The 114,647-nt window shown below is 39.4% G+C and overlaps 1 protein-coding gene across 3 annotated transcripts; it reads right to left on the bottom strand.

The window, feature by feature from the left end:
- Positions 1-19,130: 19,130 nt before the first annotated feature.
- On the bottom strand, positions 19,131-91,740 carry CCNB3 (cyclin B3). Of its 3 annotated transcripts, none has more exons than XM_082610186.1 (12): positions 91,623-91,740; positions 87,675-87,806; positions 85,341-85,427; positions 80,408-80,505; positions 71,439-74,502; positions 70,427-70,525; positions 68,963-69,055; positions 27,566-27,703; positions 24,117-24,272; positions 23,155-23,304; positions 19,603-19,733; positions 19,131-19,381 (listed from the first exon to the last, which is right to left on the bottom strand). In XM_082610186.1, exons 2-12 carry the CDS (start codon positions 87,768-87,770, stop codon positions 19,309-19,311), a joined length of 4,185 nt encoding a protein of 1,394 aa, XP_082466312.1. In that variant the 5' UTR covers positions 87,771-87,806; positions 91,623-91,740; the 3' UTR covers positions 19,131-19,308. The 3 variants fall into 3 exon arrangements, with proteins under 3 accessions (XP_082466312.1, XP_082466314.1, XP_082466313.1); XM_082610188.1 differs by having other exon boundaries at positions 70,427-70,522; XM_082610187.1 differs by lacking the exon at positions 91,623-91,740 and adding an exon at positions 90,518-90,606.
- Between the last annotated feature and the right edge of the window lie 22,907 nt (positions 91,741-114,647).

The raw sequence follows: 114,647 nt of genomic DNA, 5'->3' as shown, positions 1-114,647 counted from the left end.
TTGCACCTTTCTCAAAAATCAAACACCCATAATTGTGTAGGTCTAATTCTGAACTCTCTACTCTGTTACATTGTTCTGTCTCTCTCTTCCCCAATAACCACACCATATTCATTACTTTGTAAGCTTTAAAGCAAATTTTCAAATTGGATGTTGTGATTCTTTCAACTTTATTCTTTTTCAAAATTGTCTTAGCTATTCTAGTTCATTTGCCCATGAAATTTGAGAATCAGTTTGTCTGTATGTACAAAAAAATCCTGCTGGGATTTTGACTGGTATTGAGTTCAATCTACAGACCAATTCAGAAGTGACATCTTTACTCAGTTGATACTTCCATTCCATGAATACCATGTTTCTCAATTTGCATGATTTCTTTTATCAGCATTTTGTAGTTTCTGCCACATAGAATTTGTAGATGTTTTATCAGATTTATACCTAATCATTTCATTTTGGGGACCTACTATAAATGGTATTTTAAAGTTTTAATTTCCTTGTACATTGTCAGGATACAGAAATGGGATTGATTTTTATTTGTTGATTTTGTGTTCTGTTACTTTGTTAAGCAAACATGTTAGTTCTAGGAGTTTCTCTCTCTCTTTTTTATTGTAGATCGCTTGATATTTTCTACACATATGGTTATGTCATCTGCCCAAAAGAAGTCAGTTTTACTTATTCTTTTCAAATCTGTATTTTTTTTACTTCTTTTTCTTGTCTCATTGCACTGGATAAAACTTCTAGTATAATGTTGAATAGAACTGGTGAGATTAGACATCCTTGCCTTGTTTCTAAGGCAAGGGGAAAGTATTCAGTCTTTCACCATTAAACATGATGTTACATGTAGGTCTTTGGAGACAACCTTTATCAGGTTGAGAAAGTTTCTATCTATTCTTAGTTTGTTGATAATTTTTATCATGGATGAATGCTGAATTTTGTCAAATGCTTTTTTCATATCAATTGATATATGATTTTCCTTCTTTAAACTGCTAATATGATTGATTACATTGACTGATTTTCAAATATTGAACCAGGTTTGCATTCCCAGGGTGAACTTCGTTTGAGTCATACTATTTCTGGATTGGATTTGTTAAAGATCTTGAGTCTATGTTTATGAGCGATACCGATTTGTAATTTTCTTTTTTTATACTGTCTTTGTCTGGTTTTGGTTATATGGATAAAGCTAGCCTTGAAAAATGGGTTGAAGTGTTCCCTTTTCTGTTTTCTGGAGAGATAGTGTAGAATTGGTGTTAATTCTTCTTTAAATGTTTGGTAGAATTCACCAGTGAAACCACATGATAATGGAGACTTCTCTGGGGGGAGGTTTTCAACTATGAATTCAATTTCTATATTAGTTATAGGACTACTCAGATTATCTATTTTATCTGGATGACATTTGGTAGTTTGTAGGTTTCAGGGAATTGGTCCATTTCATCTAACTTGTCAAATTTATGTGCATAGAGTTGTTCTTAGTATTCCCTTAATAGCCTTTTAATGAATATGAAGTCGGTAGTGATTTCCCCTATTTCATTCCTGATATTGATGATTTGAATCTTCGTCCATTTTTCTTTGTTTAGCCTGGCAAAAATTTACCAATTTTACTGATCTTTGCAAAGAAGTGGTTTTGGGTTTCATTGATTTTCTCTATTTTTTCTTCTGTTTCCTATTTCATTGATTGTTGCTGTTTCTTTCCTTCTGCTTGATTTATTTAATTCTTTTTCTACTTTAAGGAGGAAGCTTAAGTTATTGATTTCAGATCTTTCTTGTTTTCTAATATGAGCATTTAATGCTATACAGTGCCCTCAAACCACTGCTTTTTGCTGTATTCAACTAATTTGATATATTTTCATTTTCATTCTGTTCAAAATATTTCTAATCACTCTTTGGACATTTCTTTGACACATAGATTATTTAGAAGTATATTATTTAATTTCCAAGTGTCTGGAAATTTTACTATTATTTTCCCATTACTGATTTCTAGCTTAATTCCATTGTGACCAGAGAACACATTCTGTAGGAGTTCAATTATTTTTAATTGGTTAAGGCTTGTTTTATGACCTAGGATATGGTCTATCTTGGTGAATGTTCCATGTACACTTAAGAGAATGTGTATTCCTGCTGTCGTTGGGTGGAGTAAAATATCAGTTGGATTCAGTTGATTGATGTTGTTGTTCATTTCTTCAATATCCTTTCTGATTCTGTCTGCTTATTTCCATCAATTACTAAAACTATAATTATAGATTTTTTCCACTTCTCTCTGCTCTGTCAAGGTTTGCTTCTTGAAATTTGAACTTCTGTTATTAGGAGCAAATACATTTAGAATTATTAGGTCTTCTTGGCGAATTGACCCTTTTATCAATATATAATGTTGTTCTTTACCCCTGACAATTTCTTTGCTCTGAAGTCCATTATGTCTGATGTTAATATAGCCATTCCAATTTTTTTACATTAATTTTTCTCTGGTTTATTTTTTTAATTGAAGTATAGCTGATTTACAATATTATATTAGTTTAAGGTGTTACAACATAGTGATTGAATATTTTTATAGGTTATACTTCGATAAAGTTATTAAAAAATTATACCTATATTCTCTGTGCTGTACAATATATCCTTGGAGCTTATTTATTTTATACAAAGTAGTTTGTACCTCTTAACTCCTTACCTTTATGTTGCCTCTCCCCTCTTCTATCTCCCCACTGATAACCAATACTTTCTTCTCTATATCTGAGTCTCTTTCTGTTTTGTTATATTCATTCATTTTTTTAGGCTCCAACATATAAGTGATAACATACAGTATTTGTCTTTCTCTGTCTGACTTATTTCACTAAGCATAATACCCTCCAGGTCTATACATGTTGTTCCAAATAGCAATATTTCATTCTTTTTTAAGGCATTTCATTCATTTCTTTTTCTTTTTAATGTCTTAATTTGAGTATAATTCCTTTAGACTGGTGTGTTAGTTTCTGCTTCATAACAAAGTGAATCACTTATACATATACATATGTCCCCATCTCTCTTCCCTTTTGCATCTCCCTCCCTCCAACTTCCCTATCCCACCCCTCTAGGTGGTCACAAAGCACTGAGCTGATCTCCCTGTGCTATGCGGCTGCTTCCCACTAGCTACCTATTTTATGTTTGGTAGTGTATATATGCCCATGCCACTCTCTCACTTTGTCCCAGCTTACTATTCCCCCTCCCTGTATGCTCAAGTCCATTCTCTAGTAGGTCTGCATTTTTATTCCTGTCTTGCCCCTGATTCTTCATGGCCTTTTTTTTTTCTTCTTAGATTCCATGTATATGGGTTAGCATACGGTATTTGTTTTTCTCTTTCTGGCTTACTTCACTCTGTATGACAGACTCTAGGTTAATCCACCTCACTAAAAATAACTCAATTTCTTTTCTTTTGATGTCGGAGTAATATTCCATTGTATATATGTGCCACGTCATCTTTTTCCATTCATCTGTTGATGGACATTTAGGTTGCTTCCATGTCCCAGCTATTGTAAACAGAGCTGCAATGAACATTGTGGTACAAGACTCTTTTTGAATTATGGTTTTCTCAGGGTGTATGCCCAATAGTGGGATTGTGGTGTCATATGGTGGTTCTATTTTTACTTTTCTAAGGAACCTCCATACTGCTCTTCATAGGGGCTGTATCAATTTACATTCCCACCAACAGTGCAAGAGGTTTCCCTTTACTCTACACCCTCTCCAGCATTTATTGTTTGTAGATATTTTGATGATGGCCATTCTAAATGGTGTGAGGTGATACCTCACTGTAGTTTTGATCTGCATTTCTCTAATGATTATTGGTACTGAGCAACTTTTCATGTGTCTGTTGGTGATCTGTATATCTTCTTTGGAGAAATGTCTATGTAGGTCTTCTGCCCATTCTTGGATTGAGTTGTTTGGTTTTTTTTGATATTAAGCTGCATGAGCTGCATGTAAATTTTGCAAATAAATCCTTTTTCAGTTGCTTCATTTGCACATATTTTCTCCCATTCTGAGGGTTGTCTTTTTGTCTTGTTTATGATTTCCTTTGCTGTGCAAAAGCTTTTAAGTTTCATTAGGTCCCATTTGTTTATTTTTGTTTTTATTTCCATTTCTCTAGGAGGTGGGTCAAAAAGGATCTTGCTATGATTTATGTCATAGAGTGTTCTGCCTATGTTTTCCTCTAAGAGTTTGGTGGTGTCTGGCCTTAGATTTAGGTCTTTAATCCATTTTGACTTTATTTTTGTGTATGGTGTTATGGAGTGTTCTCATTTCATTCCTTTACATGTAGCTGTCCAGTTTTCCCAGCACCACTTATTGAAGAGGCTGTCTTTTCTCCACTGTATTTTCTTGCCACCTTTGTCAAAGATAAGGTGACCATATGTGTGTGGGTTTATCTCTGGGCTTTCTATCCTGTTCTATTGATCTATATTTCTGTTTTTGTGCCAGTACCAGACTCTCTTGATTACTGTAGCTTTGTAGTATAGTCTGAAGTCAGGGAGCCTGATTCCTCCAGCTCCATTTTTCATTCTCAAGATTGCTTTGGCTATTCGGAGTCTTTTGTGTTTCCATACAAATTGTGAAATTTTTGGTTCTAGTTCTGTGAAAAATGCCACTGGTAGTTTGATATGGATTGCACTGAATCTGTAGATTGCTTTGGGTAGTAGACTCATTTTCACAATGTTGATTCTTCCAATCCAAGAATATGGTATATCTCCCCATCTATTTGTTACATCTTTAATTTCTTTCATCAGTGTCTTATAATTTTCTGCATACAGGTCTTTTGTCTCCTTATGTAGGTTTATTCCTAGATATTTTATTCTTTTTGCTGCAATGGTAAATGGGAGCGTTTTCCTAATTTCACTTTCAGATTTTTCATCATTAGTGTATAGGTATGCAAGTGATTGCTCTGCATTAATTTTGTATCCTGCTACTTTACCAAATTCATTGATTAGCTCTACTAGTTTTCTGGTAGCATCTTTAGGATTCTCTCTGTATAGTATCATGCCATCTGCAAACAGTGACAGCTTTACTTCCTCTTTTCCAATTTGGATTCCTTTTATTTCTTTTTCTTCTGTGATTGCTGTGGCTAAAACTCCCAAAACTATGTTGAATTGTAGTGGCAAGAGTGGGCAACTTTGTCTTGTTCCTGATCTTAGCAGAAATGGTTTCAGTTTTTCACGTTTGAGGATGATGTTGGTTGTGGGTTTGTCATATATGGCCTTTATTATGTTGAGGAAAGTTCCCTCTATGCATAGTTTCTGCAGGGTTTTTATCATAAATGGGTACTGTATTTTGTCAAAAGATTTCTCTATATCTATTGAGATGATCATATGGTTTTTCTCCTTCAGTTTGTTAATATGGTGCATCATGTTGATTATTTTGCATATATTGAAGAATCCTTGCATTCCTGGAATAAACCCCACTTGATCATGGTGTATGATCGTTTTAACGTGCTGTTGGATTCTGTTTGCTAGTATCTTTTTGAGGATTTTTGCATCTATGTTCATCAGTGATATTGGCCTGTAGTTTTTCGTTTGTGACATCTTTGTCTGTTTTTGGTATCAGAGTGATGGTGGCCTCGTAGAATGAGTTTCCTCCCTCTGCTATGGTTTGGAAGAGTTTGAGTAGGATGGGTGTTAGCTCTTCTCTAAATATATGATAGAGTTCACCTGTGAAGCCATCTGGTCCTGGGCTTTTGTTTATTGGAAGATATTTAATCACAGTTTCAAATTCAGTGCTTGTGATTGGTCTGTTCATATTTTCTATTTCTTCCTGGTTCAGTCTCAGAAGGTTGTACATTTCTACAACTTTGTCCATTTCTTCCAGGTTGTCCATTTTATTGGTATATAGTTACTTGTAGTAATTTCTCATGATCCTTTGTATTTCTGCAGTGTCAGTTTTTACTTCTCCTTTTTCATTTCTAATTCTATTGATATGAGTCTCCTGCCTGTTTTTCTTGATAAGGCTAGCTAATGGTTTATCAATTTTGTTTATGTTCTCAAAGAAGCACCTTTTAGTTTCATTGATCTTTGCTATCATTTCCTTCATTTCTTTTTCATTTATTTCTGAGCTGATCTTTATGATTCCTTTCCTTCTGCTAACTTTGGGGGTTTCTTAGTCTTCTTTCTCTAATTGCTTTAGGTGTAAGGTTAGGTTGTTTATTTGAGATGTTTCTTGTTTCTTAAGGTAGGATTGCATTGCTATAAACTTCCCTCTTAGAACTGCTTTTGCTGCATCCCATAGATTTTGGGTCATTGTGTTTTCATTGTCATTTGTTTCCAGGTATTTTTTTTATTTCCTCTTTGATTTCTTCAGTGATCACTTGGTTATTAAATAGTGTGTTATTTAGCCTAAATGTGTTTGTATTTCTTACAGAGTTTTTCCTGTAACTGATATCTAGTCTCATAGCGTTGTGGTCGGAAAAGAGAGTTGATACGATTTCAATTTTCTTAAATTTACCAAGGTTTAATTTGTGACCCAAGATATGATCTATCCTGTGGAATGTTCCATGAACACTTGAGAAGAATGTGTATTCTGTTGTTTTTGGATGGAATGTCTTATAAATATTAATTAAGTCCATCTTGTTTAATGTATCACTTAAAGCTTGTGTTTCCTTATTTTCATTTTGGATGATCTGTTCATTGCTGAAAGTGGGGTGTTAAATTCCCCTACTATGACTGTGTTGCCGCCAATTTCCCCTTTTATGGCTGTTAGTACTTGCCTTATATATTGAGGTGCTCCTATGTTGGGTGCATAAATATTTACAATTGTTATATCTTCTTCTTGGATTGATCCCTTGATCATTGTGCAGTGTTCTTCATTGCCTGTTGTAATATTCTTTATTTTAAAGTGTATTTTGTCTGATATGAGAATTGCTAGTCCAGCTTTCTTTTGATTTCCATTTGCGTGGAATATCTTATTCCATCCCCTCACTTTCAGTCTGTATGTGTCCCTAGGTCTGACGTTGGACTCCTGTAGACAACATATATATGGATCTTGTTTTTGTATCCATTCAGCCAATATATGTCTTTTGGTTGGAGCATTTAATCCATTTTCATTTAAGGTAATTATTGATATGTATGTTACTATTACCATTTTCTTAATTGTTTTTGGTTTATTATTGTAGGTCTTTTTCTTCTCTTGTGTTTCCTGCCTAGAGAAGTTCCTTTAGCATTTGCTGTAAAGCTGGTTTGGTGGTGCTGAATCCTCTTAGCTTTCGCTTGTCTGTAAAGCTTTTAATTTCTCCATCAAATCTGAATGAGATCCTTGCTGGGAAGGGTAATCTTGGCTGTAGGTTTTTCTCCTTCCTCACTTTAAATATGTCCCACCACTCCTTTCTGTCTTGCAGAGTTTCTGCTGAAAGATCAGCTGCTAACCTTATGGGGATTCCCTTATGTGTTACTTGTTGTTTTTCTCTTGCTGCTTTTAATATATTTTCTTTGTATTTAATTTTTGATCATTTGATTAATATGTGTTGTGGCGTGTTTCTCCTTGGATTTATCCTGCATGGGACTCTCTGTGCTTCCTGGACCTGATAAATGATTTCCTCTCCCATATTAGGGAAGTTTTCAACTATAATCTCTTCAAATATTTTCTCAGTCCCTTTCTTTTTCTCTTCTTCTTCTGGGACCCCTATAATTCGAATGTTGGTGCGTTTAATGTTGTCCCAGACGTCTCTGAGACTGTCCTCAACTCTTTTCATTCTTTTTTCTTTATTCTGCTTTGCAGTAGTTATTTCCACTATTTTATCTTCCAGGTCACTTACCCGTTCTTCTGCCTAAGTTATTCTGCTATTGATCCCTTCTAGAGAATTTTTAATTTCATTTATTGTGCTGTTCATCACTGTTTGTTTGCTCTTTAGTTCCTCTAGGTCCTTGTTAAACGTTTCTTGTATTTTCTCCATTCTATTTCCAAAATTTTGTATCATCTTTACTAACATTATTGCGAATTCTTTTTCAGTTAGACTGCCTATTTCCTCTTCATTTGTTAGGTCTGGTGGGTTTTTGCCTTGCTCCTTCATCTGCTGTGTGTTTCTCTGTCTTCTCATTTTGTTTCCCTTACTGTGTTTGGGGTCTTCTTTTCGCAGGCTGCATGTTTTTAGTACCCATTGTTTTTGGTGTCTGTCCCCAGTGGCTAAGGTTAGTTCAGTGGCTTGTTTAGGTTTCCTGGTGGAGGGGACTAGTGCCTGTGTTTTGGGGTATGAGGCTGGATCTTGTCTTTCTGGTGGGAAGGTCCACATCTGTTGGTGTGTTTTGGGGTGTCTGTGACCTTATGATTTTAGGCAGCCTCTCTGCTAATGGATGGGGCTGTGTTCTGGTCTTGCTAGTTGTTTGTCATAGGGTGTCCAGCACTGTAGCTTGCTGGTCGTTGAGTGTAGCTGGGTCTTGATGTTGAGATGGAGATCTCTGGGAGATTTTTGCCATTTGATATTACATGGAGCTGGGAGGTCTCTTGTGGACCAGTGTCCTGAACTTGGCTCTCCCACCTCAGTGGCACAGCCTTGACGACTGGCTGGAGAACCAAGAGCCTGTCCTCTACGTGGCTCAGAATAAAAGGGAGAAAAAAAAAGAAGGAAGAAGATAAAATTTAAAACAATAAAGTAAAATAAAATTGTTATTAAAATAAAAAATAGTTATTAGGAAAAAAAATTTTTAATAAAAAAAAGGAAAGAGAAAACCCTAGGCCAAATGGTAAAAGCAAAGCTATACAGACAAAATCACACACAGAAGGATACACATACACACTCACAGAAAGAGAAAAAGGGAAATATATATATATATATATATCTTTGCTCCCAAAGTCCACCTCCTCAATTTGGGATCATTCGTTGTCTGTTCAGGTATACCACAGATGCAGGGTACATCAAGTTGATTGTGGAGATTTAATCTGCTACTCCTGAGGATGCTGGGAGAGATTTCCCTTTCTCTTCTTTGTTCGCACAGCTCCCACACAGCTTTGGATTTGGACATGCGTCTGCGTGTAGGTCACCTGAGGGTGTCTGTTCTTTGCTCAGACACGACGGGGTTAACAGAGCAGCTGATTCAGGGGCTCTGGCTCACTCAGTCGAGGGTGAGGGAGGGGTATGGATGCCGGGCAAGCCTGAGGCAGCAGAGGCTTGCATGACGTTGCACCAGTCAGAGGTGTGCTGTGTGTTCTCCCAGAGAAACTGTCCCTGGATCACGGGACCCTGGCAGTGGCAGGCTCCACAGTCTCCAGGAGGGGAGGTGTGGATAGTGACCTGTGCTTGCACACAGGCTTTTGGTGGCTGCAGCACCAGCCATAGTGCCTCATGCCAATCTCTGTGGTCCATGCTGATAGCCGTGGCTCATGCCCGTCTCTGGAGCTCATTTAAGCGGCGCTCTTAACCCCCTCTCCTCGTGCACCAGGAAACAAAGAGGCAAGAAAAAGTCTCTTGTCTCTTCGGCAGCTCCAGACTTTTTCCCGGACTCCCTCCCGGCTAGCTGTGGTGCACTAGCCCCCTTCGGGCTGTGTTCATGCAGCCAACCCCAGTCCTCTCCCTGGGATCTGACCTCCGAAGCCTGAGCCTCAGCTCCCAACCTCCACCCAACCCAGCGGGTGTGCACACAAGCCTCTCGGGCTGGTGAGTTCTGGCTGGCACCAATCCTCTGTGCGGGATCTCTTTGTTTTGCCCTCTGCACCCCTGTTGCTGCGCTCTCCTCCATGGCTCCGAAGCTTCCTCCGTCCGCCACCCACAGTCTCCACCCGCGAAGTGGCTTCCTAGTGTGTGGAAACTTTCCTCCTTCACAGCTCCCTCCCACTGGTGCAGGTCCCATCCCTATTCTTTCATCTGTTTTTTTTCTTTTGCCCTACCCAGGTACATGGGGATTTTCTTGCCTTTTGCAGGTCTGAGGGCTTCTGCCAGTGTTCAGTAGGTGTTCTGTAGTAGTTGTTCCACATGTAGATGTATTTCTGATGTATTTGTGGGGAGGAAGGTGATCTCCACGTCTTACTCTTCTGCCATCTTTTTTGTTTTTGTGTTTTTTTTCTTTTTGGTTTGCGGTACATGGGCCTCTCACTGTTGTGGCCTCTCCCATTGTGGAACACAGGCGCCGGATGCACAGACTCCGGATGTGCAGGCTCAGCGGCCATGGCTCACAGGCCCAGCCACTCTGTGGCATGTGGGATCTTCCCGGATCGGGGCACGAACCCGTGTCCCCTGCATTGGCAGATGGCCTCTCAACCACTGCACCACCAGGGAAGCCCTCTTCCGCCATCTTGAAGCTCCTCCTCATTCATTTTTGAATGCTATCTATTTTTTTCCTTTTGTTCTCAACCTATTATATTTGAAGTGAGTTTCTGTAGGTGACATACAGTTGGGTTGTGGTTTTAATCCATTTTAATTTTTGTCTTTTCATTGGCGTTTAGACCATTTAATATAATTATTGATATGACTGGATTTAGGTTTGCCATTTTACTATCTATATTCTGTTTGTTTCCTCTGAATTATTATTCCTGTTTCCCTTCTCCTGCCTTCTTTTAAATTATTTAAACATTTTTTCCTAACAAATTTTAATTTATTTATTGTGACTTTGACTTCTCTTTGTCTAAAATTTTTAGTAGTTGCTCTAGGGATTACAAAACACATACTTTTCACAGTCTATTTAGAATCATTATTTTACCACTTTAATTACAATGTAAAACCCTTTCTAGCATTTTGGGCCCTTTACCCTCTCCACTTTATGCTATCATTTCCTTACATATTACATCTACATACACTGAAAATCCCATCAGAAAATGCTGTAATTTGCTTTCAATCAAAATTCAGGAGAAGAAAAATAGTCTATTATATTTACGCAGATTTTTACCATTTCTGTCTTCTTCCATCATTTGTAATGTTCCACTCTCCCTTCTGGTATCGTTTCACTTCTGTATGAAGAAATTCCCTTAGCAATTCTTTTTCAGCAGGTCTGCTTGCTATGAATTTTCTTAGTTTTCCTTTATCTAAAATTGTGTTTTAAATTTTACCTTCATTCCTGAAGGGTATTTTTTTCTGGATTGATAAATCTTTCAACATCTGAAAAATTGTTTGTTGCTTCTTTCTGATCTAGAGTTTCTGATAAGAAATCTACAGTCATTCAAATCATTGTTCCCCTATACATAATGCATCATTTCTCTCTGAATGCTTTCAAGGTTTTTTTATTTTTATTTTTCAGTGGTTTTCTTATGATGTATCTATCTATGGGTTTCTTTTGGCTTATCCTGGTAGGGATTTACTCATTTTCTTGAATCTGTAGGTTGGTGTATTTCACCGAACTTGGGAATTTTTCAAGCCATTATTTCTTCAAAGATTTTTTTTTTCAGCACTGCTTCTTTCTCCTTTCCTTCTGGATCTCCAGTGGAATGACTGATAGACCTTTTATCATTGTCCCATGTGTCCCTAAGGCACTGTTTATTTTTTTCTAATCTTTTTTTCTTTTGTTCACATTACATAATTTCTATTTATCTACCTTCAAGTTTATTGACTCTTTCCTGACATCTCACTTCTGCTATTAAGCCCATCCATTGAGGTTTTTTTTTTTAATTTCAGTTATTGTATTTTTCAATTCTGAGTTTCCACTTGTTTTCTACTTCTTTATATCTATTTATCTAATTAGACTCTGTATTTTAACATTTGTTCCAAGAGTGTTTATGCCATTCGAGTTTTTAATAGTAGCTGATTTAAAGTCTTTGTCAGATAAGTGCAACATCTGCATCCTCTTGTTAATATCTGTTGATTGCCTTTTGCCATGCAACTTGAGATTATCGTGGTTCTTTGTATGCCTGGTAAATCTGGAGTATATCCTGGACATTTTGAATATGACATTATAAAACTCTAAGTCTTGCTTAAATTGTATGGAAAACATTTATGTTTTTGCTTTAGCAGTCAATCTGATTAGGTTCAGGTCACATGTTCCCACCAGCCTTCCATGGGCTGATGGTTCAATGTCAGTTCAGTTTTCAAAGCTTTTGCAGTGTTATTCAGATCTGTCTGGTGTGTGTGTGTGTGTGTGTGTGTGTGTGTGTGTGTGTGTGTGTGTGTGTGACTAAGTGGTCAGACTGGAATCTAGATGGATGCCTGTTATCTCAGTTCTTTGGTATGCTCATTGGGATCTGATCAACATAGGCACAGATTAGTGGTGGGTATCTAGGAGCTCATTAACAAAAAAACATTATGGGGTCACTTTCCTGAACTCCTACCTCTCCACAGTCTCCCCAGTGCTACTCCATTCCTGGGACTTCCCTTTCAGTCCTCCAGTTGGAAATTGTTCACTTCTGCAGCTGTGCCACATCTGGAAACAAGCAGTGGGAAAAGCGAGATTAAAAAAGGCAACAGTGTGTGGCTTAGCTCTCTTGTGGCCAGAGCTCCATCAGAGACTAAGCATTCCCCTCTCCAAGAGTATTGGTTCCTGAAGGCTCTCACTGCTGCCACTGTTGCTGCCACTGCATGATTGCCTGAGGGTTGGGATGTGAGAGAAGAGAAATAAAGGGAAAAATGGAGGATTTCCCCCCTTCTCTCACTTCTCAAGCAAGAACTAGAGGGCTTCTCCTAGAGTTCTCTGCCTGTAGTACAGTACTCACTTCCAGGTTTCCAAATGCATTAAGTTCAGGTCAGGGAATGGGGTGGGGGGTGTGGGAAGCTCACCATTTTTTTTGTTGGCTTCTCAAATGCTGGTGTCCTTCTTCAATCTTCCTGCAGCTACTTACTTTTCAGAACTCTCAAACAGCTGTGCCATGAATTCTGTCCAGGTTTTATGATTGTGCTCAGTGACAGATAAAGAGTAGCAAGTACTTAACCATCTTACCCAGAACTGTAATCTAGAATCGAATTTTAAATAAATCACTCTGTTGGTTATATGGAGGGTGAAGTAGAAGGGAACAAGATTGAAGATGGGGAGACCAGTTAGGAAAGTACTCTAGTAATCTAGGCAATAGATGAGATCTCAAACCTGGGCAGTAATAATAGAGATTATAATGAAAATGCCAATTCAAGAGATATTTGGGAGGTAAAATTGATGAGACTTAACGAGGTCACTCTCTTACAAGGCCATAATCGAAATATGTAAGAAAGGAATTGACAGTGATCAAGACTGATGGCTCCATTAAAAAATACTTAGGGATAAATATAACAATAGAAATATAAAAGTTACACTCTGATAACTATAGAACATTGTTGAAAAGAAAGACTTAAATAAATGGAAAGACATACCATGTTGTAGTATAAGTCCTGACATTTGGATTTTCTCTTTTTTGTAATGCAAATGTCTGACTTAAGCTTTGATTGCCCAGACATCCACTTCAAAGAGGCACCCACTTCAAAGAGGCACCCACTTCAAAGATGGCTACCTCAAAAATCACATTGCTAGTCACCCCCACCCCAGTTCCTATTCCTTTGTTTTAGCAATCTTGCTTGATTAAGATAATGACCATTTGGGCTGCTTTCTTTTCTCTTCTCTAGCTTCAAATTCCCCTCTTCTATTTTAAATTCACCAATAATGAGTGAGGCCCAGAATCCCTAGGTTCCCACTTTCAATAAAAGCAGCCCGCTAGGCTTGCTCACTCATTCTCTGTCTCTCTGTATGTCTCTCTGTCTCCCTCTCCCCTTTCTGTCTCTGTGTGTGTCTCTCTCTCCCCCAACCCTTGACCTTGCTGTGTGGCCCCAGGTGTGCTGTGTATTTTCCAGGACCTGTAAGCAAAAAACTTAGTCTCCTTCAAAGTTTTTCTGATGGTTATTGCTGAGAGTATCTTGCAATCATAAGAACCACAGGGCAGGTCAAGCCACAACATTGGTTATGAACAGGATGAGAAAGACATGTTCATAGATTAGAATATTTAATATGGTTAAGATGGCAGTTCTCCCCAAACTGACCAATAAATTCAATGCAATCTCTATCAAAATCTCAACTTTCTTTTCAGAATTGACAGACTGATGCCAAAATTCATATAAAAATGCAAGGGACCCAGAATAGCCAAAACTATCTTAAGAGGAATGAAGTTGAAGAACTCACATTTCCCAATTTCAAAACTTACTAAAAAGCTACAATAATCAAAATGTTATGGTACTGGCATAAGAACAGACATATAGGTAAATGGAAGAGAACTGAGAGTCCAGAAATAAGCTTTCACATTTATAGTCAATTAATCTTCAACAAGGGTGCCAAGATAATTAAGTGGAGAAAGTATAGTTTTTTCAACAAATGGTACGGGGCAACTGGATATGTTACCAAGGCTGTTGCCCCAGAATCATACCCCGTCCCTTCCTGGAATGGAAACCATGTGCTGTTGTCTAAGTTTCAGGAGGAAGCTGCAAAGAGAAAAACAAGAACTTGTTAGAACCAGCTAGGCCCAATATGGTGGAATATTTGACTTCCAGTAGGCCTTGAGCCTCACGATATGCTCATTATAATACATTAGTAGGCTAAATGACACACCCACCAGTGCCTTGACAGTTGACAATTGCCATGACAACAACCAGAAAAGCCCATACAAGGACTAAAAAGGAGTGTTGCCTCAGTTCTGGTCCAAACCACACTTCTGTTCTCAGATAAATCATGAATATTCCTCCCTCTCTTTCCAATTCCCTCCATTTTACATCAACCCTCCTATATATATGGTGTCTCCACCCAAATTGGGTTGAGAAGCTGATTTGCAAACGAGGTTCCCACTTCCCCATTCTTTGGCTATTGAATAAAGCTTGTGCTGTTCCAGTCTCAGCATTGGTTTCATTACTGTCGAATCTGATCAGAAAAAGAACCTCCCTGGCCAAGACAACAGGACTTGGCCTGGGTTAGGACCCCGGCGTGGGTCCAGGCGACCAATTCAGTAACATGTCCACATTCAAGAAAATGAAGTTGGACCCCTATATCACACCGTATACAAAAATTAATTCAAAATATTTAAGACCTAAATGTAAGAGCTAAAACTATAAAATTCCAAGAAGAAATACTGGCGATAAATCTTCATGACCTTAAACTAGGTAATGGTTTCTTAGATAAATTAAACTCATCAAAATTAAAAACTTTTATGATTCAAATAACACAATCAAGAATGTGAAAAGACAATCCACAAAATCAGAGAAAATGTTTGCAAATCATATAAATGATCCAGATTATATAAAGAATTCTTACCACTCAATAATAAAGAAATAAATAACCCAATTAAGAATGGGCAAATAATTTGAACAGACATCTCTCCAAAGAAGATACATATATGGTGAATAAGCACAAGAAGAAAAAATGTTCAACATCATTAGCCATCAGGGAAATGTGAATCAAAACCACAGTAAGATACCACTTCATGCCCATTAGAATTGCCATAATAAAGACGGATAATAAAGAGTGTTGGAGAGGATGTGGAGAAATTGGAACCCTCATACACTGCTGGTGGTAATGTAAAGTGGTCCAGCAATTTCCCTCTTCAGTATATACCCAAGAGAAATGAAAACACATGTCTACCCAAAAACTTGTACATGAATGTTCAAAGCAGAATTATTCATAATAGCCAAAAAGTGGAAAAAATCCACATTTCCATCAACTGGATAAACAAAAGTGGTATATCCATACAATGGAATGTTTTTCAGCAATGAAAGGAAATGAAATACTGACACATGCTACAACGTGGATGAACCCTGAAAACATTATGCTAAGTGAAAGAAGCTAAACACAAAAGGCTACACATTGTAAGATTTAATTTATACGCAATGTCCAGAACAGGTAAATCTATAGAGACAGAAAGTAAATCAGTAGCTGTCTAGGGTTGGGGGGTGGGGATGGGGACTGACTGCTACTGGGTATGGGGTTTCTTTTTGGGGTGATGAAAATGTTCCAAAATTAGACCATGGTGATAGATGTACAACTCTGTGAATATACGAAAAACTATAAAATTATACACTTTAAGTGGGTGAATTGTATGATATATGAATTATATCTCAATAAAACTGTTAAAAATCCGTAAGGTTACAAAGAAAACCAGTTATACTGAACTAGAAGAATCAAAATATAAACACAAATTCTTGATAAAAAATGGATGTGCTTCTTTAGAAAGGCATTAAACAACAAGATCCAGATCTAATAATTACCTTAGTTCTGAAGTAATGATGAGTGTAAAATAAATTTTGAGACGTGCAATGATTATAACAAAAATGACTGATGGTTCTACTAGCACCTCTAAAGAACAATGGAGTTGGAAAAAAGGAGAGGAAATAAACCAGTTGTTTCCCCGATGAAGCTCCAGGATTAAAAAGCAGGTACAAACAAGACACTTCCTTTTAGTGAGGCTGGAGATTTGCAAGACAGCTTCCAGCCTAGTGCTTTTAGCATGTTTACACATAGTTGGCTGTACCAGCCAAATCACTGCCAAGCAGCTTGGACCTCTGTGGCTGTACTCTTTAGTCATCCTGAAAGGCAGTGGGATGGAGCAAGAGGGAACCTAATGATATCTGGTCATCAAGGCAAAGCATGTTGGGAGGGAGAATGGAAAACTGACACAATGGGTAAGAAAGCACTAAGACTATTTGCAAACAAAGCGACCAACAAGGGTTTAATCTCCAAAACATACAAACAGCTCATGCAGCTCTGTGTCAAAAAAACAAACAACCTAATGAAAAAATGGACACAAGATCTAAATAGACATTTCTCTGAAGAAGATAAACAGATGGCCAACAAACACATGAAAAGATGCTCAATATCACTAACTGTCAGAGAAATGCAAATCAAAACTACGAGGTATCACCTCACACTGGTCAGAATGGCCATCATCAAAAAGTCTACAAATAATAAATGCCGGAGAGGGTGTGGAAAAAAGGGAACCCTGCTACACTGTTGGTAGGAATGTAAACTGGTACAGCCACTATGGAGAACAGTATGGAGGTTCCTTAAAAAACTAATAATGGAACTACCATATGATCTAGCAATCCCACTCCTGGGCATATATCCAGAGAAAACCATACTTCGAAAAGATACATGCACCCCAATGTTCACTGCAGCACTATTTACAATAGCCAAGACATGGAATCAACCTAAATGTCCATCGACAGATGAATGTATAAAGAAGATGTGGTACATATATAATGAGCCATAAAAATGAATGAAATAATGCCATTTGTAGCAACATGGATGGACCTAGAGATTCTCATACTAAGTGAAGTACTGAGCCCACATGCTACAACTACTGAAGCCCGTGGGCCTAGAGCCCATGCTCCGCAGCAAGAGAAGCCACCACGATGAGAAGCCCATGCACTGCAACAAAGAGTAGCCCCCACTCACTGTAACTAGAGGAAGCCCGTGTGCAGCAACAAAGACCCAACGCAGACAAATAAATAAATAAATAAATAAGAAGAATGAAATAATGCCATTTGCAGCAATATGGATGGGCCTAGAGATTATCATACTAAGAAAGTCATACAGAGAAAGACAGATACCATATGATATTGTTTATATGTGGAATCAAAAAAATAATACAAATGAACTTACTTACAAAACAGAAATAGAGGCATAGATGTAGAAAACAAACTTATGGTTACCAGGGGGGAAAGGGAGGGAAGGATAAAATTGGGAGATCAGGATTGACATATACACACTACTGTATATAAAATAGATAACTAATAAGAACCTGCTGTATAGCACAGGGAACTCTAGTCAATACTCTTTAATGATCTATATGGGAAAAGAATCTAAAAAAGAGTGGGTATATGTACATGTATAACTGATTCACTTTGCTGTACACCTGAAACTAACACAACATTGTAAATCAACTATACTCCAACTAAAAACAAAAAGAGACTCACAGATTTCGAAAACAAACTTATGGTTACCAAAGGGGAAACATGGAGGGGGTAGGGATAAATTAGGAGCTTTGGATTAACATACACACACTACTATATACAAAATAACCAATGAGGATCTACTGTATAGCACAGGGAACTCTACTCAATATTTTGTAATAACCTATATGGGTAAAGAATCTGAAAAAGAACATATACATATATGTATATGTATAACTGAATCACTTTGCTGAAACTAACACAACATTGTAAATCAACTATACTCCAATAAAAGTTTTTAAAAAATAAAATTTGAGGAAACAAAAAAATAAAAAGTTTTTTAAAAAAAGAAAGCACTAAGATGTCTAAGGGCATGGCATGCTCTCCCTCCTGTGTCCAAACCTTCAGAAAAGGAGATATGACCAGACTAGCATGGGGATTCTTGGGTCAGAATTGGGGAGTCTTCAATGACTGCCCCCTCTACCAGATATCCACCTCCAGGACTAATTTTCAAAATATTTGACAAGTGATAACAATCGGCCACAGAGCAATCACAACAGTTGCCAGCCACAGTACTAGAACAGAGTCTTGGAGGTCTCCTGCTATGACAGACATTACTTGATTCAGTTGCTAGATTGTGGGGAGGTCCCAGAGGTCCTAGAGGCAAGATTGAGGCAGTGGCTCTTCATCAACCGGCACAAAAGATGTTCAAGTCCTCTGTTAACAACTGAAGTACCTGTACCAGTACACATTACCCCAAAGATAGGGGAGAGAGAGAGAGTAGAACCTCCTTAAAGCTTTATGAATGAAGGACTGAGCAACTGGTTGATGCTTACATTCATGGGACATCTTGCTGATTTCACAGGTGGAAATTTCTCCTCTTGACTGAAGGACCAAAAGAGACTTCAGTGCACCAAAGTTTTTTTTCAAATTTAGACTCTAGAAAGCCACCTTACTACAAAAGTAGGGGTACATTTCAGTGACAATCCTTATCCCTACCTTTTCATCATCTAGGAAGAAGCAAGGAAAGCTGGCAACCTGAAATGGGGACCAAAGGGTATTGGCCCACGCTTCCAGCTGCCCCAGATCTGAACACTGAGGCCTGTCGGGTAGTGGGGTCTCTTTGGACTACCCCTCCCACCACCAGGATCCTCCTTCTACAGACTCATTCATCAGTTCACACCTAGCTCAATTCCTCTTCCTGTGAAGAGAAAGTCTCCAAACAGCGAGGGAAATTGGATAAGCTAGACCCTGAGGCACAGCCTTTACTAGGCAGGAAAGAAACAGGGCTACGTGTGGGGCTCCTGAGCAATAAGAAGGGAAGTGAGCCATTTTAACAACAACCATTAATTTTTATTAAATTTCTAATCAAATACAACAATAATTTCTTCTCTTTCATAAAAAACACAAATATTTACAACATTATCAGTTTGGGAAGAGATAAACAGTAAAAATGAAGAAAAGTGATGAAAAGACAAATTCAAGGACAGAATAAATACAGCTTATTTACACGCCTGCCTGGCCCTGGTGGCTGCTGCCAGAGTACCAGGCCCTCAGCCTCAGAATTAGCAGCAGTTCAAAATCTCCTCCAGTTTCAACATGTCCAAGGGTGGGATTTGGGTGACTTCAAAGAAGACCCTGCAAAAGGAAGAGGGGTCTGCTCAGTGTAAAATAGCCCAAAGCAAGCAGGCTCCATGGAATAAGTGGGACATAGGCCCTTGGTTTCCTATCTTGCTTTAACTCTGGAGCATAAATTAAGGTAAAAAGTACCTGAATCTTTCTTTTCCCTTAAATGAGGTTAGTCTGGGCCTCCCCATGACTGAGTGCAAACCCAACCTCAACTGGAGCTTGGTACTTACCGGTGGGAATACTTGGATTGCACAGTCTTGAGCCTATTGCCCAAACACAAAGTCAGCAGGACGTTCAGCTGCCTGACCAAGGGGTGAAGATCAGAGGTCTTGTAGCCACTGTAATACTCCAGGGTAGGAGCCTGGAAGAAGCAACATGGACAGTGACTTTTACAACAGGAAGCAGACACTTCGTGTCTCCAATACCCAAATCCAAACTTCCTATCCATAGTACAGGCAGGGAAGAAAGTCAAACAATTCAAAGACTCATAGAGCACAGACACCGACCAATAATTATAGGGTACTGCCTAGAAGACTACGTTCCAGCTGCAGGCTAGTGGTATGGCTATATCCATATGCACCAGCTGGATATTAGCCCTAGCCATAGGTATTTAAACTGAAATCCACCAAAGAATTTAAGGAACAGGACTGACTTTGTTACTTACTCTCAGGTTAAGAGCCAATGGCCAGGCAAACCTCAGAACAAACTTGAGGTCCCAACTAAACAGCCAACAGGAACTTAAGGCTGTTCCTCCTCTCTGGCTCAAACAGCTATCATTTCATGCATTCATTTTCTCAGTCAACTTTAAGGATGCCTACCATGTGGCAAAAGGAATATAGCAGAGTGTTTAAGAGCAAAGGTTCTGGAGGCAAACTGCCTGGGTTCAAATTCCAGCTCCATTAACAGCATGGCCTTGAGCCAGTTACTTAACCTCTAGGTGTCTCAGTTTCCAAATCTGCCAAATAGGGACGATTAAAGTAATTACATAATAGGCTTAAATGAGTTAACAGACATAAAGCACACGGAAGAGGGTCTAGCACATACCCAAACAATGCTAGCTAGGATATTACGAAGCCCCATACAGGATGCTGGGAATACACAGATGACTAAGAGATGACTAAGGCTCCTGCCCTTGAGGAGTCTGTAGTCTAGTGAGGGAGACAGACATGCACACAGAGAATTACAAAATGTGTGGGAAGTGCTACAATGGAAGGGAGCATGGACAGTGGAGCAACAGAGCTGCAGGACCCATGAATTTTGGCTGGGAAAGTCACAAAAAGCTTTGCAGAGGAGGGCACATCTTCAATAGGTACTGAAAGTCTAGTGGGAGTTCCACAAGTAGAGAAAAGAAAATTCATTATTCTGTGAAGCAGTGGCTTTCTTAAAATGTCTTAAATTATTTTCCCTGAAATCATGTTTTCCCAAATATCTTACCTGGAAGCCCAAATATCTTACCTGGAATTGGGGGCGGGAACTAAGAAGCCCACCAATTTGGATCCCTTTACCTTTTACATGGCCCCTGAGATACTTCTGCAGGAATCCCAGGGCTCTACTGAATACTCTTTGGAAACCACTGCCACAGGCAAAGGGCAGTCATTGGCATGCTGAGCAAGGGAGTAACACATGGGATAACACATCATATTGGGTGTGTTAATTAAGATTAACAGCCCTACTGTCACTGCCCCAATTGTTCACATTGTTCACATTGTTCAATTGTTCAACTGTTCACTGCCCCAACGCTTCACATTGATTATTATAAAAGCCCACTCACTGGTGTTGATACGTTCACATACGCTCTCTCATCTAACATACCTTCTGTAATGCTATATACTAGTACTGTTTCCAAAACATACAAACAGGAAGATGTCACTCCCCTGCCTTAAAAACTTGCAGTGCCATAGTGTAAAATGGATCTTTCAGCATGGCATCAAAGGCCTCTCACAATCTGACCACACTCTACCATTCTGGTCTCACCTCTCACCATTGCCTACTCATACGTCCTCTTCTCTATCCATAGGAAATGTCTTATTCTGCCCTGAATACATCACACTGTTTTCTTATTGCCTTCACATCTTTTCAATTATTGTTCCCTCTGCCTAGAATGTCTCTTCTCAAGGTTCCTACTCATCTCTCAAGACCCAACTCAAAAGTCACCTCCTCTGTGAAGCCTTTCTCATCTATAGCAGTACATATAGTGTAGAGGACTGTGGAGCCAGACTACCTGGGTTCAGATCAGGGCTGACACTTAGCTGATACTCACTGGTACAGCCATGCCAAGTGTTAAAACACTGAAATATTTTTATACTGGTTGGCAAGCAGTTTGCTGCCCTGAGCCTCTCAACTGTCCTCCCTCAGGACCTACCAGCCTTCCCCAGGATCCAAGGGTAAAAGCCTGGGTCAGCATGGGGCCTCCAAGATCATGGCTCTAGGGCTACCGCCACATCCATTCTGATTATAGAGTAGGTATATTCTTTGAACAGACTCCTAGTTCCCAAAGCCTAGCTCTGCCTCTCATTAGCCAAACACGGGCAGTTATTTCTTATCTGTACAATAGGGATAATAGTGCTGATCTCATAGGGTTGTTGTGAAGATTGAGTTAATAGACAAAGTGTTTAGTTCACTGTCTAAGCACTCAATAAATGCTAGCCATTATTATTACGTATTCTTTCTCATCGTCATCCCTGCCATTTACTTAATGCTTTCTCTGTCCCAAGAAATTTCAGTGCCTTGTCCAAGTTCACACAACTGTTTATAGGGTTCTTCCTCAGCACACAGAGGTTTCTCCATCAGTAGTGGTGCTAGAACTTCTAGGCCGCAGGGGCTTAGGAGTGGTTGGGAAGAGTATGCTCATTTGCAAGCATACTCTTTCTATTGGATTGCACGTTACACGTCAATAAAAATTCATAGTTTTCTAAAGTTGCTTTTATTCACAATTTTTTATAAAATTGAGAAAGCATCAAATATGCATTTTATTTGTATTGGGTAAGGAGGCTGTGGGGGCCTTCCTCCTCAGAGAAGAGCACAACAGTATATCTCTGAGTCCCCTGTTATACACATGGACAGTTGCTTTCACTACTCTGTTCTCTGGGTCAGTGCTTTCCAAATCCTGTTCCAATGAGCTCCCTTGGGGGGCCAACCTTGCTGAGGGGACTGCAAGGAGCAGGGATGGAATGGGGTCAGGCAAGAAGTGGGTCCACCCCACCCCCTGCTGCAATCAGAATAATTTCACATTAGTCTGTTTTGTGATACTGGGCTTTCAGGTAAGCTGTCTTTGGAAGAAAGGGTACTGTGATGAAGAAAAGTGAAATAAAATACTTTAAAACCATGGCTCTAGAAACCCTTTAGGCAGCCAGGCCCTTAAGATGTCAACATGTTAAAGGATTCATAACGGCAGGTATGTAGTAGTTTTGTCACAGGGTTTCCCACAGCCATAGTTTACACCTTCCTCCTGAGCTGACCCTGTGCTTTTAAATCCCTATCCCTGGGACTTTCCTGGTGGTCCACTGGTTAATAATCTGCCTTCCAATGCAGGGGACGGGGGTTCGATCCCTGGGCAGGGAACTAAGATCCCACATGCCGCAGGGCAACTAAGCCCATGCACCGCAACTACTGAGCCCACACACTCTGGAGCTCATGTGCCACAACTAAAGAGAAGCCCGCATGCTGCAATGAAGAGCCCACATGCTGCAACTGAGACCCGATGCGGCCAAAAATAAAATAAATAAATAAATATGTTTTTAAAAATCCCTACTCCTTCTTCCCCACCTCCCACAAGTGTTTACCAAGTGTCCGAGCTTCTTCATGTAGAGGGCCAGGAGGAAGGAGCCAGCAGCTAGCTTGGAAGCCCTCTCCTGGACATAGTCGTATTCCTGCAGGGTCATTTCACAGATGAAGCGGGACAAGGTCAGTGTCTTCATGTTGGCATGGACACACTAAAGGCAGGAAGAAGACTGGCTCAGCAATCAATTCAGAACACTGGCACCAAGCAGAAAACCCCCTGCACTCACTCACTCCAGTTATCCCACCTTGGGCCTAAATGGCTCTCTGCCTGAACAATGTACCTCTTTTGCCACCATGACTCACACTAAGGACCCTGCCCCCAAAGCACAGAATCTTTAGGAGGGGGGATTATGAAATTGGCAATGGTATTTGCCATTTTCAGGGTTTTAAACCAAATTATCAAGTGTGATTGTGGTACCCTCCACCTCCCCTTTCTGTACATGTCATCCTTTGAAGAGCCGAAGGCCTCCAACTGTTGACTTTTCACTGGGCTCCAGACTAGGAGGTATTCCATGCTCCAAAAGAACTCCTTCCCTTTTCTTGTTTGAATATATGTGTGTGTGTGTGTGTGTGTATACACACACACACACACACACAGATCCTACAACAAGACACACTTGTATAATACAAAGTGACTTCCCCTATAACCAATATTCAGGTGAAGGAAGAGAACTTTGACAGCATCTCCCCTAAACTTCCCAAGTGTCCGTTCCTGATCAAAGAATCTTCTTCCCCTCCCCTACTTGGCCCTCACCTCACAACTTTATAGGCATACCATGGAAATCTGCAATTTTCTTCCCCCCACACTCCATAAAGATTGCCAATCTAGGAGGGTGGACTGAAGAAGAAATTCCCCTGTCCCCAGTTGTCCCTTTCCCTTTTCCTACGACTCAAGCAGCCACTCTGAGAATGGAGGGGACAAACCCAGCAGTGGGAAAATGAAGATGTACCTCCCCTGTCTTACCTTAGCATATCTGCGCAGAAAATGATAGGCGATGGGAATGTTGATATCATATCTGAGGGTTTTTAGGATGCTGATTTCCATGGCGAGCATCTCATCTCGCTTATAAATATCATCACAGATGTACAGGAAGTCATCCACACAAGGTGGGCAGGTCTCCTATGGGTGGAGAGGAGAGGCAGTCACAACCAGGCAAAGACAGCCCACTCCTCTCTGCTTGGAGATGAAAGGCAGGGGAGGAGAGGGGTGAAGGATAGGGGGTAATAACATTCCCTGGCATGAACCTTCAGGGTAGCTCTGAGAGCCAGCTTCTGGTTTTTGAGTAGTACATCTGAAAAACAAAATCAGAGAGATAGGAGGAGAGAGGATAGGGCCTCTTGGGGTAGATTCTTATAGCACTGGAAGCGGCATAATATGGCACAGGGACTGGAAGCACTGATCTCTCTTCTAATGAGTGAGAGCCAGAAATAGGAAATCTAAGGCCTACTCTGGGGGGAACAGAGGGAAGGAGACCACAGGAAGGGAGCTAGAGATGGAAAATAAGCCCTCACTTTGTTTTCTTGTCTAAGGAATGAATAAGGATGTTTGGGAGGGGGCACTGCTGGGGTAATAGGCAGTGAGGGACAGAGAGAGATAGGCACAGAGGGAACCTAAGCAGAGACTGAAGACCAAGGGATGGGAGATGTGCAAGAGGGCTAGACTGGGAAGGGCCAAGCCAAGGGTGAGAAGAACGTCCCCCCCTCCACAATCTGGGGTACCTTTCCATGTCCTGTCCTCTGAAGGTTGAACCTTAGTTTTGGGGAAAGAACTAGGAGGCAGGAAGACCCCTGAATCTTTTCTCTAGCTGCACCTCACTGCCCACTCCAGCCTTCTTCTCACACCTTTATTTTCAGATCACAAACTGGACCAACATTCTGGGTTTGCAGACAGGGAAATTGAGGCCCAGAGAGAGGAAATGACTTGCTCAAGGTCACATAGCAACCTAGTAACAAGACCAGGACAAGAAACTCTCCCTTCCACTGCTCTACTCACCAGTGGCTCCTTCCTTTCTTCTCTTCTCATATCATCTCCATACCTCCCCTTGAAAAAGTCTCTCTGTACTTCTCAATCCTGTGAGGGGAAGACACCCCTGCTCCAAAAAACTTAGTGGAGGTCCTTTGTCCTGATAACCAGAAGAGGGGTGCTCCTGGTTCCAAAATTTGCTAACGAGAGCACCTTGCACACTCCTTCTCCCTCCTGCTCTTCATTGCCCAGGAACCCCCAGCTGCTTTTTTAACCCCCTTGAGGCTGAAACAGGGAGCACTTAATTAAGCCACAAGGACATCCCTAGGTAGGTGGAGGGAGGAGGAGAGAGGGAGAGACATAAAAAGAAAAAGGAAGGGGAGCAAGGGAATGAACCAGGAAGCCAGTGAGCAGGGAAGGAAATGAGCTAGAGAGCGAAGCAGGGAACAAGGGAGAGAGTGAGGGAGGAGGAAGGGAAAGAGGAAGAAAGGGAAGGAGGAGGCTAGGGAGCAAGGGCAGGAAGGAGGGAGGGAGGATGAGAAGGAGGGAGAGGACCAAGGAGAAAAGGAGCCAGGGAGGGAAAGAGGGTGGAAGGGAACAAGCATGAGTGGGTGGGAGGGAGTGACCAGGGAAGTGAATGAGAGGGAGCTGAGCAGAGAGGGAGCAGGGAGTGAGGGGGAGCAAGGGAACCAGGGAGCAAGAGAGTAGGGAAGGAAGTGAGCCAGAGAGGGAAATGGGGAAAACGAGGGAGGGAGGGAGGGAGGGAGGAAGAAGAGAGAGAAGGAGGAAAAAGGAAGGAGACAGGGAGGGAGGGTGGGAGGAAGTTAAGGTGGGGGGAGTCACGGTGCCAGAGTACCATGGAGCAAGGATGGGAGATATGGAGGGAAGGAGCAAACAGGGAGGGAAGAGAAGGAACCAGCAGAAAAGGAAGGGTGAGGGAGGAGGGGAAGAGGAAGCAAAGGAGGAGGGAGGGGAGCACACACTAGAGAAGCAACAGGGAGGAGAGGGAAGGAGGAGGAAGGGAGAGAGGGAGTGACAGAGGGAAGAGCATTAGCTAGGGAAGGAGAGAAGAGAGTGAACAAAGGAAAGGGACAGGAAGGGAGGAAGGGAGGGAGGGTGGAGTAGGAGGGAAGGCATGATGGGGTGGGTAGGTGGGTGGGAAGGCATGGAGGAGTGAGGGATAGAACCTGGGTGGAAGGGAGAGGGTCACGGAAGGAGGGATCAAGTGAGGAGGGGAAGGAGTGAGCGAGAGGAGGATAGAGAAAAGGAGGGTTAGAAAGAGCAACAGAGTGGGTGGGTGGGATGGAGGGAGGGGCCCAGCATGGAGTGAGCGAGTGTACAAAATAGGGATTGAGGGATCAAGGAAGGGATTGAAAGAAGGCTAGAGGGAGGAAGGGAGCTACCGAGTAAGGGCAGAAGTGGAGCAAGGGTGGAAGTGGAGAGAGAGCAGGAGTGAAGAGAGGGTGGAAGTGCAGTGAGGGCCGGAAGTGGAGTGAGGGCTGGAAGTGGTGAGAGAGGGAGGCAAGTAAGGAGCAAAGGAGGGGTGGAGTTAAAGAGGGAGGTACTGATCGAGGTAGGAGCTAGTGAGTAAAGGAGAAAGTGAAGAAGGGAAGCAGAAAGCTAGTTAGGGATAGAGCTGAGTAGGAAACACAAAGACGAATCCACAGTTCTAAAGGTTTTTGTACTCATAAAAGTTGCTACTTCTCTGTTTCTAAACCCTAAGGTTTTATACTATTAGCCTATCTGAAGGAAAAATGAGAGTAGAACAAGATCATTTAGCATCTAAGGAAGAAGAAAAACTCAGATAAAGTAGTTAGATGGATACGGTTATGAAGGAAAGGCCAGCTACATGCTTTTATACTGCTACTTCAAAAATAACTAATTTACTTGGACTCACTACCATCTACACCAGGCCATTTTCTCTTAAATGTCTCCAGCACCTAGATTTGGAAATGCTTCCTTATATGTGCAATTCAAGACTCCACTAGACGGAGGTGGAGTTGCTGGAAGAAGAAAATGGGGTGGGGACAGAGAATTATGGTCCAGAAAGAAGCTTTAAAAAGAACAATCCATTTAACAAGGAATATGCCCACCTACACACATCTTCAAAGAGGAAAAGGGAGAATTTTGTTGACGCCAGGAAACAAATACACCACCATTTGCACCCAACACCAGTTTCCCTGCTTAGGAAGACAAAAAATCAGTAGGAAAACTTATTTGTGTGCATGTATATAATTGTATACCCACACAAATACACATATGTGAATGTATACACATGTGTATATATATGTATATAATACATACATATACACACACATTATACATATGCATGCATATACATATACATACATATGTAAATGCACATACATACATACATACATACATATATATCTGGCTTGGATAGAAACCGATTGTTTAGTTTCCTCCAGGTCCTATGGACTCAGGCTCACCTCAAATTTTGCTGCAATCAGAAAAGCAGTGGAACCAAGGAGTTGTAGCTTGTCCCTCTTGCATATTACCTCCATAAGGTAGTGATCTACCAGCTTCACTGCCAAGTACAGGGTCTCATGACTCATCTCAAAGGTCATCTGGAGGAACACACAAACAGGGCAGGAATCCACATATTGTCCAACTCCCAAGGCACATCCAGATAGGTGTAACTACCTGGTCTGTGGTATTGAGGACAGTGGTGCTACCAGGCCTGGCCAGCTGAAACTCTGCTATGAATGCAAGAACTCATTCAGTTAGGGGCCTATATCTCTAGTGCCTTTGAGGACCCTGGCATTATCTATCCCTACACATTTGGGTAAATGACCAATCTTACATCAGAGGGAGATGCTCTGCCTTCTCTATGAGCACCTTGAGTGAACACACCCTCTCTCTTTCATCTCCAAAACTTAGATTCTTGCTTTCCCCATTTGCTACTTTGTAGTGTAAACTCTGAAGGTTGACGTTTTGTAATGCAAGTGGCTGACTTAAGCTTTGATTGCCAAAGCATCCACTTCAAAGAGGCATCCAGATATTAGGGAGACATCTTCAAGATGGCAGAGGAGTAAGACGTGGAGATAACCTTCCTCCCCACAAATATATCAAAAATACATCTACATGTGGAACAACTCCTACAGAACAGCTACTGAATGCTGGCAGAAGACCTCAGACTTCCGAAAAGGCAAGAAACTCCCCCATGTACCTGGGTAGGGCAACAGAAAAAAGAAAGAACAAAGACAGTAGAATAGGGACGGGACCTGCATCTCTGGGAGGGAGCTGTGAAGGAAGAAAAGTCTGCACACACTAGGAAGCCCCTTCACTGGCAGAGACGGGGTGTGGGTGGGTGGGGGGGATGCTTCGGAGCCACAGAGGAGAGTGCAGCAACAGGGGTGCAGAGAACAAACCAGAGAGATCCCCGCACAGAGGATCGGTGCCATCCAGCACTCACCAGCCTGACATGCTTCTCTACTCACCCGCCGGGGTGGGTGGGGGCTAGGAGCTGAGGCTCCGGTGTTGGAGGTCAGATCCCAGGGAGAGGACTGGGCTTGGCTGAGAGAACACAGCCTGAATAGGGCTAGTGCGCCACAGCTAACAGGGAGGGAGTCTGGGAAAAAGTCTGGAACTGCCTAAGAGGCAAGAGACCATTGTTTCAGGGTGCAAGAGGAGATTCAGAACACCGCTTAAAAGAGCTTCAGAGATGGGCACAAACCGCCGGCTACCACCGCAGACAACAGAGATGGGCATGAAATGCTAATGCTGCTGCTGCAGCCACCAAAACTCCGTGTGCAAGCACAGGTCACTATCCACAGCTCCACTCCAAGGAGCCTGTACAGCCCACCACTGCCAGGGTCCTGTGATCCAGGGACAACTTCCCCAGGAGAACAAAAAGCACGCCTCAGGCTGTTGCAACATCACTCGGGCCTCTGCCTCCACAGGCTCACCCCGCCTTCTATACACCTTCCTCCCCCGGCCTGAGTGAGGCAGAGCCCGCTAATCAGCCACTCCTTTTTTTTTTTTAACATCTTTATTGGAGTATAATTGCTTTACAATGGTGTGTTAGTTTCTGCTTTATAACAAAGTGAATCAGTTATACATATACATATGTTTCCATATCTCTTCCCTCTTGCATCTCCCTCCCTCCCACCCTCCCTATCCCACCCGGCTAGGTGGTCACAAAGCACTGAGCTGATCTCCCTGTGCCACATGGCTGCTTCCCACTAGCTATCTATTTTACGTTTGGTAGTGTATATATGTCCATGCCACTCTCTCACTTTGTCACAGCTTACCCTTCCCCCTCCCCATATCCTCAAGTCCATTCTCTAGTAGGTCTGTGTCTTTATTCCCGTCTTACCCATAGGTTCTTCATGACCTTTTTTTTTCTTAAATTTCATATATATGTGTTAGCATACGGTATTTGTTTTTCTCTTTCTGACTTACTTCACTCTGTATGACAGACTCTAGGTCTATCCACCTCACTACAAATAACTCAATTGGGTTTCTTTTTATGGCTGAGTAATATTCCATTGTATATATGTGCCACATCTTCTTCATCCATTAATCAGATGATGGACTTAGGTTGCTTCCATGTCCTGGCTATTGTAAACAGAGCTGCAATGAACATTTTGGTACATGACTCTTTTTGAATTATGGTTTTCTCAGGGTATATGCCCAGTAGTGGGATTGCTGGGTCGTATGGCAGTTCTCCTTTAACCCCCTCCTGTCGACACCAGAGGGCAACCTACATTCAGAGGAAGGGCCAAATCCAAAGCTGAGCGCGAGGAGCTGTGCAAACAAAGAAGAGAAAAGGAACTTTCTCCTTTCAGCCACAGAAGCAGCAGATTAAACCTCCACAATCAACTTGATGTACCCTGCATTTCTGGAACACCTAAATAGACAACGAATCACCCAAAATTGAGGTAGTGGACTTTGGGAATGAAGAGGAAATAGGCAGTCTACCTGAAAAAGAATTCAGGATAATGATAGCAAAGATGAACAATCTTGGAAATAGAATGGAGAAAATACAAGAAACGTTTAACAAGGACCTAGAAGAACTAAAGAGCAAACAAAAAATGATGAACAACACAATAAAAGAAATTAAAAATTCTCTAGAAGGAATCAATAGCAGAATGGATTGAGACAGAGGAATGGATAAGTGCCCTGGAAGATAAAATAGAGGAAATAACTACAGCAGAGCAGAATAAAGAAAAAAGAATGAGAAGAACTGAGGACAGTCTCAGAGACCTCTGGGACAACATTAAACACACCAACATTTGAATTATAGGGGTCCCAGAAGAAGAAGAGAAAAAGAAAGGGGCAGAGAAAATACTTAAAGAGATTACAGTTGAAAACTTCCCTAATATGGGAAAGGAAATAGTCAATCACATCCAGGAAGCAAACAGAGTCCCATCCACGATAAATCCAAGGAGAAACACGCCAAGACACATATTAAACAAAGTATAAAAAATTAACTACAAAGAAAAAATATTAAAAGAAGCAGGGAAAGCAACAAACAACATACAAGGGAATCCCGATAAGGTTAACAGCCGATTTTTCAGCAGAAACGCTGCAAGACAGAAGGGAGTGGCAGGACATATTTAAAGTGATGAAAGGGGAAAGCCTACAACGAAGATTATTCTACCCAGCAAGGATCTCATTCAGGTTCAACAGAGAAAATAAAACCTTTAGAGACAAGCAAAAGTTAAGAGAATTCAGCACCACCAAACCAGCTTTACAACAAATGCTAAAGGAACTTCTCTAGGCAGGACAGAGAACAGAAGGAGAAGACCTACAATAACAAACCAAAAACAATTAAGAAAATGGTAATAGGAATATACATATCGATAATTACCTTAAAGGTAAATGGATTAAATGCTCCCAACAAAAGACACAGACTGGCGGAATGGATACAAAAACAAGATCTGTATATAGGCTGTCTACAAGAGACCCATTTCAGACCTAGGGACACATACAGACTGAAAGTGAGGGGATGGAAAAAGATATTCCATGTAAATGGATATCAAAAGAAAGCTGGAGTAGCAATTCTCATATCAGACAAAATAGACTTTAAAATAAAGACTATTACAAGAGACAAAGAAGGACACTACATAATGATCAAGGGATCAATCCAAGAAGAAGATATAAAAATTGTAAATATTTGTGAACCCAACATAGGAGCACCTGAAAACATAAGCCAACTGCTAACAGCCATAAAAGGGGAAATCTACAGTAACATAATCATAGTAGGGGACTTTAACAGCCCACTTTCACCAATGGACAGATGATGCAAAATGAATATAAATAAGGAAACACAAGCTTTAAATGATACATTAAACAAGATGGACTTAATCGATATTTATAGGACATTCCATCCAAAAACAACAGAATACACTTTTTCCTCAAGTGCTCATGGAACATTCTCCAGGATAGCTCATATCTTGGGTCACAAATCAAGCCCTGGTAAATTTAAGAAAACTGAAATCATATCAAGTATCTTTTCCAACCACAACGCTATGAGATTAGATATCAATTACAGGAAAAAAAACTGTAAAAAATACAAACACGTGGAGGCTAAACAATACACTACTAAATAACCAAGAGATCACTGAAAAAATCAAAGAGGAAATAAAAAAATACCTAGAAACAAATGCCAATGAGAACACGACAGCCCAAAACCTATGGGATGCAGCAAAAGCAGTCCTAAGAGGGAAGCTTACAGCAATACAGTCCTACCTCAAGAAACAAGAAACATCTCAAATAAACACCCTAATCTTACACCTAAAGCAATTAGAGAAAGAAGAACAAAAAAACCCCTAAAGTTAGCAGAAGGAAAGAAACCATAAAGATCAGGTCAGAAATAAATAAAAAGAAATGAAGGAAATGATAGCAAAGATCAATAAAACTAAAAGCTGGTTCTTTGAGAAGATAAACAAAAAGGATAAACCATTAGCCAGACTCATCAAGGAAAAAAGGGAAGAGACTCAAATCAATAGAACTAGAAATGAAAAAGGGGAAGTAATAACTGACATTGCAGAAATACAAAGGATCATGAGAGATTACTACAAGCAACTCTATGCCAATAAAATGGACAACCTAGAAGAAATGGACAAATTCTTAGAAAAGCACAACCTAACAAGGCTGAACCAGGAAGAAATAGAAAATATAAACAGACCAATCACAAGCACTGAAATTGAGACTGTGATAAAAATCTTCCAACAAACAAAAGCCCAGGACCAGATGGCTTCACAGGCGAATTCTATTAAACATTTAGAGAAAAGCTAACACCTAACCTTATCAAACTCTTCCAAAATATAGCAGAAGGAGGAACACTCCCAAACTCATTCTTCAAGGCCACTATCACGTTGACACCAAAACCAGACAAAGATGACAAAAAAAACAGAAAACTACAGGGCAATATCACTAATGAACATAGATGCAAAAATCCTCAACAAAATACTAGTAAACAGAATCTAGCAGCACATTAAAACTATCATACACCATGATTAAGTGGTGTTGTATTTATCCCAGGAATGCAAGGATTCTTCAATATATGCAAATCAACCAATGTGATACACCATATTAACAAACTGAAGGATAGAAACCATACGACATTCTCAGTAGATGCAGAAAACCTTTTGACAAAATTCAACACCCATTTATGATAACAACTCTCCAGAAAGTAGGCATAAAGAGAACTTTCCTCAACAAAGGCCATATATGACAAACCCACATCCCACATCATTCTCAATGGTGAAAAACTGAAACCATTTCCACTAAGATCAGCAACAAGACAAGGTTACCCACTCTCACCACTATTATTCAACACAGCTTTGGAAGTTTTAGCCACAGCAAAAAGAGAAGAAAAAGGAATAAAAGGAATCCAAATTGGAAAAGAAGTAAAAATGTCATTGTTTGCAGATGACATGATACTATACTGAGAGAATCCTAAAGATGCTACCAGAAAATTACTAGGGCTAATCAATGAATTTGGTAAAGTAACAGGATAAAAAATTAATGCACAGAAATCTCTTGCATTCCTATACACTAACGATCAAAAATCTGAAACGAGAAATTAAGGAAACAGTGTCATTTACCACTGCAACAAAAAGAATAAAATACCTAGGAATAAACGTACCTCAGGAGACAAAAGGCCTTTATGCAGAAAACTATAAGACACTGATGAAAGAAATTAAAGATGATACAGACAGATGGAGAGATATACCATATTCTTGGATGGGAAGAATCAATATTGTGAACATGAGTATACTACCCAAAGCAATCTACAGATTCAATGCAATCCCTGTCAAATTACCAATAGTGTTTTTCACAGAACTAGAACAAAAAAAATGCAATTTGTATGGAAACACAAAAGACCCCGAATAGCCAAAGCGATCTTGAGAAAGAAAAATGGAGCTGGAGGAATCAGGCTCCCTGACTTCAGACTATACTACAAAGCTACAGTAATCAAGACAGTATGGTAGTGACACAAAAACAGAAATATAGATCAGTGGAACAGGACAGAAAGCCCAGAGATAAACCCATCCACATATGGTCACCTTAACTTTGATAAAGGAGGCAAGAATATACAATGGAGAAAAGACAGCCTCTTCAGTAAGTGGTGCTGGGAAAACTGGACAACTGCATGTAAAAGACTGAAATCAGAACACTCCTTAACACCATACACAAAAATAAACTCAAAATAGATTAAGGACCTAAATGTGAGGCCAGACACTATAAAACTTTTAGAGGAAAACATAGGCAGAACACTCTATGACATAAATCACAGTGAGGTCCTTTTTTTTTTTTAATTTTTTGCCTTATAACAAATTTAATCAGTTATACATATACATATGTGAGGTCCTTTTTGACCCACCCCCTAGAGAAATGGAAATAAAAACAAAAATAAACAAATGGGACCTAGTGAAACTTAAAGGCTTTTGCACAGCAAAGGAAACCATAAACAAGACAAAAAGACAACCCTCAGAATGAGAGAAAATATTTGCAAATGAAGCAACTGACAAAGGATTAATCTCCAAAATATACAAGCAGCTCATGCAGATCTGTATCAAAAAAACAAACAACCCAATCCAAAAATGGGCAGACCTATATAGACATTTCTTCAAAGAAGATATACAGATTGCCAACAAACACATGAAAGTATGCTCAACATCACTAATCATTAGAGAAATGCAAATCAAAACCACAATGAGGTATCCCCTCACTCCAGTCAGAATGGCCATCATCAAAAAATCTACAAACAATAAATGCTGGAAAGGGTGTGGAGAAAAGTGTACCCTCTTGCACTGTTGGTGAGAATATATATTGATACAGCCACTATGGAGAACAGTATGGAGATTCCTTAAAAAACTAAAAATTGAACTGCCATACAACCCAGCAATCCCACTACTGGGCAAATACCCTGAGAAAACCATAATTCAAAAAGAGTCATGTACCACAATGTTCATTGCAGCTCTATTTACAATAGCCATGACATGGAAGCAACCTAAGTGTCCATCAACAGATGAATGGATAAAGAAGATGTGGCACATATATACAATGGAATATTACTCAGCCATAAAAAGAAATGGAGTTATTTGTAATGAGGTGGATGGACCCAGAGTCTGTCATACAGAGTGAAGTAAGTCAGAAAAAGATAAACAAATACCATATGTTAACACATATATATGGAATCTAAAAAAAAAAAAGGGTTCTGAAGAACCTAGGGGCAGGACAGGAATAAAGACGCAGACGTAGAGAATAGACTTGAGTACACGGGAAGGTGGAAGGGTAAGCTGGGACGAAGCGAAAGAGTGGCATTGCCAATATATACATATATACACTACCAAATGTAAAATAACTAGCTAGTAGGAAGCAGCCACATAGCACAGGGAGATCAGCTTGGTGCTTTGTGACCACCTAGAGGGTTGGGATAGGGAATGTGGGAAGGATATGCAACTGGGAGGGGATATGGTGATATATGTATATGTATAGCTGATTCACTTTGTTATACAGCAGCACCTAAGAATGTAAAGCAATTATACTCCAATAAAGATGTTAAAAAAAAAAGAAAAAGAGGCATCCACTTCAAGGATGGCTATCTCCAATGAACACAGTGCCAGCCCCAAGACTAGATAGAGTCAGGCCACCTCCCACTGAGGCTTCTTTGTTTTAGAGATCTTGGTTGGTTTTGATAAGTGACCATTTGGACTGATTTTTTTCTCTTCCCAGGCTTTAAATTCCTGCTCCTATGTTTTAAGTTAACGAATAAAGAGTGAGCTTTATTCAGTCAGAATGCACAGCTTGGCAAGTAAGGGTATGAGCTGGATTCCACTGCTTGCTTTTACCTTGGCTGGAAGCTGTGCATAGGCACAATTTGCACTGTACACAGTGGTCCTACACAATCCTCAGTGATGCTTCTTCCTCACAACACCTTAGGTTCTTAGGATTCAAAAGCAATAAAATCAATACTAGCCTTGTAATAGGGAATAACAAATCTGGCTCCATGTTAGATCTGTTTCTTTTACTTTAACCTTTGTATTCTATTGCTTTTGCTACAAGTTAATCACTAAAGGGATGTTGCCTATAGCTTAAGGTATACTTAATGGCCCATCTCTGGTAATCCTGCCCCCACCCCCAGGCCTGAATGTTAAACTAAAATACCTTTGTTCAGCTCAAAGGAAACATCCTGACCCAGCCCAGCTATGAATGGCTGCCAGAAATAAGAAACTAACACACCCCCTTACAGAATCTGGTGGAAACCAGGAAATATTTGCAACAGTTTATGGCCTTTTACTTTATCTGCTCACTTGTGCCCTCTTTGTTCTATAAAAAAAAATAGCATCCAGACCCCAACAAGATGGTTCTCGAGGACACTAGTTCGCTGTCTTCTTGGACTCCCAGCCTCCCAAATAAAGGTTGCTATTCCCTGATCTCCGAATTTATTGGCCTGTTTTGCAGCAAGCAGAATGAGCTTGGGCTTGGTAACAGTCCAATGCATGAATCCCCTCTTTAACATCTCCACCAAATATTCAGTTCCTGCCACAGAACCTCCAAATACAACCTGATTTCTCTTTGAATGGTTTTAACAGAAAATTCTTCCTTCTACTGAGTAGAAATCAACCTCACTGTAAGCTTCACTTACTTCATTGGGCCTCCTTTTGTATTGGCTACTCTTATTGACTGGAGCCTAGATGACCAAAAAGTAAGTCCATAAAAAGCAGTGGAGAAATTGATGTATAATTGGATGGACAAATGATTATCAGAAGATGGCTGAATACATTGGTTCAGCAATTGATATATTACATTTCTGAATAACAGAAATACCATGAGGCTACTCTTATTGTTCCTGGGATATGGCCTTGGATCTTCTCAGAAATCTGGCTTTATTAGTTTCCTATTGCTTCTGTAATAAATTACCACACACTTAGTGGCTTAAAACAACACAGATTCATTACCTTACAGATCTAGAGGTCATAAGTCCTTGGGACTTGCTAGGCTAAAAAAAATCAAAGTGTTAGCAGGGCTGTGTTTCTTTCTGAAGGGTCTAGTAGAAAATCCTTTTTTAAGCCTCTAGAAGCTGCCCACATTCCTTCGTTTGTGGTCCCTTCCATCTTCAAAGCCTGCAATAGCCAGCCGAGTCTTTCTCACATTGCATAACTCTCTGCCTCCCTCTTCCACACTTAAGGACCCTTGTGATTATAATTGGGCCCACTTGGATAATCCTGGATAATCACCCTATCTTCAGCGGATTATAATCTTAATTCCATAGTCTAATTTTCCACTGCCATATAAGGTAACATATTCACAGGTTCTGGGGATCAGGATGCAGACATTTTATTCTGCCTACTACATTTTCCAAAGGAATGTCATAAGAAAGAAATGGTGAGAGTTCATGCAGATAAAGAGTAATGACTATCACCTCTAAGTATCAAAAAATTGAGGTCAAATAATTACAGGAAAAAAATGTGTAAGAATGGAAAGCAGCAGTTCTCTGAGGATGGTGCCTTTGTGAGCAAATGACAAAGACAGTGCTTGTATAGCCTCCGTACAGCACCTCACATAGGTACCTGGCCAACCATGCAGCACACTGTTAGCAAATGGCAACATCAAAAAGTGTAGGTAATATCTGAATGAATGGCTGAAATTTGGAGTCAACAAATATTTAAATGAGCAGCTGTGTCAGTTACAGCAATCCTCCTTCCTTGAATGTGAGACAACACTCTTCTAACATAATTCTACCACTTGGGACTACATGCAAGTCTAATCCTGCTTGTGACAGCCCCTCAGCTATTGAAGACAGTTATTATGTTTCCTATCCATTTTCATTCTAGACCAAATAACTTGACTTCCTGTAACTATTCTTCACATGATATGGGTTTTTTGACCCCTCAGCATCAGGCTCCACATGAGGAGCCTAACTTTGTGCCAGTTAGAAAAGAGTGGCAGTGCTCTGGGTAATTCCAAGCAGCTACACCAAATGAGGACAAGAAGCCTTTAGCACAGTAGCAAGGTTCTCTCCCTCACGACTGCCTTTGGCTAGCATATCCTTCCAATTATTCAAAAACAACTCTTTTCCATACCTGGAAATGGATAAGAAAAAACAAAAAGGAAGTGATAAATCAATCAAAACTATAGAAATGTAAAGATTACTCTTAATCTTGAACTAGGAGGTAAACATGACAAAATTCATCCCAAATTCAAACACTCAAAGACCATCTTCTACAAAGATGAATAAACAGAGAAAATTTACCAGATATATGAAAAAGAACAAGTAATTTTTCAAGGAGAAATGCTCTGAGGAACCAGAGCAAGTGTCTACATATGAAACCTTTTCACTCCAAAGAACTAGAATAAACTTTTTAAAAGTATACTGTCAACAAGGTCTAAGAGGACACTGAATCTATGAAAAGAGAACACTCCAGGATCTAGAAAGGCTGATTTCTAATGAAAAAGCAGTTCCTTTAATAAAATGCAATAGAGGCAGTGAACAGTATATTAGATTATGACGAAAACCAAATCAATGATTCAAAGGCCACCTTAAGAAATTCTCCCAGAACTGAGAGGAAAAAGAAAGTTGAAGATAATGAATGAAAACTTGAGACCCAAGGAGAATAGATTCTGGAGATACACACACACACACACAGAGAGAGAATCAAAATGAGAGAAAAGGTAGAAGAGAAATAATAAATAATAAAATTTTCTCTGAGCCAAAGAAAGACTGAACCTTTAGACTACAAGGACCCACAATATACCAGATAAATTTAAGGAAAACAGACATACATCTAGATGTGTAAAAAATAATTATTTATAGGGAAGGTAATATATTAAACAATAATAATCTGGATTTAAAAATCTAGATTATTTTGACTAAAAATAGAAGAAGAAATAAACTAAAAGTATGCTGATTATCTCATCTTTCTTGAGGGTCAATTAATAGATCAGGTCCACCAAAGGAGTTGGTTAACTAAGTAACAACTATATCCATATGGTAGACTATTATGTAACAGTTTAAAACAATGAGGTAGATCTATACTTATATGGGAAGATTACTAAGACTTATTCTTAAGAGAAGACAAGTTGCAGAGCAATGTGTACAGCATGACTTATTTATACAACAAAAAATACCAAAAAACCCACACTCAGTAAAAAGCTGTATTTTTATATGTGCATATATCATATATGTATATGCATTCATGTATTATTCATATAATTTAAGATTTTTAAAGAAAGGATAGTCAAAAACTTAATAAAAGTGATAAGACACACAAAAAAGATCTGGAAAGATACACTCTAAACTATAGTTATGGGACTTCCCTGGTGGTCCAGTGGCTGAACTCCGTGCTCCCATTGCAGGGGGCCGAGGTTTGATCTCTGGTCAGGGAACTAGATCCCACGTGCCACAACTAAGACCCAGCACAGCCAAATAAATAAATAAATATTCTTTAAGGTTGCTGTTTTGTACATACACACACACAAATATATGTGAATACATACACACATATTATAAACATGTATTAATTTTGTAGTTTAAAAAACTGTATGGGACAGAGTGGTTAAGGTGAGATAGAGGGGGTGAAGAAATGCCAGGAGAAATGAACTAAACAATGATTATGGGTGGTTACCACATTGCTCTTAGATTTGATAAGTTAAGCAGAAAAAATAAATTAGTGTATAAATTATATAATAATTAAGCCAAAATTAATTGATATAATGATTTTTGTACCTTAAAGAGGATACATATTTTCTTCAAATATCAGTGAATTCTTTACAAAAACCCATTATATCTGAAGCTGTGAAGAAAATCTCATTAACCTAAGAAAAGCAGAAATTATCATTCAGGTCACATTCTCAATAGGCAATACAATAAATCTAGAAATGGGCAATAAAAGGGTAAACCAAACGAACTATGGAAAAGCAAGGCATCTGAAAAAAATGATAAGCATTATTCCTAAAGAAAAAAAACAAAACCTGGGTCAAAGGGAAAATAAAAATTGTAATTGCAGATTATTGAGGGGAAAAAAAGATAGCTACAACACTATCTTTCAAAACTAATGGGATGTAGTCAGAATTGTTACTTAGAAGAAAATGTATACTTTTGGAGCTTTTATTATGAAGTCAGAAAAAATTAACATAGACTAAGCATCTATTTTAAGAAGCTAGGGGAAAACAACAAAATAAACCTCAATAAAATAAGAATAAAATTTTAAAAATGAAAGAAGATGTTAATGAATTTTATTAAAAAGAAAAAGTTATACATTTACCCATGACCTGGTTCTTTGACCAGAGGACTGAATGAATATTTTATCAGGAAAATTGAGGAAAAGAGTGTATACATGCATGCAAACACATGGGAGAGAGATAACACATCACACACAACATTTTGAATGAGAAAAGAAATAACTACAAAGGATTATAAAAGAATACCATGTACAATCTATAATAACAACTGTGCAAATATCCATGAAATGGATGATTTTTAAGGAAAATATAAACTACAAAAACGACTCAAGAAGAGTAATAAAACCTTAGTAGGCCAATAACCATCAATGTTATTAGAAAATTTATCAAAGAATGACACACAAAAGGCATCATGCCTCAATGGGTTCATGGGCAAGTTCTTCTAGGAAAAGAACTTTTCTGTTAAACTTAATACAATAGGAAAATCTCCCTAATTAATTTCCCTTATTAATTAATTAATAAGCTAGAGTAATCTTGGTACCAAAACTTAATAAAGACAGCATCCTTTTCACCAAACACTTATAATCTTATTTGTGATTATAGAAGCAAAACTCTAAGTATAAGCACACTAAATCCAAGAGTACATTAAATAAACCATGACTAAATTCAACAAAGTAGATGAATAAAAAATAAATACAGAAAAAATAAACTGCTTTCCTAATATACTAGCAATAGATTTTAAAATTAAAGGAAAAAGGACAACACTCATAACATTTAAAAAAATTCATCAATACCCAAGAAAAACATTTTTAAGTCAGTGAGACTTATATGAAGAGAATCTCTTAAAACTGAAAATTATAAAAGAAGGCCTGCTAATGAAATAGACACAACATAACTGGCTTGGAAAGTTCAATATTGTGAAATCTGTGATTTCTCCCTGAATTAATCCCTACAGGCTATTTTTGAAAATTTGACAAAATTATTCTATATCTCACCTGGAACAATTAATGTGTAAGAACAACCATGAATATTTTGTAAAGGGTTAGTAAAGAGGTAATAAATGTATTAAAAGTTATAATAATAAAAATGGCATACTACTGATGTTAGAATAGACAAACATACCAAAGAATAGAAAAGACCATAAACAAATCCAAGTATATATAATTAAAGATGTCATTTCAAACCAGTGGATAATGAAAAACAATAAATGGTATTAGAATAACTGGGTAATCATTGGGGAAAGGTGTATAAATGCTGACACCAAAACCAAAATAAATTCCAGATAAAGATTTAAATGTGAACATGAAACTAAAATGTTCTAGAAAAAATTCAGAGAAATATTTATATAATTATGACTAAAGAAGGCTTTTCTAAGGAAGAAACAAATCTTAAAATCATAAAAGAAATAACTGATAGACCTGACTACTTAAAATGCCAATGTTCCTGTACATCAAACCAAAATAATACATTAAAAACTTTCACTTAACAGAAAGCAAAAAATATAACATGTTATGTTGGTAAGATTATAAGAAAAGAATGACTTTCATTCAGTTCTGGTAAAAGTACAAATGGGCATGACACTTCAGAAGCACAGCTATCCACACAAAAATTTTAAATATGCATTGTTTTGATCTAATATTTCTATTTCTAGTAATTTATTCCAGAAAAACATGAGTACAATTATGACCAATGCAAATGTATGCATGTTCACAACAGGATTATTATTCTAAGAGCAAAATTTGGAAATAAGCTAAATGTCCATTAATAGGAGGGTGGGTAAATAATGACAGTTGAAGAACAGAATACTATACAGTTGACAAAACTGATGCAGAAATATGTCAATTTAACTGGAAAGGTATTTGCAATTACAAGAGCATTGTTACATGAGAAAAAAAGCAAGACACAAGGCAATATAAAGAAGACATGACAATCCTAAATGTATATGCTCCTAACAACAGATTTTCAAAATACACAGAGCAAAAAAATGCCAAAATTGAAAAGAGAAATAGAAAAATTTATAATTATAGTTGAAAACTTCAGTACACTTCTCTCAGTAACAGAATTAGTGCACAGAAAACGAGCAAAAATAATAATGAAATTAACAACAACATGAACCAACTGAATCTGACATTTTATAGAACACTCACTCCATCCAACAACAGCAGAATACACATTCTTCTCAAGTGAACATGTCACCAAGACAGACAATATCCTGGGTGATAAACCTAAAATTTTTTTTGAAGAATTAAAATCATACAAAGTGTTTTCTTTGACCACAGTGGAATTAAACTAGAAATCAATAACAAAAATAATACTGAAATCTCCAAACAGTTAGAAATTAAACAACGCACTTCTAAATAATTCAAGTTGTTAAAGCAGTGCTTAGGGAGAAAATTATAGCATTAAATGCTTATATTCGAAAAGAAGACTCATCCACCAGAGGGCAGACAGTAGAAGCAAGAAGAACTACAGTCCAGCAGCCTGGGGAAGAAAAACCACATCCACAGAAACAGAGACAAGATGAAAAGGCAGAGGGCTATGTACCAGATGAAGGAACAAGATAAAACCCCAGAAAAACAACTAAATGAAGGGGAGATAGGCAACCTTCCAGAAAAAGAATTCAGAATAATGATAGTGAAGATGATCGAGGACTTCGGAAAAAGACTGGAGGCAAAGACCAAGAACATGCAAGAAATGTTTAACAAAGACCTAGAAGAATTAAAGAACAAACAAACAAAGATAAACAATATGATAACTGAAATGAAAACAACACTAGAAGGAATCAATAGCAGAATAACTGAGGCAGAAGAACGGATAAGTGACCTGGAAGACAGAATGGTGGAATTCACTGCTGCAGAACAGACTAAAGAAAAAAGAATGAAAAGAAATGAAGACAGCTTAAGAGACATCTGGGACAAAATTAAACCCAACAACATTCACATCATAGGGGTCTCAGAAGGAGAAGACACAGAGAAAGGACCGGAAAAAATATGTGAAAAGATTATAGTCAAAAACTTCCCTAACATGGGAAAGGAAATAGCCATCCAAGTCCAGTAAGCACAGCAAGTCCCATACAGGATAAACAAGGAGAAACACGCCAAGACACATATTAATCAAATTGGCAAAAATTAAAGGCAAAGAAAAATTACTGAAAGCAGCAAGGGAAAAACAACAAATAACATACAAGGGAACTCCCATAAGGTTAACAGCTAATTTCTCAGGAGAAACTCTACAAGCCAGAAGGGAGTGGCATGATATACTTAAAGTAAAGAAAGAGAAGAACCTACAACCAAGATTACAATACCTGGCAAGGAGCTCATTCAGATTCGATGGAGAAATCAAAAGCTTTACAGACAAGCAAAAGCTCAGACAATTCAGCACCACCAAACCAGCTCTACAACAAATGCTAAAGGAACTTATCTAAGCGGGAAACACAAGAGAAGTAAAGGACCTACCAAAAAAAAAAACCAAAACAAATAAGAAAATGGTAATAGGAACATACATATCGATAACTACCTTAAACGTGAATGGATTAAATGCTCCAACCAAAAGACACAGGCTTGCTGAATGGATACAAAAAAAAAAGACCCATATATATGCTGTCTACAAGAGACCCACTTCAGACCTAGGGACACATACAGACTGAAAGTGAGGGGATGGAAAAAGATATTCCATGTAAATGGAAATCAAAAGAAACCTGCAGTAGCTATACTCATATCAGATAAAACAGACTTTAAAATAAAGAATGTTACAAGAGACAGTAAGGACACTGCATAATGATCAAGGGATCAAAGCAAGAAGAAGATGTAACAATTATAAATATATATGCACCCAACATAGGAGCACCTCAACACATAAGGCAACTGCTAACAGCCATAAAAGGGGAAATTGACAGTAACACAATCATAGTAGGGGACTTCAACACCCCACTTTCACCAATGGACAGATCATCCAAAATGAAAATAAATAAGGAAACAAAAGCTTTAAATGATACGTTAAACAAGATGGACTTAACTGATATTTATAGGACATTCCATCCAAAAACAACAGAATACACATTCTTCTCAAGTGCTCATGGAACATTCTACAGGATAGATAATATTTTGGGTCACAAATCAAGCCTTGGTAAATTTAAGAAAATTGAAATTGTATCAACGATCTTTTCCGACCACAATGCTATGAGATTAGATATCAATTATAGGAAAAGATCTGTAAAAAATACAAACACATGGAGGCTAAACAATACACTACTTAATAACCAAGTGATCACTGAAGAAATCAAAGAGGAAATAAAAAAATACCTAGAAACAAATGACAATGAGAACACGACGACCCAAAACCTATGGGATGCAGCAAAAGCAGTCCTAAGAGGGAAGTATATAGCAATGCAATCCTACCTCAAGAAACAAGAAACATCTCAAATAAACAACCTAACCTTACACCTAAAGCAATTAGAGAAAGAAGAACAAAAAAAACCCCAAAGTTAGCAGAAGGAAAGAAATCATAAAGATCAGATAAGAAATAAATGAAAAAGAAATGAAAGAAATGAAAGCAAAGATCAATAAAACTAAAACATGATTCTTTGAGAAGATAAACAAAATGGATAAACCATTAGGCAGACTCATCAAGGAAAAAAGGGAGAAGACTCAAATCAATAGAATTAGATATGAAAAAGGAGAAGTAACAACTGACACTGCTGAAATAAAAAGGATCATGAGAGATTACTACAAGCAACTCTATGCCAATAAAATGGACAACCTGGAAGAAATGGACAAATTCTTAGAAAAGCAGAAGCTTCTGAGACTGAACCAGGAAGAAACAGAAAATATGAACAGACCAATCACAAACACTGAAATTGAAACAGTGATTAAATTCTTCCAACAAACAAAAGGCCTAGATGGCTTCATAGGTGAATTCTATCAAACATTTAGAGAAGAGCTCACACCTTTCCTTCTTAAACTCTTCCAAAATATAGCAGAGGGAGGAACACTCCCAAACTCATTCTACAAGGCCACCATCACCCTGACACAAAAACAAGAGAAAGATGTCACAGAGAAAGAAAACTACAGGCCAATATCACTGATGAACATAGATACAAAAATCCTCAACAAAATACTAGCAAACAGAATGCAACAAAATGATAAAAGGATCATATACCATGATCAAGTGGGGTTTATTCCAGGAATTCAAGGATTCTTCAATATATGCAAATCAATCAATGTGATACATCATATTAACAAATTGAAGGAGAAAAACCATATGATCATCTCAATCGATGCAGAGAAAGCTTTCAACAAAATTCAACACCTATTTATGATAAAAACCCTGCAGAAAGTAGGCAAAGAGGGAACTTTCCTCAACATAATAAAGGCCATATATGACAAACCCACAGATAACATCGCCTTCAATGGTGAAAAACTGAAACCATTTCCAGTAATATCAGGAAGCAGACAAGGCTGCCCACTCTCACCACTCTTATTCAACATACTTTTGGAAGTTTTAGCCACAGCAATCAGAGAAGAAAAAAAATAAAAGGAATCCAAAGTGGAAAAGAAGAAATTAAAGCTGTCACTGTTTGCAGACGACATGATACTATACATAGAGAATCCTAAAGATGCTACCAGAAAACTACTAGAGCTAATCAAGGAATTTGGTAAAGTAGCAGGACACAAAATTAATGCACAGAAATCTCTGGCATTCCTATACACTAATGATGAAAAATCTGAAAGTGATATTAAGAAAACATTCCCACTTACCACTGCAACAAAAACAATAAAATATCTAGGAATATACCTACCTAAGGAGACAAAAGACCTGTATGCAGAAAATTATAAGGCACTGATGAAAGAAATTAAAGATGATACAAATAGATGGATAGATATACTATGTCCTTGGATTGGAAGAATCAACATTGTGAAAATGACTCTACTACCCAAAGCAATCTACAGATTTAATGCAAACCCTATCAAACTACCACTGGTATTTTTCACAGAACTACAACAAAAAAATTTCACAATTTGTATGGAAACACAAAAGACCCCAAATAGCCAAAGCAATCTTGAGAATGAAAAATGGAGCTGGAGGAATCAGGCTCCCTGACTTCAGACTATACTACAAAGCTACAGTAATCAAGACAGTATGGTACTGGCACAAAAACAGAAATATAGATCAATGCAACAGGACAGAAAGCCCAGAGATAAACTCATGTACATAAGGTCACATTATCTTTGATAAAGGAGGCAAGAATACACAGTGGAGAAAAGACAGCCTATTCAATAAGTGGTGCTGGGAAAACTGGACAGGGATATGTAAAAGTATGAAATTAGAACACTCCCTAACACCATACACAAAAATAAACTCAAAATGGATTAAAGACCTAAATGTAAGGCCAGACACTATCAAACTCTTAGAGGAAAACATAGGCAGAACACTCTATGACATAAATCACAGCAAGATCCTATTTGACCCACCTCCTAGAGAAACGGAAATAAAAACAAAAAAAAACCAAATGGGACCTAGTGAGACTTAAAGGCTTTTGCACAGCAAAGGAAACCATAAACAAGACCAAAAGACAACTCTCACAATGGGAGAAAATATTTGCAAATGAAGCAACTGACAAAGGATTAATTTCCAAAATTTACAAGCAGCTCATGCAGCTCAATATCAAAAAAACAAAACAACCCAATCCAAAAATGGGCTAAAGACCTAAATAGACATTTATCCAAAGAAGATATACAGACTGCCAACAAACACATGAAAGAATGCTCAACATCACTGATCGTTGGAGAAGTGCGAATCAAAACTACAATGAGATATGATCTCACACTAGTCAGAATGGCCATCGTCAAAAAATTTAGAAACAATAAATGCTGGAAAGGGTGTGGAAAAAAGAGAACACTGTTCCACTGCTGGTGGGAATGTGAATTGGTACAGCCACTATGGAGAACAGTATGGAGGTTCCTTTAAAAACTACAAATAGAACTACCATATGACCCAGCGATTCCACTACTGGGCATACATCCTGAGAAAACCATAATTCAAAAAGAGTCATGTACCAAAATGTTCACTGCACCGCTATTTACAATAGCCAGGAGATGGAAACAACCTAAGTGTCCATCATCGGATGAATGAATAAAGAAAATGTGGTACATATATACAATGGAATATTACTCAGCCATATAAAGAAACAAAATTGAGTTATTTGTAGTGAGGTGGATGGACCTAGAGTCTGTCATACAGAGTGAAGTAAGTCAGAAAGAGAAAGACAAATACTGTATGCTGACACATATATATGGCATTTAAGAAAAAAAAATGTCATGAAGAACATAGGGGTAAGACAGCAATAAAGACACAGACCTACTAGAGAATGGACTTGAGGATATGGGGAGGGTGAAGGGTAAGCTGTGACAAAGCGGGAAAGAGGCATGGACATATATACACTACCAAAAGTAAGGTAGATAGCTAGTGGGAAGCAGCCGCAGAGCACAGGGAGATCAGCTCGGTGCTTTGTGACAGCCTGGAGGGGTGGGATAGGGAGGGTGGGAGGGAGGGAGACGCAAGAGGGAAGAGATATGGGGACGTATGTATATGTATAAGTGATTCACTTTGTTATAAAACAGAAAGTAACACACCATTGTAAAGCAATTATACTCCAATAAAGATGTAAAAAAAAAAAAAAAAAAACAGAATCCGCCTGGCAATGCAGGGGACATGGGTTCATTCCATGGCCCGGGAAGATCCCACATGCCGCGCAGCAACTAAGCCCGTGTGCCAGAACTACTGAGCCTTCGCTCTAGAGCCTGTGAGCCACAACTACTGAAGCCCGCATGCCTAGAGCCCATGCTCCACAACAAGAGAAGCCACCGCAATCAGAAGCCCACACACCACAACCAAGAGTAGCCCCCGCTCAACACAACTAGAGAAAGCCCGTGTGCAGCAGCGAAGACCCAAGACAGCCATAAATAAACAAATAAACAAACAAACAATCCCAGAAAACTACAGTAATCAAGACAGGGTGGTATCTGCATAAGGATACACATAAACCTCAATGGAACAGAAAACAGACCAGGTATATCCACACATATATTATGAAGGTACTTGACAGAGTGTCAGGGTAATGCAATGGAGACATGATAGTACTATTCATCAAATGGTACAATAACCAATGTCTGCATGTCAAAAAATGAATTCTGAAAATAACCTCCAACCATACGCAAAAGTTAACTCAAAGTGGATGTCAAAATAGTACTTCATATGTGCAAACATTGTCATTTATCCTATTAAATACAGATCATTCATCACTCCAGTGAAGATCATTCTGCTTCTTACTGGCCAAGTAATTTGCTATCCCTCCACGTTTGTGGGAAAATGTACTGTTAGGTCTCTCTTCCCAGCACAAAATCATATTTGTGAGGCGCCATGTCTATTCACTACGACAAAGTCTAAAAATGTTTCTTCTGAAAATGTGGGAAAGTTAACCACAAAATCTTTTATTCATTTATATTCTACTGTCACTAGTGCCTTTTATTTAAAATAACAGACTTTAGGGCTTCCCTGGTGGCGCATTGGTTGAGAGTCCGCCTGCCAATGCAGGGGACACGGGTTCGTGCCCCGATCCAGGAAGATCCTACATGCTGCAGAGCAGCTAGGCCCGTGAGCCATGGCTGCTGAGCCTGCACGACTGGAGCCTGTGCTCTGCAACGGGAGAGGCCACAACAGTAAGAGGCCCGCGTACCGCAAAAAATAAATAAATAAATAAAATAGCAGACTTTATTTTTTTTCAGTTGTATATATTCTTTTTTCAGATTTCTTTCCATGATAGGTTATTACAGGATATTGACTATAGTTCCCTCTGCTATACAGTAGATCCTTGCTGCTTATCTATTTTATATATAGTAGTTTGTATCTGTTAATCCCACACTCCTAATTTACCCCTCCCCATCCCTTTCCCCTTTGGCAACCATAAGTGTGTTTATTACTTGTAGATATTTTGACAAAAGTCATTCTGACTGATATGAGGTGATACCTCATTGTGGTTTTGATTTGCATATCTATAATGATTAGCGATGCTGAGCATCTTTTCATGTGCCTGTACGCCTTCTGTATTTTTTAAACCATTTTATATGTAAGGAAAAGTTGTGCAGGTAGTATAGAGATTTCCATATACTCCTCTCCCCTCTCAATTTTCCCTCTTATTAACATGTTGCATTAGTGAGACATATTTGTTACAGTTAATGAACCAATACTGACATATAATTATTAACTAAGGTCAATAGATTCAGTTTCACTTTTTGTGTTTAGTTCTATGGGTTTCAACAAATAATATAATATTATTTACCTACCACTATTGTATCATACAGAATAATTTTACTACTCTAAGATATTTTTACTGTCTCCATAGTTGTCTTTTACAAAATACATCATGTAACATTTTCAGGCTAACTTATTTCACTTAGCAATATGCATTCAAGGACCCTCCTTGTCTTCTCTCTGTTTAATAACTTATTTCTTTTAGCACTGAATAATATTCCATTGCACAGATACATCAGAGTTTGTTTATTCATTAACTTACTGAATGAAATCTTGGTTGTTTCCAGGTTTTGATGATTATGAATAAAGCTGCTATAAGCATTCATGTGCAAAAAAAAAAACTAAACATAGAACTAGCATACGACCGAGCAATCCCACTACTGGGCATATACCCTGAGAAAACCATAATTCAAAAAGAGTCATGTACCAAAATGTTCATTGCAGCTCTATTTACAATAGAAAGGTCATGGAAGCAACCTAAGTGTCCATCAACAGATGAATGGATAAAGAAGATGTGGTACATATATACAATGGAATATTACTCAGCCATAAAAACGAATGAAACTGAGTTATTTTTAGTGAGGTGAATGGACCCAGAGTCTGTCATACAGAGTGAACTAAGTCAGAAAGAGAAAAACAAATACCGTATGCTAACACATATATATGGAATCTAAGGGGAAAAAAAAGGTCATAAAGAACCAGGGGCAAGATGGGAACAAAGACACAGACCTACTAGAGAATGGACTTGAGGATATGGGGAGGGGAAAGGGTAAGCTGTGACAAAGTGAGAGAGCAGCATGGACATATATACAATAGCAAATGTAAAATAGATAGCTAGTGGGAAGCAGCCGCATAGCACAGGGAGATCAGCTCGGTGCTTTGTGACCACCTAGAGGGGTGGGAGAGGGAGGGTGGGAGGGAGGGAGACACAAGAGGGAAGAGATATGGGAACATATGTACATGTATAACTGATTCACTTTGTTATAAAGCAGAAACTAACACACCATTGTAAAGCAATTATATTCCAATAAAGATGTTAAAAAAAGAACAAAAAAAGAAAATTACAGACCAATATCACTGATGAATATAGATGCAAAAATCCTCAACAAAATACTAGCAAACAGAATCCGACAACACATTAAAAGGATCAAACACCATGATCAAGTGGGATTTATCCCAGGGATGCAAGGATTCTTCAATATAGGCAAATTAATCAATATGATATACCATATTAACAAATTGAAGAATAAAAACCATATGATCACCTCAATAGATGCAGAAAAAGCTTTGGACAAAATTCAACACCCATTTATGATAAAAACTCTCCAGAAAGTGGGCATAGAGGAAACCTACCTCATCATCATAAAGGGCACATATGACAAACCCACAGCAAGCATCATTCTCAGTGCTGAAAAACTGAAAACATTTCCCCTAAGATCAGGAACGAGACAAGGATGTCCATTCTCACCACTATTATTCAACATACTTTTGGAAGTCCTAGCCACGGCAATCAGAGAAGAAAAAGAAATAAGAGGAATACAAATTGGAATAGAAGAAGTAAAATTGTCACTGTTTGCAGATGACACGATATTATACATAGAGAATCCTAAAAATGCCACCAGAAAACTACTAGAGCTAATCAATGAATTTGCTAAAGTTGCGGGATACAAAATTAATGCACAGAAATCTCTTGCATTCCTATACACTAATGATGAAAAATCTGAAAGAGAAATTATGGAAACACTCCCTTTTACCATTGCAACAAAAAGAATAAAATACCTAGGAATAAACCGACCAAAGGAAACAAAAGACGTGTATGCAGAAAACTATAAGACACTGATGAAAGAAATTGAAGATGATATCTACAGATGGAGAGGTATACCATGTTCTTGGATTGGAAGAATCAATATTCTGAAAATGACTATACTACCCAAAGCAAACTACAGATTCAATGCAATCCCTATCATATTACCAATGGCATTTTTTACAGAACTAGAATAAATCACCTTAAAATTTGTATGGAGACACAAAAGACTCCGAATAGCCAAAGCACTCTTGAGGGAAAAAAACAGAGCTGGAGGAATCAGACTCCCTGACTTCAGACTATACTACAAAGCTAAAGTAATCAAGACAATACGGTACTGGCACAAAAACAGAAACACAGATCAACAGAACAAGATACAAAGCCCAGAGTTTAACCCACACACCTATGGTCAATTAATCTATGACAAAGGAGGCAAAGATATACAATGGAGAAAAGACAGTCTCTTCAATAAGTGGTGCTGGGAAAACTGGACAGCTACATGTAAAAGAATGAAATTAGAACACTCCCTAACACCATACACAAAAATAAACTCAAAATGGATTCAAGACCTAAATGTAAGACCAAACACTATAAAACTCTTAGAGGAAAACATAGGATGAACACTCTATGACATAAATCACAGCAAGGTCTTTTTTGATCCACCTCCTAGAGTAATGGAAATAAAAACAAAAATAAATAAATGGGACCTAATGAAACTTCAAAGCTTTTGCACAGCAAAGGAAACCATAAACAAGATGAAAAGACAACCCTCAGAATGGGAGTAAATATTTACAAATGAATCAACGGACAAAGGATTAATCTCCAAAATATATAAACAGCTCATGCACCTCAACATTAAAGAAACAAACAACCCAATCCAAAAATGGGCAGAAGACCTAAATAGACATTTCTCCAAAGAAGACATACAGATGGACAAGAAGCACATGAAAAGCTGCTCAACATCACTAATTATTAGAGAAACGCAAATCAAAACTACAATGAGGTATCACCTGACACCAGTTAGAATGTGCATCATCAGAAAATCTACAAACAACGAGTGGTGGAGAGGGTGTGGAGAAAAGGGAACCCTCTTGCACTCTTGGTGGGAATGTAAATTGATACAGCCACTATGGAGAACAGTATGGAGGTTCCTTAAAAAACTAAAAATAGAATTACCATATGATCCAGCAATCCCACTACTGGGCATATACCCAAAGAAAACCATAATTCAAAAAGATACATGCACTCCAATGTTCACTGCAGCACTATTTACAATAGCCAGGTCATGGAAGCAACCTAAATGTCCATCGACAGATGAATGGATAAAGAAGTTTTGGTACATATATACAATGGAATATTACTCAGCCATAAAAAGGAATGAAGTTGAGTCATTTGTTGAGACGTAGATGGATCTAAAGACTGTCATACAGAGTGAAGTAAGTCAGAAGAAGAAAAACTAATATCATATATTAACGCATGTATGTGGAACCTAGAAAAATGGTACAGATGAACCGGTTTGCAGGGCAAAAGTTGAGACACAGATGTAGAGAACAAACGTATGGACACCAAGGGGGGAAATCCGCGGTGAGGTGGGGATGGTGGAGTGCTGAATTGGGCGATTGGGATTGACATGTATACACTGATGTGTATAAAATTGATGACTAATAAGAACCTGCAGTATAAAAAAACAAACTAAAAAAACAACTAATACTAAAATTTCTTTGGGTTATTTGTATGGAAATATGTTAATATAAATGTTTCAGACATTACATGAAATTTCTAAAAATCTTATATGTTCTGGTATAATGCTATAAGTCATAATTCTAGTTATTACTTTAAAATGTATATCTCAGAAATAACTAAATTTCGTTGTCAATTGTGTTATTATGAACTTTCATCAAATCTTTAACTATGGTCATTTTTAAGTCTTTTGTCATTTACAGACAGTTCTGGGTGTAGTCTGATTCTTTTGCAAAAATGTTCCTATAAAAGGGTTTCATCTTCAAGGAATGCATGGAAAAGACTCTGACAAGTACAGGTTTCTGGTAACTGACTATACTGCTGAACTGAATGAATAAGCATTTTCAGAACTCTAATGGAAAACTGATGAATTCATAAAAGTGCTAACAAAAGATGAATATAAAAAAATTATTATATGGGACGAGGTGAACTGATGAGGATGATTATAATTTTTGTGACTTTCTGTTTGAATAAAATAAAAATCCCACAAGGACTCAGAGGCAAAAAATATACAAATCAATTTTCACTGCAAAGTAAAGGAGCTGTTACAGCAGAGGATTACTGGACTGAATGTCAATATTATGACATAGTATGAGTGTGTTTCGTGTTTGGTAATTGCAATCATTGTTGCTTTTGTTGTGGTCATCCATTTACAATGCTTGGTGTCAGTTTATTTATCTCTTGTAAAAATAAAATACAGTGTGTGTGTGAAAATTAAAAATAAAAAAATAAATTTAAAAAAAAGGAAAGAAGAAAAGTGTGAAGTCAATAATCTAATCTTCCACCTCAAACTATGAAAAGAAGAGCAAATTAAACCCAAAGCAAGAAAAAGGAAACAATAAAAATTAGAGTAGATATCAATAAAACTGAAAACAGAAAAACAGAAAACAAATGAAAGCAAAACCTGGTTCTTTGCAAATATCAATAAAAATGATAAACTCTTAGTAAGACTGATAAACAAAAAGAGAGAAGACACACATTACCAAATATCAAGAATGAAAGACAGCATAATCAGGAAATGCTATGAACATAAATACAACAACTTAAATGAAAGGACCGATTCTTTGAAAACCACAAACTTCCAAATATCATCTGACATGAATAGATAACTTGAAAAATCTCATAACTATTAAAGAAATTATATTCTTAGATAAAATTCTTCAGAGAAAAGAAAAAACTTCAGGCCCAGATGGTTTCACTTGCAAATTCTACCAAACATTTAAAGAATAAATAACATAAATTCTACACATCTCTTCTAGAAAAGAGAAGAGAAGGGAATACTTCCCAAATTACTTTATATTTTTAACATCTTTATTGGAGTATAATTGCTTTACAATGTTGTGCTACTTTCTGCTGTATAACAAAGTGAATCAGCTATGTGTATAGATATATCCCCATATCACCTCCTTCTTACATCTCCCTCCAACTCTCCCTATCCCACCCATCTAGGTGGTCACAAAGCACCAAGTTGCTCTCCCTCTGGAATGCAGCTGCTTCCCACTAGCTATCTACTTTACATTTGGTAGTGTATATAGGTCAATGCTATTCTCTCACTGCATCCCAGCTTACCCTTCCCGCTCCCTGTGTCCTCAAGTCTATCCTCTACGTCTGGGTCTTTATTCCTGTCCTGCCCTTAGGTTCTTCAGAACCTTTTTTTTTTTCTTACATCCCATATATATGTTTTAGTATATAGTATTTGTTTTTCTCTTTCTAACTTACTTCACTCTGTAAGACAGACTCTAGGTCCATCAATCTCACTACAAACAACTCAATTTCATTTCTTTTTATAGCTGAGTAATATTCCACTGTATATAAGTGCCACAACTTCTTTATCCATTCATCTGTCAGTGGACACTTAGGTTGCTTCCATATTCTGGCTATTGGAAATAGAGCTGCGGTGAATGTTGTGGTACATGACTCTTTTTGAATTATGGTTTTCTTGGGGTATATCCCCAGTAGTGGGATTCCTGGGTCATATGGAGTTCTATTTTTAGGTTTTTAAGGAACCTGCATACTGTTCTCCATAGTGGCTGTATCAATTTACATTCCCACCAACAGTGCAAGAGTGTTCCCTTTTCTCCACATCCTCTCCAGCATTTACTGTTTCTAGATTTTTTTGATGATGGCCATTCTCACTGGTGTGAGGAGATACCTCATTGTAGTTTTGATTTGTATTTGTCTAATGATTAGTGATGTTGAGCATCCTTTCATGTGTTTGTTCACAATCTGTATATCTCCTTTGGAGTAATGTCAATTTAGGTCTTCTTCACATTTTTGGATTGGGTTGTGGGTTTTTTTGATATTGAGCTGCATGAGCTGCTTGTGTATTTTGGAGATTAATCCTTCGTCAGTTGCTTCCTTTGCAAATATTTTCTCCCATTCTGAGGGCCGTCTTTTCGTCTTCTTTATGATTTCTTTTGCTGTTCAAAATCTTTTAAGTTTCCTTAGGTCCCATTTGTTTATTTTTGATTTTATTTCCATTTTTCTAGGGGGTGGGTCAAAAAGGACCTTGCTGTGATTTATGTCATAGAGTGTTCTGCCTATGTTTTCCATTAAGAGTTTTATAGTGTCTGGCCTTACATTTAGGTCTTTAATACCCTTTTGAGTTTATTTTTGTATACGGTGTTAGGGAGTGTTCTAATTTCATTCTTTTACGTGTAGCTGTCCAGTTTTCCCAGCACCATTTGTTAAAGAGACTGTCTTTCCACCATTATATAGTTTGGATCTATCCTGGAGAATGTTCCATGAGCACCTGAGAAGAAAGAGTATTCTGTTGTTTTTGGATGGAATTTCCTATAAATATCAATTAAGTCCATCTTCTTTAATGGATCATTTAAAGCTTGTGTTTCCTTATTTATTTACATTTTGGATGATCTGTCCATTGGTGAAACTTGGGTGTTAAAGTCCCCTACTATCATTGTGTTACTGTCGATTTCCCCTTTTATGGCTGTTAGCAGTTGCCTTACGTACTGAGGTGCTCCTATGCTGGGAGCATAAATATTTACAATTGTTATATCTTCTTCTTGGATTGATCCTTTGATCATTATGTAGTGTTCTTCTTTGTCTATTGTAATAGTCATTGTTTTAAAGTCTATTTTGGGGGGACGGAGGAAGATGGCGGAAGAGTAAGATGCGGAGATCACCTTCCTCCCCACAGATACATCAAAAAATCATCTACATGGGGCTTCCCTGGTGGCGCAGTGGTTGAGAGTCTGCCTGCCGATGCAGGGGACACAGGTTCGTGCCCCGGTCCAGGAAGATCCCACATGCCGCGGAGCAGCTGGGCCCGTGAACCATGGCTGCTGAGCCTAGGCGTCCAGAGCCTGTGCTCCTCAACGAGAGAGGCCACAAGAGGGAGAGGCCCGCGTACCACAAAAAAAATAAATTCATCTACACGTGGAACAACTCCTACAGAACACCTACTGAACACTGACAGAAGACCCCCCAAAAGGCAAGAAACTCCCCACATACCTGGGTAGGGAAAAAGAATAAAGAATAAACAGAGACAAAAGGATAGGGATGGGACCTGCACCAGTGAGAGGGAGCCGTGAAGGAGGAAAGGTTTCCACACACTAGAAGCCCCTTCGCGGGCAGAGACTGTGGGTGTCGGAGAGGGAAGCTTCGGAGTACCGAGGAGAGCACAGCAACAGGGGTGTGGAGGGCAAAGTGGAGAGATTCCGGCACAGAGGATCGGTGCCCTCAGGCACACACCGGCCAGAGAGGCTTGTCTGCTCGGCCGCCAGGGCGGGTGGGGCTGGGAGCTGAGGCTCGGGTTTCAGTGGGAGCGCATGGAGAGGACTGGGGCTGGCGGCAGGAAGAGAGCCTGAAGGGGTTAGTGCACCACGGCTAGCCCGGAGGGAGTCCGGGGGAAAAGTCTGGAGCTGCCGAAGAGGCAAGAGACTTTTTCTTCCCTTTTGTTTCCCGGTGCGCGAGGAGAGGGCATTAAGAGCGCTGCTTAAAGAAGCTCCAGAGACGGGCGCGAGCCGCGGCTAAAGGCGCGGACCTTGGAGACGGGTGTGGGACGCTGGGGCTGCTGCTGCCACCGCCACAAGGCCTGTGTGCGAGCGCAGGTCACTGTCCAGCCCCCCTTCCAGGGAGCCTGTGCAGCCCGCCACTGCCGGGGTCCCGGGACCCAGGGACGGCTTCCCCAGGAAAGCACACGGAGCACCTCGGGCTGGTGCAACGTCACGCCGGCCTCTGCCGCCGCAGGCCCGCCCTGCACTGCATGCCCCTCCCTCCCCTCGGCCTTAGTGAGCCAGAGCCCCCGAATCAGCGGCTCCTTTAAACCCATCCTGTTTGAGCAAAGAACGGACGCCCTCCGGTGACCTACGTGCAGAGGCGGGGCCAGGTCCAAGGCTGAGACCCGGGAGCTGTGAGAGCAGAGAAGAGACAGGGAAATCTCTCTGTGTAGCCTCAGAGGCAGCGGATTAAAGCTCCACGGTCCGCTTGATGTGCCCTGCGCCTGTGGAGTGCATGAATGGACAGCAAATCATCCCAAATTGAGGAGGTGGACTTTGAGGACAAGATTTAAGATTTTTTCCCCTTTTCCTCTTTTTACAACGAATTATCCCAAATTAAGGAGGTGGACTTTGAGAGCAAGATTTCAGACTTTTTCCCCTTTTCCTCTTTTTACAACGAATTATCCCAAACTGAGGAGGTGGACTTTGAGTGCAAGATTTTCGATTTTTTCCCCCTGTTCTCTTTTTGTGAATGTGTATGTGTATGCTTCTGTGTGAGATTTTCTCTGTATAGCTTTGCTTCCACCATATGTCCCAGGGTTCTATCTGTCCGTTTTTTTCTTTCTTTCTTTTTCAATAATTACTTTTTTATTTTAATAATGCTACTATATTTTATACTTTATTCTATTTTACCTTATCTTCTTTCTTTTTTTGCTACCTTCCCTTCCTCCCTCCCTCCCGCCACCCCTTTCTTTCTTTCTCTCTTTCTTTTCTTCCTCCCTCCCTCCCTCCTGTCTTTCTTTCCTTCTTTCTTTCTTTCTTTTTTCTTTCTTCCTTTCTTTCTTTCTTTCCTTCCTCCCTCCCTTCTTCCTTTCACTCTTTTTCTTTCCTTCCTCCCTTCCTCCCCCTTCTTCCTTTCACTCTTTCTTTTTCTTTCTTTCCTCCCTCCCTCCCTCCTTTCTTTCTTTCCGTCCTTCCTCCCTCCCTCCTTTCTTTCTTTCTTTCTTCCTTCCTTCCTACCTTCCTATCATTCCTTCTTCCTTTCTTTCTCTCTCTCTTTCTTTCTTCTACTAATTCTTTCTTTCCACATTTTCTCCCTTTTATTCTGAGCCGGGTAGATGAAAGGCTCTTGGTGCTGCAGCCAGGAGTCAGTGCTGTGCCTCTGAAGTGGGAGAGCCAACTTCAGGACACGGGTCCACAAGAGACCTCCCAGCTCCACATAATGTCAAGCGGCAAAAGTCTCCCAGAGAGCTCCATCTCAACACCAGCACCCAGCTTCAGTCAACGACCAGCAAACTACAGTGCTGGTCACCCTATGCCAAGCAACCAGCAAGACAGGAACACAACCCCACCCATTAGCAGAGAGGCTGCCTAAAAACATAATAAGGCCACAGACACCCCAAAATACACCACCAGACATGGACCTGTCCACCAGAAAGACAAGATCGAGCCTCAACCACCAGAACACAGGCACTAGTCCCCCCCACCAGGAAGCCTACACAACCTACTGAAACAACCTTAGCCACTGGGGACAGACACCAAAAACAACGGGAACTACGAATCTGCAGCCTGCAAAAAGGAGACCCCAAACACAGTAACATAAGCAAAATGAGAAGACAGAAAAACACACAGCAGGTGAAGGAGCAAGATAAAAACCTACCAGACCTAACAAATGAAGAGGTAATAGGCAGTCTACCTGAAAAACAATTCAGAATAATGATAGTAAAGATGATCCAAGATTTTATTTCCAAGATCCAAAATCTTAGAAATAGAATAGACAAAATGCAAGAAAGAGTTAACAAGGACCTAGAAGAACTAAAGATGAATCAAGTATCCATTAAAAACACAATAAATGAAATGAAAAATACTCTAGATGGGATCAATAGCAGAATAACTGAGGCAGAAGAACGGATAAGTGAGGTGAAAGATAAAATAGTGGAAATAATTGATGCAGAGCAAAATAAAGAAAAAAGAATTAAAAGAACAGAGGACAGTCTCAGAGACCTCTGGGACAATATTAAATGCACCAATATTCGAATTATAGGGGTTTCAGAAGAAGAGAAAAAGAAAGGGACTGAGAAAATATTTGAAGAGATTATAGTTGAAAACTTCCCTAATATGGGAAAGGAAATAGTTAATCAAGTCCAGGAGGCACAGAGAGTCCCATACAGAATAAATCCGAGGAGAAATATGCCAAGACACATATTAATCAAACTGCCAAAAATTAAACACAAAGAAATCATATTAAAAGCAGCAAGGGAAAAACAACAAATAACATACAAGGGAAAGCCCATCAGGTTAAGAGCTGATCTCTCAGCAGAAACTCTGTAAGTCAGAAGGGAGTGGCAGGACATATTTAAAGTGATGAAGGAGAAAAACCTGCAACCAAGATTACTCTACCCAGCAAGGATCTCATTCAGATTTGATGGAGAAATTAAAACGTTTACAGACAAGCAAAAGCTGAGAGAGTTCAGCACCACCAAACCAGCTTTACAACAAATGCTAAAGGAACTTCTCTAGGCAAGAAACACGACAGAAGGAAAATACCTACAATAACGAACCCAAAACAATTAAGGAAATGGGAATAGGAACATACATATCAATAATTACCTTAAATGTAAATGGACTAAATGCTCCCACCAAAAGACACAGAGTGGCTGAATGGATACAAAAACAAGACCCATATATATGCTGTCTACAAGAGACCCACTTCAGACCTAGAGACACATACAGACTGAAAGTAAGGGGATGGAAAAAGATATTCCATGCAAATGGAAATCAAAAGAAAGCTGGAGTAGCAATTCTCATATCAAACAAAATAGACTTTAAAATAAAGACTATGAGAAGACACAAAGAAGGACACTACATAATGATCAAGGGATCGATCCAAGAAGAAGATATAACAATTGTAAATATTTATGCACCCAACATAGGAGCACCTCAATACATAAGGCAAATACTAACAGCCATAAAAGGAGAAATCGACAGTAACACAATCATAGTAGGGGACTTTAACACCCCACTTTCACCAATGGACAGATCATCCAAAATGAAAATAAATAAGGAAACACAAGCTTTAAATGATACGTTAAACAAGATGGACTTAACTGATATTTATAGGACATTCCATCCAAAAACAACAGAATACACATTCTTCTCAAGTGCTCATGGAACATTCTCCAGGATAGATCATATCTTGGGTCACAAATCAAGCCTTGGTAAATTTAAGAAAATTGAAATTGTATCAAGTATCTTTTCCGACCACAATGCTATGAGACTAGACGTCAATTACAGGAAAAGATCTGTAAAAAATACAAACACATGGAGGCTAAACAATACACTACTCAATAACGAAGTGATCACTGAAGAAATCAAAGAGGAAATAAAAAAATACCTAGAAACAAATGACAATGGAGACACGACGACCCAAAACCTATGGGATGCAGCAAAAGCAGTTCTAAGGGGGAAGTTTATAGCAATACATTCGCATCTTAAGAAACAGGAAACATCTCGAGTAAACAACCTGACCCTGCACCTAAAGCAATTAGAGAAAGAAGAACAAAAACTCCGAAAGTTAGCAGAAGGAAAGAAATCATAAAGATCAGATCAGAAATAAATGAAAAAGAAATGAAGGAAACAATAGCAAACATCAATAAAACTAAAAGCTGGTTCTTTGAGAAGATAAACAAAATTGATAAACCATTAGCCAGACTCATCAAGAAAAAAAGGGAGAAGACTCAAATTAATAGAATTAGAAATGAAAAAGGAGAAGTAACAACTGTACAGAAATACAAAAGATCATGAGAGATTACTACAAGCAACTCTATGCCAATAAAATGGACAACCTGGAAGAAATGGACAAATTCTTAGAAATGCACAACCTGCCAAGACTGAATCAGGAAGAAATAGAAAATATGAACAGACCAATCACAAGCACTGAAATTGAAACTGTGATAAAAAATCTTCCAAGAAACAAAAGCCCAGGACCAGATGGCTTCACAGGCGAATTCTGTCAAACATTTAGAGAAGAGCTAACACCTATCCTTCTCAAACTCTTCCAAAATATAGCAGAGGGAGGAACACTCCCAAACTCATTCTACGAGGCCACCATCACCTTGATACCAAAACCAGACAAGGATGTCACAAAGAAAGAAAACTACAGGCCAATATCACTGATTAACATAGATGCAAAAATCCTCAACAAAATACTAGCAAACAGAATCCAACAGCACATTAAAAAGATCATACACCATGATCAAGTGGGGTTTATTCCAGGAATGCAAGGATTCTTCAATATACGCAAATCAATCAATGTGATACACCATATTAACAAACTGAAGAAGAAAAACCATATGATCACCTCAATAGATGCAGAGAAAGCTTTTGACAAAATTCAACACCCATTTATGATAAAAACCCTGCAGAAAGTAGGCATAGAGGGAACTTTCCTCAACATAATAAAGGCCATATATGACAAACCCACAGCCAGCATCGTCCTCAATGGTGAAAAACTGAAACCATTTCCATTAAGATCAGGAACAAGACAAGGCTGCCCACTCTCACCACTCTTATTCAACTTAGTTTTGGAAGTTTTAGCCACAGCAATCAGAGAAGAAAAGGAAATAAAAGGAATCCAAATAGGAAAAGAAGAAGTAAAGCTGTCACTGTTTGCAGATGACATGATACTATACATAGAGAATCCTAAAGATGCTACCAGAAAACTACTAGAGCTAATCAATGATTTGGTAAAGTAGCAGGATACAAAATTAATGCACAGAAATCTCTGGCATTCCTGTAGACGAATGATGAAAAATCTGAAAGTGAAATCAAGAAAACACTCCCATTTACCATTGCAACAAAAAGAATAAAATATCTAGGAATAAACCTACCTAAGGAGACAAAAGACCTGTATGCAGAAAATTATAAGGCACTGATGAAAGAAATTAAAGATGATACAAATAGATGGAGAGATATACCATGCTCCTGGATTGGAAGAATCAATATTGTGAAAATGACTCTACTACCCAAAGCAATCTACAGATTCAATGTAATCACTATCAAACTACCACTGGCATTTTTCTCAGAACTACAACAAAAAATTTCAAAATTTGTTTGGAAAAACAAAAGACCCCGAATAGCTAAAGCAATCTTGAGAACAAAAAATGGAGCTGGAGGAATCAGGCTCCCTGACTTCAGACTATACTACAAAGCTACATTAATCAAGACAGTGTGGTATTGGCAGAAAAACAGAAAGACAGATCAATGGTACAGGATAGAAAGCCCAGAGATAAACCCACGCACATATGGTCAACTTATCTTTGATAAAGGAGGCAGGAAAATACAGTGGAGAAAGGACAGCCTCTTCAATAAGTGGTGCTGGGAAAACTGGACAGGGACATGTAAAAGTATGAGATTAGATCATTCCCTAACACCATACGCAAAAATAAGCTCAAAATGGATTAAAGACCTAAATGTAAGGCCAGAAACTATCAAACTCTTAGAGGAAAACATAGGCAGAACACTCTATGACATAAATCACAGCAAGATCCTTTTGGACCCACCTCCTAGAGAAATGGAAATAAAAACAAAGATAAACAAATGGGACCTAATGAAACTTAAAAGCTTTTGCACAGCAAAGGAAACCATAAACAAGACCAAAAGACAACCCTCACAATGGGAGAAAATATTTGCAAATGAAGCAACTGACAAAGGATTAATCTCCAAAATTTATAAGCAGCTCATGCAGCTCAATAGCAAAAAAACAAACAACCCAATCCAAAAATGGGCAGAAGACTTAAATAGGCATTTCTCCAAAGAAGATATACAGACTGCCAACAAACACATGAAAGAATGCTCAACATCATTAATCATTAGAGAAATGCAAATCAAAACTACAATGATATATCATCTCACACCAGTCAGAATGGCCATCATCAAGAAATCTAGAAACAATAAATGCTGGAGAGGGTGTGGAGAAAAGGGGGAACACTCTTGCACTGCTGGTGGGAATGTGAATTGGTACAGCCACTATGGAGAACAGTACGGATGTTCCTTAAAAAACTACAAATAGAACTACCATATGACCCAGCAATCCCACTACTAGGCATATACCCTGAGAAAACCATAATTCAAAAAGAGACATGTACCAAAATGTTCATTGCAGCTCTATTCACAATAGCCCGGAGATGGAAACAACCTAAGTGTCCATCATCCCATGAATGGATAAAGAAGATGTGGCACATATATACAATGGAATATTACTCAGCCATAAAAAGAAACGAAACTGAGCTATTTGTAATGAGGTGGATAGACCTAGAGTCTGTCATACAGAGTGAAGTAAGTCAGAAAGAGAAAGACAAATACCGTATGCTAACACACATATATGGCATTTAAGGAAAAAAATGTCATGAAGAACCTAGGGGTAAAACAGGAATAAAGACACAGACCTACTTGAGAATGGACATGAGGATATGGGGAGGGGGAAGGGTAAGCTGTGACAAAGCGAAAGAGAGGCATGGACATATATACAGTACCAAACGTAAGGTAGATTGATAGTGGGAAGCAGCCGCATAGCACAGGGAGATCAGTTTGGTGCTTTGTGACCGCCTGGGGGGGTGGGATAGGGAGGGTGGGAGGGAGGGAGGGAGACGCAAGAGGGAAGGGATGTGGGAACAGATGTATATGTATGACTGACTCACTTTGTTATAAAGCAGAAACTAATAAAAAAATAAATAAATTAAAAAATACTTGCCTTAAGAGTCAAGTTAAAAAAATAAAAATAAAAAATAAACGAAAAAAAATAATAAAGTCTATTTTGTCTGATATGAGAATTGCTACTCCAGCTTTCTTTTGATTTCCATTTGCATGGAATATCTTTTTCCATCCCCTCACTTTCAGTGTGTATCTTTCCCTAGGTCTGAAGTGGGTCTCTTGTAGACAGCCTATATAGGGATCTTGCTTTTGTATGCATCCCGCCAGTCTGTCTTTTGGTGGGAGCATTTAATCCATTTACCTTTAAGGTAGTTGTCAATATGTATGTTCCTATTACTGTTTTCTTAATTGTTTCAGGTTTGTTCTTGTAGGTCTTCTCCTTCTCTTCTGTGTCCTGCCTAGAGAAGTTCCTTTAGTATTTGTTGTAAAGCTGGTTTGGTGGTGCTGAATTCTCTTAGCTTTTGCTTGTCTGTAAAGGTTTTAATTTCTCTGTCGAATCTGAATGAAATCCTTGCTGGGCAGAGTAATCTTGGTTGTAGGTTTTTCCCTTTCATCACTTTAAATGTGTCCTGCCACTCCCTTCTGGCTTGCAGAGTTTCTGCTGAAAGATCAACTGTTAACCTTATGGGGATTCCCTTGTATATTATTTTTTGCTCTTCCCTTGCTGCTTTTAATATTTTTATATTGTATATAATTTTTGATAGTTTTATTAATATGTGTCTTGGCATGTCTCTGCTTGGATTTATCCTGTATGGGACTCTCTGCGCTTCGTAGACATGACTGACTATTTCTTTTCCCATGTTAGGGAAGTTTTCAACTATAATCTCTTCAAATATTTTCTCAGTCCCTTTCTTTTTTCTCTTCTTCTTCTGGGACCCCTATAATTCAAATGTTGGTGCGTTTAATGTTGTCCCAGAGGTCTCTGAGACTGTCCTCAATTCTTTTCATTCTTTTTTCTTTATTCTTCTCTGCTGTAGTTATTTCCTCTATTTTACCTTCCAGGTCACTTATCCGTTCTTCTGCCTCAGTTATTCTGCTATTGAACCCTTCTAGAGAATTTTTAATTTCATTTATTTTGTTGTTCATCATTGTTTGCTCTTTAGTTCTTCCAGAAAGAACTAAAGAACCAGAAAAAGACAGTACAAAAATATTTTGAAAAAGAACACTACAGACCAACATCCATCATAAACACAGACGCAAAAATCCTCAACAAAATATCAGCATATAAGATTTGCAATATATAAGAATAATACGCCAGAACCAAGTGGAGTTTATCCCAGGAATATGAGCCTGCTTCAATATTTAAAAATCAATATAATCCACCACATCAATAGGCTAAAGCCAAAAAAATAAATCAGTAGATGCAGGAAAAAAGCATTTGACAAATTTAACATTGTCATGATAAATATATATCACCAAACTAAGAATGGAAAGTAAATTTCTCAACCTGATCAAAGGTAGCGGCAAAAACTCTACAGTTAAGATCATACTAATGGTGAAAGATTAACTGCTTTATTCCGAAGATCAGGGACAAGGCAAGGCTGTCCACTCTTACTGATCCTATCAACATCATAATGAAGTCCTGCACAGTGCAATAAGACACAAAAATGAAGTTAAATGTATACAGGCTGGAAATGGATCAAACTGTCTCCATTTGTAAATGACATAATTGTCTATGTAGATAACTTCAAGAAATCTACCAAAAAAAGAACTCCTAAGATTTAATAAGTGAGTTTTAGCAAGATCATAGAATACAAGGTCAACACACAAGTATCAATATTTCATATTGGCACTGTACAAATGGAAACCAAAAAAAAATGTTTAAATACCATTTACAATAGCTACAAAAAAAGAAAATATTTGGGTATAAATCTAACAAAACATGTACAGGATCTGTATGGTTCTTTATAAAAAATCAAAGAAAATCTAAATACATGAGAGACATACTACATTCACGGTTCATGGGTTGGAAGATTCAACATAGAAAAAATTGTTGATTCTATTCAAATTCACCTATAGATGTGTATTGGGGGTCCCCAAGACCACCCCCAGGTACAATGATTCCTAGGATGACTCACAGGACTCAGCACATAGTCACACTCATGGCTATGATTTATTATAGCAAAAGATACAAAGCAAAGAGAAAAGGAGCATGGGCAAAAATTGGTGAAAACCAGAAGCAAGCTTCCAAGAGTCCTATTCCTGCAGAGTCTCTCAGGATGCAGTTAATTCCTCCAGCAATAAGATGGAACAATATGTGTAAAGTGTTGTGTAACAGGGAAGCTCATTAATGACTCAGTGCCTAACATTTTACTGGGAGCTGGTCACATAAACACTCTGCCTAACATGGACCAAAATTCCAGACTCGCAGAAGGAAAGCAGGTGTTCAGAATAAACCATATTGTTTGCACAAAGAGTTTAGGCACAGTTATCATTAGGGGAGAATTTTACAGCAGTGTAGGGAACTGCTTACCAATCAAGTTCCCAGATGCCAGCCAAAGGGCAACCTTGCAAACAGGCCTTTCTAAGGCTAGCAGCATCATGCCTGTTATGTTAACTCTTTTCTGCACAAGATGTAATTCAATTCCAATCAAACCCTCAGCAGGATTTTTTAGTAGATATAGACAAACTGATTCTAAAATTTGTCTAGAAAGGCTAAGACACTAGAATAGCTAAAACAATTTTGAAAAAAAAGACAGAATAGAGTTGGAAGTATCATGTTACCTCGTTTTAAGACTTACTATAAAACTATAGAAATAAAGGCTGTGATACTGGCAAAGGGATAGACACAGATCAATGAAACAGAATATTTAAAAAAGTATAGAAATAGACCCACACAAATAAGGCAAACAGATTTTTGGCAAAGGTGCAAAAGCAATTTAGTGGAGAAAGTATATTTTTCCACAAATGGTATTAGAACAATTAGACATCCATATGCAAAACAATGAAACTTGACTTCAAAACCTGCATACCTTGTAAAAAATTAACTCAAAATGGATTATAGATTTAATGTTAAGCTATAAAACTTTTAGATAAAATACGGGAGAAAATATTCATGACCTAGGTTTAAGCAGAGTTCTTAGACATGACACAAAAATTGCAATCCATAAAGAAAACACTGAAAAACTGGACTATCAAAATTAGAAATTTTTGCTCTGTGAAAGACACAGATAAAAGAATCAAAAGACTACAGACTGGTAGGATATGTTTGTAAATCACACATCCAACAAAGGATTTGTATCCAGAACATGTAAAGAACTCTCATAACTTGACACGGAAAATAAACTACCCAATTTAAAACTGAGCAAAAGACACAGACACTTCATCAAGGAGGATATACAGATGACAAGTATGATGTTCAACATCATTGGCAAATGCAAATTAGAACTATGGTGAGATTCCTCTACACATCTATATGGCTAAAGTTTAAAAAAAAAAAAAAAACAATACCCAGTGCTGACCAGGAATGCAGAGCAGCTAGAACTCTCATATATTGCAGGTGAGAGTGCAAGATGATACAGTCACTCTGTAGCACTTTCTCATTAAGTTAAACATACGTTTATCATATGACACAGCAATCCCACTCCTGGGTATTGACGTTAGGAATGAAAACTTATATTCACATAAAATGCTTTAAATTAATGTTTATAGATGTTCTTTTCACAGTCTCAGAAACTGGAAACAACCCAAATGACCTTCAATGGGTGAAGGGTTAAACAAACCTTGATACATCCATACCATGGAATACTACTCAGCAATCAAAAGGAATGAACTATTGATACACACAACTTGGACAGATCTCAAGGGAATTATGGTGAGTGATAAAAGTCAATCTCAAAATGTTACAAAGGTCAAAAAGAGAAAAACAAATACCATATGCTAACACATATATATCGAATCTTAAAAAAAATGGTCCTGAAGAACCTAGGGCTAGGACAGGAATAAAGATGCAGACATAGAGAATGGACTTGACACGGGGAGGGGGAAGGGTAAGCTGAGACGAAGTGAGAGAGTGGCACTGACATATATACACTACCAAATGTAAAACAGATAACTAGTGGGAAGCAGCTGCATCACACAGGGAGATCAGCTCGATGTTTTGTGACCACCTTGAGGGGTGGGATAGGGAGCGTGGGAGGGAGATGCAAAAGGGAGGGGATATGGGGATATATGTATACATATAGCTGATTCACTTTGTTTTACAGCAGCAACTAACACAACAATGTAAAGCAATTATACTCCAATAAAGATGTAAAAAAAAAAGCGGGGGATAATAAACACACAAATGTTAACACTGTTTGTAGGTTATGGGATCATAAGTAATTATAATTTCTTACTTTGCTATAATAATTGTGAATTTTGTGCAATAAAATAATAACAGCTTTTTTTAAAAAAAAGATTCAGTTCATCATTCCTGCTGCTAGAGATATTTTATCTGTTATCCATTTATTTCCTATCCCTACTCCCAGTTTCATGCCATCTGTGAATTTGATGAGATAATCTTCCCTGTTCTCATCTACATCACTTATAAAAATATTGATCAGAACAAAGTCCACTGGCAGTCTACTAGAAATCTATTTCTTGCTTGGTAATGATCAGCAATCTTTGTGATCAATTTTATTTATTTAATATTTACTCAAATTCTACTCTTATCTAATTTACTATTTTGCATCATTTCCATAAGATGACATTTTCATGCTTTGCTGATGTTCAAATATACCATGTCTACCACATTTCCCTGGTCTGTCACTCCAAAGTGAGCCTGAACCATTACTCTGGTACTTAAAGGATATTAAACTATATTACATTTTCTTCCCAATTATATAGTAAGACTCTGCTGGGGATATACTATGCCTTATATTTCCTTGCAAACTCCACAGCAATCCTTTCAATTCCATTCATTCAACAAATATTTATTGACACCCACTACGTCCAGGTACTATTCTGGGCTATCCTTTGTTAGTATAAAGTGATAATTAAGTATTCATAACAATATTCTCTCAACATCCAACCCTCAACAAACAGCCATCTGCCCTGTTTGGGGCTACAATGTCCTTCCTATTACCCATCCCATCCAAAGCTTGAGAGACTTTGTCAGTAACCCCTATCCAAATCACAAGATATACTTTTACAGGATTTTGAGACTGATTAAACTGCCACACCATCATTGCCTTTTCTAGAAATCTCTCTCCTTCCACTGGGTTCTCCGAGTGACTTATTAATAACATTCTTATAGTACTTAGTATATTCTACTTTGTATTGTTCTTATCTGCCTGCTTGTCTTATCTTGTCCCCTAGGTCATAAGCTCCCTGAGGGCAGGAATCATGGCTTATTCAGCTCTGTAGACCCAGTAAATTTTTACTACGTTTGGGACCTGGCAATGCTGAATGAATAATTGATAAAGAGAATAGCAGCCCCTTAAGGTAGCAGTTGTCAGGCTTACCTGCACCTCCACCAACCAGTCCACGAGAATGGCCCTCATGTCACTGTTGATATCATTCTGCCTGGTCATGTATTTTTTAAGTATGAACTTTTCCTGGCAGCAAGAAGAAAGAAGTGTTAACAAATAAACTCTTCTTGTAGTTCAAAAATCGTAACTTGGGAAAAAATATTTGCAACTAATATCTCAGAAAAAAAAAATTGTAACCTAACATAAGTAATTTCCTCAGGGTTCTAAATCATTATTTTCAGCTGGTATCAGATAGGGGCAGATAAAAGTATCCTTTTCCAGACAAGTTTCTGTTATCCTTAGGAAATGGACACACATGATATTTAAGTGTCAGGGTAGATATGGAGGAGTCCAGGAGAATATGGAATATGGGCAGGAATACACCTATGACTATAGATGAATACCAAAGAGATTCTGCCCCTTCTTTGCAATTCAGTCTAAAGCACAATACCAGGCTGTGTAGAGGAGTCCTTCTCAAACTTTAACATGCATACGTGAAAGATACTTGGGGATCTTTAAAATTCACATTCTAATTTAGAAGGTCTGGGGTGAGGCTAGGTTTCTGCATTCCTTTTTTTTAAATTTAATTCTATTTATTTTTTTATACAGCACGTTCTTATTAGTTATTGATTTTATACATATTAGTGTATATATGTCAATCCCAATCTCCCATAAGATCCTCAAGTGACACCAATACTGCTGAGCTAAGGCCTGCACTTTTAGTATAGTAAAATTATCTCTTGCTTCCTCCAAGGTATACTAGAAAAAGTACAGGCTCTGGAGTCAGTTAATCTATTGCTGTGTCTCTAGAGAGAAGATGCGATATTCATCCTTCCTCTTATGCATGGCCTGCTAAAATTCTAGTTAGTAGATAACCTTGGTCCCATCTGTTCCACTCAGAGACAGAAGAAAATTTGGAATTGATGAATATTAGTGGTAAAAGAGACTGGCAGATTTCAAAGGAGAAAGAAAATTTCAACAGGCTGGAGAGCTGGAATAAAAGGTCTGGTTTTACATATGATGCCAGAAACTTGCATAGAGAAGGGAAAAGATCCCTAAGAGCAGTCACTCAGAAAGAGCCCGCTTGACAATTTTGTGTCTGAGATTACCTCCTCAGCAATTAGAGGTGTAGGCTTATGGTCTCCAAGGTAATTAGACTTTAGTTCATATCCCAGATCTACCACATACTATTTGTGTTGACTGAGCAGTTTCCCCCAACTATGAAAAGGAGATAATAATACCTACCATCATGAAGTTATTGGGAAAATTAAACAAGATAATGTTTATAAATCCCTTAGCACAATACTTAACTCATAGTATGCTACCAGTAGATGTCAGTTGCTGCTATTATTGTTTTCATCATCATTATTACCTCCCCTTTAAACTTGCAATTGAAGGATGTGTGATGAGAAAATGAGAACTGGAAATCATTGCCCTTTACCCTCACCACCTACACACCTCTCTCTCCTTCATGTAACTGAAGATATCCTTAGCATATATTGAGTTGAAAACTGGATCACTGTGGTCCTTGTCAATATCCTCCAGTGGGGTCATCTGCTTGGAAATCACCAGAAAGACATATTAAGAGAAAGATTCCAAGAAAAGCTTAGCACACATACATAAAAAATGACTCTTTTCTTCCCACTGTCATCTTCTCCTAAGGTTCCTCAAGCCTTATATGTCCTGGGCCATAACAGAGCACCCCTTGGCCCTGTAATCCTCATACTGTTGAGTAACCAAGAAATGCTTAGTCCTCCTGTACACACCTGCTCTGCCCTAAGAACCAGACACTATTTTTACAGGTAAGCTCAAGATTCTCCAAGAAAGACATTCTTGTCTTACTCTTTCAAATTATGCCACCTGTCTTCTTAGGTCCCTTGTTATGTCTCAGTGCTTTGATCTGGCCCAGTTCATCTTCTTGTTAGCCTTTTCCTCCCTTCTACACCTTTAACCAGGTTGTTCTGCCTACAAGAGGGGTCTTTCTTCTCCTGCTTGCCAAATCTCATCCCTTAGTCCTTCCAATTTACAACTTAAAGACCATCTTCCTTGGAAGATGCCTCTGTGAACTTAACCCATCTTTAGCTAAGGTCCAATGTAATGCAGATTGCAATTACTAAGAAAGGCAATTTCCTGAAAGAAATTGTCTAACCACTACTGAAAGGCGTATATATACATACATACATATATACATACATACATACATACACACACACACACACACACACACACACACACATATATATATTTACACACACACAGTATTCCAGACCCTTGGGGGTATTCCTGGAATAAATACTTTCTAATTGTTCAGGTACATCACTATGCTAATCACGAAGTCAAGAGATTCTACAAGGCCCACTTGATTTAATACCAATTGCTTAGGAAGGCAAAAAAAATCTCTTTGCTAGCAGCCACCTCCAGGACAACAAAGAACACTTCATCTAATTTAATAAGAAAGAAAGCAGAATACCTCCTTCTCTGATCTCTTGTCCTGAGATGAGAAAGGTTCACTGGAACTGGATTCACAAGTACCGGACTGGCTTGTGGTACTGAACTTGCCCACACTGGACATGGTGACAGTGCTGGACAAGCCTGTTCTAGAGTCAGGGGCAATGGTGGACACATGTGGGCTGGTTTCAACTTGGAGGATGATGAAATCTTTGAGAAACGTGTCTTCTTTGTGAGTGAGATTCTTTTGCAAGGCCAATGGCTCCTTGGAAGACAAGTCTTTCTCACTGCTGGGCTTCTCCTGCAAGGCCAAGGGCTCCTTCAGGATAGCCTCCTCCTCAATTGTGGGATTCTCCTGCAAGGCCAAGGGCTCCTCAAAGAGGGTCTCTTTCTCACTCGTGGGCTTCTCCTGCAAGGCCAAGGACTCCCTCAAGATGATTTCCTTCTCAATGCTGGGCTTCTCCTGCAAGGCCTGTGGCTGCTTAATAAGGGACTCCTCTTCACTGGTGATGTTTTCTTGCAAGGCCAACTGCTTTTTCAAGAGGAACACCTCCCCCTGAGCAGTGGGCTTCTTCTTTAAAGATAATTGCCCCTCTATGCTCACTGCCACCTCAGGGGAGAGCTCTTCCTTCAGAACCAATGGTTTCTTGAAAAGAAACTCCTCTTCAGTGGTGCTTTTGTCCTGCAAAGCCAACAGTGCCTTCAAGGAGTCCTCTTTGTTATCAGTCTTCTTCTGCAAGGCAAAAGACTTCCTGCAGAGGGGCTCATCTTTGTTGGTAGGTTTAACATGCAATAAAAATGGCTCCTGAAAGGGGAATTCCTCCTCAGTGATAGACCTCTCCTCCAAGGTCAGTGGCTCCTTAATATATGATTCTTCTTCAGTGGTGATATTCTCCTGCAAGGCCAATGGCTTCTTTGAGAAGGACACCTCTTGCACAGTGGTGTGTCTCTCTTTCAGTACAGATGGATCCTGGAAGAGGAACTCCTCTTCAGTTGTAGACTTTTTTGTAAAGGGCAACAGCTCCTTAAAGAGTGATTCCTCTTCAGAGGTAGTCTTCTCTATGACCAGTGGCTTCTTTAAGAGGAACGTCTTCCCCTGAGTGATTTGCCTCTTTTTTAAAGATACCGGTGTCTTGGTAAGAATTGCCTCATCAGTTGACGACTTCTTCCTAAATGACATTGGCTCCATAAAGGAGGAGTCCTCACCTTCACCAATCATATTCTGCAAGTCCAACTGTTCTTGGAAGATAGGCATCATCATTTGAGTGGTACACTTTTTCTTCTTTAAAGATAATGACTCCTTGGTAGAGATTGCCACATCTGTGGTATGTTTCTTCCTAAATGACACTGGCTCCATAAGAAATTCATCTTTACTGTCTATATTCTCCTGCAATGGCCATAGCTTCTTCAAGAGGGCCACATCCCCCTGAATGGTGTGCTTCTCTTGCAGTGCAGATGGTTTCTTCAAGGGGGACTCCTCCTCAGTGGTAGGCTTTTTTTTAAAGGATAATGGCTCCTTAATGAGTGACTTCTCTTCAGAAATGGTCTGCGATACTAGTGGCTTGGTCAAACAGGACATCTTACCCTGACTGGTACACTTCTTCTTTAAAGATAACAGCTTATTAGAGGAGGTTGCCTCCTCAATGGTACGCTTCTTGTTAAAAGCCAAAGGCTCCCTTAAAAGGGACTCCTCCTCAGTTGGAGTCTTTTGCAAGACCAATGGCTTCTCCAAGATGGACACCTCCTCCTGAGTGGTGTGCCTCTCCTGCAATGCTGATGGCTCTTGGAAAAGGGACTCCTTAGTGGTAGGCTTCTTCTTAAGGGATAACGGATCCTTAATGAGTGACTTCTCTTCAGAGGTGGTCTCCTGTAATACTAGTGGCTTCTTCAAGCGGTACCTCTTCCCCCAAGTGGTACGCTTCTTCTTTAAAGGTAATGACTTCTTGGAAAGGGTTGCCTCCTTAGTAGTATGCTTCTTCCTCAAGGAAATTGGCTCCATAAGAAATTCATCTTCACCATCCTTTTTCTCCTGCAATGCCCCTGGCTTCTTCAAAAGGGTAACCTCCCCACCAGTGGTGTGCTTCTCTTGCGACACAGATAGCTCCTGGAAGAGGGACTCCTCCTTAGTAGTAGGCTTCTTTTTAAAGGACAATGACTCTTTAATGAATGCCTTCTCTCCAGAGATGGTCTTCTGAAATACTAATGGCTTCTTCAAGTTGGCTATCTTCCCCTGAGTAGTGCACTTCTTCTTTAAAGATAATGGCCTTGTGGTGAGGGTTGTCTCCACTGTGGTAGGTTGTTTCTGAAAAGCCAATGGTTCCTTAAAGACGGAGTCCTCTTCAGTGTTGATCTTCTCCTGCAAGGCCAATGATTTCTTCAAGATGGACAGTTCTTGTTCACTGGTGTGCTTCTTTGGCAATGTAGATGGCTCCTGGAAAAGGCACTCCTTCTCAGTGGTAGGTTTTCTCTTAAAAGACAACAGCTCCTTAGCGAGTGACTTCTCTTCAGAGGTGATCTTCTGCAATACTAGTGGCTTCTTCATATAGGACATCTTCCCTTGAGTGGTACACTTTTTCTTTAAAGATAACAGCTCCTTGGTGGTGGTTGCCTCCTCAGTTTTAGGCTTCTTCCTAAAGTTCTTGGGCTCCATAAAGAAAGAATCCTCTTCAACACTGATGTTCTGCAAGGCCAACTCCTCCCTCGTGCAGGACTGCTTCCCCTGATGTGTGCACATATTCTTTAAAGATAATGTACTCTTGTTGATGGCTGCCTTCTCAGTTTTATGCTTCTTCCCAAAAGTCACTGGCACTACACCATCACTGTCAGTCTCCTCCTGCAAGGATAGTGGCTTCTCTAAGAGGGACACCTCTCCCTGATTTATGCTCTTCTTTAATGACCTCTTGATGAGGATTGTATCCTCAGTAGTAGGCTCCTCTTTTAAAATGAATGGCTTTTTGAAAAGAGATGACTCCTCAGTAGTGGGTGTCTTGGAGCTGGTAGATATCTCCAGAATGTGCGGTTTATCTATAATATTTGGTACCATGGTGGTTGAGACTACTACTGGTGAGAGTTCCAGCTTATTACACCTGTAAAGGAAACAATGTCTGGGTAAGAAGAATGTAGTTCCTAGAATCCTCACCTACCATCTCGTTTTGTCACTCTACTTACTAAATGTATGGAAGTGGAAAGGGCTTCAACCCCAAGAGACTAGAGGGTAAAAATCAATGGGTACCATAGTAAATCAACTAAGTAGCACACGGTATAGTTTCTATGACCTAGGCCCCCATACTTTTCTAAAAAATTTCCCCTGAAATCCATGTTATTTATGCTTTCTCATATATATTAGCTTTATTTATATACAAAGGCTTTTATTATAATACCACATTGTATGAGTGACTAGCTTATATATGTCTCCCTCACTAGCTGCATTTATTTGTCTTTGTCTATCAGCACTAGGCATCTGATAAAATTCAGGTTGAAATTAATATTGTTTGAAGGCTTATGAGAGAGGATTATAAGTGAGAGGCTTATAAAAGGCTTATAAGAGAAAGTTGGGCTGGTACTTATTGTTCATGGTATCTAACCATATTCCTTTCACTCTAGGCTATTCACAAGATGCTTTCCTAGTGGAGATAATAAAAAAGACCAACATAAACATTTGTTCACATGTGTCAGATGCAAAGCTTTGTTTTGAATAGGACTGCATATCCAATCAGAGTGACTAACCTGGTGTGACCAAATATCTGGATGACTAGAAATCAGAATAAGAAAAGGGAGAGAATTAAAGGTAAATACGATCAGTCTGAACAAGAGTAAGTACCTTCAAAAGACTAGATATTATATGATTCCTTTTATATGAAACATCCAGAGGAGACATATCCATAGAGGTATATCCGTAACAGAAAATAGGTTGCTGGTTGCCTGAAGCTGGGAAGGGGTAGGGAGGAGGGTAGAAAGGGACTGGGAAAGAGAAGGGACTATAGGTATGAGTTTCTTTGGGGGAGTGCTGAAAAAGTTCTAAAATTAGATGGTGCTGATGGCTATACAACTCTATAAATATAATTTTTTTAAAAATTACTGAATTGTTAAAAAAAAGAAAAGGAAGTGCCTCAGAAGGTTCCATCTGACCAGATAGGTTCCAGGTCCCTCCTGATGAGAACTTTTAGAAGTAGTCTTCAGATAGGCTAGTTATGACAGAGCATGCATTCTGAATCTAGACTGCCTGGATCCAAACCCTGGCTCCTCCATTTACTGGGTGGGTGACCTTGGGCAAGTTAATGCTCTATGCTTCACTTTTTTCACCTGTAAAATGAGGGTCATAATATTACCTCTTCTATAGAATCATTGTAAAGATGTGAGCAATTGATATGCATAAAAACACTTAAAACAAATCATTGTTAGAACAATTACATGCCAATAAATCAGATAATTTAGACAAAGTGGACAAATTCTTAGGGAGGTACAAACTACCAAAACAGACTCAAAAACAGAAAATCTGAACAGGCTATAACAAGTAAAGACACTGAATTAATAATCAAAAACTGCCCACAAAGAAAAATCTAAGCCCAGATGGCTTCACTGATGAATTCTACCAAACATTTAAAGAAGAACTAATACCAATATTACATGAACTCAGGAAGAGGTAAGAATAGTTCCCAAGTCATTCTATGAGGCCAATATTATTCTGATACCAAAAGCAAAAACATCAGAAGAAAACTCAAGTCCGATATATCTTATGAACACAGATGCAAAAATCCTCCACAAAATCCTAGCAAACCAAATCCAGCAGTATATAAAAGGATTATACACTGTGACCAACTAGGATTTATCCCAGGAATGCAAACTTAGTTTAACACCTGAAAATCAATTCATGTTATCACACCATATTAATGGAATAAAAACGAAAGCTACATGACCATCTCAGTAGATCTAGAAAAATCATTTGACAAAATTCAATACCTTTTCATGATAAAAGCACTCAACAAACTAGGACTAGAAAGGAGATTCCTTTACTATGAAAGAACATCTATGAAATACCCAAAGCTAATGTCACAGCTAATTGTAAAAGACTGATGCTTTCCCCCTAAGATCAAGGAGAACACAAGGATGTCCAACTCTCTTTTTGGGGGGTGGAGGATTTGTCATGTAGTAGTGAATAACTAATATAGCATTGCTGACGCTTTAGAACTGAACCCCTCTGTTCTTTGAATAAAGTACAAACTCTTTGCCATGGTCCATAAGGCCATGGTGATCTTGCTCCTGCCTGCCTCTCCAAATCCAGCTCTTAAAAAACACTGGTATAGAAAGTAGATATTTAGTGTCTATGATGTCTAAAGCCTGGGGTGATCAGAGTAGGCTTCCTCAATAGAGTGACCAACTGTCCTTGTTTGTCTAGGACTGAGAGGGGTCCTGGGATGCAAGACTTTCAATGTTAAAACTGGGAAAGTCCTAGGAAAACCAGAATAAGTCAGTCATTCAACTCTTGGATGGTAAGGATGTTCAACTCTGAACACTTCTATTCAACACAGTACTAAAGGTTCTAGCCAGGGTAATTAGGGAAGAAAATAAAATAAAAGGGATCCAGATTGGAAAGGAAGAAGTAAAACTACTTATATTAGCAGATGACATAGTCTTATACATAGAAAATCCTAAGGAACCCACACACAAATATTATTAGAACTAATATACAAGTTCAGCAAAGTTCTGTGATTCAAGATCAATATACAGAAATCACATGTATTTCTATATCCTTGCAATGAACAACATGAAAATGAAATTATGAAAACAATTCCATGTACAATAGAATCAAGAAGAATAAAATGCTTAGAAATAAATTTAATAAAAGAGGTGAGAAATTTATACTCTGAAAAGTACAAAAATATGTTAAAAGAAATTAAAGATCTAAATAAATGAAAAGACATCCCATGTTCTTGGATTGGAAGACTTAGTATTAAGATGGTAATACTCCCCAAATTGATTTACAGGTTCAAGGCAACTTCTATAAGAATCCCAGCTGGCTTATTAGTAGAAATTGACAAGCTGATTCTAAAATTTATATGGAATTGCAGAGAACCCAGAAGAGCCAAAACAATCTTGAAAAAGAAGAACAGAGTTGGAGGAATCACACTTCCCAATTTCAAAACACACTACAGAACAACAATAATCAAGATAGCATAGTACTGGCATAATGAAAGACATGTAGGTCAATGGAATAAAATTGAGAGTTCAGAAATAAACACATTTACAGTCAGCTGATTTTCAACAAGGGTGACAAGACAATTAAGTGGAGAAAGATTAGTCTTTTCCATAAATGGTGCCAAGGCAACTGGATATCTATAAATACATGCAAATCAATGAAGTTAGACCCCTAACATACACCAACAAGAAAAATTAACTCAAAATGGATCAACAATCTAAGTTAAGAGCTAAAAATTTAAATCTCTAAAAAGAAAAAAAAATCTTAAAAGTAAATGTTCATGGGCTTCCCTGGTGGCGCAGTGGTTGAGAGACCGCCTGCCGATGCAGGGGACACGGGTTCGTGCCCCGGTCTGGGAGGATCCCACATGCCGCGGAGCGGCTGGGCCCGTGAGCCATGGCTGCTGGGCCTGCGCATCCAGAGCCTGTGCTCCGCAACGGGAGAGGCCACAGCAGTGAGAAGCCCACGTAATGAAAAAAAAAAAAAAAAAAAAAAAGTAAATGTTCATAACCTTGGATTTGGCAATGGTTTCTTAGATTATGATACCAAAAGCATAAGCAACAAAAGAATAAATTGGATTTCATTACAATTAAAAACATTTATGCCTCAAGGAACACCAAGAAGTAAATGAAAAGACCTACAGAATGGAAGAAAAGTACTTCCTAATCATATATCTGATCAGGGACTTGTACGTAAACTATATAAAGAATTCTTACAACTCAATAATAAAAAGATCAATAACCAAATATTTTAAATCGGCAAAGGATCTGAATAGACATTCCTCCAAAGAAGATATGCAAGTGGCCAATAAGCACATGAAAGATTCCCAAATCATTAGTCATCAGAGAACTGCAAATCTAAACCACAATGAGATACCATCCCACTCTCACTAGAATGGCTGTTAAAAAAACAACAAACAAACAAAAAACCCAGAAAACGGCAATGATGTGGAAAATTCAAAACCCTCATCCACTGCTGGTAGGAATGTAAGATAGTGCAACCACTATAGAATACAGTTTGGCCGTTCCTCAATGAGTTCAACATAGAACTACCATATGACCCAGCAATTACATTTCTAGTTACATATGCAAAAGAATTAAAAACAGGTGTTCAAACAAAAACTTTACACAGGTGTTCACAGCAGCACTATTCACAATAACCAAAAGGTGGAAACAATTCAAACGTTCATCAACTGATGAGTGGATAGACAAAATATGGTACATTCATACAATGGAATATTATTTGACAATAAAAGAGGATGAAGTACTGATACCTGCTACAACACGGATGAACCCTTAAACATCATTCTGAGTGAAAGAAGCCAGATACAAAAGATGACACATTGTACAATTCCATTTCTGGGAAACATCCAGTATGGATAAATCTATAGAGAAAGTAGACTAGTGGTTGCCTACAGATGGGGAGGACTGAGAGGTGGTAGCTAAAGGTAGAGTTCCTTTTGGGGTTGATGAAAACATCCTAAAACTCACTGTGGTGATGGCTGCATAACTCTGTGAATATACTAAAAAAACATTGAATTGTACATTTTAAGAGGGTGAATTGTGTATGTGAATTATATCTTAATAAAGCTGTTACCAAAAAAAAAACCCACTTAGGATAATGTGTGATTACAGTGAACTCTCAATAGATGTTAGCTATTAGCTCTAGCACTATTATTAGGGTCCATTTCACTGAACTCTGAATGAGGACAAGAATGTTTATGGCATTTTGTGAGGATTTCCCTGCTAAAGTCAGAACGCTGAAAGAAATTCAAGACAAAATAACACAGGGAATTAAGGTCAAAATACACATGCAAATCCCAGGAATTTCATTTCAGCAAGAAACTGAGTAGGGCTAAATGCTAATCTTCTGGTATGATTTCTTTCTACTGGGTAATTAGCAAAGTGTCCTGTGGACCTGGCATGTTAATTTTTTGGAGTTCCCCAAACTTTTCCCCTTACCATTTGGAACCCATGCTTAGCCGGGTTATAGCTATCTAGCTGATCTATTCTATTCTTCCAGAAAGAAGTAATTCCCACTGGAATGAGGAGAGGATATAAAAAGGTCTCACTCCACTTTCTAACTCTTCTTCTAATAGAAGATTTCCTAGGAGTAAATCCTTTTCCCGATCCTAGATGAGAATACTCCTATCTACTTGCAGAACCTATGATCAGTTCCCTATAACAGCTAGAAAACACACATTTTTGGCCTAAGGAGATAGTAGTTTCTCTACAGTAACAAGAAACAAACCTCCCCCTAAGGGTTCTAATGGGATAAGCAGACTGGCAAGCTATCAGCCAGCTACTGAGAATCCCCTGAAAAGTTAAGTTGAGTCCACACTCTCAACCACAGAGTAGCTCAGTCAAGGACTGAAGTACTAAAATAGAGAAAAGATGAGCACAAGACCTTTTGTCAAATACCTCAATGACAACAGCTCTTTCAATATGCACACACCATGTGGGTGGGTGACAGAGGGAGAGAGGGGGAGAGAGAGAGAGAGAGAGAGAAAGAGAGAGAGAGAGAGAGGGAGGGAGAGGGAGAGGGAGGGAGGAGGAGGGAGGGAGGGAGAGGGAGGGGGGGAGAGAGAGAGAGAGAGAGAAAGATTGGGGGTGGTGGTGAGATGAGGCCTATAATTCTTCAGCAATTTAGTCCATCTAAGTACCCAGAGTTAATGTAGTACTCACCACTGTAGCTCACTAAAAATGTTCTCAATGGGGACAAAAGGCAGTCAAAAGGATGTCACACCCTCTCCTTTACCATATAAAACAATGCCATCTGAGTGCCCTCATACTCACCGAGGAGCAGGTGTGCCCCTGTTTATCTTCTTGGAAACAACTTTAACAAGCTCATTACTGGCTTCCTTCTTGGGCTTGGCAGGTTGACTTTGAGAAGCCTGCAAGAAAAAAATAAAGGTGGGGGGCTGGTCTGGAGGAGGAAGCAAGGAAATGGAGAGGTAGAGGGAGAGAACCTCAAATTAACCAACAGGTGGTTCTCACAGGAAGGTCCTGACACACATCCACACCCTGGACACCTTGTTTGGGTGTTCCCAGGAACATTGATCAAAACATCTTACAACCAGTATGGTACTGGTGCCAACTAGTCGTGATGGAAGCTAGCAGTACAGTAGTCCTGGTGCATATTAGCTAAATAGCAGCCCTAAGTGATTTCAAGATACATATGATGTAGTTCTGATCTCCAATGTCAGGCATACTGGCTGGCAAATTCTCAAAAAGATGTTTTGTAAACATCACATTCCATTTTGACCCCATAAGATGTTCGGGGGGGGGGAAGGCAATATAACTCGCTTTGCTGCCTGAGTATACCAAGATCAACTAGCTTTTCAGGATAGACCTCTAATACAACACTACCTGTGATACATCTATCCCATCTCACTGAGGGGATATTTATTTAACATGGGGCTCTGGAGAGCTCCACCAGAAACTCTAATCATGACTAATTCTATTAAACAGTAGAAGAGACCATGGGACTGTGAATAATGTCAGAAAAATAATCTTAAAAGTTATGCCTTTAAAATGAAACAAATTGAATCTAATTATATTCCAAATAAATACCATAACCACACTGAAAGACAGAAGAAAGAAAACAGAAGGAAATACAAGATAATAAACAACTAATCCAAGTAAACACAGACTATACACCCTCACCAAATACGTCCTCAGTCAGGATGCGTTTGTGGGATGGTGGAGAATATTGCAAATAAATCTGGAACTCTTTTTAGTAGGTGTGTTTATTATGGTGGTGTGGAAGAAGTAATTCTGAAACTCTTTTAGATGTATTATAGTATTGAGTAAATGTGTTGATGATCTTGGGAACCATGGTTCTCATTGTAGAGAAGGAACATATAAACATGGATTGAGGAATACAAGAAAGAACCCTGTACGTTTTGGAATGGGAGCTGTGTGGACTCATGACTTCTTAAATAGGTATATGTGTATAACATCTGAGTATACAGGGGTGTGTGTATTTGTATATATAGATATATGTGTATATATATATATATATGTATATGTTTAAGTACAGATATGTGTGTATCTATATGTATATATACATGCAGACATTTCCTAACTCTGTATGCAGAAAAGGCAGAAAAAGCAGACACCCCAGTAGCACACCTAGCACTGAGATCTTGGTCTCTAATACCATTCCCCACTAAAAGGAACAGGAATTCTTCACAGAAATGGTTGACTCCATGGCAATAAAATAGGTACAAGAACGTCCTGGAACATCCTGTTATGCTGGAAAGAAAATGCTCAAAAAATGATGATAGTATGTCACAAAGACACAGTAGTCAGATTAAAGGGGACCCTAGTGACCAAATCTGGGACAATTTGAGCACCAAAATAATAAAATACAATGCTGAACAACAAACCACTGAAAAAATAGGAAGTCATAAGTCTATACCAATAATAAATAAACAGGGAAGAAGGGAGGCCTCTGCTTGTAGACTGGTAAATGGGGAGCAAGTGCTAGAGTTGGAAAAATCATCATAAAGGTTGTGTTAGGCAAAAATCATCAATGAATGCTAAATCTAGGGGACATTTTGATGAAGAGTGGCTATTTGGAGTCTCTTAAGAGTGTGTCCCACAGATTAGCAGTTGCAAGAGGGAAAAAAAAACAGTAATTATACAGCGGAGAAACCAGACAACATCTTGACTGGGTGATCAAAATTAACCTCACCAATGAGGGACAGATGGATGTCGTGTGCCTCCAGATGTGATACTCTAAGGACAGAACATCACCTATACAGTACTCCAGCCAAGCGTACATGACATCAATCTAATCACATGGAAACATGAGACAAACACAAAATGAGGAATGTTCTATTTTTAAAAGGGGGGGTTGGGTGGGACTGTATTCTTCAAAAATATCATAAAAAACAAAGAAAGGCTATGGAAGTTTTCCAGATTAAAAGAAGCTAGAGACATGACAAGTAAACGACCCTAGACTGGATCCTTTACTGGAGGGGAAAAAATGCTTATAACATTGACTTTACAAAGTCAATGGAAAAAAATTGGAATATGGACAATAGATTACATAAAAACACTATATCAATGTAAATTTATAAAGTTGTTGACTGCACTGTGTTTATATAAGACTATTTCTCTGAGGAGAAATAGTGTATAGAGACTCTTTCTCTATATACACTGAAATACCCTAAGTACTTCATGGTAAAGGACCATGATGTATGTAAGCAGATAGGATAAAATCTTAGTAATACATGAATCTAGGTAAACAGCATATGTGTGTATGTAAGCAGATAGGATAAAATGTTAGTAATACATGAATCTAGGTAAACAGCATATGTGTGTTCTTTGTACTGTTTTTTTATTTTTGCAACTTTTTATAAATTTGAAATTATTTCCAAATGAAGTATAAAAAAATTATGCCTTTGTATCATCGTATCATAATAAGTAACTACACTCCAACAGGGAATTCTTTCTTAGGCCCTCAAGTTGTTGTCCACTTCTGCTCTTCAAAGAGCTTGACACAGTTTCCATTTTAATTTCACCTAAAGTTTTACAAACTCCTTATGTGTCAGGCTGAGATCCAGCATTGGAAAAGATTTTAAATATTAAAATATTTTTAAATATTAAAATATTAAAATATTTTCAGATCTAAGCTCAAGGGGACCTTTACCAGTGTCTCCCCATAATTCTTTCACCAAAAAATAGGAAAATAGAGATGACAATCCTACTGACAAAAAATAATTTAGGAAATAGACTTTATCTCCTCATCCACTGGCTTTGGACCAGCTCTAACAAATCAAAAGTCCTTCCCATGCTGAAAGGATAAAGGAGAGGGAAAAAAAGAACACTCACAGCAGACTAACTAATTAAAACAGATCAGCTCTTTTGGCAAGCCAGGACCTCACTGTGGTGAATGTTGAGGAGAAGACAAATATGGGGACATGGAAACGAAGTAATACTGACAGGAGGAAGCAAATCATCATAAAGGGAATCCCCAAAATTCAGAGAGAAAGGAGTCCTCAACCCTCAAAGAAATGAGCTCAGACGTCTGCAGAAATGCCCAACCCTGGAATGGCTTAGGTACACTGTAATGATAGAACTTTGTCTGGAAAGTACCAAAAATCATTCAAGGTGACCAGGACTTGAACGCAAAAGGGAAATGGGCTTTCTGAGCTTCTGAAAAGCTAGAGGCAGAGATACTGCTCAGGGATGCCTTGCATCCCCAACCCTGGACAAGTATGTGGCCTAACAGATGTTGAATTCAGTTGGAGAATCAGGAGGGTCCTAGCATGTGTTTCCTATTAATTTATTTGTGTTTGTTCTTTATAAATGATGATATAAACTTCACAACAAAAAAAAAGGACTGAGACATGGCAGGGAAGTTTTTCATATGCAGTTAGACTTTGCTTTGCACAGTGTCACTGGACTCCCATCCAGGACTCTGGAGGCCAAGGGAAGCTACATTAAGATGGGTTGCATCTGCTCCTGATTTGTGTGGCTACCTTATTTCAACCAAGTTTCTAGAGCCATGGTTAAATAAGTCAGGAAATGAATCTAACCTTACAGGTCTGTGTGGGAGGTAGCTCTTTCAACCAATCTAGAGTAAATCTGATTATGCAGGAAGCTGTAACACAATCATACATGTTGTAATCTGCATGGGGAAAAGACTGTTTTAGCACAAAGGTGGTCACATAGCATCTAAAGAGCAGAGATACAAAGGGGAGAACTTTGCCAATGCTTATCCAATCCTGCCCAAGGGGGTAAAATATTATCTAGCAGATGTGAGAATTCTGGTAGCCACAGAAGGACACTATTATAGAGGGCAGGATAGGGTTCACTAGGGTTCTCTGTATCCTAGATGAAACAGACTTCAAAACCAACATTGGGCAAGTCTTTATCTGTGAAGTGGAGATAATTATAGTATCTGCCTCAAAGGATTTTATGAGGATTAAGTGAGTGGATACAGGGGAAAACTCTTAGAATAGCGCTTGACATGTGGTAAACACTCAGGAGACATCAGTTATTATTATTTTCTAAGACCAAAGATTACCTCTGACTCAATTCTATATTCAGTTAGTAACTTTCTAACTAGTAAATTTGATTTTTTTTGCTGGCACCTTAATAACACCAGAAGGGAGGTAACTTGGAAGTGAACTCAAGAATTCTAGCCAAAATTGAGTTTCTAGATCTCCATAGTTGAAAACCAGATCATGGAACTGTGGTCATCAATGGTTCTGTACATCAGATGACATTTTTGATTGTCATTATGACTGGGATGCTGCTGGAACTTAATGCTAGGGACTAGGAATGCTGGATGAAGTCAGTCGTATACAATAGAAAAACTTTCCTGTTCAAAATGCCCAGAGTGCTTGAATTGATAAACACCGCCCTAGACTACAATGAATCTACCAAAGTACTTGCCTCCAAGGCCTACACAACCAGCTGAGCCACCTCTGGACTTTATCTAAATGCAAGATCCCAAAGTTCTCATATTTGTCTACAATTTCATACCTGATAATCACTCTTATTGCTTCCAGAGAGCTCCATCAATTAATCCAGATGGTATGTGCCAGCAGAAGAGCCACTGCAGTTTCTGAAATTGGGTCATTGATTCCAAATAAAATTGGCTCTCAACATTCTAGAGAGGGTCAGAGTTTGGTAAACTGGAAAGGTCCCTCAAGGAAGAGGTTGTCTAAACCTTATGCAATACCATGGCAGAGGATTGGACTAGCATACTCACGTTGGTGAGATCTTCAAAAGCTGACCTCTTTTTGAGTGGTCCCTGAGGTGAAGATGGAGATATCTTTGCTTGGTAATTCTCCTCTCTCTAAAAAAGTAAAAGAGGTAAATGCGTATATCCAATTGTGAACAGTCTTTTCAGGGACTTCAGGTCATCTTTGGGGCTCAGGGGGGGAATGGCTGAAACTCCAAGCAACTACAGACGCCTATAATAAACCCCAATAAACTACAACAAAAGGAAATTTTGGCACCCACTGCTTAGAGAGTCCCTGAAGGAGGTAATCATTGATGATAGGGACAAGGCTGGGAGGAGAAAAGATGACTGTCAGTGTAACTCTCAGAATGAGTAAACTAGCTTGGTGAAGCTAATTTTCTCTTACTCCTCTCATATTCATGGCTATACTAGCCAAGATTAACCATCACCACCCCCACCACCCTACAACTCCCAGTCATTCCTTTAATATGGACGTTCCCAGGTAAATTAGTTCAATTATTTAACAAAATTTAAGTGTCTCTTATGTTAAGTAGTTGATTTAAGACATTCTCAATAAGGACAATAACACACATACCTAGATACTGATCCAGAATCAGCTCTTTATTAGCTATTGACCTCGCACAAGTCACTTAGTTTCTGAGACTCAATTGCCTCATCAGTAAAATTGGAATAATAACCTACCTCATTTGAAGATCAAATAAGAGAAAACATGTTTTTTAAAAATCTATATAAACTGTAATGGGCAGAAATAGTATTTTAAAAGTATATAGTCCAATATGTTTTTAAACCTCATAGGGAAAATTCTGTATTTTAAGAAAGGAGTTTGGTAATTCATATTAATCCCTTTTAGTGTATACAAGAGAGAGGTGGGGGAAAGGAGGAAGGGTGAATATTTTGGATCAAAGGGAGCTTCCTTTCTAGGTAGTGTTTATCTACACATGCCTTACCCCACTCCCAAATGAGCAAGACTATCTCTGTGGGGTTAGAGGTTAAGGTAAATCACGCTGTAGGGCTTTTCTGTTCCCTAACAGTTTTTACTTGGTGAAAGTCTCCTAAGTATCAGATTTCCTTTATGAATTGAGAACCCTGCCCTACCTATGTCAGAGAGTTGTTATAATATGAAGCAGAACATTGAGGTCAGACCATTTATTTTCCCTGTTCTCTATTTACATCATGGACAGTTAGTACATGACACAGTAAGTGATTACAAATTTAGAGAACTGGATTCATATTACAATAGAACAATCTAGCACAGTGGAGCAATCCTGAAAGAGCTGAGAAGAATTACTTCTGTTTTTTAATTGATTAAGCTAAGAAATAAGTAAACTATTAGTCTCTTATCTAGTTCATGATAAATAATCCTAGTGGAAATAATTAGCAAAAAATAAATTAGTATTTTCTCTCAAATTGGCTAAGAAATTAACTGTTGGTCTGTTATCCAATTCCTACTTAATATTACTGGTAGAAATAACCAGCCCCAAATAAAATCAATGGGTGAAACTGAACTCAATAAACTTTATATTTGCAAAATGTGCCCTGAGAGAGTTGGATTTGGAAAAATAACTGCCACAAAAGAAAACTTACAGTGGCAGAACTCTAATCAGAAAATTTGATATGGACAAAAATCTGATCAATGTATCAAATCTTTCTTGCCAAATTTACATAGGAAAAACACATTTGGCCCCTCCAAGAAAATCATTTCAGTGAGACAAAAATGAAAATGATTAGAAAGTGTTTATCTGTGCTGAGAAAAAAACCAATCAAGGAAAATAAATTGGCCTAATGATGTTTGCTCCAGGAAATACTCTCTTAATGACAATTCATCAGGTTAGTAAAATTCTGATTAAAATATGAATGATGAGGAACATAGAACATCACAGGGTCGGAATGACAAACTATCCACAAGGTTAAAACAGCAGGCTGAAAATGGGCCCATTCTTCAAATGTAATAGCTGTAAGAAGCATTATAATACATTTGTTGACCTAGTCTTCATACTCTCCCCAGGATGTACCAAGCAGCCACCTGGCAAGGTGCTTTGAGCATCTCAGAGAAAGTAAGAGTACAGATGTGATCACTAATGAGAACTGAGTATTGTTTGCTTTTGAAGGTTATGGAGGACGGCCTTCATCTTAGCCATGCATTTATGGGAAAGAAGAGTTGACACTTTCTCCCTAAGTCCTAATTTGCTGGTCTTCTCCAACTACAAGGTCTGCCACCCTTTCCCACTTTCTCAGATTAAACCACACATATTTCAAAAGATGTAGGGATAAGGATAGGGACTGAACCAACACAGGAAGAGCTTATTTGAAACACTGTTGGGAGGGACAGCTTGCTCTAACCTTTTCAGATGGGCCATGATCACTGGGCATAATTCTGCTGGACTGAGATTTCTTAGTCTCACATCTGGAGCGTTGCGGTGGTAGTGGCAGTGGCATTTCTTATGGATTCAGCAGCATCTATCCAAGGCAGGGCTGCAATCAGAAAAGGACTCTTTAAAACACCATTCACCAGAAATATCAGAATTCTCTGGAGATCCTTGAGAAAACCCAGTCTCTCTATAGCACCCCTAGGAGAAAACATACTTTGATTTAGGCAGATCTGGGCTCAAATCTTGGTTCTACCACACTTAATCATGGGCAAGTGACTTAAACTCCCTAGGCTTCAGTTATCTCATCTGTAAAATGGAGATATGTATACGTACCTCTGCAGGGCACTGTTCAAATTAAATGAGATACTCTATGTAAAAAGCTCAGTACAGTGCCTTCCACCCCCTGTGGGCACTGGGACTGTGGCCTACCCCCTAGTTTAGCCTAGGAACACTGGGGACAAATTAACAGTTTTGCATACAAAATAATCAAGAACATGACAGATCATACAGTATGGAGGCTCGCTGGTAGGGTTAATGTTCTTTAAAAGGCATGGGGTCTGGGCTTCCCTGGTGGTGCAGCAGTTGAGAGTCCGCCTGCCGATGCAGGGGACACGGGTTCGTGCCCCAGTCCAGGAAGATCCCACATGCCGCGGAGCAGCTGGGCTCGTGAGCCATGGCCGCTGAGCCTGAGCGTCCAGAGCCTGTGCTCCACAACGGGAGAGGCCACAACAGTGAGAGGCCCGCATACCGCAAAAAAAAAAAAAAAAAAATGGCATGGGGTCCTGGCCACAGCAGTTATAATGATGCTACAGAGAAAGCAAAAGAATACACTGCACACACACACACACACACACACACACACGTATGCACAATAGGCCAGAGGGTATTCAAAGGCTGCATTCAATCAAGAAACTGTAATCCAGTTCCAGACACCCAGTCAGAAAAAAATAAAATAAAAAGATAACAGCAGAAGGAACTAACTTGTTGAAAATCACTTGACATAAAAATTTAACAGTCATTACAGACCTTGGGAGAGTCCTACCTTCATCCCATCTCAGTGTGGGATCCCATTCTACATTCCTTAAATTTCTTTTAGTTTGTGAGTTCCCAATAGTTATGGTATACTTATGTATCTTACAAGCAAATACATAATTAGGAGGAATCAGTTCTTGGATATCCAAGAGACCCTTCCCACTCAAATACAACTGCCCTTCCAACCCCACCCATTTTCAGTGTCCAAGTTCAACTGCATTTGACAAAGAACAGGCTTCCATAAGAGAGACCCTAAAGGCAATGCACCAGATACTTCAGGCAATGGAGATACAAACACAAATAAATCATGTATCTTACCCTAGAAGTATTCACAGGCACAGCTCTAACAGTAACATAAAAATATGACAAATGATTTAAAAACGGTAGATAAAAAGTACTTTAGAAACACAATGGAAAGTCAGTAATCTTGTGGGAGATTCCATCTGGACTTTAAACGACAAAAAGGTTCCCAAGTACACAGGGGAGCTTTCCAGGCAAAGAAAGCCTGAGCCTAGGCGGAGGGTTGAACACACAGAGCACAGCAAGTTTGGGAACATCCAGGTTGCCTGGAGTGTGGAGTATAAATAATGTGTTGGGGAGGAGTTAGAAAGAGGCTGCAAGCTAGGCTGGGGCCACGCTGGTAAGACTGCAGAGAAGACTGCAGTTTGAGGGGAAGGTTTAAGAAAGAAGAAAGGCTAACTTGGGCTTTCCTTTGGATGGAGAATATTAAATATTTTGTCGGCAAGGAAAAGTCAGTACAAGTATGTGCCTTCACATTTACTATGTCAGTTAATCCTCCCAACAAAACTGTGGGGGTAAGCAGGGCAAGTACCATTCTTTCCATTTTATAGTCCCAGATGAGTTAAGTGACTTACTACACAGGACAAATTATTAAGCAGCATAGAACACCCAGCTCTTTCCAGGGCTCGTTCCTAAAATACCATCCAGTCTCTCTGATCGTATGCAAAAAAGATTCCAAAATAGCCTACAGTCCAAAGTGAAAGGCCATAGTGTGGTAGTATGAGGAGTAATGAGGAGTTAGAATGAACAGACTTTTTTTAAAGAAGCAATTGGGCTCCTAAATTAGACAACTTAGCATCTTAGAGCCTCAGTTTCCTCATTTGCAAAAGAGCTATACCACCTCTTACTTGCAGAGGTATTGTGTGGCTCAAATGTAAATTTGTATGTGCAAAGCTTAACCTGGTACTCAGAATAAATGGTGCGTCTTATTCTCCTTCTCTTCCTCCAAATCCAAACCTATTTTCCATCTCATCCCTCAAAACTCAGCCAAGCAGCAATAAAGCTAAATTGAGTGAACCCACCCTTAACTGCACTGTATGAAAACCACTCACTCCACTATTATTATTCACACCTCATAGAATTTTTTATAGATGACCAAAGACTCATGTTCTGAAATCTTTATCTTTCAAGCGGAAAGAAAAAATCAAACTGGAGTCAACAGGCCAGAAAACTTTCAGCTGATGACATCACAGGTTGACTAAACCTCAGAGAGAATAAGGTTTTTCAGATGATGGTCATGTATCACCTTCATTATCCTGAACAATAATCACTTGCTTTGGGGGACACAGACACTGACTTAAGTAACTAATTTCCCTGCCACTAGGTGGGGGGAGGGGATTGACATCACCAAAAACATGCTTTCATAAAAGGACACTCTGCACAACACTCTCAACTTCTACTACCTACAGAACCCTTAGCCTTACTTGGACAAAAAAATTAAAATCCTTTCTACTTTCCAGACTTTCCATCTCCCCTACATACACACTGATGAGTGCTGAAGACTCCATTGGGCATCCCAGGACTGGTGCTGAAACCCACACAGGGGCAAGTTGGCTTGTTTAGAAGCCCAATTGCTCAGAGTCCAAAACTGTAGATCAAGGCAATCTCAGGAACAGTAGCGACTTCTTTTTATATATAAAGGCAGGTTACAGACAGCAAGACACTGGGGAGAGAAAGCGGCATGGTGTCAATGAAAGCGGCACTGAGCTGGGACGGATGCCTAGGGTCTAGTTCTAAACCTGCCCTAGCTGGCTGAGTGACCCTGGGCAGGTCCCTTTTCCCTCTCCAGGCCTCCTTCCCCCACCTAATAAAATGAGATAGTGGGACCAGAGTCTCCTCGACATTTAAACCATGGTCAATGGACCAGCAATATTAGCATCACCTGGGAGCTTGTTAGCAATTTAAAATCTCAGTCCCCGAGGTAGGCCTTACCAAATCAGGAAGTGCAAGTTAATAACCCCAAGTGATCTGTATGCACTTTAAAATTTAAGAAGCACTGTTCTAGGATCCCTTCAACTTCTGACATTCTAAGATTCCAAGAGGGTCCATAGCAGAGAGCAGTGGAAAGCCAGAGTTGGAGGGGTTGGAGGTGGTGATAGAAGAGAGCCAGTGGAGACAACAAGGGAGGAAGGACACATGTTTCCATCTTCCTTCATATCCTTCAACGTGTAGTTCAAAAGGCATCCCTCAAGTAGCATTCTCTAGCTTAAATACGTCCTGTGGATGAAATTGATCCAGCACAGTTTCGCCTGTGAAAAGACGTTACGTAAATGTACTCTGATTCAGGCATGTGTGCTGGTAGCTCCACTTAAAAACTGGGACCCAGGTTTGTTCTTTTGTGGTTTTTGTTTGTTTGTTTGCTTTGCCATCTCTCCCACTAATACACACTCCCTGCCCAACCTCGTACAGGGCTCTCTCCGCAGACTGCTGACTGACAGGAAAAAGCAAAGGTTTCGTGTCAGGGATCCCATGCATCCCGGCAAAGGAAGACAGTGAGTTACAAGGGACTGGAGTGAGGCTCAAGGACCCACCCGCGTGCGACACAACCGGACATTCAAGCGGGCAGTACAAGTTCAAAGGCGCCTACCTCATATCGAGATTGAGGGCAGAAGACGAGAGACCACGGACGCAGTCCTAGCCCAGGAGAGGCCCGGGAAATGACCGGAGCTCCGCGTCGCAGCAACTGGCGTCCGTCTCAACTTACCCCGTGCTCTCTCCAATCAGCCCAGTAGCGAATTTTGAAAATTACAGCCCAGGAGGCAGAGCAGTGGTGATTGGCCAGCAAGGGCAAATCAGCGTGCAGTTGAGACTTGAGCTCGCCTAGCAAGGAGGGGCGGGGCTGGGTATTTTTAAACTGAACTCCGCAGCTAATTGACTTCACAACGGGGCGTGGTTTCCTGTAACCCTGGTGGGACTGGGCTGGGCTGACAAGCGGGAGCGCTGGGTCTCTTTAAAAAGACTCGTTTTCATTTAAATAATCCTGCTGGAGGATGACGAGAGCCGCTGCGTTATGAAGTGAAGTTCAGAGCAATTAAAACATTAATATTAATAAGCTTTTGGGAATTCCCTGGCGGTCCAGTGGTTAGGACTCGCCACTTTCACTGCCGTGGCCCAGGTTCAATCCCTGGTCAGGGAACTAAGACCCGCAAGCCTGCGCGGCGCGGCCAAAACGTGCTTTTGTGAGGGAAGCAGAGCAGAAATTATTGCCCTTATTTTATGGATAGCCCCCAAAGTGCAGAGAGCTAATAGTAGCTAACATTAATTGAGCAATAACTCTGTGCTAATTGCTATAAATTTTTAAATTGTTTTCAACACTGTCCAAAAAGGTAGGTACTTTTATTACTGCCGTTTTACAGACAACAAAACTGTAGCTTGCTAACTGCCTAATGTCACAATGCTACATTGTGGCAAAGCAGGTAATACAACCGATATGCTCATTCATTTCATTCCTACATTAATTCATTCATTCAACAAATATTTATTGAGCACCTGCTTTGTTCCAGGAGCTAAAATATATATATATATGAGTAACTGACAAAAGACTTGAAGAGTGTATACCCCTGCCCTGTCTTCTGAGGAGGGAGAGAGGATGGAGATGCCAGGAATAAAATCTAGGAATTCCTGCATATACAACAGATACTCCACCACTAAACTGCATCTTTACACTTATTATTAGTCCATTCTCCTTTTAGTATCTCATAGCTTCTACAATAAATGGAAAATAGTCACATGATCCCAGGCCCTCTTCTCTTTTTAATATCCCTAGGTTATCACATCCAGATCCATGACTTTAAGTAGCATCTAAAAGCTGGCCCTGAACTCCAGACTCATAAATCCAACTGACTACTCCACATCTCCACTTGGATGTCTAATAGACATCTCAAACTTAATGTATTCACAACCTTCACCAAACCTGATCCTTCCTCCAATGTCCCCCATTTCAGAAACTGGTACCACATCAAGCCTGTTAATCAAGCCAGAAACCTGGGTATCATCCTTGATTCAAACTCTTTTCCACCACCTTACCCTACCAAATCCAATCCTTCAGCAAGTCCTGTTGATTCTACCTCAAAAATATATTTTATATCCATCCACTTCCCTCCATCTCCACTACAACCATAGTCTCTCGATTGGACCACAGTCAAAAGCTTCCAAGCTGCTCTCCCCCTTTCCAATCTGGCTCTTCTCTAATGCAAATACAATACGGTATGATCAGTCTTTTTTTAAAAAAATATGTATCATGTCCCTCTCCTACTTTTGTGGTTTCCCACAGAAGTTAAAATAAAATCCAGACTCCTTACCCTGGCCTACAAGTCCCGCCTATCTCACTAACCTTGTCTCATACCACTCTCTTTCTCATTTACTCCATTGCAGCCATAATGATCTTCTTCCCAAACTTTGAACATACAGAAAATCCCTCTTCTCGGGAACTTTGCACATGATGTTCCCACTGTCAGAAACATTCTTCCCTCTCTTCTTTAAATTACTTTTTTTTTCTCATGCTTTAAGTCTCACCTTAAATATCCACTCTTCAGAGAGGCCTTCCTTGACCATGTGATCTAGAGTAGGCTTCTTCTCCCACTTCCTAATATTTTACCTCAGCCCCTTGCATTTCTTTTTTCTTTTAATTTTTATTGGAGTATAGTTACTTTACAATGTTGTGTTAGTTTCTTGCTGTACAGCAAAGTGAATCAGTTATATGTATACATATATCCACTCTTTTTTAGATTTCCTTCCCATTTAGGTCCTTACGTTTCTTTTAGAGTAATTATTGCTATTTGTAATTTTTTAACCTACCTCCTCACTCAAGAATGGAAGGTCCACAACTGCAAGGACTACTCCTATTGTGCTCTTATCTCCAGTGATTAGCATTAAGAAGAGTTCACATTTATCAATTGCTTACAATATGTTTGACACTGTTCTGACACTCACAACAATACAATGAGTTGCTAATGTCCCTGTTTTGCAGAAGAGGAACTTGTAGTACAGAGAAGTTTAGTAACTTGCCCAAGATCACACAGATAGTAAGCTATTGGATTGGGGTTCAAACCCAAGCAGTCTGATTCCAGAGACCAAACATATAAGCACTACCCTATACCTGCCTCCTTGACAGATGGATGAAAAATATTAATATTTGTTAACCAAGTAAAGGAGTATCTTCCTTTAAGGGTCATCACTGTGGACAAGGGTCCCACTGGGATGCACTATAAAGGAAATATAGTATTAACACAAGTCACAACAAGTCTTCTTTAGTCAAAAGAGGAAAAGGTCCATCCACCAAAACAACAGCAACACAAAAATCACAAAACAAGCAATTTTATTTTTCCTGTTTCTTTCCACTTCTTCACAAAAACAAAAAAGTTAATGAGTAAAAATTATAATTTTCCAAAAATTAAAAAAAAATTTTCTCACAACCTTCAAACCTCCAGTGGACTTAACCTTTCCTTTGGGTAGCAGTCAGAGGGAACACTAAGAAAAGAGGAGACAGCCCTTTGACTCTACCATTTTCCAATATTTCCCTCCACCCAGGCATACAACCATTTCATGAACTCTCCTTTCCCCTCCCCACTACATCCCTGTATTAAAACCTGATAGGAAAGATCTGCTATTACCTACCTCACTTTTACATGAAAATATATTTCTCATGGATCCAAGATTTAATTGTGAAAATGAAACCATGGAAATACTAGACAAGATATTTTAAAAATTTTTATAACCTTGCAGAAAGAAAAACCTTTCTAAACAGGACAAAAATCTAGAGATAGCAACAGGCTCAATAAATTTTAGTAGCTAAAAATTTTTAATTTTTGTTTGGCAAAACAAGTAAACAAAAACAAAAACAGGGTTAAAAAACTTAACAACAAACTGACCAAAAACATTGTCAACACGAATGACAAAGGAATAATTTCCAAAATGTACAAAGAGAATTGCATGATCAGCAAGAAAAAGAAGAACCACCCACCAAAAAATTTGACAAGAAAATGAACAATTAGAGAAGAAATACAAATGGTCAATAAACATAAAAATATGCTCAATTTCACTAAAAATAAATGTAGATTAAAACAACAATGCATTGTTTTATTTAGGACATTGGCAAAGGTTTAATAGATTAATAATAATTTCTGTTGGTAAAGGGGTGCGTAAACAGGCATTTTTATTCATTGCCAGCAGAAATAAAAACTTCCACTAACTTTGGGAGGGTTATTTGAAAATATCTAGTGATCTTTTTTTTCTATTTTTGGCTGCATTGGGTCTTCATTGCTGCATGCAAGCTTTCTCTAGTTGCAGTGAGCAAGGACTACTCTTCATTCCAGTGAGCAGGCTTCTCATTGCAGCGGCTTCTCTTGTTGTGGAGCACGGGCTCTAGGCGCGCAGGATCTAGAGTGCAGGCTCAGTAGTTGTGGCACACGGGCTTAGTTGCTCCACGGCATACGGGATCTTCGCGGACCAGGGCTCGAACCCGTGTCCCCTGCATTGGCAGGCAGATTCTTAACCACTGCGCCACCAGGGAAGCCCTCTAGTGAATTTTTAAAGTTTGAACCCCTTTACCCAGAGATTCTACTTCTGGTAATCTTTCCTACATAAATACTTAGGCAAGTTTTCCAAATTTGAGAGAGACATAAACCTACAGATTCAAGAAGCTAAGCGAACACCAAACAGGGTAAACCCAAAGAAATTCAAACAAAGACACATCATAATCAAACTTCTGAAAACTAAAGAAAAAACAAAACAAAAACCTTGAAAGCAGCAAGAGAGAAATGACACCTTTCTAAAAGAGCAAAATTTTGTTGAAGACAATAGATTTCTTATCAGAAACCATGCAGGCCAGAAGAAGGTGACAATATTTTCCTAGTACTAAAAAAAAAAAAGAGCTGTCAGCTCAGAATTCTATATCCAAGTAAAATATCCTTCAGGAGTGAAGGGGAAATCAAGCCATTCTTGGATGCCCCCCTTAAAAGAATAGAAAGTTTACAAAGTAGGAAAAATAGTAATAGAAGGAATCTTGTAACATCAGGGAGAAAGAACGGTGGAAAGAGTAAAAATACAGGTAGATACAACAGACTCCTTCTGATGCTGCTTTCTCAATTATGTCTGACAGTTATAGCAAAATGTATAACTGTCTGATATGGTTCTCAATGTATGTAGAGGAAATATTTAAAATAATAATATAGATGTAGGAGAGTAAAGGGAGGAAAAGTTTCTAGACTTTCTCAAACTGATAAAATGTCAACTCCAGTAGATTGTGATATGTTGTGTATATATAATGTAATACCTAGAACATGCACTAAAAAAGCTATATACAACTCAACATCAAAAACACAAACACTCTGATTAAAAAATGGACAGAAGACCTGAATGGACATTTTTCCAAAGGGGAAATGCAGATGGCCAAGAGATATATGAAAAGATGCTCAACATTGCTAATCATCAGGGAAATGCATAATAAATCAAAACTACAATAAGATACCACCTCACACCTGTCAGAATGGCTATCATCAAAAAAGACAACACATATGAGTGTTTGTGAGGATGTTGAGAAAAGGGAAGCCTAGTACACTGTTGGTGGGAATGTAAATTGGTGCAGCCACTGTGGAAAACAATATAAAGGTTTCTCGAAAAACTAAAAATAGAACTAACATATGACCCAGCAATTCCACTCCTGGGTATATATCTATTTAAAAAAAAACATTAACTGAAAAAGTTACATGCAAATCTAAATTGGAAAAGAAGAAGTACAGCTGTCACTGTTTGCAGATGACATGATACTATACAGAGAGAATCCTAAAGATGCCACCAGACAACTACTAGAGCTAATCAATGAATTTGGTAAAGTTGCAGGATACAAAATTAATGCACAGAAATCTCTGGCATTCCTATACACTAATGATGAAAAATCTGAAAGAGAAATTAAGGAAACACTCCCATTTACCATTGCAGCAAAAAGAATAAAATACCTAGGAAAAAGCCTACCTAAGGAGACAAAAGACCCGTATGCAGAAAACTATAAGACACTGATGAAAGAAATCAAAGATGATACAAACAGATGGAGACATATACCATGTTCTTGGATTGGAAGTATCAACCTTGTGAAAATGACTATACTACCCAAAACAATCTACAGATTCAATGCAAACCCTATCAAACTACCAATGGCATTTTTCACAGAACAGGAACATAAAGTTACACAATTTGTATGGAAACACAAAAGACCCTGAATAGCCAAAGCAATCTTGAGAAAGAAAAACAGAGCTGGAGGAATCAGGCTCCCTGACTTCAGACTATACTAGAAAGCTACAGTAATCAAGACAGTATGATACTGGCACAAAAAAAGAAATATAGATCAATGGAACAGGATAGAAATCCCAGAGAGAAGCCCACACACATATGGTCACCTTACTTTTGATAAAGGAGGCAAGAATATACAATGGAGAAAAGACAGCCTCTTCAATAAGTGGGGCTGGGAAAACTGGACAGCTACATGGAAAACAATGAAATTAGAACACCCCCTACCACCATACACAAAAATAAACTCAAAATGGATTAAAGACCTAAGTGTAAGGCCACACACTATAAAACTCTTAGAGGAAAACATAGGCAGAACACTCTATGACATAAATCACAGCAAGATCCTTTTTGACCCACCTCCTAGAGAAATGGAAATAAAAACAAAAATCAGGGCGTCCCTGGTGGCGCAGTGGTTGAGAATCTGCCTGATAATGCAAGGGACACGGGTTCGAGCCCTGGTCTGGGAGGATCCCACATGTCGTGGAGCAACTAGGCCCGTGAGCCACAACTACTGAGCCTGCGCGTCTGGAGCCTGTGCTCTGCAACAGGAGAGGCCGCGATAGTGAGAGGCCCATGCACCGCGATGAAGAGTGGCCCCCGCTTGCCACAACTAGAGAAAGCCCTGGCTCAGAAACGAAGACCCAACACAGCCATAAATAAATAAATAAATAAATAAATAAATAAATAAATAAATAAAAAGCCAAGCATTTGAAGCCCTTTAAAAGAATTTTTTAATGGGACCTAATGAAACTTAAAAGCTTTTGCACCGCAAAGGAAACCATAAACAAGATGAAGAGACAACCCTCAGAATGGGAGAAAATATTTGCAAATGAAGCAACTGACAAAGGATTAATCTCCAAAATTTACAAGCAGCTCATCCAGCTCAATATCAAAAAGAAGCCAACCCAAATCAAAAATGGGCAGAAGACCTAAATAGACATTTCTCCAAAGAAGATATACAGATTGCCAACAAACACATGAAATGATGCTCAACAGCACTAATCATTAGAGAAATGCAGATCAAAACTACAGTGAGGTATCACCTCACACCAGTCAGAATGGCCATCGTCAAAAAATCTACAAACAATAAATGCTGGAGAAGGTGTGGAGAAAAGGGAACCCTCTTGCACTGTCGCTGGGAATGTAAATTGATACAGCCACCACGGAGAAGAGTATGGAGGTTCCTTAAAAAACTAAAAAGAGAACTACCATATGACCCAGCAATCCCACTATTGGGCATATACCCTGAGAAAACCATAATTCAAAAAGAGTCATGTACCAAAATATTCATTGCAGCTCTATTTACAATAGCCAGGACATGGAAGCAACCTAAGTGCCCATCGACAGATGAATGGATTAAGAAGATGTGGCACATATATACAATGGAATATTACTCAGCCATAAAAAGAAATGAAACTGAGATATTTGTAGTGAGGTGGATGGACCTAGAGCCTGTCATACAGAGTGAAGTAAGTCAGAAAGAGAAAAACAAATACCGTATGCTAACACATATATGGAATCTAAGGGGAAAAAAAGGTCATGAAGAACCTAGGGGTTAGACGGGAATAAAGACACAGACCTACTAGAGAATGGACTTGAAGATATGGGGAGGGGGAAGGGTAAGCTGGGACGAAGTGAGAGAGTGGCATGGACGTATACACACTACCAAACGTAAAATAGATAGCTAGTGGGAAGCAGCCGCATAGCACAGGGAGATCAGCTCGGTGGTTTGTGACCACCTATAGGGGTGGGATAGGGAGGGTGGGAAGGAGGGAGACGCAAGAGGGAAGAGATATGGGGATATATGTATATGTATAACTGATTTACTTTGTTATAAAGCAGAAACTAACACACCACTGTAAAGCAATTATACTCCAATAAAGATGTTAAAAAAAAAGATGTGGCACATATATACAATGGAATACTCCTCAGCCATAAAAAGAAACGAAATTGAGTTATTTGTAGTGAGGTGGATGGACCTAGAGTCTGTCACACAGTGTGAAGTAAGTCAGAAAGAGAAAAACAAATACCGTATGCTAACACATATATATATGGAATCTAAAAAAAAATGGTTGTAAAGAACATAGCGGCAGGAGGGGCATAAAGACGCAGACCTACTAGCAAATGGACTTGAGGACATGGGGAGGGGGAAGGGTAAGCTGGGACGAAGTGAGAGAGTGGCATGGACGTATATACACTACCAAATATAAAATCACTAGCTAGTGGGAAGCAGTCACATAGCACAGGGAGATCAGCTCGGTGCTTTGTGACCACCTAGAGGGGTGGGATAGGGAGGGTGGGAAGGAGGGAGACACAAGAGGGAAGAGATATGGGGACATATGTATATGTATAACTGATTCACTTTGTTATCAAGCAGAAACTAACACACCATTGTAAAGCAATTATACTCCAATAAAGATGTTAAAAAAAAAGACTTGCATACTGAAAACCACAAAACATCACTGAGAGAAATTAAAGACCTAAATAAATGTAAAGGCATCCCATGTTCGTTGGTTGAAATATTTAATATTGTTAAGATGGCAATTCTCCTCAAATTGATCTACAGAATCAGTGCAATCCCTATCAAAATCTGTATAGCAAAGAGTTAACATAGCAGGCCTGAGAATGCTATCAATTGAAAATCCTGCTGGCAAGTTTGGCCCTTGGCTAGGATCTGGGAACTTGAATTTGGGGAGGGTTCCCACCACCCTAACTGATAAGAATAGCTCACTGTGCTTTAACTGTTTGTCCAAACAACATGGTTTCTGACGAACACCAGTTTTCCTCCTGGGACTCTGGACTTTTGGTATGTGCTATAGGCAGAGGGTGCCTGCATGACTGAGTCTCTAATGAGCTTCCTTCACAAAACAACATTTCACACATGTTGTCACAACCCTTTACTGGGAAAAGTTATGCTAAGTGAAGGAAATCAGTTACAAAAGACCACATATCGTATGATTCCACATATTAAATGTTCAAAATAGGCAAATCTATAGAGACAGAAAGTAGAATAGTGGCTGCCTAAGGCTGACGAGGTATAGGGTTGGGGGAGCTGAGGTGTGATAGGTAAAGGGTATGAGGTTCCATTTTTTTTGGCGATGAAAATGTTCTAAAATTTATTATGACGATGTTTGCACAACTCTGTGAGTACACTAAAAATCATTGAATTGTACACGTTAGGTGAATTACATGGTATTTGAATTACATTTCAATAAAGCTGTTATAAAAAATAACAGTAGCTAATAAAATATATTGTTCTTCTAAAAATATTCTGTTGAAGAGTGGCAAGGGAAAAACTCAGTGGAACCAGTTAGGAAGGTATTGAAATAAGCCAGGCAGTTTGGACCAACATGATCCAGTATTCTTGGCCGTGGCCAGGCACTTCTGTATGGTTCCGGGCATAGCAATTCTTGAACAACCATTACCAATGATTGTCTTTCTTTTCTTACTGAGATAGGATTGACATAGAACATTATATTGGTTTCAGGTGTACACACTAATTTTCAGTTATGTAAGTATCCTTAAGCACTTACTAATACAGACCAACCTAGTACTATTTCTTGCAGGGTAAATGAAAATGAGTAAAACAGTCATTCTCCTCAAGCATTTCTGTATTTGGAAAGATAAAGCTCCTAATGAATTAACTATAACACAAGGCAGAGTGTGATAAGCCCCAAAGCAAGGTGAATGTAAAACTGAGAAGGACTTCAGAGGACACTTGCTGAGTGATTATTTTAACACCATCACTATTGTCGTAATCACTCTGACACCACCAAAAGTGATTATTACTGATTACTGAGTGGCTAAGTACACGAGGTCCTGTTAGGTGCTCTACAGAGTTGGACAGTCACTGCTTTCCTTGAACCTATACACATCTTTATGATAGGGCCATTAAGGAAATATATCAATAAATATAATATACACAAACATGCAGTTTTTAGGATGGGGAGTGATTCTGGCAGGAAGCACTCACCAACTTCCCTTTGAATTTGAGGAACGCCTTGGCAAAGTGGGCTTGTGTACGGGGGTGATATTTGTACTGTGTGCAAACACGTTTTCCAAGCAGCTGCGACCTCCTAGTGGCCACAGGAACTCATTACCCCCATTGCCATCTTGATTAAAAAGATAGCCCCACGGGGCCACACTACACCGCAAAGCTGAAGACTAGGGTAGTCTTCATCCTATTTTAATGATCCTTAAGTGTGCTTGTTGGGGCAGGTGGGGACCCGCTACAAGGGCTGTGAGGGAACCTGAGAGGCTTCGTGCTCCCAGATCCCCTTCCTCTCCTCCACGGTCTTTGTTTAAAACATTCACTCGCTGATAATGATACAAGCTGGAGGGAAGGGTAAAAACTCTGTCATCAGTTAATAATTTAAGTATTTAAGTATTTAAATATTTTTTTGTCAGATGTTCGAGACAAGTTTGTGGGTTTGACAGGAAAAAAAGAATCCGATTAACAGCCAAGTTGCCTCACCAACATCTCCAGCTCTGACACGGGATATAATTATATATTTATATGTTTATATATATAAGGCAAAAGGCTCTTTTAATACCTAGAAAAATATGTTGTACCTTTAACAAGCCACAGAGGGATTCGAATAATGCTATACATTGGATAGGAGCTCCTAACCAACCAGAAACGGAAAAAATACAAAACAAAGAAAACAAATACACACGGAAGAGGGGCTGGGGGTTGGGGGGGTACTAACCGTCTCAGAATAATCTCCTCAGTATAACCGCCTTCAGAAAAAAACGCCTCAGGAAAGGCTGCCTCAGGAAAAGCGATCTCTCAGGCTCGCGGTTGGACCACACCATTCTCACCAGCAGGGGGAGATAACGTAGCAGCACTTGGTTCAGTCAGGCCTGAAGCCACCAGATGGGGCCAAAAGATCAGAGTAGATACCTCGATACTTTTCTTCTCAAGGAATTTCTCTTCTGCGTCTTCGGACCCGAGAAGAAAGAAAAGGCCTACTAATCTCTGCTCACACACACAGACACCCACCTCCAAGGTGATGGTAGTGGCCAGTGCCAGACCACCAACCAATGGCCTCTCTGCTCCAGCTACCCCTTCATAAAATCAGAATCGAGGGCTTCACTGGTGGCGCGGTGGTTGAGCGTCCGCCGCCGATGCAGGGAACACGGGTTCGTGCCCCGGTTCGGGAGGATCCCATATGCCCCGGAGCGGCTGGTCCCGTGAGCTATGGCTGCTGGGCCTGCGTGTCCGGAGTTTGTGCTCTGCATAGGGAGGGGCCACGGCAGTGAGAGGCCCACGTACTGCCAAAAAAAAAAAAAAATCGGAATCGAAAATAGTACCCATTTCAGAAGACTGTGTGAGAATTAAATGAGATAATGCATACAAAACACAGTACCAAACAAATTTTCAGGCCCCATTCCAGACCTGCAGAATTAGAAACTCTGGGTTGGGGACCAACTATCTGTTTTTAGTTTTGGGTTTTTTTTTTTTTTAACACTTTACTTACATTTACTGGTTTATAACTCCGGAACAGCCAAAAAGAAGGGATGTACAGGGCAAAGTATGGGGTGGGGTTAAGTGTACGCAGAACTTTCATGCCCCTTTCAGGTACATTACCCTCTTGATCCTGGGAGCTCCCCAACTGTTTTAACAAGCCCTTCAGGTGATTCTGATGCACACTGAAGTATAAGAATTATTGCTCAAAGAAGAAGCCTGCCCCCTCAAATAGCTAACCAAGGTTTTTGTCATTATTATAGATTCCACGTTTATGTGGTTTCTGACTTGTTTCCTGCCTGAAATTTCAAAGCCATCATTTGTTTCTTGAGCCCAGCTGTGTGCCCAGTAGTGTGACAGATACAATGAAAGAGACAGAAAACCTGCCTTCCAGGCTTTCAATGTAGGTTATCCAGGAATAGGGAAAGTTAATTAACTCTAGGAGGTCAGACCTAGTCAATGTTAGATGAATTATACAGATGATAAACAAATGTTCTAGGAAATCACAGGAGGGAAATTTCACAATTATAAGAGGGAGGGGCCTGACTAGAAATGGCCACTGCCAAGCCAAGCCCACCCCTCAAAAATAGCTGTAAGTCATTCTCTACAAGGCAATAGAACAGACCTTAGCTGCCTAATTTAGTCACTACCTGAAAGGAAATCCCAACATATCTGAGTCTGCTTTCCTTTAACAGCTGCCCTCTGAAATTTAAAAAATGAGAATGTTTATAGCTTTTAAAGAGTCTTTTATTTTCTCCCTCCACTGCTTCAATCACTCATAGGAAAGGACAGACAGATATGCACAGTACAGACATAACATAAATACTTGACAGAAGTAATTATGCAGCACCATTGCTGAGATGTTCAGAATAGCTATCTAATTTTTCACTTTAGTGTGGTTGCATGAAGCTACTCTAAATGACATTGTGTATTCTCATGTCTGGAAAACAGTTCAGGAGAAAAAGAAGTGGAGTTCCCATTTGTATTGGTCCACAATAAATAATGTCTGATAATCATTAGCATCACGGCCCATTTTCCAAATGGTCACTGTGTCATCACATAAACTAAATTAGGTAGGCTAAATTTGAGTCTGGAAGATCCTTAGTGGGACTAACAGGCAGAAAGTGATTTCATGTAGGCTGATCATTCAACTCATTTAAATTTCACTTTGCCATTATTCATAATAATTACATTACAGACACAGGTCCCATTTTTATTATCTTAATAGCTCTTTCAAACCAAATGCAAACTGAAAGCATATTTAAAGTGTTGACTTGTATAATTATTCACAAGTTTGTGTGGAAGAGATGTTCGGGTAGAATAAACAAGGTTAGAAAACAGATGATGATTAGGGGAAAAAATGATAACCAAAGCTTCTGTGTTTAACATCTCTGTGTTTGGCTCTTAAAGGTTAACCTAAGTGCATACTACTTCACACATACTCGTACACTTACATAGCATATTCCTTCTTTTTGTTTATTTATTTACCTGTTTGTTTGTTTGTTTGTTTTTGGCTGCATTGGGTCTTCGTTGCGGCACACGGGCTTTCTCTGGTTGCAGCAAGCAGGGGCTACTCTTTTTTTTTTTTTTTTTTTTTTGGTGTACGCGGGCCTCTCACTGCTGTGGCCTCTCCCGTTGCGGAGCACAGGCTCCGGACACACAGGCTCCGCGGCCATGGCTCGCGGGCCCAGCCGCTCCGCGGCATGTGGGATCTTCCGGGATCGGGGCACGAACCCGTGTCCCCTGCATCGGCAGGCGGACTCTCAACCACTGCGCCACCAGGGAAGCCCAGGGGCTACTCTTAATTGTGGTGCACGGACTTCTCATTACGGTGACTTCTCTTGTTGCGGAGCACGGGCTCCAGGCGCGCGGGCTTCAGTAGTCGTGGCATGTGGGCTCAGTAGTTGTGGCTCACAGGCTCTAGAGCGCAGGCTCAGTAGTTGTGGCGCACGGGCTTAGTTGTTCCGTGGCATGTAGGATCTTCCCAGACCAGGGCTCAAACCCATGTCCCCTGCTTTGGCAGGTGGATTTTTGACCACTGCGCCACCAGGGAAGCCCCCATATTCCTTCTTTTAACTCTTTGGATATCCCTTCTCCCCCATCTATCCCCATCTCTAGTCAGTACAGACCAGTCTGAGAGCTTCAGCAGGAGAAAAAGAGGCAGTGGATACACTGTAACCTATGACTAAACCTCTTTACATTTCATTATTGGTTCCCCATCCAATTCAAATGCTGCTCTTGTTTGCTCCTGGTTAGCCTCCAAGATGACAGGATTGGGGTGCCAAGGGACAGGCCTCTAATCATCCATAATAGTTCTCTCTTTGTCATTTAGGGGATATGGTAAGACATTTTCCAGGCCAGGATCACAGTTGTTCCCTTCTGGGCTGGGAGACAGAGGTTTTTGGGTTTTTGGTGGTTATTGTCTATTTGTTTGTATCTTAGGGGTATACATTCTTGTGACTGAAGAATAAATAAACATTTTCTTACTTTGCTTCTTATTCCACAGACATGAGCCAGACACAGGAGTTCCAACTTTTTCTTTAATCATTAAAAGCTCCCCTTGACAAATGGGTGGTATAGGAAAAGCAGGTCTTATATTATGTATTCTAACTCATCACCATTGACAAAGCCTCCTTCCTTGACCCAAACTTATTTTTAAATAAAAATTGTATATATTTAAGGTGTACAACATGATGATTTGATATAGTCAGGCTCCTCTGAGCTGCCTTCTCAACTAGGCCTCAATCTTGGCCTTATAAGAACTACAACTTTCAGCACAATTCCATCCACTCCCTACATTAAGAGACTTGAACAAACACCAGCATAGCTTCTGTCACCTCAAGCCCATGTCCCTAGGATGATGACCCCAGCCTCTTTAAAATGCCTGCCTGAGAAAGTTCAAAAGTGCCAAAAGAATTTACTGTTTATTCCAGCCAAAACCTTACTATAGCCCCCTGACCTCCCTTTTCTCAGAACATTTACTTTAGAAAACTTGTGATTGTAAATCCTTTCTCTCTCCTTTTGAGATGTATCTTCTACAACCCAGGAAAATCTTTCTCAGAGACCTGGGAGTCATCCCTTTGAAATGTAATCATCAAGAAAGATAGGGCCCCTATCTCTCAGTGTCTATGAAAGGGGAGGAACCTAACTTTGTTAAGTACCAGTTAGCAAACACAGATGCCCTGATCACATTGATCAACCTCCCACCCCAAAAATTTCCCTCAGCACTTTTCCTTTAGCACTCCCCAGTATTTAAAAAGCCTTTTGTTTCACTGAAGTTGAGTTCTGTTCATCTGAAGTCTCTCCCTTACTTCAGTAGCCTGAATAAAATAGGTCTTGCCACCTTTAACAAAGGTCCAGCTCTGTTTGTCTCTGATGCCATGAATTGACAAGGTCAAAATTGTAGAGGAGGGTTAAGACATGTAATTTTAGGGTAACAGATAAAAGAAGAAATGGAAGTAGAACCAAGGATATGAAACTCTATGAATTAGGTGGTAATCTCAACTGATTTTTAATTCAGATACAGTTATTCACACGAGGTTAACGTGAAGGCAGGTGAAGAAAGGACAAGGAGAAAACAAGATGAGACTTGGGCACAATGAGAGCATTTGGTTATGGGCTAATGTTTCCAAACTGGGGCTAAACTGAACGCATCTCAAAGTGTAATGGATAATGCTTTAAGGAATACTGTAACCAGCCATCTAGCACTGACCATAATGTAAAAGAATAAGTGGCGCTCAGGTCTTTTTTTTTTTTTTTTTTTTTTTTTTGCATTACGCGGGCCTCTCACCGCTGTGGCCCCTCCCGCTGCGGATCACAGGCCCCGGACGCGCAGGCCCAGCGGCCATGGCTCACGGGACCAGCCGCTCCGCGGCACGTGGGATCCCCCCGGACAGGGGCACGAACCAGCGCCCCCTGCATCGGCAGGCGGACTCCCAACCACTGCGCCACCAGGGAAGCCCCGGCGCTCAGGTCTTTTCATGGCTTGAGGAGTCTCTGAAAGGCTGACCCTGACCTAAGTGGATTGACTTTGGTGGGGGGGGGGCTAATTATGTCTCATGATAAAGGTTAAAGCTTGCTGGACCACTTAGACACCGAGAATCCTAAGGGTAGAGCCCCTGTCTTTGTGCTGTCGCTGTTCTCTATAGAAAGAATGATGTCATGAAGTAGAAGTTCTGGTACCAACTGGCAGTCAAGTCTTTAGGATAGTTTGGAGGGTTGAGGAAAGTAGCAACATCCTGAGTCAGACTGGAAGGGTCATCACAGCATCCAAATTTACAAGAAAAAATCATTCCAAGTTCCTACGAAATAGCCTACTCTGATACTACAAAGGTAGGGGCATCTTCTGACTTCTTTTTGACTAGCCAAGGGGGTGTCTTGATGATGAGGTGAAACCACAGAAGCTGCTAAGGCAGCCTCAAACTTTCTACTTTCATATTTTTATTCAGGATACCCAGAAAGGACTTTAACATTTCTCTGTTTCTACATAAATCCAAAGATCTCTTGCCACATAACTCTAAATATCTAGAGGGAAACCCAAAGAGAAATAAGCTAAGATGTGAAAATTAATACTGTTTTATTCACAGAGGCTGGTGGTCATTCTGTATATGAAAAATACAGACCTCCACTGGTAACTAATATGACTAGATTGTTCTGGAAGTCTAGCCTGAAGAGTAATGAGAAGGAAGGTCTTAAGGAGTTGTGAGCTGGACAAAATGTAAACGAAATATGTGTACCCTTCTAGACAGAACAGAAAAAATGTACAGCAGACAGCCTGATGTGCTTTTCATGAGAAGGGCTACTGAGTTTGCCAGCCTGCCCCCCTTTGCTAAGGTTCCTACTGTTTCAGGCATTATGACCCAACAAACCCTGTTATCATGTGCCAGGGTCAGAATCAGCGAGGAGAGCCTGGCTCCTTCAGTCTCATCCAACAGCTGACGGGGTGGCAGCCAGCAGCAGGTGCCCAAGAACTTGGCATTGCCCACTTCCATCTCAAGGGGCACATCTCCCTTCTAGGTGGCACATTTTCAGCCAAAGTCTAAAATAACTTCATTATCAAGGTAATAAGTTCATAAATTTTATTTTTTGCAGTTTTTTTTAGGATTTGGACTGAGGCTATATCCAAATCACATGAGGGACCTCAATGCCTCCCCCTCTTTTTCTCTAGGCTAGTGATCTCTAGCTCTTGAAAAAAAGAAACTCCCTCTTCTGAGGATGTGGAAAACCTCTTCCTAAAACTTTTTCAGGGATTTCTAGAGATTTTTGAAGGGAGAGTCCAAGAAGATCTGGGGAAATGAGATGGAGGGGGGTAAGGGGAATGGTAAAGTGTCAAAATGTAGTAGTATCCTGTGAAAGGCTAGCCATCAGAGGATAGTTGTTACTAAAATGTTGAGAGTGAGACAGGAAGAGAGAGGCAGAGGGAGAGAGGGAAAGAGGAAGGGAGGGAGAGAGAGGGAAGGAGGGAGAATGGAGGGAGGGAGGGAGGGAGAATGGAGGGAGGGAGAGAGAGGGAAGGAAGGTCTGAGGGAGAGAAGGGGAGAGAGGCGGAAAGAAGGGGGAGGGAGGGAGGGAGCCAGAGGTTAAAGGGGTCTAAATTTTGAAGGAAGTGAAGGGAAAGGAATTCAACTGCCCTCTAATACTTGGCCCAAAATGTTTCTCTTGTTAAATTTTAAAGATAAATCAAATTCAACCCCAGATACCAAAACAATTCTACTGAGCTCTTAACTGTATCCTCCCAAATGTGTCTTACATAGGGAAAATCAGTCAGTGGCTTCTGCCATTTCCTTTTTACTTTTAGTTCCAGGCTGGGGTGGGAGGTGGCAGGGGAGTTGAAGGAAGTTGGCAGAGATTATTCTCTCTTTCAAATAAACGTTGTCGTATGGGATCAGGGTCTGGTCTTCCCGCAGACATTTGTCCCTTAGGTATACTTATGGCTATTAGACTGAGTGTTCCCAGTATTCAGAAACTTTTTCTATATGTTGTTTTAATAAAAAGAATTATTCACTTTACTGGTATTGACCTTAGTCTTTTCTAGTGGCCCTATGTGGTAAGTAATTTCACTTTCTTTAATGTAATGAGAAAGACTCGGGTTAGACTAGGTTTAGCTAAAATCCAGTTAAAGGGGATTGAGCTTGACTATTTGAAGGTACCCAAGAGTGGATAAAGAAAAGAGGATACAGGTGAGATTTAGTTAATGAGGTTGGGGAGAAGTAAATCACTAAATTTAACCCCACAGTCTCTAGACCTCCTTTTAAATTTACTTCCCAGCCTGTCATTTTTCCTGACTGGCATTTTCCCAAGTCAATATGATACTCCCATGATTCCAAATACCTGCTGTGGGGAATCTAAATTAAAGAAGACTATGGATTGAGCTAAAAGATAATGATCTTGATCATCAGGTTCAAACATTTCAGAGTGTTCTTCCCCCATGGCTTACCCCACCAGTTCCTAGCCTAAACCTATATGAAACAGAGATGGGTTTCAGAACCCCCTTCAGGGATTCTTATTCAAACTGATTCAGTTTCTAAAAGTCATATATAAGACTTTCAGATTTATTTTCTTTCTCTTTCCAGATGTCTGATAATAATATTGACTGGTTACATAGCCACAGGGGCATGTGCAAGGTAGATCTCTACAGCCCAACAGGACAGCAAGATCAGGACCAGAATGTGGTAATATACAAAATGACTCCTACCAAGAAAGGCTTGGCATTTGGGTATAGATATCCTGGGGCCCAGGATAGACTAATGGATAGTGGTACTGTGACTTCTCCAAGGAATCAAGCTCAGTAAGGTCTGTGGGGGACAAATGGGCTCATACATCACACAGGGACAATTCAAGGGAGGGGCAAGATGAGGAGTGATGTGAAGGAGCTGAGGAGGGGAGGCTGGTGGGGGAGCCTGAGGGGAGCCAGGGGTGGTGGTTGCCTAGTTACCAGCCTCTATTATCTCACACCTCTGAAGTCATAATAATGTCGCCTAGCTACCAGTAAGTTACCCTAAAGCTGGACTCCTTCAGGAGGGCAAAATATGTATTTTTCCTAATGAATAACAATAAAAAGCACCCATTAAACACAGAAATGTTTATCCATGTACCACTTAAAATCTTCTATGTCATCAACAGTAAAAACACCACATTTTGGCAACATTAGTGTAGTAGAAAGTGCTCCAAACTGGGAGCCAGGGGAATCGAGTTCTAATACAAGTTCCACTTTTGAGTCTGTGTCAGTAGGGCAAGCCATCTCTCTTCTCAGTTTTCTCAATAAATGTGGATGTTGTATTTGGGGCCTCTTTCTCTCACAGGTAGGTATTCTCATTTAGGAAATATAGTAACATTAAGATTCTGTCTACCTAGAAGTTGAGACACAGATGTAGAGGACAAATGTATGGACACCAAGGGGGGAAAGCCACTGGGGGGTGGGGATGGTGGCATGCTGAATTGGGCGATAGGGATTGACATGTATACACTGATGTGTATAAAATTGATGACTAATAAGAATCTGCTGTATAAAAAATAAATAAAATTCAAAAATTTACAAAACATCCTGTCTGCCTAATAAAAATCATTTGTCTATTGTTTATTGAGTACTTAAATATGTCTAGGTGCTCTACTGAAAGCTTTACACGCACTATCTCAATCAATCCTCACAAGAACCCGATAAGGTAGGTGCTACTATCATCTCCCAGAGAAATTAAAGCCTTTTCTCTAGAATTTTTCTAAATTCACCATCCTAATTTGATGCAGATATGCTTTGTTGATGTGTCCACCCTGAACATGGAAGATAAAGATTCTAAGGTGGGTACTCTCTGCTTCCCTCAGAGTTGGAATGGGTGGGAGGATGCTGAGAAGGGTTATCAGTTTCAGCATGAGGAAAGGGAAAGGTTGTGGCAGAGGGTGGAAAGGTGACGGGGACTCAGGTGGGAATCCATCATTCTCATGAGCCCATGATCCGTGGTTTGGAATTTACTGTCATTCTTGATAACAAATCTCATTTTATAAGCCACTTAAGTTGCTGGTAGGGCTAAAAGAATGAAAGCATGGAAGATAGCATGTCAGAAAAGTGGTGTGTGTGGGGGGGAACCCTGTCCAAAAGGTTGATGTTTAATGGAATATGGTTCCTGAGACTGATGGCTTTGTGAATACCTTCAGTGGAGTGGGAGGGAGTAGTAATTTGTAGAGGGAGCTTTATCTCATTCTTCAAAGACTATCTAGCCTTACAAGCCTACGTTTCCTTCAGAAAGAAAGGGGATGATAGGAGACATGACATTCATGCTTTGAAGTAGTAGCCTAGCGGTCAGCTTGGAGAAGTCTCAAAAAGCAACTTTTCACAAGAATCTTGCCCTTTAATTCCATAGGATGCTGCTGTTTCCGATTCAGAAGGTGACTTAAACCTGGAGAACCTGGAAGAAGAAGAAATTATTGTGATCAAGGATACTGAGAAGCCAGACTCCTCTAAGGTATAGACTTAGACTCTGAGTCTACCCTTTCTCATTCCCAGAGCCCAATGCTGAATCTGAGGACTCTGGTTCAGAGATAGTAAGAGAACTATTGTCAAACAGGCCCAAAATTTAAATATTATGATATTCTAGAGAACACAGGTCTAAGCTCACAGTCACAGTAAGTTCAATGCTCAGGTAGCTTACAATGACACTATCACAGAGGCTCAGAATGCCCTCTCCTAATTTCAGGTACCTACAGCAAAAAATCTTGCTATGCTTATCTTAACAAAGATATGGGCTTATAAGCAAGATCCTTTGCAATGTTCTTTGCTGGCTTGTAATAGACTTGTGTGCCCCACATTGCCCAGTGTCCAACAATGGAGAAAGAGGATATGAAGAAGAGCGAATCCACAACAACCAAAAACTGTAGTTGCCCTACCCTGTCGTCTAAGAGATTACCCAGGCTGTTGGGTAGCATAAAGTTCAACACAATTACGCTTGCACACCACTGTCAGATATGGAATCCTTTTGTTTTTGTGTAAATATCCCAAATTACACCTGGCAGGCTGGTTTGGGGTAGGCATTAGAGCACGTGACAAGTCACTCTCACAGTCCTAGAAGCCTGGAGTCGCTGATATTGGAACAGGATATTTGGCTTCAGTGAAAAGGAGTCAAATATTTCTTGTTCTGTGTTCCTAGGCTCATATTATAACCAGAAACATCATTTCTGACCCCAGATTCCTTTGGAGTGATGAGAGTAGCCCCTGAGGAAGGGAAAACCAGTTAAAAAATATTCTCCAAAGAGTCTTGGGTTCAGTTGGGGGTGGCCAACTCCATTTTGGGGTCTTAATAAAAGGATATACCTGGTGTTTGGGGGTTTTTTGTTATTCTGTTTTTTGAATTTTATTTTATTTATTTTTTTATACAGCAGGTTCTTATTAGTCATCCATTTTATACACATCAGTGTATACAGGTCAATCCCAATCTCCCAATTCATCACACCACCACCCCCATCCCCTGCCACTTTCCCCCATTGGTGTCCATATGTTTGTTCTCTACATCTGTGTCTCACTTTCTGCCCTGCAAACCGGTTCATCTGTACCATTTTTCTAGGTTCCACATATATGCTTTAATACACGATATTTGTTTTTCTCTTTCTGACTTACTTCACTCTGTATTACAGTCTCTAGATCCATCCACGTCTCTACAAATGACCCAATTTTTTCCTTTTTATGGCTGAGTAATATTCCATTGTATATATGTACCACATTTTCTTTATCCATTTGTCTGTTGATGGACATTTAGGTTGCTTCCATAACCTGGCTATTGTAAATAGTGCTGCAATGGACTTTGGGGCGCATGTGTCTTTTTGAATTATGGTTTTCTCTCGGTATATGCCCAGTAGTGGGATTGCTGGGTCATATGATAATTCTATTTTTAGTTTTTTAAGGAACCTCCATACTGTTCTCCATAGTGGCTGTATCAGTTTATATTCCCACCAACAGTGCAAGAGGGTTCCCTTTTCTCCACACCCTCTCCAGCATTTGTCCTTTGTAGATTTTCTGATGATGCCCATTCTAACTGGTCTGAGGTGATACCTCATGGTAGTTTTGATTTGCATTTCTCTAATAATTAGTGATATTGAGCAACTTTTCATGTGCTTCTTGGCCATCTGTATGTCTTCTTTGGAGAAATATCTATTTAGGTCTTCTGCCCATTTTTTGATTGGGCTGTTTGTTTTTTAAACACTGAGCTGCATGAGCTGTTTGTATACTTTGGAGATTAATCCTTTGTCTGTTGATTCGTTTGCAAATATTTTCTCCCATTCTGAGGATTGTCTTTTCGTCTTGTTTATGGTTTCCTTTGTTGTGCAAAAGCTTTGAAGTTTCATTAGATCTCTTTTGTTAATTTTTGTTTTTATTTCCATTACCCTAGGAGGAGGATCAAAAAAGATCTTGCGGTGATTCATGTCAAAGAGTGTTCTTCGTATGTTTTCCTTTAAGAGTTTTACAGTGTCCAGTCTTACATTTAGGTCTCTAATCCATTTTTAGTTTATTTTTGTGTATGGTGTTAGGGAGTGTTCTAATTTCATTCTTTTACATGTAGCTGTCCAGTTTTCCCAGCACCACTTACTGAAGAAACTGTCTTTTCTCCATTGTATATCCTTGCCTCCTTTGTCATAGATTAGTTGACCATAGGTGCGTGGGTTTATGTCTGGGCTTTCTATCTTGTTCCATTGATCTATATTTCTGTTTTTGTGCCAGTACCATGTTGCCTTGATTACTGTAGCTTGGTAGTATAGTCTGAAGCCAGGGGGTCTGATTCCTGCAGCTCTGCTTTTTTCCCTCAAGACCGCTTTGGCTATTCGGGGTCTTTTGTGTCTCCATACAAATTTTAAGATTTTTTGTTCTAGTTCCGTAAAAAAATGCCATTGGTAATTTGACAGGGATTGCACTGAATCTGTAGATTGCTTTGCATAGTATAGTCATGTTCACAATATTGACTCTTCCAATCCAGGAACATGGTATATCTCTCCATCTGTTGGTATCATCTTTAATTATTTCATCAGTGTCTTATAGTTTTCTGCATACAGGTCTGTTGTCTCCCTAGGTCTGAGGTGGGTTTGTTTTAGACAGCATATATATGGGTTTTGTTTTTGTATCCATTCAGCAAACCTGTGTCTTTTGGTTGGAGCATTTAATCCATTCACGTTTAAGGTAATTATCGATATGTATGTTCCTCTGACCATTTTCTTAATTGTTTTGGGTTTGTTTTTGTAAGCCCTTTACTTCTCTTGTGTTTCCCACTTAGAGAAGTTCCTTTAGCGTTTGTTGTAGAGCTGGTTTGGTGGTGCTGAATTCTCTTAGCTTTTGCTTGTCTGTAAAGCTTTTGATTTCTCCATCGAATCTGAATGAGATCCTTGCTGGGTAGAGTAATCTTGCTTGTATGTTCTTCCCTTTCATCACTTTAAGTATATCATGCCACTCCCTTCTGGCTTGTGGAGTTTCTGCTGAGAAATCAGCTGTTAACCTTATGGGAGTTCCCTTGTATGTTGTCATTTTCCCTCGCTGCTTTCAACAATTTTTCTTTGTCTTTAATCTTTGCTAATTTGATTACTATGTGTCTCGGTATGTTTCTCCTTGGGTTTATCCTGTATGGGACTCTCTGCACTTCCTGGACTTGGGTGGCTATTTCCTTTCCCATGTTAGGGAAGTTTTCGACTATAATCTCTTCAAATATTTTCTCGGGTCCTTTCTCTCTCTCTCCTTCTTCTGGGACCCCTATAATGTGAATGTTGTTGCATTTAATGTTGTCCCAGAGGTCTCTCAGGCTGTCTTCATTTCTTTTCATTCTTTTTTCTTTATTCTGTTCCTCAGCAGTGAATTCCACCATTCTGTCTTCCAGGTCACTTATCCGTTCT

Source organism: Mesoplodon mirus (assembly GCF_964341445.2).
Source record: "Mesoplodon mirus genome assembly, chromosome: X".
NCBI classification, from domain to species: domain Eukaryota; kingdom Metazoa; phylum Chordata; class Mammalia; order Artiodactyla; family Ziphiidae; genus Mesoplodon; species Mesoplodon mirus.
The sequence above is the reverse complement of the archived record's forward strand: the minus strand, read 5'-3'. Positions and strand labels throughout refer to the sequence as shown.

Excerpts from the sequence above, each read along its gene's own strand:
- CCNB3 (XM_082610186.1), bottom strand. The coding sequence starts at position 87,770 with ATGCCACTGCCACTACCACCGCAACGCTCCAGATGTGAGACTAAGAAA. Across the intron at positions 80,506-85,340 it reads CTTTTGAAGATCTCACCAAC|GCTTCTCAAAGTCAACCTGC; the intron begins GTGAGTATGCTA and ends TTTTTCTTGCAG. Across the intron at positions 24,273-27,565 it reads TGATTGCAGCAAAATTTGAG|GAGACCTGCCCACCTTGTGT; the intron begins GTGAGCCTGAGT and ends CTCCACCCATAG.